Source organism: Artemia sp. Qi Xiang Cuo, chromosome 3, assembly GCF_049724085.1.
Source record: "Artemia sp. Qi Xiang Cuo chromosome 3, ASM4972408v1, whole genome shotgun sequence".
Classification (NCBI taxonomy): Eukaryota; Metazoa; Arthropoda; class Branchiopoda; order Anostraca; family Artemiidae; genus Artemia; species Artemia sp. Qi Xiang Cuo.
In genome coordinates, this window is record NC_142796.1 from 44,295,236 (window position 1) to 44,398,559 (window position 103,324).

The 103,324-nt window shown below is 34.7% G+C and overlaps 1 protein-coding gene across 2 annotated transcripts; it reads right to left on the bottom strand.

Annotated features, from left to right (window-relative positions):
• Positions 1–12,669: 12,669 nt before the first annotated feature.
• Positions 12,670–79,937, bottom strand: Vha44 (V-type proton ATPase subunit Vha44). Of its 2 annotated transcripts, none has more exons than XM_089086934.1 (9): positions 79,839–79,937; positions 70,618–70,794; positions 67,166–67,319; positions 51,517–51,703; positions 48,105–48,203; positions 42,633–42,794; positions 32,913–33,006; positions 25,577–25,674; positions 12,670–13,010 (listed from the first exon to the last, which is right to left on the bottom strand). In XM_089086934.1, exons 2-9 carry the CDS (start codon positions 70,747–70,749, stop codon positions 12,773–12,775), a joined length of 1,164 nt encoding a protein of 387 aa, XP_088943060.1. In that variant the 5' UTR covers positions 70,750–70,794; positions 79,839–79,937; the 3' UTR covers positions 12,670–12,772. The 2 variants fall into 2 exon arrangements, with proteins under 2 accessions (XP_088943060.1, XP_088943061.1); XM_089086935.1 differs by having other exon boundaries at positions 79,918–79,936.
• Positions 79,938–103,324: the final 23,387 nt, after the last annotated feature.

The following is a 103,324-nucleotide window of genomic DNA, read 5'->3' on the forward strand; positions in this document are numbered from 1 at the left end:
GATTGTTCATTAAACTGTTCAGCAATTTGAGCTTTCAATTCACTTTCAAATGAGAGCCAATGAACTTCGCAACTTTTAAAAAATACTTGAACGGTTTTCATAACAAATTCTTTACCTTTATCTGTTTGTAATTTTTTAGGTTTTCTATTTTTAAATAAATCCGTAAAAGCATTAATATGTTCCTTACCCGTTTTATCCTTTAAAGGAATACACCAAGCATATTTACTAAAACAATCGATGACTGTAAGAACATAGTTAAATTATTATTTTCACTTTTATACTGCTGCATATCAACCAAATCTGCTTGCCACTGATCATCGACATTGTGAATTTAAACGTTCGTTCTTTTAAATGTATAATGTGCTGGATGGTGTAAAGGAATCACTATTTTGATTTTGCAACAGTTCTTTGATTTTAGTTTTCTACACAGTAAAACCATGTTCTTTTAATTTTCTATTTAAATCACCAATCCATGAGAAGTTTGAATATTAAAGTTCTAAGAGTTTGTTTTCTACGCTACTTTTGCAAGTACAAATACCACTTCCTTTTTTCTGGGTTTTTGCTCATTCCTTCCTTTTTTAAAAACGAATTTCTTGCAACCACGAAGCGTACAAATACATTTAATCATTGGCACATCATTTTTTTTTTGAACCGCCCGAGTTAAAGAGTTAGTTGCAGTAACCTTTTTACATCGCATAAAATAAATCTCCATTTATTACAGATTCAAATTATTTAACAAATTAAAACTATGAGACATATTAATAAAACATTAACAGATGTCCACGTTCTCAAGAAAATCTCAAGAATTGTAAATAGAAAGCAATAAAATTCCTCAAGCTTGACGATTTTTTAAGATTTGAAATTGTGTTTAATAAAATTAGCTCCTAATAAATGGCAGGCATTGCAAAAGTGATTATAAGTTGGTAACAACGAAAATTCAATTTCATCGAAATACAAAATCGATCCCCGCATTATAAAATTAATGAATTGCGGTCGTTCGCCAAAAATCATAATTTAAAGAATATTGCCAAAAAAATGAAATATTCAATACCATCAATGATCATCTTAATAATAAAATATTAATATGTGACCAGTATATTAAATGATCACGAAATGTAAAAAGTGAAAAGGACAAAAAAAATATCACTGCAATATTGAACCTGAATTAAAAGTAAAATTAGAAAAGGAAATCAAAGAAAAGAATAAAATTATTTCAGATTCAAAACTTCAATTTAATAGTTTAGGAAATAAAGATATTACTGAACTTAAGAAAACTTTAAATCAAAACCATATTTCATATGCTGGGAATTATAATGAAGTGAACAACAAAGTAAAGAGTTATTTTAATGAATCAAATAGAAATCAATAAAAAGGATGTTGATAAAAATCGACAATTCATTCGAGATGTCTCTGGTAGAGTGTTAAAAAAGACCAAAATATTGACATTTCTAATTTATTTATAAATAAGAAAAATCAAAAGAAGTTCCAGATGTCCCAGTGTATATGCTTAAAGAAGAAGAACACGATAATAATACAAGTATTCGATGGATTAGAGAAAATTCCTTTATAGTTAATATTTCAATAAATGTAAATAGAGCAGATTTTGGATCACTTTTTGACTCTATTCTTAGAGATTTAAAAAAAATAGAATGAATGATAGAAATAGTTACACAGTTCAATTTACAACATGTGTAACATTTTATTCTAAGAAGGATAATGAAGAACTCGAACCAATCCGTTATCATTGCTATTCCTTGATTTTTAATAAAAATAGTAACACCTATCAAAGCCCTCTAAATAGCAATCGCAGAAATATACATACATTATTCATAGAGAATACACCCAGATCAGGCTTACAATTTGTGAGAGTAGATGGAATTGACTACAGAATGAGTTTGACAACAGACTACAGACTAATTGACTACAGAATTACCAAATAATGTGGAAGGTATTTATAAGAACTACCTGAGTTTGTAAAAAATAAAAAGTCTTGCATTAATATAATAACAATGTATTTCTTTACCCGTGTACAAAAAGGGGAATGAGGGAGGACTGTGTAAAAAGAAAAGGAACATGAGCACTAAAAACTTATTTTCACCATAAATAATCAAATCAATTTGATAACAGGGAGACTGCTCTTCGTACACTATGCGAACGAAAACTTTCAGCAAGGGTAACAACGAATGAGTTGGTGAGTCAGCCAGGAAATGTCGAAACTTTGTTTAGTTTTTTACGCTTGATGCTATAAGAGCGATATCACTTACTTCCACAATTTGCAATCCGGTACGGGTAGCTCTTGTGCAATCTGGTGAGGCAGTTTTTAATTCTTTTTCTGCTACACAACTAGATATCCCTTTCACAACGTCGACGAAGACGGGCTTGGTCACTTTCGTTGTTGCAGTGTCACTTTTCACGTTTTTTTCAGTGTTTTCCATCAAAACCCGGTCGGAAACTTTGATCAGTCAACGACTTTTTGATGACTTGATACAAACATCAGTATTACTAATGCCACACTTCTGAATCAACTGTCTTTTTCCGTGATATTTGATACTATTAATGGAAAAACAGCTACACATGTGATTAATTTACTCTATTTTAATAATCATTATGTTTTAATTAAAGATTTAAGTAGGTTGATAAGAGTTCAAAAAACTAAAAACTGTCAAAAAATTCATCTATGTACATTGTGTGGAAGACACTTTAATAAACAAGAAAAATTTGAAAAGCATGATAAAAACAAAACTGTGAAGATCCCAACATCATTATGCCAAAACCAGGATCTAAAATTGAATTTAAAAGTATAGCTAAATAAATGAAAGTACATTATTGCATAATAGCTGATCTTGAATCATATAATGAAGAATTTAATCAAAAGAAAGGTAAAAAGACAATTAAAGTAGCAGAGAAAATTCATTTAATTGTGTATTCCAAGCATGTTGTTCTTTTGAGACAACAAAAAATAATATTACGAATACTTTGTTGAAGATACTAGCTGGTCTTTTGTAACTACCATAACAGAAGTGTGTAAAGAAATAGCCAATGAATATGGAAATGGACAGAGAGATCATGGTTATACAAAAGAACAACTAAAAGAAAAATGGAATAATACAAGCAATAAAAGCTGTAATATTTGTGAAAAGGAATTAGAAGAAGATAATTTTTATTTATATCATGATCGTATGACTGGTAATATACGTGGATTTACTAATGCAGAATGTAATAGAAACTTTAGAATTCCCAGACATACCCCTATTATTATGCATAATCTCTCGAAATATTACACTCATTTATTTCTTAGAGAATTAGTACCTGATAATAGTATTTTTGATTCAGCGGAGAGTTTTATATCGTTTAATAAAGAAATAACTATTAATAAAATCCTATACGAAATGCGCTTCATAGATTCACTTCATGGCTTCATCGTTAGATCAGCTTTCCGAAAATTTAGGTAAATGTGATTGTAAAGTTAACTACAATTGTATAAGAAATATCTTTAAGCATACTTCTGATGTATTTCAAAATACTGAAGAATTTAAAGAAATAATAATCCAAGGGGTTTCCCCCTATGAATATATTGATAGCTAAGAAAAAATAAATGATACAAAATTACCTTCAATAGAGAAGTTTTATTCTAGGTTAACAGGGAAAAGTATTTCTCAAGAAGATTATAAAAGAGCGAAATCCATCTGGAAATTATTCAAATGTTACAGCAACATTCCCTTATTAACAAAATGATATACCTTTTACATGTTGCTAAGCAAATCTGAAGAGATTCCCTTAAAAGAATTCATGTAGGCTTTGTAGATAAGAACTATAGCTTCAGGTATTCCTCATGAATGACAAATTTTCATACAATGTTTCTATCTATAAGTCATTAAGCACTAAGCTATAAAGATGTATGTCAAGAAAATCAATTTTAGGGCAATGAAGCCATTTATAGCATGTAGTTCAGATATACTTCAGGTTTTTATTAATTTTTGGTAATAACTAGGGAAGCATGATGCACAAGTAACTCGTAGGAATTTGGGTGAAAGAATAAAAAAAATGAGCAGAGGCGTCACTATACAAAATATTTGGAGGATGGAGTGGCAACAGATTCCACCGACTGATTTAGATGATATTGCTATTACGATTATTATTTATTTTTAGCAAGTGGCCCTGATCTTTTTTCATTAATTTCACGTCATATATTTCCATCAGCTATTTTATCGACAGCTGAAAACACTAGGGGAATGTCCCTCCTCCTCCCATGCGTAACACCCGTGAATATGAGTAGGATTACATACTTTGAGGAGCTGGAAGAAAATAGTGTTTTCAAGCAAAACAGTAATATTAATCAATACAGAAATACTTTATATTACTTTTTGATCTAGAAATTGTTTTTTTCTGGGCTAACTTTTACTTCCAACATTTTTTAAGGAAGCAAGTTTAAATTTGAGAGCTTCAACAGAACTGAGGTATTTAATGCTGAATTTGTCAGATACTTACCACAGAGATTTAAGCCAAACTAAAATCGCACTCTATGCTTCTTATGACTTGGAATAACATTTTCTTTCTCCCGAAGCGTCAAGGTTGTGCAAATTTAAAATATTTGCCAAGAAGGCGCTAATTTTCCTTGAAAAATCAACCTTCTCTATCGTAAGCGTACGCTCTCATAACGCTAGATTAATATGCGACCTATGTCCAGCTCTTAAAGAGTTGTATAATACCGTCCTAATATATATTTAACCTATTCATCAATCATCCATAAAATGAGAAAACAAAAGAGATATCCGTATTATGGAGCGCTGGCGTTCAGGTCACATGCGTACGCTCTTAAAATTTTAAGTCCGTCTATCCTTTAAAAGTTTTAGAATTCCGTTTTACTAGATGTTTCACGTAGTTAGTCGTTAGTTTAATGGGGAAAATTAGAAGTCTTTTTCTAAAATACTTAGTAATTGATGTACAAATGATAATTTTTATTTTGTGAATCATTCACAGGAAAATCTTATCCCAAGAACAATATCACTGTTTTTCCATTTTTTTCATTTATTGATTATTCAATTTATTCGACGTTTTATTACAAACTTCTGTTTAAAAAAGCAGATTCGCATCTCAGTTCGCAAAACAGTTTCACTTCAAATCAGTCATTTTAAAAATATTCGTGCAAGGGAGACATGATACATTTTGGGCACACATTTGAATACTTCAAAAACATTCAATCAATCAATCAATCAATTTATAAAAAAAAAACACAGAAAAAATTACAGAACTTTAGACCCCCACAAAGGCTCTTTGGCCTGTGATAGTGGTAGACTAAACATAAAATTAAATAATAGCACTAAAATCAAACAGAAGGACAAGAAGAAAAAAAGAAAAAAAAAAAAAAAAACTAAACAACACCAAAAACAACCATGCCAAACAAAATAAATGAAATAAACAAATTGAAAAGGAAAGATAGAGAGAAAAAATAAGGGAGGAGAGAACTAACTGTCTAGGCATAAGAGGTGTTTGATTAGTTGTTTCTTCAATTGTCCATAAGAATGACACAGCTGAATTTTAACTGGTAGGGAATTCCAGATAAACATAACATAAAACTGGATTGAAGTCTGATCTAATGGTTTGGGTTTTAAGAATGAAAATATCCATATAATTTCTGAGAGAAAAAGAAACACAAGATTCAATGCGCAATTCAGAATTTAAAAGGTATAATTGTTTGAAGAAATTAGGGAGGAATCCATGAAAATACTTAAAAATGAAACAAGAGGAAAGAAATCTGTACGTGGATTGACAATCCAATAAATTCATGCTGAGCTGGTCTGTCATCTCAGACACTAATTTAATTGCTTTGTTATATATTTTGAAAACAGGAAAGGTAAAAGCAGAGAATGTTGATAGCCAAACTTGTGGACAGTAGTATATATAAAGTTGAATGAGAGAGTGAAAGAGGATCTTTATTATTGAACCAAGGAAGCAATGACGAAGCTTCCGAAGAAGTCCTAGGTTTCGGGAGAGATTATGTTTCACGAGAGCACAGTGATGTTTGAAAGACAGATTTTCATCCAATAAATTACCCTGAAATCGAACATGTCTATCAGGGGGACGAGTAGGTCACCATGAGTGGTAGAGATAGTTTCAACCAAAGGACAAGAAGAACCTGATCTGGAAAAAATAAGTAGACTAGATTTAGCCAGATTTAGGGCAAGGCGATTTGCATCGAACCAAGCAAATATTCTTTCTAGAACAGAATACACTTTCTTGATAAAGGAAGAATCCTTAATTTCTGAAGCCCCAACAGTACTATCATCTACAGATGCAAATAGAACTAGAATTTGAGCTTCCTCATTAAGTGGAACAAGGTTTTGATCACAAATGCTGCATCAACTTCGTTTAGTTTGTTCGGATACAGAAATAAAAATATCATTGATGATCATAAAGAATAAAACAGGTCCTAGGATAGGCCCTTGAGGGACACCAAAATCAACATGAAATTGATCTTGAAGCTTAAGGTCAATTTAGATAGACCTTCCAGATAAATAAGTTTCAAACCAATGATAACTGATTCCCCGTATCCCTATGTGCTCCATTTTGGAGAGTGGGAAAGTATGTGATATACTGTCAAAAGCTTTTCTGATATCAAGGAAATTTGCAGCTGGAATTCTACCCTCATCAAGTGCCTTGTGAATGAACTTCAGCAAGCCCATGCAAGCATGTTCTGTTGAGTGTTTAGGGCGAAAACCAAACTGTTTATAATGGAAAAATTGTTTTTTATCAAGAAACGACAAAAGTCTAGAGTACATACATTTTTAAAAATTTTACTAAAGGCTGATAAAAGAGAAATTTGTCAATAATTAGAAGGATCCTCTCTGGAACCACCCTCATGGCGAACAACTAATCTGGCAGATTTTATGGTACTAGGAAAAGTTCCATTCAAAAATGATAAGTTAACAAGAATGATGAGAAGAGATATAACAGAGGGTAAAATAAACTTTAAAGCATTGGCTGGAACTAGGTCAGGTCCACAAGAGAAAGACTCTATTAGCACAGAGATGATTCTTTTGACTTCAAACTCAGGAACCGGATTCAAAGCCATCGATTTTTGACAAGAAGGACCGAAGTACTTTTAAAAGTCACTGGTAGAAGAAGCAATAGCTAAAATATTTTAAGAAACTAATTTTTCTATGGTTGCAAAGTAAGAGCAAACTTCATCTATTATGATCTTAATATTAGTTATCTCTACCCCCATAGAAATTAATTTACTTGGCAAGTTATTTCTTTTGGAATTTGGAAGAAGAACTGTATTTATAAGTTGCCAGGTTTTTCTCATATTCTTGCCGAATTCAGAGAACATCTGGGAGTAATAAATATACTTGGCTTTACGAATTAAGGAATTCAATAAATGTCTATATTTTTATACCTTTCAAGATGATGATGAGAGTTAGAGGATTTGAATGCCTTCCACAAGTAAGTTTTTCTCGAAATCGTCCAAATCGTCCAAGCCGAAATCGTCCAAGGGGCACGAGGAACTGAACGCTTGGAGCTTTTAGCAGCTGAGGTTACACAGCAACTATCAACAAACGCCTGTTTGACCAGATCATGGAATTGATTGAAAAGACTATCAACAGACCGACTTTAATCGGTGAGAAACTCCCAGGAGATGTCAGACAATCAAAATTTTAAAGTGTTCAAGTTGATGCTGTTGGTAGTGAGCTGGTAAATTAAAAGGACTGGAAGGTACTGAAGGTAGACCAGAGATTTAATAATTTGTAGTACATGGAAAATGTTCAGAGGTGTCAGATATGATAAAAAAGCTCAAATTAGGCATTAAAGTATAAAAAAATACGGTCAATTAAGGTGGCAGATATGTCAGTAAATCTAGTAGAAATAATGATACAAGGAAACATATTAAAGGATAAAGTAGAGGATAAAAAGTCATAAGAAGTTGTAAGTGAAGTTTTTAACAGCTGAATATTGAAGTCTCCTAAAAGGAAAATTTCAAAATTACTTCTGCATATTTCAGACATGACCTTGTCAGAAATTCCTAGGAAAGAAGGCATCGACCCACTTGGTGGGCGGTATATTTCTCCAATGATAGTTTTCTTGTTGTCAATCAAAATTTCAACGAAAATAAACTCAAAAATTCCATACAGATGCTTACACAGATCACTACGCAAAGTATAATCCAGGTAATCAGCAATATAAAATGTTAAGCCACCTTTTTTTTGTCTCCAATCTATTTACAAACTCCAAGTTATACGCGGAAATATCTAAAAGCACATCATTGCCTTTGTGGAGAAATGTTTCACAGAGTCCAATAATCCGAGGAGAAGAATTAGCTAAGAGAGACTCCTTGAATGAACAGAAGGAAAGAGTCCTTGAATGTTTAAATGAAGAACTGAGAAATTAATACCAGAATTTACGTTTTTGGTCATGTCATATCTATAGACACAATTAGCAGTAGAATTACTAGTCAAAGAAGAGATATTAGGTGGGGTCCCAGATGAATCATCAACTAAATTTAAAACATTTAGAGGAGTCATCTCAAGCAATTTAAATTGAATAGGAATAGAGTCATCAAAACTAGAGTGATCATCATCAACAGCTGTCATTTATAAGAAGCGGATGTCTGGACATAGTTAAAGAGGAATGTGCAGAAAAAGAAAGAATGAACAGGTAATTAATAGAAAAATTAACTTGTGCAATGATCAGAAAATAGAATCATCGTATGAAAGAAAAACAAAAATCATTAGCAATGTCAAACATAGTGAGGTAGCACATAGCTATCAAGCCAAGAAGTTTGGAAGAAAAACATAGAAACTGAAAATATAAAAAGAAAGAGAGAGAATTTGGTAGCCTATAGTTGGTCCATTGTATAGAGAAAAAGAATTCAAATAGAAGATAAAAAAACTGGTTGGGAGGCAGGTAGAAGGGAAAATGGTGAAATTTTGAGGAAAATGCTGAAAAGAAAGAGACAATGAAGTAAAAGCAAGATTAAACATGTAAGGAACATATAGCAAACATGGAAAGAGCACACAGAAAGCATTCAAAAGATAGGGCCAAACCTGACCAATTAAAGTAGTGGGCAGAAAAATAGCCATAAATATACCAATAACACAACGTAGCTGCGTGAAAAAAATAAAATACGGACAGACAAATGGCAACAAAACAACAAGCAGAATGAAAAATAAAGCACTGAAAACTACACTAAGCATAATCAGTGTTGAGACTGGCAGGAACAGAGGCTCCAGCACGATCAATATCACCTTTAGTCGCTATCTTACGGGGACTGGTGTGATCAGTTTTGATAAATATGCTGCCGTCTACTGTCCAAGCATTTCTTAAGACTAGCTTACTCTTAGCATAGGAAAGAAGATTGAGTCTATTCTAAATCAAGGATTAATTCACTGAAATTCGCATACCCTTCAAGTTGTTTCTGTTTTTCAAAATGGTTGATCGAAGCTTCGGGTTTGAGAAAGTAACGACGATTGGACGAATGGTAGTGGTAATTTTCCGACCAATCCTGCGGGCTGAAATAATGTCATCACCAACTAGTGGGATTACCAGGAATTTCGAGCTACAAAACTCAAAAAATTTATTTTTTGTATTTTCCGGGATCGAAACGTCCTCGTCAAGTCGAAAAACCATAATCTGATTATTTAGAGAACTCAATAGTGTCGTTCCTACACATTAATTTGTCCTCAAGGTTCAACATAGAAGTCTGAACTTTTTTACTCATCGAGTTTACGTTAAGCACTAGCTGCTCAAGACTTTTGAGCTGGCTTTCCATCTCAGCTAACTTTGTTTTAATCATTTTTTCTAAATCTGGAGACGGGTTGTTATAGATATCATTCTTGTTTCCTTCAATGACTATATCACTTAGACTGCCCGGGTGAGACTGCAAATAGATAGCTTTCAAAACATCGTCGCTAATTCTCAGTTCCATGTCTTTTTCAATACGTGCGAACCAAAGATCGGACTTTCCTTTTAGTGCATTTAGGTGGTTTGTGATTACAATAATCTGCTCCTCTATACTCTCTTCAGAGAACTTAATTTTGCTGTCTGAGCGTGTTTTGCGAGGAGGCACTAGTCCTCTTTTCTCTCTACTGGCCATCTGGGACAATAATCACTATACTGAGGTTAGTTACTTACAGGGTAGGCACGAACAAGGCCACTGGACTCAGCTAGAAATTATGCAGCATCAGAGAAGAAGGACTTATATGACACTAATAGATGCTGGGTCTAATGTGAAAGTGGGGAATAAAACCGAAGAAGATTGGGCAACTCAATTCCGTTAAATAGCGGTATCACACAATTAACGAGGATTATCAATATTTTCTACAAATAATTCACAAACTTTCAATGCATTCAATTGATTTTTTTTTTTAGCTTTTCATAGTTACAAGTTTAACTAATGATACTGTATTTTTTTACTGTCCACTGCATTCACTGGATAATTTTGAATAGATCATCATTTCGTAATGCTTTATACAGATAATAACTAAGGGTTCATTAACTTTTTCAAACAAACATCAGCTCCCTATGTATGACAAGAGATGACTCAAAATCTAGTAATATTCAACACCTCTGACAACTTGTGAAACATTAAATGTTCTGCAGTACAATTTATCTGACAATAATTTTAATAACTGTATTTGCTTACTGTTCATAGGATCACAGTGTCCAGATTGATCATAAGCTTCAAGAATTAAAACTGTTTCCAAAAAAATTTGACTTATATCCACCTTAGTAATTTATTAGCTTCCAGTTATAAATATCCAATTATATATTTAATATTTATTAGCTTCCACTATAAATATCCAATATAACAAAGAATACTTAAATATAAAAAAAACATTACGTTTAAACCTTAAGAAAATAAAAAAAAAATCTTTAAAAATTCTCTTTTCACTATAAAAATTTAAATACTGACATTAAACAAAACATATAAAAATATTAAACAAATTTTAAACTTAAAAAATAATTTAAGCATTAAAGAATATTTTAAAATCCAATCCTAACTAATTTTATAGCCTAACTAGATACTGAAATATGGATTTCAACCATTCAATCGATAGGGATCGAGGAGGAGCGTGTGTAGCTATGTTGGCTTCAGGCGCCTTGATGCTGTAGTAACTTGTCCATCCATAGTATATATATATATATATATATATATATATATATATATATATATATATATATATATATATATATATATATATATATATATATATATATATATACATATATATATATACTAGTTGCACGGGGGTTCAATCTTATTTAACTGAACCCCCGTGCAACTGAACCGCTGTGCAGCTGAACCACAGTGGAACTGAACCATCGTACAACTCAACTACTGTGCGACTGAACCACCTTGCAACTGATCCTTCATGCAACTGAACTATCGTGCAACTGAACCACTGAACTTGGTTTTTGAGTATTCTAAAAATATGAGGCAATATAATTGGGTAAAACACAAGTTTTTGAATTTTTACATGTTCAGCCTTGTTGGAATTGTTTGTTTCATAAAGTCATGATATAAACGCCTGTCAAGATCATTCATAAAAAATCTTTGTTTATTTTTGCAAAAAAAAAATAGAAGATCCGATGTCACAAACCATTAAAACTCATTTTATTTCTCTTTTTTCAGATAAATCAGACCTTTCTGGGCGTTAAGTAATAAACATATGTGTTTAAAATATTTGACCTTTGTCAATCTAGATAACGAATTTTGTTAATGTCGTTGAGGAGATTGCAGCTAAAAAGGATATGGGAAGGCAACTGGTCGCACAATACGTCGTCTTGTAAAATTGGATGCACAAAGTACCTCTTGATATAGTTGAAGATGCTCCTAAACATTTTCCGAACGATGTGATGGCTGATATCATCAGCCATTGTATATTCTACTGGTATTTCCTTTTCACAACCAATAAAGGAAAACATATGTTGCTTTTCCTAATTTTTAAAATATGTATGGTTGTCTAATCAATTCATTCAAGCAACCGGATTTCATTTTCACGGCCGTTGGTATCTTAAGTGATTTTCGAGCTAACCAAATCCGAAGTTTAAATATTTAGCTCGAAATATTCATAAACATGTTAAGGTGCATTTCCTTTTTAACCGTATTGAAGTAAGATGTTTTGATAACCAGTTAATGCTTATTTTCTCTTCAAATCCTCAATAGTAGAAATTCACCACAGTTCCACCTAATATTTAAAAATGAGTTGATATAACTACCGAAGCACACCCACAATACACTTGGAAAAAAATTAAAAGGACAAAACAATCAACATTAGAGCCAAAGATTGGAATGAAGTAATTATTTAAACAATTTTCAAGCAAACCAAATTGGATATTTCAATATTTAAATTAAAAACATTTTTAACCATATTTAGATGCCATGTTTCCATAACCAGTTAGGAATAATAATTCAATTTAAACTGCTCCCTTAATAGTAGAAAACCATCATACATAAAAATGAAAATAATAAAAAGCGAGCTGACATTTAATGAAAGACACACGCATATAAAATTAAAAAACAAATAAAATAAAACAATTGAAATTATATTTACAGTTTTGGATGCAACATTTGGATGCAATGTTTCCATAATCAAACAGGATTTATTATTCCTTTAAGCTCCTCCCCCTAAAAGTAGAAACTCAACATGCCTAACAAATTAAAATAATAAAAATGAGGTGACATTTATTCGGAAACACACGCACATAAAACTTCAAAAAATAGCAACAATTAAACAACTAATATTGGATTCACAAATTGGAATGAAGTAATTATTTAAACAATTTTCGAGCTAACCAAATCCGAAGTGTCAATATTTAGCTTGAAAAATACATATGGATAATAATCCCCTGTTGAGAAGCCCATTCCAGGAATATCAACGTTGTCAGCAACAGACTGAGAACCAGTGGAATCAAGATGCGAATACATATTGTTAAGAACTTCTTTTAAACGTCTGACGTAACGACGGTTTGGATGAACAATGACAGCCTGAAAATTCACTGGGAGGCCGTACCTAAAATAATTTATTTTATATAAATCTCACTAGAACATTTATTATTGTCATTATAACATTTTCTGTGGGGTATATAGAGGCTCATTAGCAATTACTATGGTATCGTTTAAGGGTGCCAGTACACGATAATGAAGGGAGGGATGGGGCAAGGATAAAAAAAAAAATAAAGACACAAAAAAGGTACTTTCATAATCTAAGGGTGGGAGAGGTTACTCTTTCGCTTTTTTTTAATGAAAATATCAGAAAAAGGTATTTTTCGAACCCCCTTCCCCCAATTGGCACCCCTGGCATCGTCTGCTATTTACTATATCAGTACATTTACGGGCACTGGAGCTTTTGGAGAATAAAGCCTACTAACAAACTTAGGTAACAATTAAAGGAAGTTAAGTATTAATAAATTTTTAACACTAAATTAAATATTAAATTCAAGTGCTTAATACTAAATTATATTTTAAATTCTAAAATCAAATTTAGTTAATATTAAATTTTATCACTTGAAACTGTTTAAAGTTTGGAATCATGCTAATTTTTGCGACTTTGATAGAACCAACTAAATTACGGAACATGCTCAATTTTAAAATGAAGCTAACCACGTAGAGAACATTTTCGCCAAGAAGCTTTTGACTTCTTTATTTTGGGTTGCTAAACATTTAAGATATATACACAAATATGGCATTGAAAACAATCTTACTGTGATAACACTCAAAATTCTTTCAGCAAGCCTTTAAGGATTTGGGTCTATCCATAAAGACAAGGACCTATCCAGGGGAAGAGGGTGAGCAATTGGAAATTTTGTTGAATATATATATATATATATATATATATATATATATATATATATATATATATATATATATATATATATATATATATATATATATATATATATATATATATATATATATATGAATTTTTTAGAATAAAAATGTATTTACAGTGAAATACTGAAAAGAGTAGACGCCTAAAATAATTTACGTCGTGTTGATATTGGAGTTATTTCAATATGTATTTGTTAGGAAATTTTTGGGGCGTCTAACAATAATACCAACTTGGATATAAAATAATAGCCTGAAAATTTACTTGAAGCGATATAAAAACACAATATACAATATATGGAAAGTTTTGTCCAAGTTGAAATAATCCATTTTATATTAATATTCAGGTTATTGAAATATGTCTGGTAGGTAAGGAGTTTTCGGCTCATCTAACAACAGCTTGGATGTAAAATAATAGCTAGAAAATTCACTTTAAGGCCATGTAAAGTAATGTATTTTTAATGTACAGGTTAGAATAGAAATGCAAAGCTTAGTTTTAATTAACAGGTAATACAAGAATGTTACGTCCCCTTATGTACAGGAATGTAATGTATATTTAGGAATGTACATATTGGCATAAATACTTTATTATGAAACGAAATCAAGAGGTAAATATGTGCTTTTGAGGGAATGTCTGGTAGTCTAACATCACAAGGGGCACGTGCTAGAAGACAATTACTATTAATGGAAACTAACTATTTTTAATTAAATGCGTTCTAAAAGACTTGAGTAAAAAAAAAATGCTTCTGGGAATGAGTGGAAATTCTTCCGCACATCTCAAACTGAACGATTTCGAACATTTTGTTACAACTTTTTTTGGTAATTACTTTTGTTTTAAAAAGAGGAAAGTCCAATTGTTTTAGAAAATAAAACCTCTTCTAAATAACCAGACTTGTTAATAATTCTTCAATTTTTTTCTAAAATATGTCAAGAAATTTCCAATAAATTAGTTCATACTATAAGTGCAAAACGATTTCGGACATTTGCGACTGAACGATTTCGGACATTTTGTAACAATTATTTTGCTAATTGCTTTTGCTTTAAAAGAGGAAAGCCCAATTCCTTTTGAAAATAAAATCTCTTCTTAATAATTTTTCTTTTTTTCCCCCTAATATATGTCAAGAAATTTCCAATACATTGGTACATACTATAATTGCAAAATGACCTAAAATTTAAGCCTCTATTGCTTCTAACGAACAAAGAGGGGATTGAAGTTGCACTTGTGAGTAATTTTCGGATTAATACAATAGCAAATAATTAGTTATGATTAATAATTGGCTTCACGAAAACACCGAAAAATTTGCTTGCACAATGATAGATAGCCTGAGAATTCATTGGGGGACGTATTGTAAAACATCTGGTCTTACATGAACATTTCATTTTCTTAAGCATATCAAAATCGTTGATTCAAATATCAGTCAATTTCTCTATTTTTTTGGTTATTCTGGGTCTCGGACGAGGTTAGTGAAATGGGATATCTTCGGGAAGACAAGACGTTATCCTATTAATATCTACAAACCACCTTAGCTTACTTGGGAACATTGAGATCGTGTTCGCAGTAATTCAACTATAAATAAATTATCAAAGCGAGAATATATATTTATTAACTAGAATAGCACGTGAAAATAAATAAAGCACAGCTACTAAAACAATTTTCAAAGCACGTTGGCATACAAAATACAAATGAAAACGTGAGCCAATTTTTATAAGAGTAGGCTAACAATTAGGCTACCTAATTCCAATTTTGATCAATCTAACACCCTGCTAGATAATATTATTGGAGGCGGTAGGAGCAAGGTATAAACGAGTGGAAGTTAAACCTGGAAAAGAAAACCCTTCAAATCTTCGATTTAGAACAAAATTTAGGGGGGTTGCCTCTTGTTTTACATAGACCAACTGTAACCTTACAGCACTTGATTGTCTAAACGAAATTTCAAAAAAAGCTACGCAGTATGACTATATAACCCGCTTCTGTATTCGTTGAACATGGCTAAATTTTGACTCGCAAGTCGTACGCAACTCTTAGAAAGAATAAGTGTGACTCTCCAAAATAAATGAAATAATATTTAGAAATTCAACAACTGATCCTTAGTTGATAAATTAACAAATAAGTGAATACAACAGTAAATTAGGAGAATTATAAAAAGACATTCACTTGCGATTGGACGATTTTAAAAATTCAAAGGTTTTTCTAAATTTTCTTCTTAATCAATTCGAGATAGACGACCATGGATTATTGATTTTTCATTTTTCAATATTTTTCCTATTTTAAACGGAAGTACCACAAGTGAAATGGAATTGTTAGAACTTCAAGGGGATCACAGACATAAACACAATCTTAATCACCAAATGCAGTATCACAATGACAATCTTAATCATAAATCAGCCTAACCTGTAAGTGAGTTTGGAAGCTAGTGTCACAATCAAAGTATCTCAATTTCAGAAAAGCTGCTAGCAGATTACTGTTCACATCCAGCAAAACATATTGTTGTGAGTGGTAAAGGTCAAAGGTCATTGTTGTGAGTGGTAAAGGACAAAAAGAGACATTTTTAAACTGCAAATTTTATCCTCTTTTTTCATAGACATCTTCACGTTTTAAAATTCATCCCCAGTCCCCTTCCCTAATCTATGTAGCCTTAGGCTATGCACGACACAAAGAAACAATAGAAATTGTACAATTAGATTCCTTATTCATGCTCATTCTAAACAAATTAGTGGTTACTCTCCCCCTCTATATCAATATAAACCCCCCCCCTCTGATGGAAACATATACAGCCCCAATAATGTATTTGTTTGTTGTTATTTCCATTGTTTGATCTGTTGCACAACCGATTACTCTGGTTGAACTCGGAGATATCCTTTTTAGACTGAGTAATTCTGCTCAATATTGGATAAAAAAAAAACATTCTATATTAAATGAGTTAAAATTGTGAATAAAAAAAGAAGAAAACAAGAGAACGTGATTAATGAATATATACTGCTTCTTACAAAGTAAGAATTGCATTGTTTTTTATGTTAGTTTTTATACAGCCTAGAGCTATAAGATATTATGAACAGGTCGTTTGAGTAGTTCTATGAGTAGATCGTCCCCGAATGGGGTAATAGAATGTCGTATAGAAAAATTTAAGAGAAATGGGAACGTCTGGGGAGACTCTGAAGAGGGAGATTTTGAATAGACTTCAGATGGAGGCGGAGCGTGATTAGCTGTGTTGGCCTCAAGCAGCTTGGTGCTGCAGTAAGTTATTAGCATATAAGATCGTTAGGGGGGGCTGGCTATAAATGGTCACAAACGCAAACCAAACCATACAAATTGACAATCTAAAAATATTTCTTGTTTTGTTCTAGCACTGTCCTTCTGGAGTACCACTACTGTTAACCTTTACCGATGTGAGATACGGCCACAAGTTACAAAAGACCCATGCTATTTAACAGCAAACGAAAGCAGTCATGTAACAAAATTTAAGTGTATGTATGTGTTTATTTGAAGAATTTCTCCAGAAAATAAATATTTCGTAACAACCTTTATATTTATGTTGCCTCTTGTAATGAGAGAGTATTAGAATGCGGCCCATCTGTAGTGAAGCTTGCCCATCTCTGACATACAAGCTACTGAATTAAACAGTAGCCACAAGGTAAACAATAAGGCAGCAAGATGTAGGGTAAGGAAATGTCGTACGATTTAATGGACAGTTAACACCAACCGACAAGTCAACTGCGTGAGAAACATGTTTAAGTGTACAGTTAAACTGACAAAAGAGATTGGGTGTTATCCAAAACCTAACATAGAATAAGCAGCAAACATATATACAATTGACCGATATAAAGACATGACGAGTATATATACATATACTATATATATATATATATATATATATATATATATATATATATATATATATATATATATATATATATATATATATATATATATATATATAAAACCTTCATGAAAATTTGGAAAAACAATGAGTTAAGACACCTCTTAATACATACAGCTAAATAATCAATGGGTTAACGAGCCCTTCGTTTACTCTGCCTGGCGTCATGAAGATTTTCGTTGTTTCTCTGAAGACGCCGTCAATGCAATTCAAGGTCCACGTATTTTAGTCCAAAATCCATATTAATTTGATGATGTATAACATGGGTCGGCAACCCGCGGCCCGCGAGGCGTCTTGGTGCGGCCCGCAAGATCATCGCCGAACCGCACCTGACGGACCAAATTGCATACCATATGAACACACAATGGAGTAAAAGGGGGCGCCATCTAGCATTTTCGAAAAATCCGCAAACACCATCTAGCATAGTTAGTTTGATGTTCAACCACCCAGAGCAATAATTTTGGTATGTTACAATTTTTATTTTATTTTTAGTAAGCCTACCTGAAAGTTTTGGAAGTGCCCCAAAAAAAAACATTTTGCCTTTAGATTTTCTTTGTTTATTCTTTTTTAGTTCAGTAAAATTTAGTGCTTGTGGTACGAAATGAAAACCAAGTTACCTGGTCATGTTATGTTGCCATCTTGTGGCAAAATATTCCAAAGAAAAAAAAATAACGCTGGGTTTAGTAGATCGGGGTCATCTGGTATATAGTGGGACTGGAAAAAATGGTACACGCTGGGAAATATCCCAGTATGTACCAGATGATACCCATCTAAAAAATCGACCTAATCAAAAGGGCCTAATTACATTTAGGTTGTCAAAGGAGCATAGATACGAAGTCTCAGGAACAGAAAAAGGTACTAAGTATCAACTTTCAGGGAAACTAATGGGGGAGTAAAGCTAGATCGAAAGCTACAATACATCCAGGTTTTGAAAAGGGTGTATGTGCAATGTCTCAGGAAAAAAAGGGGGTGCGCTGGAACTTTCAGAGCATATTGTTGGGGATGTTGAACTAAATCAAAACACAGTATGTCCATCCAAGTTTGTTATAACGGCACATTACAACATCTTAGGAACAGATAAATGTATTAAGTTGAAACTTCAGGATCTGTTAAGGGGGATTTATAACTAAATATGGAAGTTAATAGGGCCTATCTACAATATATCTGGGATGGCTAAGGGCATTAAGGTGACACTATTAGGAGAGATTGCAGTGCATATTGAACAAAATCAAAACGCACTCAATACATGAAGGTCGTCAAAAAGGCGTATGGGCAATATCTGAGGGACAGCTGAAAGCAATAAATTGAACCTTTGAGGGCTACTACAACTACTATTTATGCAATTAGTACTATTGCTATTGTGACTTTTCAAATTATGACTGCTTTTAACTGTTTGAATTTGTGACTACTTGCAACTGCAAATACTCGTGACTGTGACTGATTGTGACTGGAACCTCAACTACTTGTAACTACAATTGCATGTAACTTTGACTGCATCAACTACTTTGCTATAGCAAACAACAAGACAATCACTCAGAACTGGAGTAATACCAAAGCGACAGGGATAAACTGGCTGGTAGGTACCGTAAAAACCAATAGGTACGCATAGTCCTATATTTTATTTCTTACTTTTGGACACCCAAGACGGCTTCTAAAAAAGAAAGATCGTTGATAAAAGAGGGATTTCTAATGAAACATGGACAAATTTATATTTTTTTTTATTGAAGAAAGAAAAACTTTTGTGTTGAATATCTCAAAAGAATATTTCCGTAGTAGAGGAATATAACCTGAAGCAACATTACGATACTGAGCTCAAAACTAAATTTGACGGTCTTTGATGTGAATCTCGAAAAAAACAAAATCATCCACTTGAAATCGTCACTCAAAAATCAGCAGAAAATCTTTAAAGTTGTGACAGACACAAGCAAATCAGCTGTACGTGCAAGCTACAAAGTGGCAGAAATAATAGCCAAGCATGGTCGCCCATTTACAGACAGTGAACTTGTCAATGAGTGTATTGACTTGTCTTAGCTTATTGCGGAGGAAGTATGCCCTGAACATGAAAAATATTTGAAAAAATTAATCTCTACTAGAACTTGCACCCGCTTCACCGAAGACTTGTGTGAATAACCGCTAACTTGTGTGAATAATTTGAGGATAAAGCGAGTCTTTTGTGTACTTCTCTCTTGTGATGGACGAAAGTACAGACGTGTAAGATACGGCACAATTCCTAATATTTGTACGAGGGATTGATGAAAATTTTCATGTATATGAGGAGTTATTTAAAATACGCGGCCTTAATGGAACTAAAAAGGAGGATTTATTTCACCACTTGGAATAAGCTCTAGTTTCATGCGGCTTCAGCTGCGATAAGTTAATCCGCATCACCACGGATGGCGTGAAAAAAATATGAGCGGTCAAAATAAAGATTTCGTTGAAAGAGTCAACAGCAAACTTCTAGAGACTGGATCTGAAGTTCGATATGCATTTCACTGTATTTTCAATCAAGAAGCATTGTGTTGCAAGGTTTTATCGTGGAGAGAAATAATGGATACTGTTATATCTGCTATTAATTTTATGAGAAAAAATGGGCTTACTCGCCGCCAGTTTAAAAAGTTTTCTGAAGATGCGAAAGCTGAATATGAAGACGTGATGTATTGCTGTGAAGTAAGCTGGCTAATCTGATGGTCATTACTTCAACGATTTTTATATTTAAAGAAAGAAACATGTAACTTCATGGAGATGAAAGGAAAGGTAAGGCCCGACATTTACAACAACCAGTGGGTAGTAGATCTTGGGCTTTTAACCGATTTGATGTTAAAAACTGATTTTAACTAACCCTCTTTACGCTAAAGTTTTTTTTAGTACTTTAAAAAAAAACGTCTTATTGTTCTATTTAAACGACCCTTGTGTTTCAAGAGTCATTCTTAAAGAATTGGGAGGCAATTCAAACTCTAGCGCAAAGAGCGAGGTGTTGAGGAGGGGGCAACACCCTTTATATACGTACTAATTTCTGTTTGTTTTAAGTTTTAATGTTGCTCATTGCTTTTAGTTGAAACAGCTTGTTTTTAGATATGTAATTTCTGTCCGTTTCTTAAACAATGCCTGAAAATACGGCTCCACCTACACGGAGAAACACTCTTCCCATGGAAATATCCTCTAGACAATTCGATCCCGGTGAAAATTTACCCAGGATGATTACTCTTAACCACTCCGCGCGTGAAATTGAGACGGAAAAGAGAAAGCAAGACACATAAAAAAATTTGGTATAAGAATTCTGGCAAATTCCCCCAGTGTATGATTTCCCCTGACAAGTTCACTCCCTGGAAACTTCCCTCCACATGCACCAGCCCCCCGTGGAAAAGCCCCCAGAAAAAAATGTGTCCCCCCACCCCACCCGAAAATGTAGGCATACATCCCAACAACAAATACTATGCGCAAACAATGGGCAAATCTATAACTTAAAGACCTTTCCCCTGAAGCTAAGGGGGGGGGGGGTTATGTTATACCCGAGGGCATATTTATTGAGCCTTTCAACTATGATGAACAAAATGGCTATAACAAAATTTTGATCCGAGTGTTTTGGGAAAAAAAGGCGGGGGAGGGAGCCTAGTTGCCCTCCAATTTTTCTGGTTACTTAAAAAGGGCACTAGAACTTTTAATTTCCGTTCTAATGAGCCCTCTCCCGATATTCTAGGATCACTGGGTCGATACGATTACCCCTGGAAAAAAAAAAACACACATCTGTGATCTTTCTTCTTGCAAAAAAATACAAAATTCAACATTTTTGCAGACAGAAGCTTGAAACCTCTAAAATAGGGTTCTCTGATACGCTGAATCTGATGGTGTGATTTTAGATCACTTGACTTTTAGGGGGCGTTTTCCTCTTTTTTTTTAGAAAATCAAGAAAATTTTCTAAGGCTCGTAGCCTTTGATTTGTCAGAAACTCTATTGTGATATTTTATCAAAAGAGTTACAAACAACAAATACATACGAAAAGGCCCATATGGAGGAGAATAGTTTAATTGAAAATATAGAAGAAAGAATTTTGAAAAATTTCAATATCAAAATAAATGATAATGATAAACAGTTTCCTTTCTTATATTGGACGATAAAATTTCACAAAAATCCACCAAAACCACGTTTTATTACTGGGGCAGCAAGGTGTCCAACCAGAATTGCGGCTACTGACCTATCTTTAATTTTAGGAGAAATTAGAAATAAATTTAAAGTATATAGTTCCGGAATTAAAAAAAATTCTAACTTTAACCCATATTGGAGTGTTAATAACTCGTTACAAATGATAGATTCTTTGGTGAATGTTTCAGCTAAAAGAGTCGAGTCATTTGATTTTAATACTTTTTATAAAAATTTGTCACTAAATTTATTATTCGAAAAACTGAAAACCGTGATAAATAAATCTTTTATTTTGTCTAATATCGGATTTTTGAAAATTGATACTTTTAATAAAAAAGCCCAATGGACGAATTTCTTTAGAAGTACTATTAATTCAAGATGTTATAGCTTGGATATGGTATGCAATTTATTGGAATTTGTTCTATTTAATACATTTATAAGATTTAATGGGAATTTATATAAGCAAACCGTAGGTATTCCTATGGGTGGGAATGCAAGTCCATTCATAGCAGACCTGTTTTTAAGTCAATTAGAATATGAATACATGATAAATAAAAACAGCCCAAGCAATCTAAATATAACCTTTCAAATAATAAAAGATATCTAGACGATCTCTTGGTAATAAATTGTGCAGAGTTTATTGAGATTTCAAAAAATATTTATCCACAAGAGTTAATTCTTGAGCCTAGCTATGGGATGGGACACTCCGACCATTTCTTAGATTTAAATATTAATATTGCAAATAATAATAAATTAGTTTTTAAATTATATAATAAAACGGATGATTTTAATTTTGAAGTAATTAATTTTCCATATCTTGAAAGTAATATACATTCAAATATTACTTATTCGGCTTATTATTCCCAATTATTTAGGTATGCAAAAATATGCAGTAATTACACAGATTTTAAAAATAGATGTAAAAAGATGAGCGAAAAACTGATCTTAAGAGGTTTTTCTGCCAAAAAAATTAGTTGGCAATTAAAAAAATTTAGTTTCATGTATCATGAACTCTTAAGTAAATATACAAAAAATTATAAAGAAATACTGACTGATATTTTAATATAGTTTCTCGTGCGCTTTTCTTTTTTTTTTTTTTTTGGATGTTTGTGTTTCTAGGGGTTTCAAACAAGCTTGGGGATATTTAAATTGGTGATTGTTTCCATATACCAATAAAATATACATCTGGACATGTCTTCATTTGTTCCAGAATGGTCTCTTTCAGTGACCTCTGGGATTTTACTATGGAAACATTGAAACACTTTTTGTATGTAATTTTTAATAGCTTGACTAGTATGCATGTATTTCACAGGTTTTACCTGACATAGGGTTACCATATAGATCTTATGGTAGAGGCGCCACCGTGCTGGGTAAAGAATGTAAAGCCTCGAAAACCGTTAAGGCCGGTGGTATTTCTTCTGATGAGCCCTAAATGGAAGGTTTTACTTGGAAATATTTTGCTAGATTTAAGGTGCTTTTGCTGGTAATTTTACAACGACTTACATTTATTGATGACAACTTTGCATGGATTTGGACTTTTCTATTTGGTTGATGGTTTGGGTATACTGTTTGGTCCTAGGTAGTTGGATGGATGTGTAAGGTGAGAGCCTCGTTCAAGTGCACATTTGTCTCAATTGCTGGATTGGGACGACAGTTTTTTTTTTTTTTTTTTTTTTTTTTTTTTTTTTTTTTTTTTTTGCCAAGTAATTACCTCTTAAACATAATATATATATGCCATTTTACCGTGAATGTCCGAAAATCGACACTCACCAGTGAATGTGCGAAATACCTTATTTTTCCTCCTTGGATTTAGTCTTTAGTCTTTAAGCTAAAAAAAAGCACAGTAAATTTACATATAAAAATTTGGTCTAAAAGAAAGTCTCCGAATCCTCTTGCAGATGATCGATACTAAATTTACACATTGTCTCTACTGTAAAGCACGGTGTCTGTATCCATGGCTGTTTCGAGGAGGGAACAGGCTTACCCGCTTTGACTCCCCCCTAAAAGTTTTGTCCAACTCTTGAAAAGAAATAAAGTACATGTAATACGAGCCCGCAATAAGTTTTTTTGTACGCCCCCGCCCTCAAAAAAATCTAATACTCTGTAAAACCTTTAACATCTTACATATATAACCTTCATTGCTCTGTGTAGACCCTACAAGCCTGTCCGTCCCCTGATCGCTTGCAATGCAGGAGGCCCAATAACAAATACGGTGCGGCTAAACCAAAACAACTTTTTTTCTTATAAGTTATATGTTTTGATTTTGGGAGGCCCAACTTAGATTTATTTAAGCTTAGCCTATCCACAACGAATTCCTGAGTACTGTGCTGGGGCGATCTGTTTTCTATTGCTTGTGTTCTCCTGATATCGGGGTTGAAACCCAGCATCATACATTATTAGGGAGGCGGACCTCACCCGTCCACACCATTAGATCCCAATTATACAATCGAGGGCAAAACAAACCAAAATCACAAATTACTACCAAAATTGGCCGTAGTTGTGCAAAAAGCATTCAGCACTTAGAATTAGGGAGGATTAAATTTCCATAGCTATAAAAAATACATCTAATTTAATATGTTAACTCAATTATGCTGATTGTTTTCTAATAAAATTTTGAGCACATGTTGGCATACAATTACATCTTTTTTTTTGTTTTTTTTTTTTTTTAACAGAGTTTTGGTATTTGGCAATAGAAAATTTTATACTATTTATTATACCATATTCATATTCAGCCATTAATTTTATTATACATGTCATTAATATATATTAATTTTATTATACATGTCATTATACATGTCATTAATTTTATTTGCCAATTGCATGTATCAGAAATTCGTTCAATAAACTTCAATGTAAAAAAAATAATGTAACCAATTCCATTGAGTCTTTTATCGATTCACAAGCAATTACACTCTTCAACTAATACATTTCAAAATCAAAAGGTCTGAAACATCAGCTTTACTTGCGTAAATCTTTCTTATATCTTATATAACATATAAAGCAATCCCTAAATATGCAAAATGCAGCAGTTTCCCACTAAAATAATGCTAGGTTCTAAATTATGTAAACTTGTTAATGCTATTACCAAATTTCTAGAACAAACATATTACTGGTTCAGTCGTCAAAAATAAATAAATAAATAAATAAAAACAGGACTGAAAACGCGTACAGATCAAACCATAGACCAGTTTTCAGCTAACGTAAAACAACATTTTTTGAAATTTTGGATGATTATAATCACCCAAAGGCGTTAAACATCAGACTAACTCGAAATCTACCAGATATAGATAGGAAATTGTCACCCAGAGATTTAAGTTATTGGTCCCGTTTTACTATTGGTCAATTTATTGCGAATTCTTAATTTTTAAAGTTATCCAACGGTAAACTAACTAACCACGAAAAGTTGAAAACAAAATCCGAATCTTTGGAAATAATCCCAGGAAATTTATATTTAACAGCAGCAATGATCGATTAGCCAGAGTTGACCCAGCTCTGAATGAAAACCCAGTCTGGGAAAGGTGTAAACAGGAAGGGTGTGCGAAAGCATAGGATGGCTGCCCCCTCCCCCCATTGCACTTCCTGGCTGAAGAGAAATGAAACGGAGATCAGCACCCCCAGTAGGGACTATAAAGCCTAGTGTCGCATTCTTTAACTTTTTTATGTTCGGCAACAAGCCTCAAAGGCCTTCAGATTTTGAAGGAGTCTTTTATAGCTTTTAAAGGACAAATGGCCTTACCTCAGAACTGATTCCACAAAAACTCTCAAAGCCTTCACATGAATCCATGCTGTAAATGATTCGCTGAAGTTGATTTTCAGCCAGCGAATCAGGTGTCCCTAAAACAAAAAATTATATAAAGAATCTTCTTAAAAGTAATAAAACTTTTCTTTCTTTCGCAGGAAAACACAAATCTTGGAAAGGTAGCGGGGAAACTTGTTTGTACCCAAGAGAGACTATGTGTGTTGTTCTCTCAGAATACTACAATTTGCGAATGATTTGCTATATTTAATCTGTTTTATGGAGGCCCCCCCCAGATAAACCCCTACGTCTTAGGGGATATTAGGCTAGAGAGCCAACGGTCATCACTCGGCTTCAAACCGTTGAAATATCCTGGGAAACTAAAGACTGGCAACGTATTTGTGTAAGTTTAAAGGCTACAAGGCAGTAAAGCAACAATGTTACGCCAAGCTGAAAATTAGTTGACTGCAGCTCAGACATGTCGTAACAAGCTTACATTTACAAAAAGAAAAGAACTGAAGCCAAATTGGTCTGCTACTACTACAGCCTCTATTAAGAACTAACAACTCATTAAAGCACCCCGCCGCCGGAGACCAACAGAGCTGCAGCCCCCCCCCCCCGCTACATCGTAGGGATCAGCTAATACACACCAACTGATCAATCATGACAAAAAATAAAGGAATTAATTCTAGCTTAGAAACAGTTCTTTTTTTTCTTGTTTTTCACCGGCCTTGGACCCATCTCTTAGCAAAATATTTCAATTAGTTTTCCATATGTATATACACATATTTCATATGTTCATAGATATTGCAAAAATAACAAAACACCAAAGGCAGGCCAGGATAACTTCGAAAATGAGCAAACGAGACGTTCGAGACGTTCGACATAAGTTCTATAAAATTTGGAAATATTCCAGTTAATTTAGAGCTAATTTAGAGTTAAGTTAACATAGAATTAACTAGAAGAACTGCCTAATTAGAATAAACATAATTATATAGTCAATTAAATCAAATAAAAGTAATTGACATGATAGTTTTAACTACAACGCCTTAAAACTTATGTCTCATGCCCTTGACAGGAGTAGATAAAACAAGACGAGTATCCTACTCGGAAGAGTAACCAGGAAGGGTAAGCATACTCAAAAGGCATGCATATCTGTATAGGAACCTAAATACTATGACAGAAATTTTTAAGAACAGCATATTTTGATAAAAGGCCAGGATCCTGGGTCCCTTTTTATTTCCTTTTCTTTTTCCCTCCCTCTATGTCAGCGTTCCCGGCCATTGGCCAGTCTCTATCTTATGAATCATTATTTTAGGTTATCTGGAGTGCTGTTTTCTGTTGTATGGACTAGCCATAGCAATTACCTTACCTACTTGTCAAGAATATGCACGAGAGACGAAAAGAAAAGAGAAAAAAGACAAACAGAAAAGAGAAAAAGTAAATATTCGTAGAAAAGAAAAAAAAAGAAAAAGACCGTGACGAAACATCTACAGACGAGCATATATTGTCTTTTCAATGTTAAAACTATTAAATTCCATATATTAGTCCCACCTCGAAAAATATCGAATGTACTTGATTGTGGCTTAAACAAATTTCAGAGAGAAAAAAAACTAATCAAAACTGGAGCCAAATCAAGCACGCAAGCAGGGTGGGTTCCTACGAACCCATGCCCTGATATTTATAAATGCAGGATTTTGTTCTGTTTCTCCTTTATGTACTATTATTTTCCGTATATTACGCCTAATCTGCCTCTGGAAACGCTCCGAAATAAATTCCTACATATATAATGGAACGATATAACCCATGCTGTAATTGTTTTGTTTTCACGAAAATTCCCACCCACGAAAAAATTTCTTCCCATGAAAAATCATGATTTTTCTCGTGGATAACACCCATGCTGTAATTGTTTTTTTTTTTTTTTTTTTTTTTTTTTTTTAATCCTTACTGGATTGATGAGTTTTCTACCCATGCAAATAAAGTTTTACCATCCCTAACAAATAAATATTCCCACCCTGACGAAGAGCAACACTTAGCCTTTTTAACCTCCATAGAAGTCAAGGCTATAAAAGTACCAAGCCTTTCCACTAGCTCGTAATCGACATCAAATTTACTCAAGTGTTAAGTTTATAGCGAATACCTACAAGTTGTTATTTTGAGAGGCGAAAAGCTAGAACTGGTACTCTAACGTAATGATCTATTTTCAACAAGGCATGATCTATAAACACACCCTAATATTTACTCTAAGTGCTTCACGAACATTTAAGATGTATAATCTTTTTTATAGCTGTATAATTTTCTATCAGAGTATGTAATAAAGCATTAAAATATACTCTATTAAAAAGACTTCTAACTTTATTAATTATGTAAGTTCACTAATATGAAGGTGAATAAATAATGACCAATAAGATGAGCTAGGTTGGTAGGAATGGCCATTGAAAATTAAAAATAATTGGACTAGGCGAGTATTACGGCTAGGGGGCGTAGATTTGCTATAGGGCAGGGGGGCAGCTGCCTCCCCCCAGACCCCAGTTTGCCACTTCGGCTGAAATTTAATTTCTTCAAAAATCTTGTCAAAACTAAGATAAGCCTCAATAATTCAAGCATCTACAGAAACATGTCAGTTTCCTTTAGTGTAATTTTGCCTCTATGGTACTATATGGCTTTTTTTCAGTTTTCACTGTCATTGTCGCTTGATTTGAAAAAAATGGCTCCAAAATTGCCTCCCTCCCCCAGGATTTTGACAAAATTAGGCCACTAGTTGCGGTGAGGACACAGTCCAGCACAAAGTAAAACGAAAAAAAAATTTTAGAACAACCCTTTTCTTTTTTGTATATACCAAGATTCGTGGAATACCATTAATTTTATGATGGTATGCCAGTATCAAAGACTTTTCATTACTAGACGCCAAATGGCATCATTTTAAGCAATCTTCATGCGTCTTTTCTCCGTGAATAGCAAATAGAATCCCTCCTATTATAAATTCAAGCAAAATTTAAGAGAAACCACACATTTATGCTTTTAAATTCTCCATTATTTGTACTTATTATATACTTGTTGTCAAGGGAAACCTAGACTTTTTTTAAAGCAATGCCAACGAAATTAAAATCTAGTAAAATAAAGAATCTTCTGCTATTTGCCTTCGGAATTTGAAAATTGTTAGATCCCCAGATGTATGAGTACAACCGATCAGAATTCCCCAGAAACAACACTACTTTATAAGATAAAAGGCAGTCAGTGATCTCATATTTGTTCACAATAAAAATGATGGTACCCTTCAAAAGTGTCTGTACCTGCACCTTCATATGTATTTTCCTTATGAATGGCAAACAGAATCTCATCTATTATAAGTTCCAACAAATATGCAAGAGAACTTAGAAATTTATACTTTTAAATTCTCCATTGTTTGTAGGTATTTTGTGCTTGTTGTCAAGGGGAAACCTAGATTTCTTCTTCTTTCTTTTTTTATCAAATATTGTCACCGAAACTAAAGTGTACTAAATAAGGTCTTATGCCGCTTGTCTTCGGAATTTGAAATTTGTCAGATGCAGGAATGCGCTCGATTAATCGACTAATTGTGTGATTGGAATTAATTCTGCGTTTTCAATTAAAATATAACTGAATTGCAATTGTGCGTTTCTTGCAATTAATTTCAGAAATGTGCCAACCAAACACAATTCACCGAAAGATGTTGTCACTGTTGTTACTGCTGTACTTCGTTACTGAGGAAGAGGTGATAGAAATCATGACCAAGGAGGATCAACAAAGCTTAGTAGCTTTGACCGTACATTGCACCTCGATACAGGGAATAGATTCAAAGAAGCTGATGGCAATACTTCAGCCATGGCCATGGCCTTGTCAGTTTTTTTAGAAGTAGTCACATAGTAGCCAACCCTTTCCAGGGGCACGGTTTCACTCTAGCCACAACTGAGCACGCTGAAACTCACAGCTAGTGAGCCCCTGTTATTCTTCAAAAAGCATGTCAAAAGTGTGAATATAACCGACTTCAAACGGATGCTACTACAAGAGCTAGTGTCATTACTTGACCCATTGAACAGACGACAGTTTGAGTTCAATCCGAAAGAGGTGTCACATCATCTATATTTATCTCATCAATCAGCCAAACCCCACCAACAGTGTAGTTGGAGCAGAGAGAAACCCTTCCCTCCTGCAAACTGCTTCTGAATCTGTGACGGTAAAAAAAACAGAGATGCGAAACAGAAAGAGATCAGTACCCATGGGGCAAGGACACAAACACATTGGTCTGCTGTGAAGAAAACATAGACCAATTGAAAGATAAATAGATTTATTATAATCAGAGGAAGGCCATACAACACAGTATTCAAAAATTCAAATCACAGTACAGTAACGTAAGTCAACTCTCCCCTCCCGGGAAAAACAACAACAACAACGAAAAAAGCACGAACTTGCATTACTTTCCTTTCCTTTCATCATGCACACAGTTTTCTTTTTATAATAAACCTAAATAGGTCACACAACACAGTATTCTATAATACTTAGCACAAAAAATAACATAAATGACAATCATCCCCACCCCCCCACCCCACCCCATCCCTAAAAAAAATATGTTACTCTCCTTTCTTTACCATTTCATTAGCATATTTACAAACCAGGATGAATATCCTTTTTAAAGTCGTCTGCAGGATACCCGTGAACTCAAGGGTATCACCTTAAAAATATATATATATATATCTCTGGGACAAGAATAATTCGTATCTGAGGCCACCCTTTATCTTTCTTTCTTTCTTTTTTTAATGGTAGACAATTCGCTCGAATACGAAACCGTGTCACTAATATCTCGGGCGTTAAATCTAATTAAAATTTTATTCGACACCGTAAACCTCTTTAACCTGGAAATAAAACTTCAACGTCTCTGACCTCCTTAGTCCCCGGATCCAAACCTCGATTTCCTGGTCTTCCATTCTACTTCTAAATCAAGGCAAGAGCGATTCGTTCTTCTCTGGCGGACCTAGGCTCCTCATTCTAAATATAAGATAGTCCTGCTCCATCAGATAAGGTTTTTATTCGATACGGCCATGATCTTTTCCGTTTCGACCATAGCATTTCCAAATAAGCTGCATTTGCTAACCTATTATCCTGCAGGCTAACAACCCTTACCCAGTACCGTATCATTTGCGCCAGTTTACTTAAGCTAGGTCTCCTTTTACAGACTGATTATGTGTCGTTAAGTGGACACCAATTATCCAACTTCGGCATCTTTAGGAGAGAAAAAATGATTGAAAATCTCGGCATCGAGAAGGCGTCCAGCATTGCAGGGAAGATTTGGTTCCACAGAGAACGTATTTAACCACAATTTTTTTTTAAAACCTTGTGATTTTGAAGCGCAACTTTTGACACGTTTGCAATTTATTTTTACCACTTTGAATTGAATGAATTTGTACTCGAATTCAAAATCTTTGTGATCGAATCAAAATTGCTTGAAAAAAATTCTAGAAGCCAATAATTGAATTGTATTTGCTTGGTAATGACAAGTTTAATTGCTGAATTTACCAATCCAAGTGACCTGTCACTTGGACATCCTGGCCGGATGTATGGGGGGTTAGCCCACACAACCGATCAGAATTATCCAGACACAAAAATTGAAAAGTACTAATGCCCTTTTTAATAGTCAAAAGTGAATGGAGGGCAATAATTCCCCCCCCCGCTCATCAATTCCCAAAACACATCTAATCAAAATTTTGAGATATCCATTTTGTTCACCGTAGTTGAAAGGTCTGGAAATTGTGTCTTTGAGGATGACAACCCCCCCCCCCCACAGCCCTCAGCGACTGCTTCCTAAGATAAAGAGCAGTTAATGATCCTATATATATTAACAACAAAGATGGTATTACCCTTCAAAAGGGTCTGAGGCCAGCACCAGCGCCCTTATGCATCTTTTCTTTATGAGTGGTATACAAAATCCACTTATTAAAAATTGAAGCAAAATGCAAGAATATACACATTTATGCTTTAAAATTCTCTGAAACAATTTATATGTGATTAGACCAGAAATAATTTGATCTAAAACAAGTAAATCAAATGGAGAAGCATCTCTTCCTTTAAGTCCAAGTTACAGCTGTAGGCTTGTCACAGAATCACATTTTTTACGGCAACATAAATCTGAACTGATCATTAAGAATCTATGGTCGTTAGGTAGATGCGCCATTTTACAATATGTTAATTAAAAAAAAACGATACATGAATGCACCGCAAAGAAGTGCAACGCCAATTTATGTTGAAGGTAAAAGCAGAGTAACAGTTTTTGTTTTGAAAAAAGCTTGAGGGGGGTTGAAAGGGGGATGACTCCAACTCTATTAAGCAAAAATTTACGAACCTCGGATTCCGACTCAACAGCCCTGTTTTATAGCTTCATTTAACCAGATTTTGTAAGTTATAACCAATTCCGACTCCATGCAGCAAAATTTAGTAATCTCCGACTCGGACTCCAAGAATCCGACTCCGCAGCCCTGTCAAAAGCTTTCCTCTATAGATCGGTAACGTTTCAAGAAATTACTGCATGTCTCCTTTTTTATCTTTGCAATAATTGTACAGAACTTGTTTTATTAGAGGGGGGATATGATCACGAAAACAAACAATGACCAATAAACATGACATGACGACAGACAAAAAATTGCTTAATAGCTAGGTATACATTATGGTCTCATCAGCTTTCCTCTACAGATTGGCAGCGTTCACAAGATTACTACATGTCTATTGGAGGGGATAAAACCACGATGACAAATAATGACCAATAAACAGAACACGACGACATGACAGAAACGGCAACAGACAAAAAATTGCTTAATAGCTAGGTGCACATTATGGTGTCAACAGCTTTCCTCTAAATATTGGTAACGTCAACAAAATCACTGAATGTCTTCTTTTATTTATCTGTGTTTGAATGACAATATTTGACTACAGTCCATTTCCCATTCAATCGTCCATGTAATATAGTAACGTAATACAATAGTTGTACAGAACTTGTTATATGGGAGAGGATGTATTTTGACCAGAGTGCTTATTTCGACAAATTCACGATGTAAACAAAATGAAAAATAATAACACATTATTTTGCTACAACAGAAAAGGGAAAATCTTCAATGTTATTCACTTTTCATAAATCCTTCAATCATCATGCTTAAATGGGTATTGTTTAACGGAAATATTAAGTTTAATGGGTAAGTAACGGGTTATCACGCCTAAAATGGGGGTATAATGAAGCATAGCTGAGAGAATCTGTAACTCGTTATCTTCGGTCTTTTCTTTTGACCTAGACAATTAAGTTAAACAAAAGCATTCCAGAAGGAGTACTTACATAATGCTTTTTCTTATCATTCATAAGCTTAGTCAGTTCATTCTTTCCAGCAGCAATAGTCTCTTCATCATAGGAAAATTCTCTAACAATAAACCTAAAATGTATTAATATACATTTAAATAGAACAATAGCTGATTAATAAATAATTGATTTATAACCAACCAATTAATACAAAATTGATCATAAAAGATCTAAAGCCGAACTGACCAGCCATGACAAAAAACAAAGAAATGAATATAAAGACGACAAACGGGTCTATGGCCAGTAGACGAAAAAGAAGAGAAACAAAACAAAATCAAACGAATATTTCGCTCCTATGCAACAAGGCGTCTTCAGTGTAGAAAAACAAACAAACAACAGAAGCACGAAGAACAATAGGGAAATCTGTTTGCAAGACAGTGGAGATAATTTGAATGAATATTTTATCCCTTTGTTCAAGGGTTGTCCTCAGCAAGAAAAAAATATATGAAAGAAATAGGACTTACGAAAACTTGTGATAAATCAAACAAAAAATTTAAATATTTTCAAAGCAGTCCCAGCATCCTTACGTAAGCGATGTTTAACAAGGACTGATAAAACGTAGATTAAAAAAGGGTGATTCATTAAGATGAAAGGAAAATAATTTAGAAACACGTTCTTATTGCTAATCCAGCCTTTTTGGCAGCTAACCTCAAAGGTCTTGAGGTTAAAAAAGAGGATGGCCCATGGACATAGGGCCGAATTATTCATTCAAATTATCTCCACTGTCTTGCACAAAGATTTTCCTATTGTTCTTCGTGCTTTTGTTGTTCGTTATGGAAAGGCAGTGTGGTCTTCGTCGCTATTTAAAAAAAAGAAAAAAAAAGGAAAAACTAGAGACTAAAACTAAAAAATATAACTAAAAAATATACATATAAAACTAAAATGGATAAACATAAAATATATAATATACAATTACTTACTTTTACACGTGGACAGCTACATTCATGAAACCACAAAAGTTATTGAGCTTGGTCAAATGGATAATAGAAATGTGAGGAAATATGTTAGTGCGGTGATCCAACACAGAGAAAGCTTTTTGAAAAATAGACAGTCGAAAGAAATACAAGACAAGATTTTTTATTGACAAAATACATGATAAACAATCTGAACTGGTCGACGGGGAACAGGGCTCGATGTGTCGGCCATAAACAAAGATAAGAAAATACCGAAATAACAAAGAAAGGATACCAATAAAAAAAAAATACAAGGTAGGAGATAACAGAGGAGGCCACCCCAGCGAGAGAACACCACAACAAAATTCATACTAATATCTATTATTCATCAATCCCAACAGCCAGACAAAGAACCATTTATGAAATATTTTCAAAGAAAATCGGCTCTTGAAACTTGGGAAAATTTCTACTACACTAAGTTTATTTACAACATGAGGAATCTGGTATCTGATTGAGAACGTAGCTCTTTCTGATTTAATTGGGAAAGGTGATACTTCTTGGAGCGGACGTGGTAGGCAGATGAAATGGGAGTCTCAATTATAATAATTACTCAATTATATACATAATGGTGGCTGAGGTGTTGTTTTTTTTAGCATTTCTTTTCTTTTTGTAATCTTGGCCCAAATGTCGAAAACATCATACCGTATTATATTTCCCGAAAACACCATACTGCCTATGAGATAAATCTACGCAAAAAAGTCTATCAATTTCTTTTTACTGACATACACTACGAAATTCAATAGTAGAGGAGAAGTTGAGAAGTTGAGAAGTTGCATAATCAATTTCTCCAACTAGCATGAGAATTCGGTACAAGTATAAGCTGCTCTCTGTAGTCGTGTGGTTGGAATAAAGTCACATACAAGTACAACCACCTTCACAATAACCAGTATAGTCACTATTGTGAATAGTCACATTCATTTTTTTTTAATACGTAGTAATCAAACCGTAGTAATTGCAGTCCGAGACAACTGGTTTCTTTTCCCTTATTAGCCTAAGCCATTATTTTCTTGGGTTTTGATTAATCGAAATTCCATTTTATCTGAAGGACAAAAATATTTTAAAGACAGAATTTGAATATTTTCATTAAAGTGGATTTACGACACAGAGATTCACTTTAATTTGGGCTAAAGTCGACAAGACCAACATTGTTGATTTTCTTTAGTCAAAGGCAAGCTCTTTAGTCAGTTTAGAATTCTCGGTTGTCCCATCACCTGGTGCTAACCCTGCAAAATCTGGGTTTCGAAGATCAGTGGTGACCTAGAGTTTACCAAAAGCTAGTGATAGCTAAAGAAATGGCTGTTTTTCGCCAAACCTCCCACTCTAGACACGGCCATATAAACAAAAATTCCCTCGAGCCAGAAGAAACAGAATCATCTATTTTATGCAAGCTTTCATAGTCAAAAATAAATTCCAACTAAACAACACATGAGAATTGCTTTGTGTGTACAGTATGCGGTTTTAACCAACCTAAGGTTTTTAATTTTATATTTACTTTTTTCGTCATAAATGATTGTTTTAGGCTCGAAAACCCTACCTACCCTCCATGCATACGCGTTTGAATCGAGTTATTACACAAACTTCTGACCAGCCCAGGGCTCATATTCAGGGCTCAAAATTTTAAGTTCTACATTCTGTCCTTTCTCTCTTACTGTCGCCTTCAATATATAGATTAAGCCGAAAAATGAGTCCTTATATCATTCGCTTTTAAGAAATAAAAAAGGAAATCCCATTAAAGCCTTAATTTTCTAGCCATTTCGTCATTCACATTAAAGACAATTCCCGAAATTTGTGTCAGTCGTAAAGCCAATGGTACTCTTAAAAGAGGAACTAGATAGTATAAAACGTCTTCAAAATTTCAAAATAAAAAGAAAAAAGGATGGAACGGCTAGGTCGAGGTAGATCAAAAGATGTCGAGTCACTAAACAGAAACGTTACAGAATATAAAAACAACCGGACCCCCCTCCCCCGAAATGTTTGTCTGACTCGTAAAACGTAACGTTTAAAAAATAAAATTGTAAATCCCCCCCCCAAACACAACCTTAGGTACGGCCCTGGGATAGGGCAAATAATTACATTCTAGACAAAGGTAGAAGTCCTTTAGACTGTGGCTGAAATAGATTTTACAGCAGCATAAAATACAAGACGGCAATTCAGACAATGGTATGACTTCCAAGGAATTAGTCTAAAATGGACGCTAAATTGTTTATTAAATATACATAAATTGGACCAATTGGACCCAGTTCTAAAGCCGTATGATAACAATCAGGGTTTTTGACAAGTAAGGTTTAGGGTAAAACTCCGAGACTTAGGACAGATTAGTATCTAAAGGTTCCTTTTCCAAGCATTTGTACAACCAAGAATTTTTTTTTTTAATCATTCTCTTAAAAATATTTTTGAATTTTTCATTTTATCCTTTCACTTTTCAATGTCACTTTTCCAAAATAAAACAGTCAAATTAATAGAAGAAATAAGTCGTTCCTTCACTCATTCCTCGCAAGTAACCTAAGACAATCTTTTTGTGGCCTTTATTAAATATTATTCATTAAATTTGTGCTGGCCAGAAAATCAACGGCCCTCTTAAAGAGGAAGCAGAGGATGTAAAACTTCTGTTAAGCATCAGCATAGAAAGATGAAAAGATAAAATGGGGGTAGACTCAAATGTCTTAAGTCCCAAAGCATGACTGCTACAGAATACAAATAAAAACTTGCGTTTTTGAGGCCCTAATTCGATGACTAGGGTTTTCGACAAGGACGTTTGAGTGTAAATTTTCAAGACAAAGGACAGATTAATCTTGTTTATAAAACAATTCGTTTTCCAACCATTTCTACAACCAAGATTTTTTTTTTTTTTTTTTTTAATCGTTTCCTTGGGGAATGTTTTCAATTTTAGAATGTCTTTTTTACGGTCGCCTTCCCTACATATAAGTCAGATCAAGCCAAAAAAATCTTTCCTTCACTTATTTCTCAGAAATAACTAAAGCAAATCTTTTTAGGGTCTTTATTAGAAACCATGTCCTAAATTTGTGTTGGTCATAAACTTAACGGGCCTCTTAAAGAAGAAGTAGAGAATGTAAAACTTCTTTCAAGTTTCATCATACAGATATAAAGAGATGGAAAGGATTAGACCAAAATGCGTCAAGTCACAAAGCATAAATTTTACAGAATATAAACAAAACTTGAGTTCAGTGGCCTTATTATAATTACCAGTGTTTTCGAGAATGAACGCAAAGTTTAAAATTTGAAGGCATAATACACTTATCTTAGTATTATCACATTGAGGTAACGAACTGTAAGTAAGGAGCGACCCGACTCAATAGTAACCGAGGCTCTAAAAAACGGGATTTTGATACCAATAGATACATCAAAAGAATCAGATTTTAATACTGATTTCAAATATACAAGTTTCATCAAGTTTAGTTCTACCCACTAAAAGTTACGCGCCTGAGAAATTTGGCTAATTTTCGAAAAAAGAGGAAAAGACCCCCTAAAAGCTATAGAACCTTAATGAAAATCACACCATCATATTCAGCATATCCGAGAGCTCTACTGTAGAGGTTTCAAGCTCCTATCTGCAAAAATGTGGAATTTTTTATTTTTTGCCAGAATAAATTTTATGGTTGCGTGTTTATTTTTTTTTTTTTGTTTTTTTTTTTCCAGGGGTGATCGTATCGACCCAGTGATCCTAGAATATTGTGGGAGGGCTCATTCGAACAGAAGTTAAACGTTCTAGTGCCCTTTTTGAGGAACAAAAAAAATGGAGGGCAACTAGGCCCCCTCCTACGCTCATTTTTTCCCAACGTCACCCGATCAAAATTTTGAGATAGCCATTTTGTTCAGCATGGTCGAAAATATAATAAATATGTCTTTTAGGATGACTTAATCCCCCAAAGCTTTCCAGGGGGGGGGCTGAAAGTTATAAACTTTACCCAATGTTTACATATAGTATTGGTTATTGGGAAGTATATAGACGTTTTCAAGGGAATTTTTTTTCTGTTAGTGGGGGGGGGGGTATATGGGAGGATCTTTCAATGGAGGAATGTTTTCATGGGGGAAGGGACATTGCTATAAGGGGGGCACCGGATTTCCCCGCATTATTAAAAAAAACGATCAGAAATTAAATAAAAAAAAAACAAGTTTTTCAACTGAAAGTAAGGAGCAACACCAAAACTTAAAACGAACAGAAATTATTAAGTATATGATTGGGTTCCCCACCTAGTCAATACCTCGCTCTTTAAGCCAGAGATTTCTTAGTACTTTCATAAGAGCTATATATTCTAATTAACGGCCTTTGTGATTAAGGGGTTATTTTAAAGAATTGGAACAAAATTCGAAGTTTAGCTTAAAGAGCGAGGTATTGACTAGGAGGCGAACCCTCTAATATACGTATTAAGAATATGTGGATACAGAAGTTCGTTACGTAAGTTATTTCGTAAGTTACGCATATTTATTACTAATAAAAACGTTCGTAAATAAAATTAAACAACTTTCGAGAAAACATTCAACCAAATAAAAGTACAATTAATATGCAAATTTTGTTTTAATTATTCATATACGGTGAGCCAAAATCAAAACCTGCATTAATTCAAAATGTTCATAAAAAATGTTAAATAAAAAAAACAAGTTTTTTTTAACTGAAAGTAAGGAGCAACATTAAAACTTAAAACGAACAGAAATTATTCTGTAAATGAAAGGGGTTGTCCCCTCCTCAATGCCTCGCTCTTTATGTTAAAGCTTGACTCTTTCTGACAACGCTGGTTTTTAAAACAATAAAAAACTTTAGCGCAAAGAGCGATGTGTTGAGGAGGGGACAACCCCTATCATTTATGGAATAATTTCTGTTCGTTTTAAGTTTTAATGTTGCTCCTTACTTTCAGTTAAAAAAACTTTTTTTTTTTTTATTTAATTTCCCAAGCATTTGTGTAACCAAGCAAGCGATGTATTCAAAATCTTTCCCCTTGAGAATATTATAAATTTTGCATTCTGTCCTTTCTCTTCTTACTGTCACTTTCGAAATTACAATAGTCAGATTAAGCCAAAAAATGGGTCCTTCCTTCATTTGTCTCTCAGAAATAACCAAAGCAAATCCTTTTAGGACTTTTATTTTCCCGCAATTTCATAATTCACACTAGAGACAACTCCCCAAAGTTGTGTCGGTCATAAAAACGATGGTGCTCATAAAGAAGGAGTAAATAATGTAAACCTTCTTTAAAGTTTTAACAGAGTAAAATTGCTAACAGAAAATACATGGAGCGGGTATTGTGCCCCCCCCCCCTAGATAGTGTTAAGAAGGCAGACCACAAGTAATTCAAAATAGATTAAAATTGTTTTATTCTATAATAGATATAAATTGATTTTTTCTATAATATTTAACTTATTATATTTCGCTAAACGTATATTTTATTATTGTTACAACTGGTTTCTACGACGTATTTTGTTCCCTAGCCATTTTTGACCAGCCTGCATGTTTCGTGATTGTTTCGTTTATTGTTGTCTTTTTTTTCTCAATATTACTGATTTAAAGGTTATGTAAGAGTTATAATTTTTATGTAATGGTTATAATTTTAATATATAATTTGAACGGTTATAATAATATATAAGGGTTATAATCTTTGACATCTAGTGTCAGCAAATTTCATGCCTTCTCATAAGCGGCATTATCATGGGCGTACGTAGCTGCTTCTCTAGGGGAGGGGGGGGGGGACAGTCGATTCTTTGATGAAGGACGGGGGATGAAGTTATATTGGCTGTTCACAAAGCCTTAAATTGATCAATCTTCTTGGATTAGAACTAAATCTTTCCAAGACATTATTTATAATTGCTTCTTGTTTGACTTTTATTCTGTCATTCCAGCAGTTCATTTCCAGCTTTTTCAACAATCTACCTTTTATCAACTGCTTTTTAGTCATCTACCTTTTTTCGACTGCTTTTTCAGCCAGATCTAGTGTAAATTTGAAGTTCTCGGGGTAGGGGGGGGGGGCAGATGCGCCCCTTTTCCCCCTTACGTACGCCCATGGGCATTATCATAATAGTCGTAATTTTATTTGTAATAAATAAATTGTACACCGAAAGAAAAAGGGCGGAATACACCTGTCGATCAAAAAGAGTAGTCACAAAAAAATAAATGTTACAAATCCTGTGGCAATATGACAATGGCTAGGATTTTCGACAATGAAGGCTTTTGGGTAAATTTTCAAGGCATGGGACAGATTCTTCGGCATCAAAAGATACATCCTCCAAATGTTTCTGCAAACTTACTAGACATACTTAAACTATTATTCTGAGTTTCTTAGTATGCTTGAACGTACGTATCATACGGTTGACACTAGTTATATTTATTGATCCGGCATAAACTGTTCCATTTGGAATTTCTAAGGAATAATGGAGCAATGCCTTTAAGTATGGTTCTAAGTATTGCTTGTTTTTCTCCAACAGGTTTTATGCCTCTTTTTCTTAGTTACAGAAATGACTGAAAAAATTAAACTTGGATACTAAAGTCATCGTTCCAAGGGTTTAGAAAACTTGCACTTAACCTTGATTTAGTTAAACTTTAGCGTAAAGAGTAATGTTCAAGGGGGGAAGTTACCTTCATATTTAGAATATTTGATGTGAATTCTCCTCACAAAAAACATTTTTGCAAGTTTCAATATTTTTCACCACCTTCCCTCATTGCATTACCTCAATATTACCTTCCCTGGTTTAATTAAACTTAAACATAATGAGTGAGAATCAGGGGGCGGTATCTAATATCATATGCAGGATATTTTAGGGAGACTGCCCCCCAAATATGTAGTATTTTCAAATTTCGGTGTTACTTACTAGAACCTAATTCTAGTCATTATCATAGAATCCTGCTTAGTTTTAAAAGATCCCAAGCCAAACTTGCCTACCATAATAAAACGAAGAAAGAAATTTTGCAAAAAAAAAAAAAAAATTAGTCTATGGCCAATTGGAAGAAAAGGGGAAAAAAATATCACCCGAAAATTTTACCTCTATAAAAAAGGCGTGCGCAGCGTGAAAAACAAAGAATTTAAACAAAACTACACAAAAAGGTGGAAAATTAAAAATGAAAAAAGGATTAAAAAGAAATATATCAAACCAAATATGTAAAATTGCTTGCCCATAGCACAAACAAGGGAAGTAGAAAATAGATTAAAAGGGCCACTCCTCTGAACAACAACACAGAAGCAACTGACAATAAAATATTAAAGTGAATAAAAATTAGCTAAATTCTTTTGTTGGGAAATAATCCCTCTAATGCTACTATTCCTTTTGGTTTTATATTTAGTTTAACAATTGGGGATTTTTCAAGACTGTGTGAAAAATCTTTGTCAACAGGTTCATTTTTTAAGGTAATATAATGGAGTTTTTTTTATTCAATTAATAAAATTGTATCTAATTTTATAAATTCAATAATTTTTATTTTAAAAACTATATTAATATTTAATTTTTTTTTTTTTAAGATAACGAGGAAAATTCTCAAACAGTGCAATTTATGACATGTAATTTTTCCAGGAGATTCAGGAGGGAAAATGCGGTACATGTCCGTTTAAAATATTTCGCCCTCCAAACGATTTATCACATCTATATTCATTGCAGCATTATCTTAAAAAATAATAATATAAGCATAATCAATACTTAAATTCCCTGTATCTCTGTTAATTGACAAGTCTGCAAAAATATGCTTTTTTTCATTTCTATGAGTTCTTTTCGCAAAGTTTCTTTCTTTGTTTTGCTCAGTTATCCACTCGCTCGTTTCTTAGCGGCCCAGTGGCTCGTGGCTTGATTTTTAATAGATCACTGAAGTTATTTTAATCTTCAATGTAGAGGAAATTCCTTTGATTCGTATACGGACTTGACGCGAATTCGTATACGAATCAAATGAGTCACTCTAAAACGGGGTTGATTAAATCGACCTAGTTCATTCAATTTCACGGGGCAGGGACAAGAACAGAAATCTTAAAACCATTTCAAAATGTGTATTTATCTGGTAGACTGGCTAGAACAATACTTCTGGCTAAGGCAGCCAAAAACGACAGATCTATTCACTGCCATATTTTATGCCCACATAGAATATCGCACTTCTGAAAAAGATGGATTGACTGAGCTAAATGACGATATGGATCTGGTTTCACCATAAGATACTTGACCCGAGAGGTAGAGCCATGGCTACAGATTAAATAAAACTAGAAGAATCACAAGAATTAGAAATGCAAGTGAATGACGTATAGTGGCATTTATCGGGGAGACAGGCTAGAACAACACTTTGATTAACGCCACCAAAAACGACAGATCTACTCACTGTCACCTTTTATGCCATATTAACCACATTTTAGATTAAGTGATTATAATTTGCAACGAGCAAAATTGAACACGCACTAGAGGCATACATTTCTGAAATGGATGGATTCACTGAACTAAATGACGAGATGGGTCAGATTTCCCCATAAGACCCAACACTCGAGAGACTGAGCTTTGGCTGCATAATCAAACGAAATCAGAAGAATCACAAGAATCAGAAATGTAAGTGATAAAAAAAAGTGACATAGGTCGTAGCTAATTTAAGAGCTGCTGACATGTACATAATTATATTTCTTCATTTTCTAATTTAACCAATGCAGAATAAAACCTTGCAGGGAAAGAGAGAGGAAGAGCTAGAGAGAGAGGGAGAGAGAAAGGGGGGGAGGGGGGTCCTTGCCGTTTTAAGCATAGAAACCATAGCCAACAACTTTGCCAAGAATGTCCGTACCTATTTTCCCTTGCTTTACTTCGAAATTCATCGACCACTTTATGAAACAAGGTGATGGTGACTAGGGCATGGTCCGAATCTTCAAATACCAACTGACTTGACCTTGGAGCAATCATTTGAGTTAAACGCTCGTACTTGGCCCACCATTCTGGCAGATAAGTTCTACAGAAAAAAAGAAAATATTTTTAGACTCGAATGGAGTTATTTTGCTGTTGGTTTTTTATTTTTTATTTAATTTCAAAAACCCTGTGCGTTTTCTCCATGTGTACATGTGGTTCCAAAAAATAAATTTTAAGTTTTCTTTTATTTGGACTTCATATATTTCTTTTTATAACCCAGTCACAAAGTATAAAGTTGCAGAATATAAAAGAAAAGCGTCGGTCCCGTGGCTGTATCATAATGACTAGGGTGTTCCATAAGCAAAGTTTCATGAAAATTGTCAACGACACAAGAGTGATGACTTAGCATAAATTTTTTTATAGACCAATTACAAAATCAAAGACTGTGGAGAAAGATGGAGAGAGAATAGAAGAAAACACATAAAATAAATAAAAGAAAATAAAAAAAATGCAAAAAAAAACAAATGAAGGATTTTGCAGTACCTTAACAATCATTAGATATATAAATCAAATTTCATCTGATTTATCTTTTTTTTTAAGAACCTTTTCTTATCGGAGAAGCTTATCATGTTAATTGCTTGCTCTTAAAGATCCACGTGAAGCTTTTTCTCTGCATAAATCGCTGGGAATGACCCGATTCTGAAATATAAGCTATTGAAATCACCATTATTTCTAAGAAAATTAAGAAAATTTCTCTTCATTTCTTGGAGAAACCCATAAAAGATATTAGTAAATAAACCGAGAAAACGCAGAAAGTGATTTTATTATGGTTTTTTAGGTTCCTTCTAAACATTCATGAAGATGTAAGGTAAACCTTATTCAGTTCTAGGCTTCCTTATAAGGTCCAATACACTAAGAACTTTTAAAGGAATCACTATTTCGAATGAAGTTGACACCAAACCCTGAAACAGCCTCAAATTTCTTGGTTATCATTTCAGGGGGAGCACCCTAGTATCATACAACTATCTTTTTTGTTTTCCCATAGAAAAGTAAAAAAAAAATTAAAAAAAAAAAAAAAAATTACCTATCTAGATTTTTAAAAACAACTCTCCCCTCCCTACATAATAACTCAAAAACGCTCGGGGATTGATACAACCGGGCAGGATCATATTTTCGTCAGTGTCATCACGTTGACAATAAATAAATAACATTAAACTAACTAGTTGAAATAGACAACACTTTAGTTCATAAGAAAATTAGAACATTAACGGTATGTGGACTCTCAAACACGACTACACCTTCAAAGGCAAGCTAAACCTTCTAAGGTTGTTTGGTGCCATATGTTTTTAGCCATTTTTGGCTGGTTTTTCACCAACAATTAGGTTTTTTTCAAGATTTGACACTACAAAAACTTCATAACTTCATATAGAAATTTTTTTCAACAAAAATTTAATTCCTGATTTTTTAAGACGTGTATAATTGCGCAAGTTTCCACTTAACAATACAAACGATCAAATTCCATTTTCTCTCTCCTTGATCCTTTAAAATTGTATACAGCGGAAAACTTCACATATTTGTCACGCAAACAGCCCATCGGGTGATCTTTTTGGGCCCCCTTCCACTCATCGTGAAAGGGCCTTTGTCCCTCGGACACTCAGTAACATAGGGTTGTATCTCAGGGTCAGGCGCTGCAACTCGACAAGCACTATTAGCCTAATACCGGGATGGTGGATTCCCCACAACGAATTTTAACAAGAATCTAAAGAAATTTTTTGAAAATTTTTTAAATGTGGAAACCCAAAATATTCGAGCCATCCAGAGGATAAGATGCAACTTTAACAGATTCAATGTAGGAATAGCAATAGATTCTGCTTCTTTTTCAATTGGTAGACGTATCCAGGCACAGCTTACCGATTATTTTATCTCTTCTGATTCTGATTATGAAAAATTCTTCTATACTGGCCGTGTTAAGGGCTGGGTGCAAGACTGTTATTTCACACACATTAAACTTCCAATAAGGGGGGAATAGTAATAGAGTATAGAATATGGGATGTGAAAAATCCTTCGGATAGGGTTGGGGTTCTTTAGGCTCTGAAAATTCCTTTAGAATCTTATAGACATGGACAAGACCTTGAATTTTTCATAAGGGGGCGGGTATGAGATTAGTTAAAACTAGACTTTTAAGATACATACTTCCTGATAATTCGACTTTAAAATCAAACAGGACATGTACATACAGAGTATATTCTGCGATCTGTAACCTACCAATTAAAAACCTTCTCAAATCTGAGGTATTGTTTTAATATGTTGTTCGGGCATAGCAGAAACGAACCACAATCTATATTCCACCACCCAACATAATATCCATGATACCTACCTACCTGACCTGCACAAAGTGAAAAATCAGAGGTTGATAAGTTCTGATATTTAAAACGGTCTTTTAAATTTTGTATGATAAATTAAAAGATCTATGTTTATACGACAAAGTTAGACCGATAATAAGTAGTATTTGGCCACTAGAACAGCTTTATTCTGTAAATCCATATACTTCACCTAATTTGTCATGTTTCTACATAAACTTTGGATAAACATACCACCATTTTCTTTTGTAAGACTAAGTAGAGTTGGGCACATGTACAGGGGCTTTTTGGAGTCATACCCCAACCCGCAATCCAAATTTCAGCAATTTTTCATACTTAATTATTTTACATTTAATTCGCCAATCGTTGCATTTTTACTTGTGTCAACACCTGTCTAGATCATCTGCCTAACGCTTTGGGTTATTGAATTAATAATATGGGTCAAGTCCTTAATAAAGCGTGAGGGTTATCTACCTAGGGTTATTTAATATTCCTACAATTTTTTTCACCCATTAAACGTCAGACTTGCTATGGGCAAATAATTTCCGGGACATTAATCTTGAATTCAATTTCAAGACTACCAAATTATCACATGAAAATATTCTACAATGATAAATAGCATAAGAAATGGTTTCCAACTTTCACTTTTGAAAAACCACTGTCATAAAGTAAAATTTAGATGAGATAACCAAGAGAAACTTGATGAATTATAAAGAGGAAGAAAAAAGAAACAATGCACAAAGAAGTTCAAAGCAGAATTCGAGTGATAAGAAAATTTAAGAAATAAAGATTGCAAGAACTATCACATGACCATGCTCAAAATTGTCATTGAGGGGGGATAGGGGGGGTACCTACATAAAAGGTCATTTCTAGCTGTTCTAAAACCTACCATCGGTAGGACTCAAACCAATTCCTTCGAAAACACTAGTCCATAATAAACAAATAAAACAACTACAGTATAGTGAATTTTCTTCTTTTTTTCTGCTTCAGAGACCCTTGGTTGAAGTCATGGTAATCTTTACTTACTCCTCTACTACTTCAGAGGTGCAGAGCTTCTTACGAGAACAGTTGAAGGACAGAGGAGATGATAACGTATCTTCTTCCTTCTCCTTCTTGTTGAAAACACAATTATACATGAAAGTATAAAATCATGCGAAATCTTGAAAGATGACAGTCTTTTGGGAAAAAAAAATTTTCGCATCTTTTCGCGCCGAAAATTCTACAGGGGTTTGCTCCTACAAAAATTTCTCTCCGTGCTTTTGGGTTCTTCAGGGTCTGGGTAGTTATTATAAGATCTTGTTTCAAATAAGCCTTTCCCATAAATTTGTTTGAAATTTTTTAAAACAAATTTTTCTTATGACAAAAAAACTTAAAATCAACCATAAGTTTTGATAATTTGTTCATTTAAGTTAGATGCATAATATATATCGGCCGTGCTTTACCTATATGTGGCTTCTGAACAACGAATATGTGTGTATAATAGAATGCCTGTATAAGTAACAAAACGTAAAACCCAGAACGTTCTGGAATGAAGAGGAGTACGTTATTAGTATATTTATATTTAAATTATCTTCGTTCTGTTTTGTTTCAAAATTCTTTTAGTTCCATGTTCTTTTTCTGTTCGTTTTTCCCCTATTTAAATCCAAGATGTTTTTACTTTTTTGTTGTTTTATACATTACTTTTTCCCGTTTGCGTTGAAGATGATTTGTGAAATAACTGGAGAAATGTTTACGATTTAGTTTTGGGAATTCACCAATACACAAATCAGACAGACGTAAATTATGGGATCAGACAATGAAGATGGCGCTACCTGGATTCAACAGATTCTATATTTTTGGGGAAAGATATAGCGTGAACTTCCGTCTATTATTCTGAACGTTAATAAATTTATTCGAAAAATTGAGAGAAATATTGATCCGAATAGCTTATGTATTGACAGCACGAGAAGGCAAATTCCTTCAGTAAAAATTGTTTTCCAGAAAATAATAACAGAAGCAAACCCAAACAAGCCTTCAACACCCCTCACTTTTAAACCCTCACTCTCAAAACCCCAAACAAGGCTAAAGGCTAATAAGCACTCGGCGTCTAACTGAAAATTATTTTACGATTTCAGATATTAGTTCATCAATGCCAATGTCATTAGTATTATATAAAAAGGGAAACTCAAAGTAAATGAACAAATTTCAATGGTTAAGGCCAGGTACCCCCCCCCCCCCCTAAGAAAATAGCCGTACCTGGGACGTGTACTTTACGTGTCAACATCAAGATTGCCCATTATGGTTCTTAAAAACAACCAGATGGCATAAGGCTACACTTGGACGGACATACGATCAAGACACGCATACTGTCGACACGAGCGTAATCCCAGAGAAGGAACTCATCTCCACTGCTGATCACCTAAAAGATGATTGGAGGCTCTTCACCGATCCCCCAAGTGCCCTTGGAGGTATAGGATGGGCTAGGGTCTAAGGCAAGGCAAATTTCTAAACTCTGTTTCTTAGTAGTTTTTCCTTTGTTTCTGAGCTTTGTAGAGGTTGATCAGTCGGGCTTTTTTTGTCTCAGTGAAGAAAAGTATAACTACAAAATTTCTGAAACCACGCTGGCATGACATAAATACGTCCTGAGATCACACAGGTTACACATGACACTCGTCAAAAGACGAAAATAACAAGAATACATATTTGCTTTGACGTTCGTTGGTTGTTTTTTTTTACAAGTTACTTACTTGAAAAATTCAACTCTCTGACTCAATTTTCTTTATTTTCTCATTGCTATACTTCATATTATTCTAAACTTTTCCCAAGAATGTCACCTTCATAAGAAATAAATTTCCGCTGAAGTGTCTAATCATGTTGATTCTTAATAGAATCTGGTAGATATTGTGTCTTTAGTTGCGGTAGACACTGGTGGAGGTAGATACAATATGAATGCCTTTTTTTACAAGGAAATGAAAAGTTTAAATAATGAAACTACATTATAATTAATTAAAACATTTACTTAAAATTAAAGAAAAATTAAAATCAAAAGTAAATTTTTCATAGAAGATACTTACTTAGGAATAACGACAAGCAGCGTTGTCAAATACTCTGAATTCAAAACAAAGTGCTCTTTCCGCACTAAGTCTGCTAGATTTCGGGTCAGCAAGCTACCACTAGAAATTAATAAAATAAAAAAATTATAAAACGACCAATAGTTGACATAATGGAAAAAAGTCTAATTAGGGAAATACCAATTCGATTTTAGCCCCAAGCCACTGAACGCCTGTGCTTTTTATTTGTTTTTACCCAACAACTCCTGACCACAACAAGCCCCTCGCAATCATTGATCGCAAACGGGAAGCCCGCTTTCACAGCGACACGATAGCATATAAGAAACTAAACAAAGAGTGTAACACCATGCTAAACCAAGACACTCTGATATTTATATAGAAGGGTGTGGCAAGAATGTTGAGACTCAAGCAATTCGCCTAACTTTGTTCCAATGTCTGGGCGAATGGGAATCTAGATACAGTGATATTAGCAAGGGCAACAAATGCGGAAGCTGTTTTATCGAAACAATATTTCCACAAATCTCAGATAAGACCCCTAAAGAAGGTACGAATCTCCTCTGTCAAGGTAATTAGAGCTATGCTGATTTCTCTAGAGACGTTCAGACGAAATACCTCCATTAAATGGAATATATTAGATGGTTCGACAGGAAACAGAGCTTGTAGATTCTCCAGTCCTTTAAAGTACCTGAGTAACTAGAGTCTCGCTCACTGTGTTCGTAAGGTTATATACTTCGCCTACTGGCTCAAACAGCCGCCCGGCCCATGTAAGATTTTAATCTAACTGCAAACGGCTGGAAACGCCACAAAGGAATACCACGCACAAGATGGGCGAATGCTATAAACGGCCGACTTATGAAGCATCGGCCCCAAATAAAGCTCCTACGCTCGCCCACGACAGATCGATTTGGAGACAATAATTGAAGTTGACGTCAGGTTCCCTCTACACTGACAACGCTGCTGGACAAGAGATTGAAGGTAGAGTAAATAACCTCTCTTAGACATAGTAAAAGTAAATCTAGTTTTCACTAAAACTTATCAGGAAAAAAAATACAACAGGCAAGTGACAGCGTACGAACACGATATTGACCACGGGCCTTCTATTAAAACGTAAAGGAACGTCTACCTATAGACATTTACTGCTTAATCGGCACTAAAATAGAACCCAGATAGGAATAGTTAGGTAGCTTTAGCAGATCCTATTACATTTATATTCGCTAAAACAGAAAATAAAAAGACAAATTAATTTAAATTTTAAAGTCTTGAGTTGAAGCTATCTACAATCAGTGAGAGACAAGGACCAAGAATTTCTAGTTTCAGTCCAAGGTCTTTCTTTTGATATAGCGGGGACTTTTATCACAACAACTACTAATGACAAATCAAAAGAACACCAAGCCACTTGGGGTCAACACAGCTGCGCAAGATCTCCCGCCCAATCTGTTTAGAGCTTCACACTTAAGTCTAACCCAGGAAGCTTCTGTTTACTCTGGACCCTTTTTTATGACCTGTTCCTGCCCCACTCGACGACGCCCAATGATGGATTTCCAAAAAGCATAATTTTGGAAAATTGGCGTCTTTCATCCATAAGATATGCCCTAACCATCTTGACCTTTCTTTCTAAGAAAATGGGACCAAACCATATTTTTCTTGTAGCTTATTGTTTGATAGTAGCTGTGTATAATCCTTAAATATTAAATTTTAAGTATTATATTAATAAACCATTAGATGACTATTATAAAGTTTACATCTCACGTCTTTCGCGGAACCTCTAAGGACGTTTTACAGAATACGAGGGTTCCCGGGAGCCCCGGTTGAAAAAACCTGATTATGGTGGTGCCGGTTACTTGCATCATTTACTGCTCTTTCAAGGGCATGGCTCGTCAAAAGCTAATTGAAGAAGAAATGAGGCGTGTTTGTCTCAAATTCGTCCAGACATAAGCCATTGCTCTACAGTTCTCCCCCTTTTGCGTAAGAATGTTATAAATCTACGATTAATTTGACCTCGGCATTGATGCAGTGCTCAATACCTGTACTAATTTCCTACTTTTCACTAAAACACTCGCTTAATTTGAAAGTAGATTATCGTAAAGTCAAAGAGAAAAAGGGTTTACTACCCGAAGATATTATCAACAAATTTCGAAATTTAGTATCCCGGGGAAACTTAGGATAGAACTATACAAGTAAGCAGGGACTTATTTCAGAGGAAGGGGAAGTTCGATAAACAAGAAATATAGGTAGTCATACGAAGAGTACATTATAGCAAGCATCATAATATCTCAGCGTTTCGGGGGAAGGATGGCCCAAATTTCGTGGAAGAGGGAAGGGAGGGGCGTTAAAAGACGGAAAAATATATCTTCATGACGCCAGCCCTTTATCGCCTTCTATGAATAGATATGACTTTTGGCACAGTTCTTCTATTATTTTGAACCTTTTGACCCCTTAATAGAAGGAGCCCGCCATGGTGTAGCATTTTTTGCTAACGTGGTTTGTGAACTATGACCCAAAAAAGAAGTTCCTTAATTGTTCTATATGCAAGTATAATATATTTTTCTTTTTTTAGAAAACTAATTTTACCTTCAATTTCTTTCAACCATTTAATAAATTTTCGCAATTCTGAAAACTTTAGGAAAATAATTATCATATACTAAAAGGGAAATTCAAAAGATATTACTAATTACAAAAAATATAAAAAAGAAATATACGGGAGTATTACTTAAAGAACATGAAATGTGTTTTTAAAAAATTGACCTTCAGATTATCTTTTTTAATTTAACAAAAATAGGCTTTAACTTTGCTTTCCAGCAAGAAATGTAATGAATTTAGGTATACCCAAGGATGCTCAAAATTATAAACAATTCTCTGAAAAGGAAATAAAAAGCAGAAAAGAGGATATCAAGTTTTATCTTCTCCAAATTTCAAATATTTCGATTTAAATTATTATTGCCAGTTGATTTTGCACCATTTAAAAAAAAATCGACGAAAAAATAGAAATAAAGTCAAAACGACCCTCGGATTATCATTTCTGCTTTTATTAAAAAATGCACCATTCTTTTATTTTCCCGGAAATAAAAATGAATTCAACTGAAGGATACTCCAAATCATGAAAAATTCTCTTTAAGAGGAATCAAAACTACGAAATGAGTATATACGAGTACTGTTTTCTCCAAATTCAAAAGACTTCACTTTAAATTAATGTAGTCAGCTAATTTTGTTTTTAAAGTAAAAAGAAAAAAAGTTCCAACAAAAAAAAAGTGAAAACAAGTCAAAAGGACCTTTGGATTATCCTTTCTACTTTCATTAAAAAATGAACCGTTCATTCTTTTTTCCGGAACTGAATCCAATGTCTTTAGCTCAAGGATACTCGAAATCACGAACAAGCCACTCGAGAGGAAATAAAAAGAAGAAAAGATGATATTACGTTTTCTTTTTCTCCAAATTCTGAAGATTTCCTTTTAAATTATTATAGGCAGCTGACTTCGTTTTCAATTCGGCGTCAATTAGATTTACTTGTTTGCCAATGATCTCCGATATGGTTCGGAGAGATTGTTTGGTCGGATATTTAGCTGCATCCCAATGAAAATTTGTTAAATACGCATCCAATGCACCTAAAAGCAAGAAAAGTAAATTAAAAAGTGAGACATAGTGAGACAGAAAGAGAGAAGAGAGTGGAGAAAGAGGGAGGGAGGGATGAAGAGAAAAAGAGAGAAGGGTAAAGATGGTATTGGTATCAATTCTATTCATCCAAGTAATATAGGTGTTTGCAGTGACTAACTAAACGACAAATATTGCCCTAACGTGACACGGATTGCATAAGCATGAAGTGGTTCTGTTTTCAACAGTTCATTATTACAGAGCGACTTGAACTTCGATCCTCCCTCCAGAGGCAGTGCATTTACATTACCATATTCCACTAGAATGCCACATGTTGCTTAAGCATGAGGTGGTTACCTTTAAGTGGCATTGCTTAAGCAATTACGCTACCTTGACATGTATTGCTGATGCATGAAGCGGTTATGTTTACGTGGTACTGCTAAAGCATTTGCGCTACCATGCTTCGCAACCGTTCCATATACTGCTCAAGCATAAAGAGGTATTGCTTAAGCATTTACGCTACCGTGCACACATTGCTTAAGCGCTTGGTAGTTATGTTTAAATGATACTGCTTAAGCATTTGCGCTACCACATTTCACTACCGCTTAACATATTGCTTAAGCCTAAAGTGATTATGCGTAAATGGTGTTGCAGTAGCATTTATGCTACTGCACCAGGTATTGCTTAGGAATGAAGTGGTTATGCCTAAGTGGTATTACTTAAGCATTTACACTACCATATTACGCTGCCGTGCCACCTGTTAATTAAGCATTAAATGTTTGCGCTGAAGTGACATTACTTAAGCATTTACGCAACTGTGCCACATATCTCGAAATGAAATTAAATCAGTACAGAAAACAATGAATAGTTACACTACAGTTTCTCAACTCATGCTTAAGCAAGACAGGATTTCTACTCTTTCCAATGTTAAGAGCAAAAAACGAAAGAAAGGGAGTACGTAAATTGATGAAATAATCAGATGTGTTTATCCCAAATAGATACAGGCATATAAACCAATTGCTCAATAGCATTCACCTCATCGTTGGCATTAAAGTTGCGGAACTGGATCTAGAACACTGCATGTGCGATTGTGGTGAATTGGAGGGCTTGAGTAAGATAGTTTTGTAATTGCCGTAAGAAGGATTGATGATAAGAATCTAGAACAAGCGTCAATTGGGCACTGGAAATGCGGAAAGATACCTCCCTGTAGCGTTTTTTTTTTTTCGCAAATGGAGGGTCGGCAAGATGAAGGAAGATTATTTTGAAAAAGAGAAGCGTGTGTAAATGGGGCTGAAATTCTTATTTTGTTATGTGCTATTATTTTTTTTATTTTTTTTTTATCATGGCCTATGCGGACTTTGTGTTAAATACATTATATCCTACTATCACTTTGTGAAAGCTTAGGATATTATACATGCCACCCGCAGGCTACCATTTTATCGGCACTATCTTATCGATGTTTTTAATCGTGGCGATGTGCCTTTATTATTTTCAGCTTTTTAGGGTTGCTGAGGTTGGTTCAAGGTTGTTAATGTTGGTTCACCGAGGAGATTTACATTAGAGCAATTAAAAGTAGTATGGCGATGGTTTTATATAGAAATTGTAAATTTGCACAATCTTCAGTGTCTGTATAATTTAAATATCTGTAATTGGTACATCATTATTTGGCAAAATACTACAACTGCTATTTTTAATCGTGTATAATCCTTTTTCCTTGGTGTGCCATACAATTTCTAAGAATCCTTAGATGAGCCACATAAATAAAATGAAAGATTGTCACTGGCACAGAAAAATTCACAAACTTGACAATCATCAATCCAAAGAGCCCAATCTTGTTCCGGAGAAAAAATCATCGAAAGCCCAATCAGAACAGTCAAATGTGAATCTCAATAATCACTGGAACAGCATTTCCTTTCTGTTTTCATGTTAGCCTTTTTTCGGCGGAAAAAAGCCTTTTTTAATTCCAGATGCTCTATTGACAACCCTTTCATAAATAAGCGGTGCGAAATACGTGGCTCAATCCCTTTTTCTAGGGATATAATGAAAGGAAAGTCAAGATCACGTTTAGTGGATTACAAATTGCCCGAAATCGTACTTTTTGGCAATCCAACTGGGGCCTGACGGAAAGCAGGACGACCTCGAGTAGGATTGGAGGAGCTAATAAGAGAGGACTTATAGAAAGTAATAGCTCCATGAGAGGAGCCTCTTGAACTTTAGGTTAAACACTTTTGTACATGAACAGTTGTATTTAGTTTTCGATTTGTGGTTTCCTGCAAGCATCTCAAAAACTCGATCAGGTTTTTTTATGTCTTTGGTGTATAAAAACCTGAACTGACCATATTTCTGTTCAGTGGCACCACACAGATTAGTTCAAGTCGCCTTCTCCTCACTACGATCCCATCCCATCACTACACTTTTATATCTGATTCATGTGTCAAAAGACAAAGTTTAAAAACACAAAATACAACAAATTAAATTTCTAACTAAGCATACTAATTGAGAATGGTTCAACTAGAAGTTTATCGGAGGCCCTAAAGAGCAAATATTTAAATAAAATCTGTAGGTTTTCTAATAAATCGTGACCAAAGCAGCGTCTCCAACTGATACGTCAATGACAACTACGCATAAATTGCTCACATACACGATTTTTTTGGGGGAGAGGGTGCAAGATTAATCTATATGCCAAAAAATTTGTGAACTGTATGAAAATTATGGAAAAAAAAATACGAAATCACAGGATTTCGAGAAGAACAGGGGTTACCCACCACATGCGTGTCTGCGTCTTCCTTAGATAAACAAATGGATTGACTACAAAAAAATTTGTCGTGGGGAACCAAACTTCCAGAGGGCCATTCATAAATTCAAGAATAATGGCTAATACTAATTTTTCTTTAAATTCAAGAAGAATGGCTAATACTAATTTTTCTTTAAAAGAAAGGCTAATTTTCTTTTCATTATTTGCATTAAAGTGGAAAAATTTATTAGGGGCATCTTGAAATGCCTGATAATAGAGACAAAATGGGAGGAATTTTCCCAATTAATAAGCAATGAGCGCTACTCTCGTCTTGGGCTAACAGGAACTGAAAACCCAACTTTGTACAATATTGCAACGATTCACCGACGCTGCACAAATAACCTGGCACGCGGCTTAATATAAGGTCATTTATTTATATTAATTCGTACGTAGAAATAAAACAGTTCTACTGGGGTGAGCAGGGGCTGAAAACAGCCACAAGTGTAAAGAAACCATAGTGTGTGATGCAGAGGTCCGCGACGTACTTTTCCTTCAGTAGTTATCCTGTTTTGTGAGACACTCTTTTTGCTAAGTAAGTCGATGAAAATGAAGAAATACAGTAATCTTTGTTAGTGTTGAAATACAAAGAAAGTGGATGCTAAGGCCGCTTATTGGGTGGGGGATTCCTCCTCTCAATTACTGACATTTCTCACGAAATGAAACGAGTTGTCAAAATTAATCAGGTAGGAGGGGTATGCTTGTCTAGGTCAAAAATGAACTGATGACAACCACATGGGTAAAAGAAACTTTAGGGTTTGATTTCTAATACGATGCAACCGCCAAGAGATTGATTCAACGATTCAAACTTAAGTTTCAAACATTGCTTCAAATGGGTTGTCAAAAACATTTCTGTTGCAATACATGTTTTGTCCTGGGAGACCGTATTTCGCTAAATAAGTTGATGAAATTGAAGAAATAAGGCCTGAATATAAAGGGTTTTTTAAAACTTCAACTTTAAGAAACACTTTTAACATTTTCTCTTTCCAACACAAAATATTTATTCTAGTGAGACAAATTTTGGGGCTAAATAAATTGATAGAATTGAAGATATGAGACAAGAATTTAGCATTTAAACTTTTAGGCTTGTAAGACATTCTTTTCAACCCTTTTGGCTTTTTCTGCCCTCGGAATTTTCGTTCTCTTGAGAAACTTTTTCGCTAAATAAGTTGATGAAACTGAAGAAATATTACCAAAATTTAGAGGGCTATTTGAAGCTTGGATTTTATGAGACACTTTTAACATCTTTTTAATTTTTTAAACACTCCAAATATTTACTCTCAAGAGACACTTATTTTTAGCTAAATAAACTAATAGAACTGAGTGATGTGTTTAATAGATTTAGTGTTTGATGTTTTAGTTTTGTGTGAATTTTTTTTTTTTTTTACTTTTTTCGTTTTTTGGCACAATCAAAATATACGGTCTTGATAAGAACTTTTTTTGGTAAACAAATTAATGAAATTGAAATAATATGAGCTGAATTTAGAGGGTTGTTTAAAGCTTTGATTTTATGCAATACTTTTTACTTTTTTTACTCAATATTTACTCTCATGAGACACTTCCCTGGGCTAAATAACCTGATAGAATTGAAGCAATAAGACCTGAATTTAGTATTTGGAAGTTCTGGTTTTTGAGAAACTTTTTATTTAGTCTTTTTTGGACACTTAAATATACAGTATTGAGAGATACTTTTTATTTGTAAATAGGTAGATAAATTTAAGAACAAGATCTGAATTTAGAAGGGAGCTAAAAATTGAATGAAGGGAGCTCGTTTGAAATTTTAGGGAGCTAAAAGGTAAAACAACCACTTTTGCCACTAAATCCCGCAAATCTATCTGACTTCTGAACGGTTCAACGGTAATATATTTAAAATACATTGAAATATTTAAAAATAGAATAAATTAAAATATAGCGAAATTAGAGAATTTAAAAATTGAATACTTAAAATAGAATAAAATTAGAATTTAAAAATATAATAAATATAATATTATTTAAAAACAGAAATAAATGTGATTGAAACATCAGCTTCCATGCTGATCTTCCTTTCAATTTGTCACAAAATCAATATCTTGAAAATCGCTTCAACATGGTTCCATTAGCACGTGCAGCAATTTCAAAATTGGCTGACATATCTTTTTCTGTTTGAGCAAATACTTTATCTTTAGCATCCAACATTTCTTTGACAAGAAGAGGACTTACTGTCAATTTAAGATGAAAAAGGGGATAATAAAAAATACTGCAAAGATTTAATAATAAAAAAAAAGTTATTCCCAGCAAAAGATGCTTGCACCAGAAAGGACTGATAAAACATCCCAGAAATAAAGAACAAAAAAAGAATACTGCACAAAAGGGAAAATAAGATGAAAGAAAAAAATAGAAGCACCTAAAAATTGATGAAAAGAAAAAATAAAATAGAATTAAAGTTTACTGCATTATTTCTAAAATGTGAAACGGAAGTACCATAGGTAAACTGATGTCAACTTGAAGCACATATGCCACAAAAGAAACATCAGTGCCCAAGGATATATCCAGGATATTTTCGAGGGGGGGGGGGTTACAAGAAAAACTTTAAAAACACATCAAAAATTTGTTTCTATGTATTTCTGTTACCTTTTTATGAGCCAGACGAAATTTCGGGTAGGGGGGGGATGAGTTCAAACCCGGTAGCCTTCTAGGTCTGACCTTGGCGGTGCCGAATTGGTACTGCTAGGCTTAGCCCGGGCCAGCTACATATGAGCAGAAGCGACGCAGTCTGTAGATCTTGAAGGTAGGAGGCACCCCTAGGCACTTACTACAGGCTATTTTGAGGATTAATACCATTTTGCTGCTAAAAAGTAGAACTACACTCCTTATCATATGGTGCAGTTTTATCTTTAGACAATTCTTTTGTTGTAAGGGCTAATCTACCACCGGTAAAAGCCCAATAGCCCAGCTTAACCGCCCAAAATATCACTCTACAGTCACACTATAATGTGACTATAGAAAATTTCACTATAGTAAAGTATAGTGTGTAAAATTCAAACTATAGTAAAGGCCATATGGCTCCAATGTTTTATTATTATTTTTTTCCCCCAGAGGAACTTCATATGGAAGGGGTTGTCGTATAAAACTCAAAGGGGGCTCATTCGATTGAAAATCAAGAGTTCTAGTGCCCTTTTTAAGGGTCAAAAGTGATTGGAAGGCAACTAACACCCCTTCCACGCCCACCATTTTCCCAAGCACATCCAATTAAAAATTTTGAGATAGCCATTTTGTTCTACGTAGTTGATTTCCAGATAAACCTTATGTTTTTAAGGAGGACACTCCCCACACAGCCCTCAGGGCAAGGGTTGTAGGTTATGCCCTGGTGGCATATATGGTTTTTATAGAAAGTTTTGTCATTGAAACTTCAAAAAGGGCTCGTTTGATTGGAAATTCAAAGGACTAGTGTCCTTTTTAATAATCGACAGTGATTGGAGGGCAACTAACCCCCCCTCTCACGCCCATCTTTTCCCCAAACACATCCAATCAAAATTTTGAGATAGCCATTTTGTTCAACGTAGTTGAAAATTCTGGAAATTAGGTCCCCCTCACAACCCTCAGGGTAAGGGTTGTAAGTTACGCCCTGGGGACATATAAGGTTTTTATAGAAAGTGTCGTCTTAAGAAACTTCAAAAAGGGTTCATTAGATTGGAAATTGAAAGGGCTAGTGCCCTTTTCAATAGTCAAAAGTGATTGAAGGGCAAATAATCCCCCTCTCAGGCCCACCATTTCCCAAACACATCCAATCAAAATTTTGAGATAGCCATTATGTTCTACGTAGTTGATTTCCAGATAAAAATTATGTTTTTAAGGAGGAAACTCTCCCACAGCCCTCAGGGCAAGGGTTGTAAGTAATGCTCTGGTGGCACATAAGGCTTTTATAGAAAACTTTGTCCTAGAAACTTCAAAAAGGGCTCATTCGATTGGAAGTTCAAAGGGCTAGTGACCTTTTTAATAGTCGAAAGTGATTGGAGGGCAACTAACCCCCCTATCACGCCCACCTTTTCCCGAACATATCCAATCAAAATTTTGAGACAGCCATATTGTTCAACTTACTTTAAAAATCTGATAATTAAGTTTTTGAAGGTGATAACCCCCTCACAACCCCCAGTGCGAGAGTTGCAATTTATACCCTGGGGGCATATAAGGTTTTTTTTTAGAAAGTGTTGTCTAAGAAACTTCAAAAAGGGCTCATTAGATTGGAAATTGAAAGGGCTAATGCCCTTTTTAATAGTCAAAAGTGATTGGAGGGCAAATAACCCACCTCTATGCCCTGGGGGCATATATGGTTCTTATAGAAGGAAAGCTCGTATAAACTTTAGAGAGGGCTCGTTTGATTGGAAACTGAAAGTCCTAGTTCACTTTTTAACCGTCAAATGATATCGAAGGGTAACCAGCCCCCCCCCCACGCACTTTTTTCCCAAATGCATCCGATAGAATTTTTAGATAGCTGTGTTTTTCTTAAATAGTTCAAAGATCATATAATAAAAACTCCGGTGTCAACAACCCCCCCCCCCGGGCCCGGGGGCAGGCGTTGTAAGTTCTGCCCTGGGGGAATGTATGGTTCTTATAGAAGGGATGCTTGTAAAACTTCAGAGAGGCCTCATTCGATTGGAAATTGAAAGTTCTAGTTCAGTTTTTGAGAGTCAAAAGAGATTGGAGGGCAACTAGTCCACCCCCCCCCCCCGCCTCTTTTCCCCAAATGCATCCGATAAAAACTTTGAGATAGCCATTAAGTTAAAAACTTAATATTTGATGTATAATGATATTAATTGCTGAAAGCTCATCAGTTCAAAATTTTACTATAATTTTATTGTTTATTTTCAATATTAAGCACAAAAGAAAATACTTGTAATAAAATTGGTTTTCAATAAAGCGCCAATGACGCAGTAGGTTTCAGACTTTTACAAGGAGAGAAGAAAACGATACCCAAACTCTTGTTTGTAGTGATTTTTGTTTGTTTCAAACTTGATTTGCATATTCAATTTAAGTTTCACTTGTTTAAAGATTTATTTATTTGTTTACATTAATATCCATTTCATGTTCGTTTGCATTGATCGTTTATTTAATTTTTGTTCGTTTTATGCTTCATTTATACTTCAATAGCAAAATATTTTGTTTCTTTTTAAGCTTGATTTTCATATTCAATCCAAGCATTACTCGCTTTAAGCGAGTTTATTTATTCATTTATATTAATACTTGTTGTATGTTTTTTCTATGATTGTTTATTTAATTTCTGTTCGTTTTGGGTTTCATTTATTCTTTAATAGTAATTTCTGGTCGTTTTGAACTTGAATTGTAACAGGTATATGTATATAAAGAGCTTAAGTTTAAAATTGGCTTCGCTTTTCTTTGAAAAACTTATTTTTCGGAAAGTTTTTTTTGTCTTTTTTTTTATTTTTAATTTACGTTTTGGAAGAAAGATTATGATGTCATTTCTCAATTTATTATTTAAAAGCTCGTAATATCTCTGTTGGGAGGTGTTCCTTGATTTCTTTATTCAGGAAACAATGGATTTATTAAACCTGTCTTTTCTCAGGACCAGAAGGTTACGTTCAAATGATTGGTGACATCGCAAACCTTTCTATGAGAAAAAGGAGAAAGGTTCTCAGGGACCAGAACCACTTCGAAATTCAGCTTCAAGAATGATTTTCCAATTTTCTACATTAATATACCATAAGTTTATACCTAAAACGATGGAGAATTCATAAATTCAGATTTTAAGAAACGAGGATCTTTTCTTTTTCAAGAGAGCTATCCATCCTTACATCCAAGAGTTTCACCTTAAAGAAATAAAAAATAAAAACCTAAATCAAAAGAATAAAAATTGGCCTAAAACAAGAATAATAAAATCTGTTTCAGAACGACAGTACTCGGATTACAATGAAAATTTAGAAACCAGTTTATCTTTTTATCTCTTCATTTTATTTGAGTCGGTAATACTTAAATAATTCCTGCTAGAATAAAAAGTTCTTGATGTTCAGTTGCTATTTTTGGGGTTTGGCTGTTCTAGGACTATTTTGTTATATGCTGTTTCTGAAAGATATTAGGTAGCTCTTAAATATGAAAGCTTCTTCTAGTCAGTCACTATTTTTAGTGTGTGACTGCTCTTTGATCGTTCGGTTACATGCTACATTCAGCCAGACTTCGGAAAGCTCTGAAGTCACAAACCAGATATGGAGTCTAAAACCAGAGACCTGTAAGCATTTTCCGCTCAGTCGCTATTTTCGGTGTGTAGCTACTCTTGAGATGGTTCCGTTATATATTACGTTCCTGCTAAATATTTAAAGGCTCTGAAGCCTGAAACCAGATTTAGAATCAGAAATCTAGAAGTTTCTTCTGATCAGCCGCTATTTGCAGCTCTGTGATCGGTCAGTTATATGTTACGTATCTGTCAGATGCCTCAAAACTCTAAAATCTGAAAGTCTGGTGTTTTTGGTAATATCCCTGTTAGGTCAGGCGCTCGCCAAGGTGGAGTTTCATTCCTGTATTTATTCAAGATGTGCATTAATCATTTTTTTTACTAATATCGAATCTACCTGCTTTCTAGGCTACGCCAACATTTCATATGTTACTTACGCAGATCATCTCTTGTTGATTATCAGAATGAGATCGGGTCTGGTCCACTCGGTTGATCTTGTTTCTTGTCTTTTTTCTAATATTGGATTAGTTCTGAACATTGATAAATGCGAGTACCTAGCATTTGATGTAAAATCATCATCTACAGTTTTTGCACTGCCATGTGGATCTTCTTCAATCCGATGTGCTAATGTTGGCTTGGAATCCACATTTGCAATACGCTGTCAGGGCTCCGTGCAAAAGCTTCAAATAGGCTAAGGCAAAATCGTCGCTAATGCTGGTAATTACTCACGTCGAGCGCTCACCCGTCTTTACAGTACCTTCTGTGATCACTCCGTTTTATTTATGTTTGGTATGTATCCCCTGCTCCAGAAGAAGCCATTAACTTCAATTCGAGCGATGTACTTTCGGTACCTGAAGTACCTACTTTATTTGCCTCGATTTTACGGTAATCATACTATTGTTAGTAAATACGTTATTACGGATATTTCAGTTTCATTCGAAAGATTAAATACTATTTTAGCTCATAATGCTGTATTTTCGCTGGGCCATTTCCACCCGCTAATCAAATTGCTTTGCCGTTAGAGGTTGTGCATTACATTTATGTATATTGAAGTTTCTTTTTCTTAGTACTCCGCTTGTGTTTTGTCGTTTTGAAATGGGTTAAAGATAAATTATTTATTATTAAAACTCCTTCCGCTTAGTCTCTGTTTTTGGTGCGGCGCTGCTCTGTAACGTTTCGAAAATTCGATTGTTTCTACCATATATCCCCCCGCAAGATCTTAACGATTTAGAGCCTTTGTGAAGGCAAAAAATAACATAATAAGACAGTAGGTGCAACAGATGCTTCAGTATGTGCAGTATCTAAATAGCCGTTGCAGATGGCTCCGTTAAATAGTGTTTCTGGCATTTATTAGGACTTAGCTAGAAAGTTCTTCAGTATTTTATTGCGCGTTTAGTGCAATAATGCAAGATTTAGAACAGCCTAAAGTTTTTGGCTTAGCTCCCTTAAAATTTGTCATCTCCCAACCATCCCCATAGATTTTGAAAAACACCTGTTTTAATATTTTAATTGACAAGTAACTTTTATTGGATATTTTCCCTGAAAAATTTTAAAATTGAAAAATCTAAAAATATCTTCCCTAAATTTTGAAAATACATTTTGTATTTCCCCTCCCCCCCTAGATTTTCAAAATGAGTTCGCATCCAATCTGCATTTTCGTGAATTGGCACCCCTGCCCGGTTTAATGATTTCAAGGTATGTTGGTTTAATGCGGAGGTTGAAGCATTATTTGCCCTACTCTGCTATACGAAGCATTTATTTTGCTCTGATTCAGTCTAATATTAATTATTGCTCTCTAGTATATTTATCTATATTTAAAAGCCATATTAAACCAAAATAGATTTTACAAAATAAAGCAGTAAGAATCCTCAAACTTTTTATTTCATCGCCTATTGCACTTCCAAATAAGTCTTCTACAGCATCTTTATAGACTTATTTAGATATAGGCTACTTCCAGTTTCTCAACAATTTACTTTTGGAGCAATTATTTTCTTATTTAATTATGACATTAAGAAATTACGCCATATTACCTCCATCAAAGTTTGTTCTCCCAATCACAAGATTTACATCGTTATAACACACGACAAAAAAAGAGTATCTACATTGACAAGTATAGTACTGAGAGATCTAAATTCGCCCCGTTCGTGTCAATAGCCCGGTGCTGGGATGCTCACAAGGATTTTATTGATAAATTTTCTTCTATCCATTTAATAAAAAGGAATCTTAAATTTCATTTAGTTCAGGATTACTTTTAACTAAGCGTCTTTTTAATATGACTAAGTTATTTGTTTGGATTGTTGTTCTAGGTGAATGTGGGTCTCTCGGCTATCTTTTAGTATTAATTTATATTTAATAATATTGATTTTTTTTTTATATATTTACATTTATATTTGGATCCTGGGCTAGCTGCTACTTTCATATTATTGTTGCATTATTATATCTTTGCCGTCGTAATTATCTTTGTATTGTAGCGTAATTTGTTATTGTATCTTTGTCTAGGCCTAGTTTTTCGAGCTTGTCTCCCCATGGGCCTATGTCAATTATATACATGTATATTTTAATAATAAAATGATTGAACTTGAATACTGTACAGTTCAACTACAGAAATGTCTGTTCCCTCGTACAAGCAGACATTTATGTACGAACTGCAAGCACGTCAGGCACTACAGTATCTTAGCATGAAATAAATAAGATGAGAAAGTTAAATCATATCGAAAATGAAGTTCTTGTCTCTTTTAAGCTCAACCCCTTTCTCCTGCATATAGGCTCTTATGGGGGAGATCATTCAAGCTTGTACCCCCATAAATTTTGTGATTCTTCCCACTGCCTCTATAAATTCTTAACTATCAATTTGCTTAATTTTATTATTAATTGCATTCCCCCCCCCCCCCAAAAAAAAAAGTCACTCTAAACTGAAAATATAGTAGGTATAGCACATAGTTGAGTAGGTGCAGCATTTAAGCAGCTGCAGCAGATGACTAGAAATTTTTAACTTTAATAATATTTATTTATATATATTAATAAACTTTTCATAGACAACCTTTAACGCCTTCTTTTGACCACATAAAATCGTCATCAGAGCTTCAACCTCCATCTCTATTTCATAATATTAATGTTTTAAGTAATTTGATTGAGTTGATTTTAGACTACGAAATGGTTTTATAGATATCTATTATGAAAGGACTTATTTAAATCTTAAAGTTATACTTAACAAAACTTACCTACTTATCATAAGGAATTACGAAAGAGGTGTGAAAGCAACTTAAACCTGTTCTAGCAGTGTATCTCAACTCACCCGAATAGACAAACCGTAGACATAAAATCTAAAATTACCAACTACAGAAAGCCTATTTTAAGCAAGTGTTTGTTCCCCAATATCAATGAGATTTTCAGTCAAATTCACATTTATAGTGATTTGTGACCTTTAAAGGCCTTCATATATATAGGTTGTATATAGATAGCGTCATATTTATATAACACATATAGCTTACGTTCGTATTTCTCTGCAACACCGCCTTACAAGGTTCTTTCAATTGTGAGTGTGTTTTTTTATGTATTACTCTATAAGTGTTTCCTATATGTTTTTTATTAGTGTTTGCTATATGTGTTTTTTTATTTTTTCTGTGTTAACCTATAAGTATTTTCCACCTTTTTTTCTATTTGTTAGTCTGCAAGTGTTTTCAATGTGTTTTCTATTTTCATGTGTTTTCTATGCATTACCCCACGCACTATACCATAGCATAGTGTGGATAAGAAAAAAAACGGAAACATATGTCTGTGAAGAAGTTTAAAATTACAATAACATAACTCAAAACATTTCATATCCAGTCAGGCAGATTCTTTGATCTAGATTCTTAGAACGTAAACTTTCGGGAAATCTTTGGTTTTCTAAAACAAATGTATAAATTGCATTAGTTGCACCCACATAATAACCAAAGTCTCCAGTGTTTTGATAAAATAAAAAATATCTTCACTTTGAGGTAATGGACCTTTACTACCTTAGGCTTAACTCAGTTTGGCGAGTCCGTTTATAAGAGCTCATCGTCCTATAATTAGGTTATTACATAAATGCATAATAGTTCTATTGTATATTAGTAATAATTATTAATATTAGCAATTATTAGATTATTAATTATTTTAATAATTACTTCATTAGTTTTTATAATATAAGTTACCATAATATTTTATTATAATAGAATTAATATTAATTTTATAAACAACCACTAATTATTATTAATTTATTAATAGTAATTAATGGATTATTAATTATATATAGAAATGATTAGTGATAATATTCATATTAAATATTACTACATACAGTCCTATTATTATGAAAACTCAAAATAATAATAAAGAAAAAATAGAGTTAACTGAATTAAAAAATTGGTTTCAGTTGCTTGTGAGGATCTATAACTTTAAAAATACATAAATATTCACATTTGGAATAAGGTAGCCTACAAATGCAGAAGGTGGGATTTTGAAGCCCTTAATACCTCGGGAGTATTGCTGTAATTTCATGCTTTGTAGGCTATAATTAATGTAGATTCTTCGCTTCTGCTTCCTTTCCCGAATTTTCCCCTCCTTCGAAATGAATTCCTCCGTAAGTGCCTCTAAGGTATGTACACACCTATTAAATTATTCATGTTTTTCAGTTAAATGATTTTTATTTTTAAATAGGTACTGAATTGAAATTTAACCATGCATAGTTAAAATTCAAAATTTAGTATAATTAGTAAAACAAAGAAAATTCTTTTCCACCATGCATTTTTTCTCTTTTCTAATTTCATTGCCAAAATACTTTTGAAGTAAATAAAGAAGGTAGTTATAGTCTACAAATCGTTCCTACCCTGAGGTGCATAGCGCAAATGGGTTCAACTTAAAAATATGCAAAAAAAGAACAACTTTACAGCAGTAGCAACTCAAAGTAAATTGAAAATACTTGCCATTCTAAATATTCAAATTTTTGAAATAAAAAATCTTTTCTTTTTTTTACTACATTCAATTTCCTTTGATTTTGAAAAATCGCGAATTATAATCTATGCTAACCCCATCTGTTCATCATACATAGTCAATGAAATAGACAATCATGGGCAGTGATGGCTTTCAGAAATTTCAAAATTATAAAAGTTTGAAGAGTCAAAAAAAGGTGTTTAACAAATGTCAGTAAACTATAGATGGGAGGGACAAAAAAGATTTGATATTTTTGAAATATTACTAATCATAATTTACTGCAAAATATTTTGTTAAGGCAAGAATACAAATCATAAAAATACAACAGCATCTTGGCCCCTTTAGGTTCAAACTACCATTTTGTGGCACAAAATAGGCAAAAATAAGGACTCTGCAGCGGCGCAATGTCATTTGTTACTTAAAAAGGGCACTAAAACTATAAATTTCCGTGTAGTGACACCTCTCCTTAAATTTTGCGATTAAAACAGAAGTTCTTCTGAAGTATATTCTCCGCCAACGCTATCTGTTTATGACTTAAATTCAACGACACATTGGTGAGACAACCATGGCTTTCAGAAATTTTCAGAATTAGACAAATTTTATAATGCAAAAAAGGATGATTTGCAACTGACAGAAGATTGTAGATGGCTGCAAACAAATTTCAGATCTATGAAAGATTGTTCATCTTAGTTTTTGCGACATATTTTGTCAAACAAATTGTAAAATGCAACAGTAACAATAAATTGAAGATTCTAAGCTTATAGGTTATCTTAGAAGTTTTGCTCGACTCTGTGTCGTCTCTGTGTCGACACAGAGAGCCTTTTGCCCTATTCGGGTAAAAATAGAATTGATTGCATGAGATTGCAGAAATCATCACTTCGCTGTGACGCGATTTTCATTTGTTAGTTCAAAAACAGCACTAGAACTTTAAATTTCTGTGTGAATGAGCACACTCCTTATATTCAGTAATCAAAATGGGTTATTTTGAAGCGTGATCTCTGCCAAAACTATCACAGAAATTCAATAAAATATAGTGTTGGGGCTATAGTGGCTTCGAGAAATTTTCCAAATTGTAAAACATTTACAAGGCAATAAAAGGTGTTTTGCAAATGTTAAAAAATTATGAATTACAGGAAAAATGAAAAAGAATTATATTTTTCAACTCTGGCCTGTCTTACGACAGGGGAAAAATATTGCTTAGCCCCCCACCCCTTGCTCCCCGAAAATTTTCAAGCCAAATTTTAACAACTTTTTTACTGATTAACAATTCTTCAATTTCTTAATTAATAATTTTTTTTTATTATTACTAGGCCTATGTTAATTTAACTATTATTATTTTTTTAATTTAGTTTTATTTTCTTAATTAATTGATAATTTATTTTATTATTGTTGTTCTCTTAAATTTATGATTCTTATTAAATTATTTTTGTTTGTTAATTCACTTTACTAATTAATTAATAAGTTAATAATTGCCCCCTCTGTACCCCCTCCCCTAAAACCACCAATAGCCTCTTGCTCCCTGGAAAACTAGAAATAGATTGGAAGTAAACCAACATAACATAGGAATACTACCTCCATTTGCAAGCAAATTTTCGGAGATTTTGTCCCTTTGATTTTCTAAGACCTCGCCAAGATAATTTGCAAGTTTCTTTGTTACTTGTTCAACAAATCCGTCAAGTTTTCCAAGGTCGTCAGATAAACCAACAAGCTGATCCAGTGTTCCAACCTGCACAAACAAGTAAATTTATAAATTTATTATGCATCCACTAATACCACTACTCCTACTAATAACTTACAGCAGCACCAAGCCGCATGACTCCATCACAGCTGCGCAAACTCCTCCTCCACCCTGATCTATTCAAAACTTCTACTTTTACTTCCTCCAATGAAGTCCCAGTTTCCTTAAAACCTTCCTTATAACCTCTTCCCAATCCATTCAGGGACGACCTGCTTTTTCTTTGACCACTGATGGCTGGCCAGAATCCCGATCTTTGGCAATCTGCCATAATTCATCTGTAAAATATTGCATGCCCTTTAACCTTTCCTTCATTACAGCCATAGAAAGTGGGACCGAATTACTTTTTTCATGAGAATTATTGTCCGATATGTGTTCAGTCAAACGAGTGTCTGAGACTGCCCTTAGACAGTTCCTCCTGAAAAAATTTAACAAATCTTTCTCGACCTTTCAAAGCGCCCCCGCTTCAGAACCGTACTTGACCACTGATATTACTTTGACTTCCAATATTGTAGTCTTATCCTTATAAATATATATAATGATTAAATTCAACTTTTAGGAATTAGGAATTCAATTATTAGGAATTCAGCTTTTAGAACTAAGATTACAATATTAGAAGCCATAGTAATGGCAGTTATGAAGTATGGCTATGGAATGTGGCCACTTCGAAAAGTGGGGAAGACATGTTAGATGTCTAGCAGATAAATTTTCTAGATAGTATTGGGTAATCTACTGAACAACTACTAATCAAACAATAGGCTTTACGAAAAATGCAGTTTTGATTCCATTGTCTAGGGCTATAATAAAAGAAAGATTAAGTTGGTTAGGTCCCATTTACCGAATGAAGTAGAATGGGCTGCCAAAAAATCATGCTGTTGAGCAATGCAACTGCGGCCATACAAAAACCGGACGTCCTCCAGTAAGAAGCAACAAGGCCATAAGAAAAACTTCAAAGGAAGCAGGGTCTCCATCAAAGAGAGTAAAGAATAAAGCTCTGAACACTTTAGGGTGGAGGAGGAATGTACGCAGCTGTGTTGAAACGATTCTGTGTACTATAGAATCTTGGTTCCATTTGTACCTTTTGGGAGTTGAATCTGAAGTTCCACAAGCGCCTTTCCTGGGCCTAAAACTTGTTTCCTTGATATTAATGATGTTTTTCACGCAATATAAACGGGCATTCAAAAGATTGTCGCCGTTTGTGTCACCCCATTCTTGCTGGTACAACCAGATTCCAGTCAAATACTGATGACATCCTAGTTGCATTTGATAATGACAGTACGTTATCACTGGTAGCATTTGATCAAACTTCACTGGAGAAACATCTTTTTGCTTTATTTTAGAATTCTTTCATGGTTTAGTGTGAATTATTCAACTCTTAATGTCTCCAAGCCTAAGTCTTTAGGTTTTTTCCAGAATTTCTGCAGCTTTTATGTGTTTTCATGTAGTACATATGTCACGTGGTACTCTCCTTGGACCCGAAAGTTGTCATGTCCATTTTCTCCGATTTCTCAGAATTCTTCTTGTGAGAGTTTGTCTTATAAATTCCACATTAATGTATAGAAAATTAAGATTGACAAGAATCTTGGCATCCTACATAAGCTGAAGCACACATTCCCTGGATCTATCCTATGGCTTCTTTTCTTCACCTTGATCCAATCATATGTTTCTTATGTCCTACTACATGGAAGTCTATATCCCAGTTGAATTTGCAGAATATAGCATCTCTTTATGAGAAGGCCAGACTTGTTGTAAAGCTTGCAAATCCATCTGTCGTTAACCCCTATTAAACCTCTCTTCAGTTTATGTCCTTGTATGTGCTTCTGTTACTTTTGCTTGACTGCATGGGACATGCAGATCAAATGGAAGAATGTGAAGACCTAAAATTCCAAGGACAGTGAAAATTGAATCTGATTGTTTAAATTGGTCAGTGGATACTCACATAACACATATATCTTCCAAAATTAGGAAAAATCTGAAATCCAATTTTAATGCAAAAGACCTTCTAATGCTGTTGGAGACACATAAAGAGAAGCACAGGTGAAAAAACAGCAAAAACAAAAAAGCTAACAACTTATATCACCAAACAGCTAAAGAAGAAGTAGCTTTCCTTTGAAGGTGTAGTTGTCTTTGGGAGGGAAATTTAAGGAAAAAGTGGGGTTAAATTCATCTAATTAGTTTTGCTTATTCATTTTTGCAGTTCAATGTGGTAACACTGACAAAACGAGATACTGACCTACAAGCTTCATGATTTCGAAAGAACCCAAGAAAAAAATCATAGAAAATTGCAGTTTTTAGGCATGAATAAACCTAGGATGGGTCAAGGGTTTTAATTTTTTAATTTGATACCCTTGGTAATTTAAATATCCACATTTATGTGGCTTTTTAATTTGTTGGCTGTCAGCTTTTTCATAAAGGGGATGAAAAGATATCTCTATGTACCTAATGAGGGGAATTCCCATCTTTCTTTGCATTCAGGTATTCCCAACATTCCAAATACAAACAAAGCTAAAGCAGGAAAATTCTCATTTAGAGAAACTAAGTGGATAGACTTTATACCCAAATGGATAGACTTTATTGTATTTCCATTTTTTTTTCAAATCTTCTAGGGGGAGGGGAGGAGGCACAATTCTATTTCCTAAAGAGAATCTCTTTTGTTCTTCATATAAGCAGGCTTAAAGACCATTATCCCAAACTCAACTGACCAAAGGAAAATTATGTCAAGAATGATGCAGACAAATAATTTACATATTTAAACAAGGAAAACAAACTACAAGTGCAGCAAAATATAATTCACTATAATTCACTACAAAATTGATCAATATATGAACCATTCAGAGACCAATTGATTGAGTCCATAAGTAAGAGAATACAAAAACATTGCTGTTTTTACTTTAACAAAAATCAAACATCTCATGGTAATAATGCAAAATCTTATTAGCTTGTAATGCACATGAACACATGGAGATAGTTTATATACATTCTAGGATAAACTCAATCAAATTAGTTTATAAAAAAGTACCAGAACACCTTTCAATTCATATTTTATAGCCAAGACGTTTTATTTCATTTCTTGGCATTAGTCTTCATATTTCTTTGCAGAACACTCTTGCAAACAAAACAGATTGAAGGGTAAATAAAGCTTTTTTTGACAGCAGAATCTAAAAAAGTATACTTGATTCATTTGACTTCTGACTGGCTGTATAGAAGACCTTAAAAAGTTTAACAAAAACTAATCTGACTTAAAAAGGAAAGCTCATCCAAAAATCAATGAATAAGTAATGGCTTTTACCTTAAGGTCTGGTATATTGAATTTATAGTTTTCACTGAGGCCATTTTGATTCCTTGTAATATCATTAAGCTTGTCAAAGGCTTGCTGAGGTGTTTTATCTCCAGGTACAGAAACAAGCCAAAATTCACTCATTCTGTCAATTGGATTGGTGACCTTGAAGCCAGGACGTTGTCAAACCTGGTAAACGAGAGTTAAAATTGAAGAGTTTATAGCAGTATCTAAATCTGTGCTAAGAGAGGCACAATAATAAATACCTTTTAGCTGAATATTTCAAATAAACTACTTATCAGCAGTATTCGGAAACTGATAGCTGAAGAATTTATTCATAAATAAATAAATAGAAGAGTACATGATTGAAAAAGACACAACCATCAAATCATTAACCAATTTCTAAGATAAGTGACAAAACCCAAACCAATACAAAAAACACAATAACTTTTCCTTCCAAACTTATGCTGGCGTTTTATTAATTTTTTTTTATTATTCTCTACAATAGATCCTCAAGAAATAAGTAGAAATAACACTCTTTTCATTAGCAAAGAAACAATGCCTGCTGGATAACACCATTGTGAAAAATGTAGCAATAAATTATAACAAAAGCGTTGGTAATAAGAAATTACAGAGTTCAAAACTCAAATGTGAATGATCAATAAACATTAATGCTGAATATCAGCTCAATGAAATATCTAAAATTGACAGTGCAGCAAAACATAACATATTCTCTGAGAATGCCATTAATAAACTAAAATCTACCCCTCAATTCTACTAGCAAACAACTTACTAACAATTTTTGTGGTCAAAAGATTCATGTTTTGGGCACATGCAAACTAAGCACAGTATTGCATATAAAACTTGTCAACAAAGATCATTTGACTTTTTTTTTTTTGCAGTGAAGCCAGCACTATCTTCTAATGTTGGAATGCAGTAGAAGTATACAAGTGAAACTAGTGAAGGGTAGTTCTGAGTTTTGATAACAAGCCATCCATGAATATTCTCTCTAAAAATTTTGAAAAACTATAGATAGATAGATAGATAGATATTTATTGCAATAAAAGCCACTTTGGGCCATGGCAAAAAAAGAAAATCACACAAAATAATAGCACATGATTATAACACTCATAGCAAAGTATGGTAGCCTACCTAACAATAACTACGGAAAATTACAAAACATTAAATAAACATAATAAAGCACACAATATCATTAAACTAACATAAATAGATAGATGTATGTTACATCTATCAAGGGCCATGACTACAAAAATAACAAACAAGAAAACAACTTACACACATACAACAATACTTTCCACACTCACCCCACCCCCTTTACAAAATTCTATCTCTGTGTGACATACCCAATTTTATATACTTTGCTATCATTCTTATTGTCCCATAATTTTTTGATCCCATTACTGAAACCAACCACTCACTTGTCCCCACATTAACAAAAAATAATTATTTCCTTAAATCCTGTAATTCGGGACAAAGGGCCATGAAGTGAAGCAGATCCTCACCATTTTCTCCGCACATAGGGCATGAGTAAGGACCATCCTTTACCCTTACCCTCCGTAAATATTTCCTCTTTTCTCCAAGTGCTACAAAATTACCCCTCCCTGATATATACCACTTAATTTCTTCACTATTTAAACCCGCTTTAAAATAATTATCATATCCTCAAACTTCCTTCAATTGCCGGTAAACGCCGAGGGACACCGAGGCCGTGACTTCACACTGCCATTTCTGAATCTCCTGATCTTCAAGCACTCCCTTTACTAGTTTTGCTACATTTCCTACTTCCAGTCCTATCCCCTTCCCTTCATTCCAAACACCTGATAACCCTCAAATATTTAAGATTGATCTCACCTGGGAAGCCCATGAACATTTCCTTCTATCCTGCAGCACCTCCAGATAAGCTGCATTTACTAACCAATTATTCTGTAAACCAATCACCTTTTCCCAGTATCCTATCATTCTAACCAATCTTTTTACCCTCAATGAAAACAATCTTTCAATTTCCCGCTTAGGCCTAAAAGTCTCCTGAAATGTCCTAAATAAATTCTCTCTATTTTTTCCCCTTTTTCAAAACCCCAAACGTCCTCACCGTAACTCAATACTGGGCCTACCTTCTTCTCAAAAATTCTCTTCTGTAGCTTAATATCTGCCGGTCCTAGATGCCTAAGGGGACTCTTCAATAACGCCCATGAAGCCTTCTGACCCTTCCAACTTGCTATTTGCACCTGATCACTCCATCTCCCTGAACTTGTGAGCTTACATCCCAAATAAAAAAAATCCTTAACTTCTTTCATCTCTTTCCCTTTAAAATAAAACTTATTCTTTACCCTTTCATCATTTCCAAAAACTAATATAACTGATTTTTCAATATTTAAAACTAATTTTTTACTCTCCAGATAACTATCCAAAATCTCTAACATCTTTAGCAAATCCGGAGCCGATTTCGCAAGCAATACTATGTCATCTGCAAATAATAAACAAAATATTTAGTGTATATATATATTTTAGTGTATTGGAAGTTTCAAGGAAATTATAAAATATTTATCAAAGGAGTCCAACTATCAGGTCAGCCCATGAGAAAAATTTGCACAGAACTACAATCAGAAGTGAAAACCTAACTTAACAGCATGGATCAGCTGGAAGTAACTGAAAAACTTACTAATCAAACAAATTGGACCAATTCAGTTGTTGTTAAGACATGTCCCTGAAAAGGATCCAATAGCTACCCCAGGCACTTAGAAAAGAGCCCCCTGTAAAAAGACATCATAGGCCTGTACACAATCAAAAGCCCCCTCAAGAGTTCAGTGACTACAACCTCAATTAGTGAAGAAGGGAGATGCAATGCTTTGAGTTCTTGGAGCTAACTACCTACTTCCTTAGTATCTTATGAATTTCTTGATTTGCTTATTGCTTTATTTTGCTTATTGATTTAATTTTATAGGTGCTTGGGTTTTCAAATTAAATGTTGAATAAAGAAACGTTGGGGGAGAGAGGGCTGAAATACAATTGTGATGGCAGTGATCATTGTGTTTAGAAAGAGCACTAGATAAGGAATCAAACAGAATATTTTCTTTTTGCATTTGATTTCTGTCCTAGGCCAAAAAAAATATACTGTGATTATTGTATTTGATAACACTGAATGGTGGATTTAGAGGTAGATAAATTTGCTGAAAGGAGCAAAAGTGGGTTGAAAACACTTTACAAAACCTGTATTTGAGTCTGTAGGTCTATTTCTGAGAGTTTTATTCATCCAGCATACAACTTTTCAGAATTGGTGGAAATGCTATGTCCTGAATAGAAAAAGTAGAGAAAGGAACTTGGAAACAGTAATAGTGAAGTAGATATTTTGTTCTGAATGAAATACTATAATAAAAAAAAAGTAGCACCATCACACTCCCTAAACAACATTATTTCCAAACTTAACTTTGATACCATGACAGTTTACCCTACTCTTCCCCTATTTGTAGCAGATATAGCTCAAAACAGCATATTTCTCTGCTGTTTTTTTTTTTTTTTTTTTTGCTTGAATTGTCAATCTTTTTATTAATGGGTATTGCCATTGTTAACCTGATAAACAACATGAAGTCATTGCAAAAGAACTGATATCAGTTGAATAAACATATAATGTTGTTTCTTTTAATTTTGTATATAGCCTAGAACAGGGACCAACTTATTTGCTAGAAAATTTTGGTTCTAAACCAAATTTTTATTTTGGTTCTAAACCAAAATAAACAACACAACAATTAAAAAGTCTCTGGAGAGCCATATCTGTTCAACAATTTAGTATGTGTGCAAATATGTTTGTGCTGTGTTATTATTTTCAAAAATTGAAACTTTATTGTGAGAAATTGCTTACAAATTCAATGTTTAAAGTATTCTCAACTGCTAGCCATAACTTCTTCCCATTTTCTGGCAATTTATGGATACCATCTCTGAAAAAATTCAACTGATTTGGCTTTTATCCACAAGTTGGTCCAATTTTTGACTCCATCATAATGGAAAACAACTGGTCAGCCAAGCCATGCTGCATTGATCAAGAAGAAATAGTAATCAGAAGGGGAAATGTCTGGGCTTTATGGTGGGCTGGTAGGGCCATTTGAGCATTTACAAGTATGTTATAATGGGTGCTGCAACATGAGACCAAGCATTGCCACATTGTAAAATAAATTTGTCATGTCTATTGGCATATTGTGAGTGTTTTTCTTGCAATGCGTGGATTAAATGCATCAATTTTTGCCTGTTATCTTTTCATTCAGATTTAACACTTCATGATATGCTAAACCATGCTGGTCCCACCAAATTCACAGAACAACCTTCTTGATATGAATATTCAACTTGTCCATCAATGATGAGGCATGTCTGGGGTATTCATATGTTGCTTGATGTTTTGTATTATTGTAATGGATCCACTTTTCATTGCCTGTCACAATTCAATGCAAAAAACCTGTTTTTGTTTTTGGGGCAGTTGTTTGCACATGAAAAAATGGCATTTGATGTCTTGTAGCTTTAGTTTATACTGCACCCACTTTCCAACCTTGTGAATGATTTCTAATGCTTTTAAATCACAGGAAATACATGAATGACTTCAAAAGTTCTTCTTGTGTCAATCAATCAATCAATTTATTAAAAAAAACACTGACAAAATTACAGAACTTTAGACCCCTACAAAGGCTCTTTGGCCTGTGAGAGTGGGAGACTAAACATAACATAAAATAATAGCACTAAAATCAAGCAGAATGACAAGAAGAAAAAAAGAAAACAAAATTAAACAACACCAAAAACTACCATGCCACTTAAAATAAATGAATTAGAAATTGAAAAGGAAAGACAGAGGGGAGGGGAAAGAAGGGAGGAGAGAACTAACTGTCTAGGCATAAGATGTGGTTGGTAGGGAATTACATCTGGATGCACAACATAAAACTGGATTAAAATCTGATCTTATGGTTTGGGTTTTATGAATGAAAATATCCATGTCATTTCCAAGAGAAAAAGAAACACAAGATTCATCTTGTACTTCAGAATTTAAAAGATATAATTGTTTGAAGAAATTAGGGAGGAACCATGAAAATACTTAAAACTGAAACAATGAGAAAGATGTATGTGGACTGTCCACCCAATAAATTCATGCTGAGCTGGTCTGTCACCTCAGACACTAATTTAATTGCTCTGTTATAAATTTTGAAAACGGGAAAGGAAAAAGAAGAGAATGTTGATAGCCATACTGTTGGACAGTAGTACATGTAAGGTTTGATGAGAGAGTGAAAGAGGATCTTTATTATTGAACCAGGGAAACAATGACAAAGCTTCCAAAGAACTCCTAGGCTTCTGCATAGCTTAAGTTGACAAGAGCAAAGTGATGTTTGAAAGAAAGATTTTCGTCCAATAAAATACCAGGAATTGAACATGTCTATCTGGGGGATGAGTTATATCACCATGAAAGGTAGAAATAGTTTGAGCCAAAGGACAAGAAGTACCTCTTCTGGAAAAAAATAAGTAGACTAGATTTAGGGTAAGGCAATTTCATCTGTAAGTGCAAATAGCACTGGATCTTGAGCTGCATCACAAGGTGAAATAAAATTGGGATCACAAATACTACAGCAACTTTGTTTATTTTGTTCAGATAAAGCAATAAAAAGATCACTGATGAATATAAGGAATAAAATAGGTCCTAGGATAGACCCTTCAGAGACATCTAAATCAACACAGATGTATGTCATGTATCTCCAACTTTTTTGGTGCTCTAGCTTGTTCCTTGTCTTCCAGGTCAAATTTGCAACTTTTCAACAATGCAAACCACTTCTGACACATTTTTTCAGGTAAAGCATGGTCACCATATACCTCCATTAAAATACTGAGGCTTTTAGAAGCGTTTTTCATACTGAAGTAAAATTCCCTGTAAAAACACATTACTTGGTACAAAATTTACTATATTCAATGAAGTAAAAAATATTGTTGTTTATCCTACATCAAAACAACTTATACTCTCATTTATCCCTAATGGCATTAGATTTCCAATGAATGCTGAAAATGTGGGTTGATCAAATAATAAAAAAGCTGAACTATTTGTTGTTAAAACAACATGAACTATTTGCACACCTACTAATAAAACTTTATTGTGCTTTTAGACCTTCATTGAATAGCCCTGGATCTTTCAATTACTGGATGATTCAATTACTGTCAGCAAAGAAGAAAAAAGTAAATTAGGAAAACCCTGCATGAGCACCAACAAAGAAATCCTGTTTATTAGTAAACCAGCCAAAGAAAATGTCCTTGACATGCCTCTGCATGTCATAAAGTAAATACCTCTGCTCCTTCTCTCGCCAAAGGACATTTAGAGTTTTGAAACTTGCAAAATCCTAATCTATAAGGTCTCGTGATATATACACCCATATTTTAAGTTTAAAAAATCATTCTGATCCAGCTTAAAATTCTACTAAAATAATGGGAATTTTACTATCAAAAACTAAAGTCAATAAAAACATTTTTTTATGAAATTAGATAGGGAACTGTCATGAAGTAAACTTTTAAGTCCTAGAAATAGAGAATGATTGATATGGTAGCTCACCAAAACCTCCCAAAGAGATGTTTTAAGCCCTGAATTCATTCCCAAAAGTGTCTTTGACTTAACTCAACTACTTTTCAAGATAGCAGGAACCACCTCAATAAAAATTTTACTTTAACATATTGACATGACAATCATGTCCCTATGTTGCATAGGCTACCCAGCAATTAAAAACTAAACAGTGCCCCTAGTGTAACTTAAATATCTGTTTGTGGATATTTGAGTTTTAGCCTACAATTGGGGTAACTGAGATGGAAATAGGTTAACATACCAATTCATACTTCATAATATGCAGAAAAATATTTTGATGAATAGATTATTCAGATAGCTATGACACTTGTTTTTGTTGTAAATTCAATTTGAAGCCCTTTACAGACCCTGAAAGATGGTACCTTTTCCTCTAATTTTAGATGAGGCTTATATACCTGAGATAGTGTAAATCTTATTAAACTGGTGTACTTCTAGATTGAATTGAAAATGACAAAATCAAGAATCAATAAAATTCATAGGAGATATATAATATGGACTATATAGGCCTATTTTGAATAAGGCTAAAACATATATTTGAAAATTAAATTTGTGACAGAAATGAATGTCATATTTCAATTCAGGACAAAATTCTGATTCTAGAGGCAAGTTTGTTTCTTAGCAATCTGAATATTCTGCTAATCAAAATTTTTACCAAAAAAATTGATTCATATTATGAAGGGGCTTCTACTAGCCTATAGCCTACCTTACCATCAACCCTACCCCTGAATGTGCATATATAAAACCCAAATCATATATTTCTTATGCATCACTTTTGTTCCAACCTGTGTACTGTTAAACTTAATCCACAATGACAAAATGATTTAGTGTAAGTGCTTTCAAAGTGTGTTTACAATAATTTCTCTTCATATTAGCCTATGAAGTAAGAATTGTTTTCTTAACAGATTTCCTTCTTAATAGCCCTACCAATATTTATACAAGAGCCCAACTTGTTGAACATGTAGCTTGGGAGCCATACTTTTCTGACCACTGGCCTACAGGAATAGCCTAGTCTATCTGGCAAAATTCTACTTTAGCTACTTTTGGCTATCTTGGAAAGGCATAGGTTAGGAAAATGAAACTTTCAAGGATGGGTCAACAGGCTAAAGTATGGGTCAATATCTACCAAATCATATTTTTGAGTTAGGACTAAAGTTAATACACCATTTGATGCCTTTTTTTATGCTGATTACAAATATAACAATAATTTCTTTTGGAAATGAATTTCCGCCCCCCCCCCCCTATATATGTCAATTCAGGGTTAGGTTAGGTTGGGTATAGCCTATATAGGGGGGGGGGCTGAAATTCATTTCCGATAGAAATGCTTATTAGGCTATATTCACAATCAGCATAAAAAAGGCATCAAATGGTGTATTCACTTTATTCCTAACTCAATAATATGATTTGGTAGATATTGACCAAAGTATGTCCTGGGAAGATATTTTGAAGTAGGCCTACCTACCTTCACTCCTTCTGTCTCTAGAGGGTCCTGACCTTTGATGACCTTTAAAATTCTGTGTGTTATAAAACTGAAACCTTGCAAAATAGATCTTTGGCTTAAATGAAGAACAAAAAAATTGTGTTTAGCCTCACAACTTTGCTCAATCCCAATTTATAAGGTTTTAAAGATAGCCTAGCCTAGGTCTAGAAAATACATTTCCTAAATTTTGAAAATAAAACATTGATATGGCTTAAAATTTTACTCGGTAAAATTCTACTTTAGCTACTTTTGGCTATCTTGGAAAGGAGTTTGATTAGGAAAATGAAACTTTCAGGGATAGATCTACAGGCTAAAGTATGTCCTGGGAAGGTATTTTGAAGTACCTACCTCCACTCCTTCTCCCTCTAGAGGGTCCTGACCTTTGATGACCTTTAAAAATCTGTGTGTTATAAAAGTGAAACCTTGTAATATAGATCTTCTGCTTAAAATGAAGTCCAACAAAATTGTTTTTCAGCTTCACAACTTTGCTCAATCCTGATTTATAGAGTTTTAAAGATATGGAAATACATTTCCTAAATTTTGAAAATTAACATTGATATGACTTAAAATACTACTCAAATAACAGAATTGCATTTTCAGAACTAAAGCCAGAGAAAAAGAATCTTATAACTGAAAATTAAGGTAAAATGTTGTTTTGTCAAAATTTCAACAGGTAATAGACCTGTCATGTAGGCAAATTTCAGGATCCTCTAGAGAGAGAAGGAGAGAAAATAAGTACTTCAAAGTACCTTCCCAGGATATATTTTAGCCTGTAGACCCATCCCTGAAAGTTTCATTTTCCTAACCTCACCCCTTTCCAAGATAGGTAAAAGTAACAAAAGTAGAATTTTACCTTTTACTCAAATAATTGAAATTACATCTTCAGAGCTAAAGCCAGAGAAAAAGAAACTGATAATTGAAAAGTAAGGTAAAATGTTTTTTTGGTCAAAATTTCAATGGGTGGGTCATGTATCCTATGCAAATTTCAGGACCCTCTAGAGGGAGAAGGAGTGGAGGTAGGTACTTCAAAATACCTTCCCAGGACATACTTTAGTCTGTAGACTCATCCCTGAAAGTTTCATTTTCCTAGCCTAGCCTAACCCATTTCCAAGATAGACAAAAGAAGCAAAAATTCAATTTTACCGGTATTTTTATCCTTCGCCTTTTTAGAACAAGCCTATATAGCTTAAAATTTGCATCACGCCATTAACTACTTGCATACTTCTCTTTTTTCACGTGACTCACGTGACTTATTTTCGACTTCTTGTATAAATAAAACCCAACGTTGCCGACCTAGATACATAAGACAGATATTTATTGCGAAAAAAGCCACAGGGCTATGTCAAAAACATAAAAGGCTGCCCGAAACAACACTTCAAGAACGGATATAAAACGAAATATAAAATCAGCAAGAAAACAATTATATCACATACAAAAACATTTTAAGCACTCATTTCCTCCTTTTACAAATGAAAAGAATTGTTTCTGTTTCATCCCCGATTTAATATATTTCATAATTACTCAAATCCATAATTGAAAACAACCATTCACTTGAGCCGATCTTACTTAAAATTAATTTAAAAAACTTTTTCCAAAAAATAAGTTTTTTAAAGAAAAGTAAAGAACTCCATTAAAAAAAACTGGGCAAAAATAAAATCAAATAATCTACCAAGCGTGAAACTACCACAAATCAGCATCGATAAATAAATGAAACCCAAAACGAAAAGAAATTACAATAATTAACCACGTCTAACTCAAAACAAGCAGAAATTAATATAAATTGGACGCAAAACCCCTATGCCCTCCCAAGGCCAGAACAAAATTTGCACTTTACTGAAAAAATATAAATGTTCTTACTTTTATATCTTTAATAAATCAAATAATATTAACATTTTGATTACTAAATATCAGCATATGTATATTAGAATGACAATGCACATTCATTTGTAGTTTTTCAGTAAAGTGCAAATTTTTTAATGGTCTTGCGAAGGAATAGGGGTTTTGCGCCCAACTTATGTTAATTTCTGCTCGTTTTGAGTTTGACTCGGTTAATTATTGTATTTGCTGTTCGTTTTGGGTTTCATTTATCCATCGATGCTGATTTGGGGTAGTTTCACGCTTGGTAGATTATTTTATTTTGTTTTTGCTCATTTTTGTTTAATGGAGTTCTTTACTCTCTTTGAAAAACTTGTTTTGTGGAAAATTTTTTTTAAACTAATTTCTGTTCATTTTATATTGACATAGTCTTTTCAGGAAAAAAGAAAATACTACTTTAAATCTTTTCGTTTTTTAAGACTCTCTTTGCTCTTTACGCAAAGTTTGAATTTCTCACAACTCTTTTTTTTTAAACAATAAAAAACTTTAGCGTAAAGAGCCAGGCGTTGAGGAGGGGACAGCCCCTTTAATATACGGAATAATTTCTGTTCGTTTTAACTTTTAATGTCGCTCCTTACTTTCAGTTAAAAAAACTCGTTTTTTTTATTTAGTTATAGTGAAGATTGAAGTGGGTATAATGTATTATTTTTTGTTGTTGTTTTTGTTTAGACCAGAACACTTCGTATCAAAGGAGTTATCGTGGGAACTTCTAAAAGGGCTCATTCGATTGAAAATAGAAAGGGCTGATGCCCTTTTTAATAGTCGGAGGTGATTTGAGCGCAAGTAATCCCTCTTCCACTCCTACCCTCCCATGCCAACCCTACCATTTCTGCTCTTAAAATTTAACCAAATCAAAATAGCGTAAGTGTATCCAAGCTATCAAAGAAAGTAAACAGATTTTTTTGCGAATGGTATCAACTTTTCCTTTTCAGGTCAACTAGAGGAGGTATGAAACTAAATTAAACAGTAATATTTGTATCCAGATTTTTAAAAGGGTGTATGTTGTTAAAAATTGCTGAAAATTTTCTCTCCAGCATACAAATAGAAGGCCAAACTATAAAGTCTTAAAAAACGAAAAGATTTAAAGTATTATTTTCTTTTCTCCTGAAAAGACTATGTCAATATAAAACGAACAGAAATTAATTTAAAAATTTTTTTCCACAAAACAAGTTTTTCAAAAAGAGTAAAGAACTGGGTTGAGGAGGGGACAGCCCCTTTAATATACGGAATAATTTCTGTTCGTTTTAAGTTTTAATGTCGGTCCTTACTTTCAGTTAAAAAAACTTGTTTTTTTATTTATTTTTTGAATGTTTTTGAATAAATGCAGATTTTGATCTTGGCTCACAGTACATGAATAATTAAAACAAAATATTCATATTAATTTACTTTTATTTGGTTAAATGGCTTTCTCGAAACTTGTTTCAATTTTATTTACGAACGTTTTTATTAGTAATAAATGTACGTAACTTACGAATTAATATACGTAACGAACTTCTATATTCATATATTTTTAATACGTATATTAGGGGGTTCTCCCCCTAGTCAATACCTTGCTCTTTAAGCGAAAGTTCGAATTTTGTTCCAATTCTTTAAAACTGACCGCTAAATCACAAAAGCCGTTAATTAGAATAAATAGCTCTTATGAAAGTACTAAAAAATATCTGGCTTAAAAAGTGAGGTATTGACTAGGGGGTGAACCCAATCATATATGTAATATTTTCTGTTCGTTTAAAGTTTTGATGTTGCTGCTGTTGTAGTTAAATAACTTGTTTTTTTATATTTAATTTCTGATCTTTTTTTTAAATAATGCTGGGAAGTCCGGCGTCCCCTTCATAACAATGTCCCTTCCACCATGAAAACTTCCTTCATGGAAATATCCTCCCACATACCCCCCCCCCCACACTACCAGGAAAAATCTCCCCTGAAAACGTCTGTACTGTATACTTCCTAATAACCAATACTATATGTTAACACTGGGTAAAGTTCATAACTTTCAGCCCTCTTCCCGGGAACTTTGGGGGATTAAGTCATCCTAAAAGACATACTTATAATATTTTCGAACATGTTTAACAAAATGGCTATCTCAAAATTTTGATCAGGTGACTTTGAGAAAAAAATGAGCGTGGGAGGGAGCCTAGTTGCCCTCTATTTTTTTGGTCACTTAAAAAGGGCACTAGAAATTTTAATTTCCGTTCCAATGAGCCCTCCCACGATATTTTAGGACCACTGGATCGATACGATCACCCCTGGAAAAAAAACAACAAATAAACACGCACCCGTGATTCTTCTGGCAAAAAATGCAAAATTCCACTTTTTTGTAGATAGGAGCTTGAAACCTCTACAGCAGGGTTCTCTGATACACTGAATATGATGTTGTGATTTTCATTAAGGTTCTATAACTTTTAGGGGTCTTTCACCCTTTTTTCGAAAATCAGCCAAATTTTCTCAGGCGCGTAACTTTTGATAGGTAAGATTAAACTTAATGAGACTTATATATTTGAAATCAAAATTAAAATCTGATTCTTTTGATGTATCTATTGGTATCAAAATTCCGTCTTTTAGATTCCGTCTTAACATTGGGTTTCTACGACAACGCCTTCTATAAAAACCTTATGTGCCCACAGGGCATAACTTAAAACCCATGCCCCGAGGGTTGTGTGGGAGTGTCCTCCTCAAAAACATATTTTCTATCTGGAAATCAACTACGCTGAACAAAATGGCTATCTCACAATTTTGATTGGATGTGTTTGGGGAAAAAATGGGCGTGGGGGGGGCTAGTTGCCCTCCAATCACTTTCGACTATTAAAAAGGGCACTAGCCCTCTTAATTTCCAATTGAATGAGCCTTCTTTAAAGTTTCTACGACAACGCCTTCTATAATAACCTTATATGCCCCCAGGGCATACATAAAACCCTTGCCCTGAGGGTAGTGGGGGAGTGTCCTCCTAAAAAACATATTTTCAATCTGGAAATCATTCACGATGAACAAAATAGCTATCTAAAAATTTTGATTGGATGTGTTTGGGGGAAGGCTGGGCGGGGGGGGGGCGGCTAGTTGCCCTCCAATCACTTTCGACTATTAAAAAGGGTACTATCCCTTCGAATTTCCAATCGAATGAGCCTTTTTTGAAGTTTCTACGACAACGCCTTCTATAAAAACCTTATATGCCCACAGGGCATAACTTAAAACCCATGCCCCGAGGGTTGTGTGGGAGTGTCCTCCTCAAAAACATATTTTCTATCTGGAAATCAACTACGCTGAACAAAATGGCTATCTCCAAATTTTAATTGGATGTGTTTGGGGAAATGATGGGCGTGGGGGGGGATAGGTGCCCTCCGATCACTTTCGACTATTAAAAAGTGCACTAGCCCTTTGAATTTCCAATCGAATGAGCCTTTTTTGAAGTTTCTACGACAACGCCTTATATAAAAACCTTATGTGCCCACAGGGCATAACTTAAAACCCATGCCCCGAGGGTTGTGTGGGAGTTTCCTCCTCAAAAACATATTTTCTATCTGGAAATCAACTACGATGAACAAAATGGCTATCTCCAAAATTTGATTGAGTATTAAAAAGGGCCCTAGAACTCTCGATATCCAATCGAGTGATTCCCTTTTGAAGTCTCGACGACGACCCCTTCCATATGAAGTGCCCTGCTCTAAAGTAAAAAAATAGTATATGGTACATTGTGCCAACATTGTTCGTATATGCCCTCAGGGCATAACTTAAAACCCTTGCCCCGAGGGTTTTGGGGGAGTGTCCTCCTCAAAAGAATATTTTCTATCTGGAAATCAACTACGCTGAACAAAATGGCTATCTCCAAATTTTGATTGGAGGTGTTTGGGGCAATGATGGGCGGGGGGGGGGCTAGTTGCCCTCCAATCACTTTAGACTATTAAAAGGGCGCTGTGAGTTTAAACTTCCAATCCGATTAGACTTTTTTTAAGTTTATAATACAAATTTTTCTGTAAAAAACTTACATCCCCCCAGGACATAACTTACAACACAGGCCCTGAGGTTTGTGGGGGAGTGTCCTCCTCAAAAATATATTTTCTATCTGGAAATCAACTACGATGAACAAAATGGCTATGTCCAAATTTTGATTGAGTATTAAAAAGGGCCCTAGAACTCTCGATTTCCAATCGAGTGAGTCCCTTTTGAAGTCTCTACGACGACCCCTTCCATATGAAGTGCCCTGCTCTAAAGTAAAAAATAATATATGGTACATTGTGCCAACATTATTCTTATATGCCCTCAGAGCATAACTTAACACCCTTGCCCCGAGGGTTGTGGGGGAGTGTCCTCCTCAAAAGAATATTTTCTATCTGGAAATCAAATACGCTGAACAAAATGGCTATCTCAAAACTTTGATTGGATTTGTTTGGGGGAATGATGGGCTTGGGAGTTGGGGGCTAGTTGCCCTCCAATCACTTTTGACTATTAAAAAGAGCACTAGCCACCCCAATTTCCAATCGAATGAGCCCTTTTCAAAGTTTCTACGACAACTCCTTCGATACGAAGTGCCTGTCGAAGAAAGAAGAAAAAACACATTGTGGCCACATCGTTCTTTACTTAGGTAGCGCTAGCGCGCTGTCTATGATAAATCTTTTCTTAAATACAGTAATTCAGACCGAAGGGCCATAAGCTGAAACAGATCCTTGTTAACTTCTCCACACATAGGGCATGAACGAAGGCCATTCACCCCTTACCCTCCCTAAATATTTTCTTCTTTCTTCAAGTGATAACTAATTAACCCTCCCTGATATTAACCACCTAATTTTAAAATTATTAAAACCCAGTATGAATACTCTAACTTTAGACCCAGTAAACTGCGAGGGACTTTAGGGTTGCAACTTCATCCTGTAACGATAAAAAATATTTTAGACTGGCCTTAATTGTGGTAATAAAGATTGACCGCGTCAAATGTAATATTATGATTTAAAGCTGTGAACTTACACCTTATAAGTTTTCCAATAGCGCCACTTATAGCACTAAAGACTGTGCCATCGAGGCCTGCACCACAGCAATAGGAAGCAAGGTTAATGCGCGACCGCGCCACTCTCACTCTTAGAGAGAAAATAAAATATGTAACTATATAAATATAACCTCTTTTCTTTGAGCTATCTGGAGATCAAATCCCTGGGAACGTACCTATAAAGGCATACGAACTAGTTACCAGCTGTGCGATTATATACAGGCCTATAAAATAAAATAAACACAAATAGAAAAGCAATAGTTTTATTGAGACTTACATTTAGGTGTACAAAAATGCTTCACTTCAAATGACGACAACAAGGGTAAGGATTAAATCGGCTCTCAAAAATTATACTGATGGCAATAGAGACAATCCATAATTGAAACAAAAAACAGTGTTTTTCACTAAATCACACAAACATAACTCCTGCGCTTTACCAGCTTTTTCACGATTGCCCCAAGTCCTGTGGAGGGGGCCACTATTTTGTAGTTATGTTCGCAAACTCACTACATTATGGGAACTATTTATCCACTCGGTCCTTTTAAATATTTCTATGATTCAAACATTCATATTGCTCTTATAATTTAAACTTCTTAAGAAACATTGTGTCTAGTATCTTTTTTATTACACAATATCCTAGCGAAATTCAAAACCGAATGGTGCTATTGTTTGGCAGAGGCTAAAATGCAACTTCTCTTTTTGCTGATTAAGAACTTTTCTTTTTTTGAAACTAGATTTAAACTTAATAAGAGAAAGTCGGAATTACGTATCTTTAGAAAGAAAAAGATTTAATTTTTTTGTATTTTAAATATATCACATTTTACTCACGGTACATATTACCCTTCCCATTATTTAATGACGTCCCGTCATTAGGACTTTCTTGCCCTTTGGTTATTGAAATATTCGCTATTTATTAACTATTTATTCTATGTAATTTTGATTGACATCGTATTATTTTAAATTTTTATTTTAGCTTAATCAGGAGTGCTAAGAATTCTCTCTATTACTTTTCTTATTTTATTATGCATCCCTATCTAAAGTTCATCTACTGGACTAAGATTATTTATGGTTCTAGCCTAGCTACGATACTAAAGATTTTTTTTTTCTTCATCTAACACTGATGACTTTTACATTTCCAACAAGGTTGGCGCTATTCTACCTTTACATAAGATTTTTTGAGATTTCACGTTTTTCAAGTTTTTTTTATTTTGCTGACTATAGGGCAAACTGCTTCCTATCTACACTAAATTAAATGAATAGTATGACAACGCTACACTCAAATCTATCTGAACATCTAACATTTCATATAAGGACGATTTAAAACACACAATATTATGTTTACCACGTTAAATGGTAAATATTAAGACACTTTCACTGGGAATGTTTGCTATGTAATATCAATGATAGGATATTGGAATTTTTAAGTTATCGAAGTTATTAAAATGTAACATATGTAAATTCACACCTATTTCATCACCTTCGTGTCTCTTAGCGTACTCAATCCTTCTGTTGTAAATTATGGTCCTTCACTCTTTTCGTCTTGGCAAAATTTTTAAAGCACTTACAATATAGTTTTTTCACAGAACAGTTCGAACATGATTATGTTCATCTTGCACGAAAAGCTTTCTCTAATTGTCAAATGGGAAATGATACTCCCAGGTACAGGCGTGTGGAATTTTGATATCAGAGTTCATTCTCACCTGCTGTTTTTGGATAGTTCATAGGGTGCCTTATCATTAAGGGGTTGAACACTGTAACTCCGTTCATTTTCTTCTCAGCATATCATTCTTGGGATATTTTAAAGCACATAGAGAATGTAATTCTCGTATAAAATTGTTCATTCGTGATTATAGTTATCTTATAAAATTGTTCGTGCCTGGCTTGCGTCTATTAACTTTTGCGGCGATTCCTTGGTTAATCACAGGGGAATTGATGTTTGGATTTGGAATGGGTCGACATCAAACTTTAGTGATTCCTTCAACATATTGTCTTTAAGTTGTGGGAGGGGTATATTGTCACTGAGGGGTTAGTCCCTGGGGTTAGTTTTTGTTTCTGTAATTCAATGGTTGGATTCCAGGTCCATTTTTCAGAAATTATCTCGTAACACTTATGGGATATCAGAGATATTAACTTTTCGCATTTGATAGAGGTGATAGGATGGGGTCCGAGAGATGGTCGAAAGGGATTCGACGCGTGAATAATTTTTGGGATCATCAAATATCATAACTATACAGTCGTATGGTATTATCAGGGGTGATATTTATGTACTTATATCTTGTACTGGTCGATGGGGTTCTCAGGATGTATGTGATTATATAGTTCAATAATGCACTGGATACTGAGATTCAAATAGTGTTACCTGATACGTAATATGGTTGGTGGTCGAGGAAACAACGATCAAAAGGTAACTATAATTTTCGTAAACGAAGCTGGGATGAAAAATTGCCTGGAGTCTATGGTGAGTACTCTTCGTTGGTTGAGGTATGATGAAAATAGAAGCTACTAGGTTGTATCTGCACAGGACAACGCATTGTAATGATCGATTTCCAATATGTCAATCCACTTCCTGTAATAAAAATAACGAGGCAGAATCACACGTTGTTTAAAATCAAGTCGTCATAATACATAATAAGCAATATCATTGGTTACTGTTACGGTGAATTTTACACTGCAAGACGATATAAAACAAATACATTGATACAAATAATTTGATTTTGACAAAAAAACGTCATTATCGTGTCAGTTTCAAATAAAACTGTTTTCGTTGGGAAATCTAAAAAAGAGATTTCTTTTTATTCGTTTTGATAAAGGAAACGACGATACAAGGCTTATTTAATTCTTCAACACTTATTTAACTCTCCCTTAGATTTAAAACAATCCTTTAAACATAAGTTACTCTACATTGTTAAATTTTGAGGTCTCAGTTTACAACATATTTCATGCCTTCATTGTTCACGCACGTCGGTGCTGTTTAAGAAACGCATATTTTTATTCTTTTCTTATTTGGACCATATCGAGGTTTTCATTTCCTCACTCTCTATATTGGGAATAGTGTACGACAGATTAATTGCCTTAAAATTGATTATTTTAGGACTTATTACATTTGCGCTCGTGGTAATTAACGGCGTTCGAACAGTTGACTCTTTAGTTACAAGTCAACATCCTTGTTCTATGGTTATTGTACCCACCTCTTGTAATAGTAATTCTGTCCTTTAACTTGGATTTATTCTTTCTGTATTATTATAGCAGGACAAAGTTCCAACAGTTTCTCTTGGAACAGAAAATAACCAAAGGTCATTTCTAAGGTGTATGAATATTTCTCGTTTAGTACTCCCTATCACGGCTTCTTTCAGTTGGACTGGATACATCGTACTGGAATGGTACGGGTAGACTTTTTATATTGTGAGCTAGAGTTTTTAAGCTATTATTCCTTTGTGATGCCTATGCATAAAAATCCTTTTTTTTTGTATTTTTATGGGTATTTTAATCTGTCCGGTTTCTTAACCATTCTACCCGACTGTGTTGTTACTTTTTCTTCTGTTTCTTGCGGTTTTTTCTTTTTAGGTTTTGCTAGCGAAAGGAGATCAAATTTTTGAATTGTTTTTTCAAAAATTCTTGCCTTTTAATTTTGTTTCTTTCGCATGCGCAGCTGCTGAAGTCGGTTTTGATTTCCCTGTTTTTTTAATTACTATATGGTCTGATTCACCGCCAAACTCTTTGGAACTAGTTTTTGACGAATCCACATTAGAACTTTTAGAGGTTGCACCTCGCATTTTTGAGGTATCACCTCCCCTTCCTTCGTAAATGTGTACTCCTCTGGAAGTAGAAGGTTTATTCTCTAAGTCATCGCTTTGAGTTTTCAACTTGGGAGATTTGAAAGATTCTTGAGAGCTTTGAGAGGAATCAAAAGTTTTTGCAGGGTTCCGCCACTGTTTAAATGCCATGTCTTCCGGGGGGGTGGGGCATTCTTTGCACTAGTGTTTCCCTCCATGAAGTCCACTGTTTAGGCTTGACCTTGGACACAGTTATATCATGATATTGTCCTTGCTGGTCATTCTTAGGATTTTGATTTTTAGGCAATGTACTTTCATTCTTTTTTACTGGGAAATTTATTAAATCCATAGCTTCTCGCAAATTTGTTTTAATTGAATCTTTGGGAGGAGTTTTCTCTACAATAATACCCGGAGTTTCTACCGTTCTGTTCAATTCCTCCTGTAAGGACAGGGGCCTCTCTATTGGTCTTTCGGGGGAAACCATATCGTCTGGAAATCTTTTGGGGGGACAAGGGGTCGAAATTCTATCTGGGAAAAATTGGGTTTTTGAGATATTGTATAATCTAATTCTCCTGCACTCTCTGATGATAAAATTTTTGTATCTTTTGGCGTTTTTATTCTCTCTGGTATTAGGGATTTTCCCCTAGGAATAACTAAAGTTTTCATAGCTAAGAATTCTTCAAAGTTTTCCTCATCACTCTCATTCTCGAAATAGTCTTGCTTGAAATTAAAAAGTTTTAGCTCTGCCAATTTTGATTTAGGGGCTCATTTTCTGCATCTGACGAATCGGTAGACGAGGGACGCAATACCCATCTTTCTGGAAATTGGGCTCTTTTTATTCGGATAACATGCGCCTTGTAAGTTCTTCCACTATCGGGGTTCTCCTTTTTAAAAGTATAATCGTTACCGTACTTTTTGACTATTCTGTACGGTCCAGAATATTTGTTGGAAAGTTTTTGCCTTCCGTTTTTGCCTCGTTTTTTAGGTAGACACAATCTTCTATCTTAAAATCTATGCTCCCCTTGGCTTTGTGTTGGTTTCTTAACTCTTGGTTTATTTTACATTTTTCCAACTCTTGCCTAACCATTTTATAAGTTTTCCTCATCCTATTTATGAAATCTTGTTTATAATCCTCTGAGTTATTATAATATTGCCGGGATTCAATAATTTCGTCATAGGGGATTCTAATATCTCGACCAAAAAGTAAATAAAAAGGGTTGTCTTTGGTTATTTCTGAATAGGCAGTGTTAATTATGTTGGTTAAATAAGGTAAGAATTGATCCCAATCGTTCCTGCTGTCTTTTGTATAAATGCTTAATACATTCGAAAATATTTTATGCCTATTTTCTATTTTACCATTAGGCTTGTGGGTGATACGGCGACGTCACCAATTTCTCTATGTTAAGAAAACTCATTAAGTCTTTTGTTACTTTTGAAACAAAATTGCTACCGTTGTCACTTAAAACCTTATTTGGAATGCCAAATTTTAAAAATAATTTCGCTAACGCCTTACTCGTAGCGTAAGCTCCTTGATTTTTTAATGCTTTTGCAAAAGTAAATCAGGAAAAGTGATCTATAACTGAAAGAATACAAGTGTGGCCTCTGTTTGAAACAGGTAAGCCTCCACTGGTTCCATATAAATCAAATGAGACAATATCAAAGGGGAATCTCGCTACCGGGACTCTTCCCATCGGAGAATTAGGATAAACTTGGGGGTTTTTTCTTAAGTTACATGCTTCGCATGTACTTACAAATTCTTTAAGTTTTGTTATTCCCGACGGCACGTAAAAATATTGTTTCAATTTATGGAAAGTTTTCGTTACTCCTAAGTGTCCATCTATGTATGAATGAAAATATTCAAATACAGGTGTTATTAAGTTTTGGGGTAATACAGGTATTAATGAGGTTTGGTTTCTATTTGCCTCAGCGGTCACGATTCTACATAGTATTTCTTCATCAAGATCATACTAAAAATTATCTATCTCTTTTCTAAGGGTTTTGAATATATCTGGTAAAGCATAATTATTCACAAAATAATTAATAAGTGCTACACACATTTCGTCCTTTTTTTGATTTCTTTTTATATTTTCTAAAGACAAGGGACAATAGTTATCCTGATTTTCTTTTACTGTGTCTTTGACTTTGTTTTTCTTACATTTATGTTTACTCGTAGTATTGATAGCGTTAACTTCATGTTCCTCCGTTTCCGACGGCGTATTTTCTGGGTATCTACTCAAAAAGTCACAAGCTGCATTTTCCTTACCTTTTAAATATTCAAATTCGTAATCTAGGTCTTTGATTTTCATAATCCGTCTAGTTAGATTTCCCTTGTGATTTTTAAAAGTGCGCAGATACTGCAAGCCTTTATGGTCTGATCGTGGCATAAATTTTCTACCAATTAAATAGTGTCTAAATTTGTCCAAGTGGTGGTTTATAGATAATAATTCTAAGTTTGTGGCGGAATAACTACTTTCGCCTTTTGATAAGGTTCTACTCGAATAGCATATAACTTTTTCTATTTTTTTTTGTTTAGGCGTTCCCTCTAGAGGATTAGTTTTCTGCCGGGATTATTTGCGAAAGAATAGCACCAATGCCTTTTGAACTAGCATCGGTTGTGAGCACAAATTGTCCGTTTTCGAAATCAGGCAGCGATAATATTGGTTCAGAAGTGAATGCCTTTTTGAGACGGTCTAGGGAAATTTGAGCTTCCTGGGACCAGGTAACATTTTGGGAGTTCCCTTTATATAATTCCGTGAGGGGTTTCGCAATTTGGGCGTAATTGCGCACGAATTTTCTAAAGTAGCCAGTAAGACCTAAAATTCCTCTTAATTCTTTTATAGTTCTTGGGGGTTTCAGGTTTTCAACACATTTTATTTAGTCAGGGTCTGGAGATATTACGTTGAAATAAATTTACTTTTTCAGGCCGGCATTTTAAATTGCCCTGTCTGAATATCTCGAACACATTAATGTTGCTAAGTGTTGTTCAGCGTTTTCTCCCACGCATATGCCATCATCAACAAAATGAATGATATTCTTTAATCCTCTTAATAGATGCAATAAGGGTCTACATAGCGCACTTGAACTTGTTTTAAGTCCAAAAAGTACTCTTAAATATTCGTAAGAACCACACTCAGCCATAGAAAACGCAGTTTTATAGACATCTTTTTTGGCTATTTTCACTTTGGTGGTAGCCTTGAGTAAGATCCAAAGAAGTAACAATTTTGTTTTTGCTTGAAATAGAGTCAAGAATTTCATCTATTCTTGGTAAAGGAAATTTATCGCTAACTACTTGCTTAGTTAAGGGCTCTATAATCCACAACAAGTCTAAGATCACCATTCTTTTTTGGTACCAAGACCACTGGTGCAGAATACGGACTTATACTGGGGCGTATAATTTCATTTTTTTTCTAATTCATGGATTTTATATTTTAACCATTCTTTGTGCTTATACGGCACACGATATGACTGTTTCGCGACAGGACCACCAGTCGTTAAAATTGAATGTTCATAAAATTGTATCAGTCCGATGTCATCTTCAGATGCGGAAAATACATCTTTAAAAGTCCATAATAATTCGCATAATTTTTTCTTAACTTCTATTTCCGTAATATGATCCATATTAAATTTGTTTAAGAATTGCGATTTAGTTAGGGGGTATTTGTTAGTTGAGGTTTTAATGCCATTTACTAGTTTTTTTTGGAATTTTCCCATCCATCTAAATCATTCTCCGATATAACTTTGAACTAAACACGTCCCCTTTTTTATTGTAATTGTATCATTTTCGTGGCTATTTGTTACCCAAATAGAATTTTATTCTTGATTGTAAAGTATAATCTGTTCCTCGCATAACAGATTTTCAGGAATTTCATTTGACGGGGTCGCAAACCATATTTCAGATTTGCTGTCTACTGGTTCCATCATCTGTGATATTTGAATTCTTTGCATTGTTTTGGGAGCGATCTTTGTTTTCCGTATCGTGAATCCGTACAACTTCTCTTCACTATTATTGTCTATTAGATTCATACTGGTGCTATGCTGCGTCATTGCGGCATCTTGCGGCGTCATATTGGGTTTTACTAGGTTTTTCCATAATTCCACTATTTTCTTGATTTCGCTTGATCTTTACTGTCGCATATCTCCTATTTTTATTTTTGCAGATTCAATACACTTATTATTTGATTGTACATCATCTTTGCGATGTCTCTCAGAATAATTGAAGAAATTTCTGACTATACCATGTCTTTCTTGAGAGACGTGAGGTGCAAAGAATTGCCACATTATACCGCCAGAAATTTTATCTACTGTTACGTTCTCTTCGTAACCTCTGTTACAGTATCTTAAGGTAGAAATTCCTTCCCCTACCTTAGCCGGGTAGACAACCCTTTCGTTTTCCACGTCTAATAGTACTCTATTAGACCTTAAAAAAATTGCACCGATAATGGCTTTAAACGGAAAGTTATTGCATATTATAAAATTTGTCGGAAAGATTCTATTATCCCTTTTTACGTTTAGGCGAATTGAACCTTTAGCATCCAATTTATGTCCTGTCACGCTAGTTAAATTGGGATCATTAAAATTTCTTTTTTTCCTAATTTGTGTTGGCAAAATCTTAAATATGTATGAGTTTATGATGTTCACGGTAGCACCAGAGTCCATTAAAGCCTTAAAGTAAATATTTGCTACACAGAAATCATTAAATATAGGTAACTTATTATTACTATCACTATAAGACGATACGGTACTACTATCTGTTTGGACCTATAAGACATTCAAGGCACCCTCTGGGTCCAATTTATTCTTCTGAGGGGCCTGAAACGTTTCCCTGCGGATTTATTTCGTACGTCGGTGTCTGCAATAGAGATTCAGACATGTGAGATTTCGTAGGCATATCTAATTGATTTACATTTGTCTGCCTTTGACATGTATTATTACGGTAATTTGGATTTCTTGCGTCAGTGCCGGCTGCTGGCGCTGGCTGCCAATGCCGTTGGCTTGAAAAATTTTCATTTACCGTCGTCCAATTAACTATTTGCCGTCGGCTTGAAAAATTTTTATTTCCTGTTGGCCGATAATTATTTTGTCTATTGGGGGTCTTAAAGATTAGAAAAAAAAATTCGAACTTTAGCGTAAAGAGCGAGGCGATGAGGAGGTGACAGCCTCCCTTAATATACGTAGTAATTTTTGTTCGTTTTAAGTTTTCATGTTACTCCTTACTTTCATTTGAAAAAAAAACTCGTTTTGTTCATTAAATTTCTGATCTTTTTTTTAAATATTGTCAGGAAATCTGGATGCACCTCCATAGAGGAATACCCCCCCTCCAAGGAATTATCCTCTAGACAATTCAATCCCAGTGAAAATTACCCCGTACAATTACCCTTAACATATCCATGCGTAAAATTGAGACACAAAAGAGAAAACAAGGCATAAAAACAATTTTTTATAGGAATTATGACAAATTCCACCACTGTAAAATTTCCCCTGAAAAATTTACACCCTGAAAACTTCCCAACCCCATGGAAAATTCCCCTTTGCAAATTCCACTTGCATAAAATTCCCTCCCCCCCCCTCACCCAAAAAAGTATCCATACTTCCAAATAGCCAATATTATGTGTAAACGACAGACGATTTTTATAACTTAAGAACCTTTCCCAAGGGGTGTGGGGGAGGGGGCATGTTGTACCCAAAAGCATATTTATTGGGCCTTCCAACTATGATGAATAAAATGTCATTCTCAAAATTTTGATCGGACAATTATGGGAAAACGGGCGGGGGCGGGGACCTAGTTGCCCTCGAATCCCTTTGGTCACTTAAAAAGTGCAGTCAATTACTGCTAATGCTCACCATTTGAAACTCTGTGAATGCTATTCCGTTCACATTTGAATATTTCATAGTTTTAAGAGAAGAAGGAACTGAGAGATTATTCCCATTTATCTATTGCACATATCGGCGTTCTAATTTGTACTGAATATTTTTAAAATAGCTTTCAATCTTACAACTTGCCGCCAAGATTTTAGCAAGGGGAAACATTCTGCCAATGTCTGAGTTAACGGTTTACAGTATTTAATTGTGTATTTTCCTAGCTGTTGAAGTATAGTCTTGGAAACAGAACAGACACGAAATTACAAATAATCTAGGCTCATTTGGAGTCCTAGACAACCTGTACGGGAAGTAGGTGAAACGACTTATGCCGCCTAACAATACGGTTTTTTAGGACATTATGTAAACGGCCGGGAGCCGCGGATTCCGGGAAGCGCTGGTGGGCCCGGGAAGCGCTACCGGAAGCGCCACGGGACGCGCTGCGCGCCGCAGGAAGCACCACGGGATGCGCTGCGATGGCCCGCTGGGCCGGCTCGGAGGGGGGAGCATTAAATATTGGAAATTGGGAAAGGGAGTTGTTTGAACAAAATCAAATTTTGTTCTTCTATGTAAAGTGGGGTTTTAGATTTTCGTTAAGTTGGGTTTTCTTTCAGTTGAATTAACCAAATGCTACTATGTGCATACTGCTACTACTACTACTACTAAGCGCGTTTTAAATAATAATCCGAATTTAAACAGTACGGATGATTTGAACATTTTGAAAATAAGCTATTTTTTGAACAAAATCAAATTACAACTTCTATGTAAAGCGACGTTTTAGATTGTAAATATCTTATATTAAGTTGGAAATTGGAACTTTCAGAATATCAGTGGAGTGGGGGGAACAGTGAATTAACCAAATGCTACTATGTGCATACTGCTACTACTACTACTACTAAGCACGTTTTAAATAATACGTAAATAATATTATAAATTTTAAAAGAAGTAGGGGTGATTTGAACACTTTGAAAATAAGCTATTTTTCATTTATAGTTTGGATCATTGGTCCCAAACTCGTCGTCATCATCATCATCAGTTGGTGAAGGAGAGGAAGAACTCGTGTCTACGGAATTTCATGTCATTCAGGACAATTCACATATCAATGAATGGGATGGTATTGTTAATTCCGATGAAATACCTGATAATATTGATGAGTTTATAGAAAAATTTTTAAATGTAGAACCTAGCACAGTTGAGCAAGGTAATGTTCATAGTTCAGAGGGGGACTTGCCATTGCTATGTCCAAACACCTTACAAATTTTAAAGGATTTTAAAAAAGAATTAACTGGGAACCCGCATCTATCCCCCACTTATTACCTGCTGCCACTACAAACACACGAAGTGTAGCATACGCATCCCCCACATGTTGACCCATGTGGGGGAGGGGTGTTGAGAAAATCCACGCAGGGGAGGGGGGTACAACTTTTCCAGACTTTCAGCTGTCCAACACAATTTTTAAAGCAATAGTTGTCTACACTGTAACTTTTGGTGATACATTGAATTCTCTTAGGTGGGGAAAATTTGTGTTTGATCACATGGAAATTGTGAATGACTATGTAGATAAAATTCGTGCACTACTGGAGAACCAAATTCAATTGTGGGGGAAGGATTCAATTAAGATTTCAATTGTTTTAAAGGTTTTTTATTTAAATGAGGGGAAAAGCAAAGTTTATTATCATTATGTACATTCCGAGATGCGCGTGATTTATCCGAATTTAGAAAAATTTGAGGGTGTTTTTAGCGAGTGGGTTGGTCAAATTATTATGCATCTCGAGAACATTAATGAAAACGGTAGTGGGTCTGTAGTTTTATTTATTGAAAACTGAAGCGTAAACATACGTAAAATTAAGAAAGATTTTATTTTATGAGGGGGGAGTGGGGAAAATGCAGGAGTTTTAAAATATAATCCATATTTACGGGGCTGTACAGGTTTACATCAGATTCGTTTTAAAACAAGTGAAAAGTATTTCATGTACACTTTACTCATTTCACCTTATGAACCTCTAGCACATGACGCTTCCAAGACGAATTTAGACAATTGGGCTATACATGGGAAGGACGGGTCCAATTTCCCAATTGTGGATTTCTCTTGTTTAGAAGGAAAATTCCCAGTAACGCTAAGATCCATTGATGTTTTTGAAAGGGCTAATGCTCATTTAAATATCGGCGTTGCTGTGGTACAGTATGAACCTGAATGTGAATATAGTGTTCGTTTAAGAAAGAAGGAGGTGGTCTTCCCCGTAAGGGCCCCATCAATTGATTTTGTCAAACGCTTGGTTTGGCTGTTGTATACACCACATAGTCAACCGAATTCAATAGGCAATTTTAATCCTATCATAGACATCAGGAGAGTTCGGGGGGAGGGCAAGAAGCGGGGGACACGTTTCTACTGTCCGACATGCCTCTCTCGATTTTGGACTGAATTAAAGCTGCAAAATCACATGAGGCATTGTAGACGGCATGGCTACCAGACAGTGGAAACGGTTTCAGGGGTTAGGTCCATTTTACGTTTTAAAAATTTCCAGAACACCCTCCTCCAGTGCAACAAAATATCTTTGGACTGTGAAGCTAAGCTGGTGGAGGTGAACGATCCCCGATTTCCAAACCGAGTCAAAGAACATCAAGCTATGGCAGTATCCTATGCTCATGCACAAAGAGACAATTCTAACACTATGTAGTTGTTAGAAATAGCTGAAACGTTGGAGGAGGGGGACTTTATGGACAAGACACTGACTCAACTTATTGGCACGGCTGATGGCGATATTTCTCCTTTGCAAAATACACATTACCCAGTGGTGCTGTCTGCAGAGGATCGTCTCGCGATTAAAAATCAAAAAATATGTTGGGTTTGTAAGGGGGAGTTTGTAGAGGAGGATAAGGCGACTAAAGGGAAAAGAGGTGGTGGTGGGAGGGGGAAAGTCAGAGATCATAATCTCTTGAGGCAGGAAATATCTTCTGGGGGTAGTAATTTTAGAGGGGTTGCGCATCAATCGTGTAACTTAAATGTTAGCTAACAGTTTTTTATCCCTGTTTTTATTCACAACTCAAATTATGACTTAAAATTTATTTTACCACCAATGGCATCTATGCATAGTGAGAGACTAGTATTAGGCAGTCCATGGGTAAATAGTTCATTCACCTATAAAATCATTCCCAAATCATCCGAGAAGTTGTTGCTTCTCGAGCTGACATGGCAGTCAGTGGAAAATGGGCATACGTGTTGGAATAAAATCAGGGTTTTAGGTTACTTTAGTTTTTTTACCAAGGCATTGAGTCAATTGATTCAAGTGCAGAAAATCGACAATTTTGATAGCTTTCCCTGGCTTAAACAGCACTTTCCAGACAGTGAAATGTTTGACCTGTTGACCTGCAAAGGTGTATACGCATATGATTATTACTGTTCTGGCGCTCGCTTAAGCGAGGGGAAACTACCTCCAATTGAAGCTTTTTACAATTCACTGACCAGCAGTGAATGCACAGCCGAGGAATACGAGTTTGCCAAGAAGGTGTGGTATAAGGGGAATTGTAAAAATGGGTGGGATTATTTTAGACTGTACTTGGCCAGTGACGTTTTAACTCTGTTGGATATAGTCTGTAAGAACACAGAACAAATCTATTCAGATATTGGGTTAGATACCGTCTTCAATTTTTACATGTCAGAGGTAGTAATGGATATAATTTTAAAAATTAGTAGGGAGGAACAAGGCCTAAGCACAGATGTGGATCAACCTCTTTGTGTAAAGAGTTCAAACAGGGGTGGGTATGTTGTTAACCGGGATCATGTTTTAGCAACTGATGCGAGCGGACACAGCACCGATGCTAAGTCAAATGCAGTGTTCTTGGACATGAACTCATTGTACCCCTCGGCAATGTCTCACTACTCTTTGCCGCCGTGTGGGAACTATCAATGGCTTAAGAATCCTTGTGAGTTCCCCGACATTACCACCGTCGAGGACAATGGGCCACAAGGATGGTTCTTTGAAATTGACGGTCACATTCCGCTGGTGCTTCACGACTCCGTCAAAGATTTTGTTTTTCCCTGTATCAATCGACCCTTGAGCAGGGACTCATTGAGCCCCTACAATCGATCATTGGTTGAGGATATGGGGATGCACTGGACCCCCTCTAAACAAAAAGTGATTTCTGGTTTGGACCCTAAGGAGAATATAGTTGTTCACCATGTGCTTTTGCATTGGGTGGTGAGCAATGGTTTCAAGATCACCAAAATACATAGGGTCCTGCAGTTCAATCAGCGACCATACTTGAAAACGTTTATCGATACTTTTGTCGATAAATGCTCTAGGGCAATCTCAAAGGTGGAGAAGGAAATGTACAAACTCATTCTAAATTCAGCGTTTGGCAAAATGTGTGAAAGTGTACGTAACAGATCTCGCTGCGATGTCGTGACTGACCCTCTAGAGTGTGCACGAATTATTGCCGACCCCAATTTTACATCGTTCACGAGCATAGAGACTGGCATGGTTCTTTTACAAAGGTGAAAGAGAAAAGTGGTAATGAACAAGAATGCCGCAATGGAAGTACAGTACTGGAAATTTCCAAAAGGCTCAAGTGGTCGTTTTTTTTACAATTTGTTCAAGGTGCCAATGCCCATAGCGGGAGAGGGTCAAGTTCACGTTGGTGACAAAGATGTTATTCACTTAAATGCAAATGGGACCAAGGATTTTTTGGGTGATTAATAAAAGAGGGAACACATCAGCTCTGGATGGATTTCACCAACTGGAATCCATCCCTCTACCCCAGGTTGGTGAAACGTCAAGCCCCCAACCAACTATTAATGTTAAAATCAGAGACGGGGAGTGATTTGATATCCAGGGGGGTGTTCCCGAGTCCTAAAGTTTATTGCGTTAAAACACATAGTGGGGATGAAAAGCAGGCGTGTAAAGGGGTGCCTACACATTTTGTAAAGAGCAATTTCAACATGAGCGTGTACAGAGACTGTGTAGAAAGTAGCCTAGTGCCGAGAGCACAAGTGCTTGCAATTCGCTCTCTACAGTATAGAAAATATACTTTGAGAGTGGAAAAAAATGCAATGTCATGTATATCTGACAAAGTCTATGTGCTCGAGAATGGTGTGAGTGTCCTGCCTCATGGCCAATACCGTATTTCAGACCGAGTTGAATGCATAGACTATCGCAATCAACTTGGTCTGGATAAATTAACCTAATCTGACTAACCAACTAACCACCACCAACCCATTCATAAATTAACTAACCACCACCAACCCGTTCATAAATTAACTAACCACCTTAACCATCTTAACCATCACCACCAACCTAACCTAACCTGCCGCAGTGACGACAACTATTGTGTACTGTTTTTTTTTGCCCCGCGGCTCCCGGGGGGGGGGGGGACCCACCCCGTGATCGGCCCTGGGGTCGGGGGTCCCGCCCGCGGCCGGCCGGCCTCCGGCCCTGCGACCCTAGGGGGGGGCGGTTACATTTCACTGGATCTTAATCAGAACACGCCCGAGGATATACGCGTAGTCACCAATATTTTCGACAAAGAAATTACAGTATATCTTCCAGTGAACAGTAGAAAAGGATATTAGTTGATGTTATGACATTAAGGAAATTACACGAACAACGGCATTTATTTTCCGTTTTAAGCACTTCAAAACCTTTGCTTAGGAAGGCCATACTCAAACATGGTGTTGACAATGATTTCATTAATCTAATATCTGAACTTTGTTTAAATTTAACTGAGGGAATTGTTCAACTGCCAGCAGGTTTTAGAAAACATAAAACCAAAAAGGGTTCCCCTGTCCGGGCCTGGGCTTTAAAAAACAAGGGAAAAAAATTTAAAACAACACGGCTCCTTCAGGCAGGCGGTAGCTTCTCCAAACTTTTACAACCAATAATTGCAGGACTTGCAAACAGTTTTCTCTAGAGAATCGCAAAACCCTATAAATTGACACCATTTGAACTTGTCCTCTCGGCCGTCGAACATTTTGAAGACAATCTAAGCAAATTCATTAGTGATGAGAATATTGCCGATGACAAAAAACTGATTTTACTCCAAGATGCATTGCGATATATGGGCAAACGTACACCTTATCGTGAGAGACCCACCGTCACCACCGCCGCCACTGATTCCTACAAACTTGGATCATCTCCTCAAAATTCTTCAGCAGCATCAAAGAAGAATGACTTGAATTCGATTGTAACAAAAATTGGAAGACTATTGCCAGTCACCTATTGAGAACAGAGTAAAAGAGTATTATCTTATCTCATGTTGGAAACTGGTGGTGATCATCATCAACTTCTAAGTCGACAGCACAGGGAAACGAATTATAATTCAGGGAAAAAGTTATAATCTAGTTGATTTAATGCGTGATATGGTGACGAATCGTAAAGGACTTTTATCCTCTGACAAAAATCTCAATACCTTGCTAAATGTACTAGACTTCCCCAGAAGTTTTATTGGCAATAGGTAAATTCTAAAGAAACTAAGAGAATATAGTCCTCCAACAACACCAGCGTCAACACCATTTAAAAAAGAAGAAGAAGATTCAATATTTGAAAATACTGTTGAGAGAAAATCCCTCTCAACATTTCCTTAAGGTTATATCTTAGTACTTTAAGCCTTTTTGGACACCCAAGATCAAACATGATCTCATTCACAATTAAAAACCTTAAATGTAAACAAAAGGGCAACTTGCATAACTTATAGCCGTTGTTTCGGGAGCTTTGGAGGGTTATGTCAACCCTGAAGTTATATTTATTTTCCCTTTGAACAATTTTGAACAAAGTAGCTATATCAAAGTTTTCATCGCATATCTTTCGGGGAAAGAAGGGTGCCAAGGGGGCTGGTTTTCCTTTGATCACCTTTGATTTTTAAAAAGAGCGCTGAAACTTTAATAGCTGCATTTTTGATCGGCGTTTTGTTTAAAATCTGTTTTGATGGCCGGTACGATCACCGTTGGGCTTATTTGCGTTTTGGATCGAGTGAAACTCCGAACGGAGAGCGCCAATGTCAAGCTTTTACGGTAAAGGGTAATAGAACGTCCAACTTTGATTAGTTGGACGTTCACCGCAGAAGCAGCTGGATAGAATTTATTTAAACAATTAAATGGACAAGTACTAGCTAGTAGTCTTATACTATGAAAGTGGCTTCTTCCAAGTAAAAGGCAAAGATTTGAAGACACTTTTCAGCCTGTAGAATATTAGGTACAAGAGTAAAAAAAAGGATTGAACCTTTTGTTGCGACAGTTAAGGTAATGATAAATCAGGCAATTGACAATTTCAAGTCAAATGAGCCCCCTTCGAAGTTTATATGACACACCCCTTTTATACGAAGTTGTTCTGGAAAAAACAAAAACACTTGACTTAATGTCCCGTCTGCCCTCGAGGGTCGTCTTGGGGCTTCTTTCTTCGTTATCAGGGGGATAAACTATTCCTATGTCTCGCGGTCTTCTGCTAGATAAAAAAGAAAGTCCGAGAAGTGGTGAGGCACGAAGCTGTCCTTTCACTTTTATGGAGGACAACCATGAGGGCGAGAACCGGGAATTGGAACAGAAAAACCTTATATGCCCGAAGGGCATAACTTACGACCCTTGTCCTGAGGGATATGGGGGAGCGTTGTCGTCCTCAAAGACATAATTTCCAGATCTTTCAAATACGTTGAAAAAAAATACCATATCAAAATGTTGATTGGAAATGTTTGGGAAAATGATGGGCGTGGGGGGGGGGAGGGGGTGATTCTCCCTCCGATTACTTTCGACTATTAAAAAGGGCAATAGCCCTCTCGATTTCAAATCGAATTAACCCTTTTTGAAGTTTTTATGACAACGCTTTCTAAAAAAAAAACTTATATGGCCCCAGGGCATAACTTACAACCTTAGCCCTGAGGGCTGTCGGGGTGGGGGGTGTCATACTTAAAGACATAATTTCCCGACCCTTCAACTACGTGGAGCAAAATGGCTATATCAAAATGTTGATTGGAAATGTTTGGGGAAATGATGGACCTGGGGGGGGGGGCACTCGCCCTCCGATCGCTTTTTACTATTAATAAGGGTACTAGCCCCGTCAATTCCCAATTGAATGAGCCATTTTTTAGCTCTTTTTCAAGTCTCTATGACAACTCTTTCTATAAAAACCTTAGGGCATAGATTAAAACCCTTGCACTGGGGG

Coding starts and splice junctions, on each gene's coding strand:
- Vha44 (XM_089086934.1), bottom strand. CDS start 70,749: ATGAGTGAATTTTGGCTTGTTTCTGTACCTGGAGATAAAACACCTCAG. Junction 33,007..42,632: donor AGTAAAGCAAGGGAAAATAG/GTACGGACATTC, acceptor AATACATTTTAG/GTTTATTGTTAGAGAATTTT. Junction 25,675..32,912: donor ATGATAAGAAAAAGCATTAT/GTAAGTACTCCT, acceptor TTTTTGTTTTAG/GGACACCTGATTCGCTGGCT.